Below are 144,179 nucleotides of genomic sequence, written 5' to 3'. Positions count from 1 at the left end.
ATAGAAATTCCAAAGTAAGAGAGTATAAGACATCCACGGAGCTGTATTTCACAGACTCTAAGAGGAATTGATTCTAAGAAGCATTATCATTTTATCCATCTTTAATAAAGAACAATGCACTGGCATTAAAATTGTTACAATGCTTTCTTAACTCTTGGAATTTTTATTCTATAATAATGAAATAACTTTTTCAGATTTTTAAAAACCATGCACCACTCTTGTGCAGACAGAAGAAGAACATCACAAGGGAAATCAATGGGTTATGACATTTCTAAAACTTTCACATTTGGAATCTACCTTTTATTTTCTTTTTTCTGACTTAGACTTGTAGATGTCTGTGTTTATCCACACAATAACAAATTCTGCATCACTAAGAGCTTGGATGACACAGAATTTTATAAAAGAGGGCTGTACTTTGTCACAGAGATTTTCTCCAAAGCTGCTAACTACCACTCTGTAGATGTTAATACACATGCTCAGGCAATGACAGTGTGAACCCTGAATATCTGAGACAGGTCTCAGTTAATTTAGAAAGTTTATTTTGCCAAGGTTGAGGATGCACACCCATGACACAGTCTCAGGAGGTCCTGATAACATGTGCCCAAGGTGGTCAGAACAGAGTTTGGTTTTATCCATTTTATACATTTTAGGGAGTCACGAGACATCAATCAACATATACAAGATGAACTTTGGTTCAGTCTGGAAAGGTGGGACAACTCAAAGCAAAAGCGGGCCAACCCAAAGCAAAGAGGGGGCTTCCAGGTAATAGGTAGATAAGAGACAAATGGTTGCATTCTTTCATGTTTCTGATGAGCCTCTCCAAAGGAGGCAATCAGATGTGCATTTATCCCAGTGAGCAGAGGGGTCACCTTGAAAGAATGGGAGACAAGTTTGCCCTAAGCAGCTCCCAACTAGACTTTTCCCTTTATCTTAGTGATTTGGGAGCCCCAAGATTTATTTTCTTTTCACAACAGCTACATCATAGCACCATTTGGCCAACAGTGAGTGCATGCTAACTTCTGAGATGTCAAGAGGTCAAAGTGATGGGCTTCTCAAAACCAATGAATTATGATATAGCATTAATTCTATTAAAGGCAAATAGACTAAATCATTCAGACAAAAGACAAAAGATTGTTAATTTAAATACATATCTTTTCTTTAAAACCCACAAAATCTATCTCTATATTATTTATGAGCTACACATAGTCAATTCTCGTTATTGACAGTTGTTGCGTAACAGAAAGTCATCATGAGCCCTGAATTAGCAAATACTGAACCACTGCTTCCAGGGGAAATTATATCTATTTATATTATCTCATGTAAATCATCATTTTAAATCTTCAAAATTCATCCTGATAGAACCTATTTTACTTTTCACAAAAGAGAAAACAAGGTTCAGAAATGTGTGGCTTGCCTGAGGCTGCCCCACTAACAGGTGCCAGAATTGGGATTAAAACCTAATCCAACTGGTCCCAGAGCCAGAACTTGCACTCTACTGTCCCTAGCCCCTACCGTCTCCATTTCTCCATCCTCTGGTTATGTCTGTGTGAAACTGCCGAAAACAAGAACGCTAAGAGTATCGCCTTATTGGACTTCAGCTAGGAGCATGCACATCAAGTGACTCAAATTTTTAGCTGCTTTGAACATGCCCACAAATGGCCATGACAGTGCCACAAGCATTGATGTTGAGGTTACAAATAAGTTTTAGCAGGTAGGTTAATTTGCAAATATGGAATCTACAAATAATGAGGATCAACTGTACTTCTAAAATAGGGAGGTTGAAAGCAAATGGGTTTATAAACCATGCATACTAACCAAAGGAAATCTGTTGTAGGTTTTTATTATGAGCTAAGTAGACTTTAAAGCAAAACGCATCACTAAAGAAGGAAGTCTTTTAATACTGATCAAAGATTCATCAATTTGTCAAGAAGATATACCAATTTTAAATTTTGTAAACTCTTAGTAACACAGCCTTAAAATATATAAAGCAAATATTTATAGACCTAAAAAGTAAAATAGACATAACTGTAGCCACAGGGGGAGATTTTAACAGGCCTTTAAATAAAAAAAAAAAGACAGGGTCTCACTCTTCCCCAGGCTGAAGTGCAGTAGCATTAGCATAGCTCACTGCAGCCTCAATCTCCCAGTCTCAAGCGATCCTTTCACCTCAGCCTCCCGCGTGGCTGTGACTACAGGCATGTGCTACCCCCCATACCTGGCTAATTTTAATAAATTTTTTGTAGAGACAAAGTCTCACTATGTTGCCCAGGCTTGGGCCTCTTTATGTAATGACAGGACAACGCACAAAAATGGAATAAAGTTACAGAAGATTTGAACAGCATATATAGTATTAGGACAATTAGATAAAAGCAAGAAAGAAGAAAAATTTGCATTGTGAACTAAAATGAATTTTAACCCATTGATTTCACTTATAAGGGGATGAAGGCGAAACCGTGAAGCCTGTAAAAGAGAATAATCATGATCATTTTCATGATCAAATCATGACAATGATTTGGTTTCTGGTTAAGAAATCTATCACCAACTAATCATAAAGAGAAACAGAGAAACTAAACTCCATTAAGCTAAACACTCCCGACTATTTAAATTCACTAAATTTCTTTAAAAGAGTGAAAAGGAAAACAATAGAGTGATAGAAAATAGATACAATACAGATGACTAACAAAGAACAGGTAACCTGAACATGTGAAGAACCACAAGAGTCCATAAGAAAAAGCCAGAATGCCCAATCAAGGAAATGGGCAAGAGATTTGAACAAGCACTTCGTAAAAGAGAAAATCCAAATGGCCAAAAATGTATGAAAGTGTGTTTAACCTCACCATTAATCAGAGAAATGCAAATTAAATCCAAGACTCCTGTGAGATTTGCAAAAATTAAACAGTTTAACAGTGATCTGTTGGTAGTGTAAAGTTGAGACAATCACTTTAGAAAACAGTATGCATTATCTCGTAAAGTTGAGGAAGCAGGAACCCTGGGACCCAGGAATTCCATTCCTAGGTATGTACCCTGAAGAAATGCAGGTTGCGTATCCCAGGATAATATACAGGAATATTTACAGCAGCATTACTTGTAATTGCAATGTATGTACACTTTGAAACAACTCAAATGCCCATGAACAGTGGAATGGATAAATATATTCCAATGGTAGATTTATGCACTGGAGTTTATGAAACAACTTTTAAGAATGGCTACAGGCACTTTCAACAACATACATGCATCCTACAAACAGCTGAGAAAAGAAAGCAAGATATGAAAGAATACATACAGGATGATTCTATTTATATAAAGTTTAAACTCAGGGAAATGTAAACTATTTTATTTTTGAATGTGTTCTTAAGTTATAAAACAATTTTTTAAAAAAGCAAGAAAATTATTACCATAAATGTTGAGATCTTGGGTGTTTGTAGAAGAGAAGGAGGAGATGGTGATTGGGAAGAAAACATACATGTTCTGTCTTCTAATTTTTTTCTTTTAATCTGAGTGCTCATTATGTGTTATTTAATAAGTTTCTTGCTTAATAACGACTTGTTCGGTGCCCATTTCAATTTTATGCCCTTTTCTCTGTGTTTTATGTTTTTTCACTTAGAAAAACAAAGCTTCACAGGTCTTTAGGCTTCCCACTATAACTTCCAGGCTACTCTCACTGATGGGATAAGGAGGAGGGAAAATGGCACTGTTTGCACTTCTGTTCTCTTTGTGATGAGACGATCATTCTCCAGACTGGCAGAAGGAGGAGGCAGTTATTTCAACCCTGGCCCTAAAACTGGGACACCAATTGCTCCAGGTCTCAAGTACCCTGGGTCTGACCTTTGCAGTGGGTTACAAAACTGTTCACCCGAGTAGACCATGTCTGGGGTTTCGGTGATTTTATCCTGTACCAACTGTGCCTGTAGGCAAAAGAGATAGCAAAGGAATTCCCAATGTCCACATTGCATAACAGGCATCCGTGATGCCTTGAGGAACTTCTACCAGAATGACTGCCCAGATCCCCCAGCTGTAAGTTATGCAGTTGACAAAATGATGCAATTGAGACTTAAATCCATGTTTGTCTGGTTTCTAATTTAGGTTCAAGAAAGGGCTGCCTCTGCCTGCTTCACTTTTTGTTCTAATTTGCAATGTGATGAGATTTTAAAGTTAAAAAAAAATTGGTTGCTCTTTAAGATGTCGGAAGAGTGCTTTTTTAAAATGAATAACTTAAAAATGATTTATTAGCACTATTTAATGTAGTTCCAACTTTAGCTCCCAGCCAGGGTTTTAGATCCACTAAATCAAGTTTGCTAATATTTCTCTTGACTCTTTTTTTGTTTTTTTCCTGAACTAAATAAAGGAACATTCCTGAGAACTTTAGTCACACACTTTGCCCCATCCCCACCATTCAGTTTATTTTATCTTTCAAATGGAGATGAAAATATCCACCTTAAAGTTCTGATTGTTGGGACCAAATATGAAAAACCATAACCTGTTATTAAGACTCTTCCATTGGAATCAACAGAAACATAATTAATGCTAATTAGGGTAATTTGAAATTTCCACTTTATTCCAGTTCAAAAGTCTCTGAAATTATGAAATTTCTCAATTTTATAATGGTCACTTCCCAATATATTATCTTCATTTGCAGATCAGCAAAAAACTAGATTTGGGTTTGCTTCCTAGGTTAGCAAATTGGGGCAGTTTTGTTGTCATCTGGAGTTTTATCTGGTTCAAATCTCTATCTATCGCAGTTATTATGGGAGTGAATATCTTCAATCTTCCCAAATTCTGGTGTCTGCTTTTTGATAAAACACTGGGAAAGAGCACAGACCCAGGTTTGGCCATGACATCTATATGACATCTAGTAAGCTCTCACTAAATGCTGAGGGTAGGAGATAGATTTCCTTGTCCTGCATTCCTTCCTTTGGGAACCCAGTCATCCCCTACTTGAGACTCAGCATGCCCAGCCTAGCCAACCACTACAAGGTGGACCCATCCTCTGCCCCACCCTGCATGTCTACACCAGTCACAGTAACTGATTTGCAGACAAACACATACATCCATGTAAGGCTTCCGGTAAGTTAAGCAATACACATGAAAGTTTAAGGCTATGGCCGGGCATGGTGGCTCACGCCTGTAATCCCAGCACTTTGGGAGGCCGAGGTGGGCAGATCACCTAAGGTCAGGAGTTTGAGGCCAGCCTGCCCAACATGGTGAAACCCCATCTCTACTAAAAATGTAAAAAATTAGCTGGGCGTGGTGGCGGGCACCTGTAATCCCAGCTACCTGGGAGGCTGAGACAGGAGAATCTCTTGAACTTGGGAGGCAGAGGTTGCAGTGAACTGAGATCGCACCATTGCACTCCAGCCTGGGTGACAGAGTAAAACTCCATCTCAAAAAAAAAAAAAAAAAAAAAGAAAGGAAAGTTTAAGGCTTCATTCAGTTGATACATACCAGGGAATAACTGAAGATTAGATCACCCAAGTTGAAGTGTGGTTGGAATTTGATAGAGTGAAAAAAAAAAAAAAATGAGGGGTACATATCCTTGTAGCCTGGCTCAGATAGCAGTTTTCATCTTTAATCTGTAAAACGTTGTGTTTGGAGGTTGTTCCTGTTCTGATACCTCTTGCTCAGGTCTGTGGGTGCACTCCCGTCCCTCTGTCAGAATTGTGTTTCCTAGAACTGTTTGTGCAAGGCGCTTGTCATCTAGGCAAGGTTCAGGGACAGGGAAAGTGGCAAAAAGTCGGGGAGGGGAACAGGAAAGGATTTAATGCAAAGGCAAACTGGGAACCTCTGCCATGTCTGTTGGTCCGTCTCTAAGGATAACCATAGTCTCCGGTGGGATGTACCCTGGATCTATCAGCAGAGAGGTGATTCTTTATCTGAGAGTGCCGTCGAGGAGGTGCATGGGCCTCTGGGGCCACCTTACACAGTATGAAGGATCCTGGCTAAGGATGAAGCTGGATTGCAGCAACTGGAGGAGCCAAATGGCAACTGTCCTGTCTTTGACCTCTGGATGCAATGGTGCCTGAAGCAAGGCGTGCTTCCGTTTCCCCATTATCCAATCCGTAAGCTCACCAACTTAAGCAGTTTGAATGGAATTTTTGTCAATTGAATAGAGTCTTAATAATAGGCTAGACCTTATCCAATTTGCACCCCTCCCCACAACAATCAGACCTTTGAGGTGGATATTTTTATCCTCATCTTAAAGATGAGAAAATTGTCCATCCAGTTGGTAATTGGTGGGGCCTCAGTCAAAATGAGATTTGACTTCAAATTATGTGTAAGGGCCCTAGCTGCTTTCCATGTTGTTTTTAATTTCTCAGTTTAAAAATAATAACTTCTCTCAGGGTTCAGTGGGAGACAGAAAAACCTAAATTCTAGGAAAGTGATTGGAACGCTCTTCTCTGAGTATAAGGATGTAACATGGTGGCAAGAATTCAGCCTGATTTAGCAGTAGGGCCGGTGGATGTCCTGGACAGAGACAGACCCAGAAGTGGGTGGGTGCCTGCCTGGAGCCCAGCCTGCCTCTAGGCTCAACTAATCAGAATATGACTCAAGGGAACCCAAATCTGCACCTACCAAGAAAGGGAGGGCCTGAGGGAGTTCATGCTGGCAGGCGATGGTGGAAATGGGGCAGGACACAAAGGGCCGCAGTAGACTCCCACTGAGGGCAGTGCAGACTCTGCCTGCACTCACAGGGCCTGGCAGGTAGAAAAAAGAGAACAGGGCACATGTACAGAGAGAAAGTAATGTGCCAGGAAATGGGGGCTCAGCGCAGCCCAAGAGAGAAACCAAGAAGAGATGATCAGGTCGCTTGTATTGTGCCAGCTTGTGCCAGCCTTCTGATTCCGCTTTCCCCTAGGGAAATAATCTAGGCGGAAAATCTGAATCTTTGGACACCACGGTGGGGGATCAGAGAGGAGATAGACCAAGACTCGTGCCTGTGCATTTGGGCATTTTGAGTCCCCCAGACCATCTCCCAAACACAGGCTGAGAATCTGCCACCAATGGAGAGAGAACGAGTGATCTTGGCTGATAAAGCTCTGCTTTAGGCACCCTGTGGTCCAAATCAGGAGTGCTTGTTTTCATGTTTCTGTAAGAGAACAGGGATTATCCTGCCACAGAAGGGCCGCAGTGCCCTCTCTGACCCCGTCAGGATGGACACCTGCTAATTTTGGCTGTGGCTCAGCTGCACTATCATACCCCCACTCTGCAGCCCACTCCCCACAAGCAGCGAGCTGCCTCAGCTGTGGGTCCCTGGCCTCTTCACACAATGGAAGCCCCTCAGGATGAAGCTGGAGCAGTGCATGTAAGAGTCAGGATTGCTTGGCCCTGCACTGGATGGAGAATGAAGGAGAGAGACTGTGGCCTGAGCTCTGAGTCCCTTGATAGTCTGGACTCGCTGTAACAAAAGCTGATAGTAATCACAACCTCAGTTTGTTCTAACCCATACAGGGGAAGTGCTCTGAAAGTGTTCAGGACCAAGAAGTAAGTATTCCAGGCACTTTGCAAAGTGTTTTCAAAATGCCACCAACTTTAATCTTCACAGGAAACCCTATGATATGGGGACTTTATCTTCATTTTGCAGGTACAAAAACAGAGGCTCAGAGACATGAAGTCATTTTGCTCACATTCTCACAAGAAGTAGGTGGCATGTACAAAAACCGGTGATGATAAACTCTTTCCTGGTAAACTCTCTCTCTCCATGTGCACCCTGCATCCCATGTCTATAGAAGTGCTCTCTATCTCATGCTACACAAATTCATAATGTCTAGCAGAACTCAGTGAAACATAACTTCGGGAACATTGGTGGAACGCCCCTCACCTGCTAAACTAGTGGTCATAACTCCACTCCTGACCACTCAAGTGACCTTCCAACATCCCTGTGCACACTCTGGGTGACATACAAACTGACCTAAGAAATTCAGAAGGTTAGACCTAGGTTGTCCCTGTGGTCCATCTAGTCCAGGAAATGGTTTTCATGCAATTGCTCTAAAAATTCAGGAGTCCACTGACTACATAGTTTATCTTTCTTCATTTTATGAACATTTGCATTCGTTTGCTTAGTAATTCATGCAGTCTTCTTTGGGCCAAACCTTCTGCTGAGCTTTTGAAAAAACCAAGATGACTTTGTCATAGTCCCTATCCTCAAGGAGCCAGTATTATGGTGAGTAGGAAAGCCAGATTTGAGAAATAATTACAATCCATGCTAAGAAAGGCTGTGCAGCAATTTAAAAGAATAAGACAGAATTACATGACATAAGGGGAAGATATTTTGAGGGTGTAGTGTTGAGTAAAAGGGATTTTTATCTATTTTGCTCACTGGTACATTCCCATCTCCCAGAACAGGGATCAGCAAGATAAGACCCATAGGCCAAATCTGGCTCCAGCCCTCTGAGTTTTTATGTGCATACAGAGTTGTATTAAAAATAAGGAAGTGTATCACCTGGAGAACATGTGTAGCCAGTGAATTCTAAAATATTTACTATTTGTCCCTTTATCAAAAGTTCACCAAGCCCTGTCCTAGAAATATGCCTGGCATATTTATATTTTAGGTACTCAGTAAATATTGAGTAAGTAAACAAATATGTACTATATGAAAATGCACAAAAATTTATTCTTCTTCCATGTATATGCACCTGGTGACTTCATAGAAAAAGACCTGGAAGGATACGCTCCAAACTGTCAAGGTCCATTTCTCTGAAGGGTGGAGGAAAAGAGTAGGATGAAGGTCATGATCATATTAATGTATGCAGTCTATAATGTAGAATTATGTTTTATAAGGAGAATAAGTATTTATGCATTACCTGCATTATTAAAAAGTAATACTTTGAAAAATATTCTCCCATTAAAAAATAAGCTTATTTCAATGGAGAATGAGAGCTGGCCATCTGCCCAAGTTACTTACCTGCTCTGATCCTGAGCTTTCTCCTTTATAAAATGACAATTAAATAGTACATCTTCATGATGATTACATGAGATGATAAGTGGAAAGTGCCCAGCATGTAATCACCGCTCAATATTTGTTCACCATGGTTATTGGCCTTAAAAGAACATTCTAAGTTCCCTGTCTCAGTTAATGACAAGACCACCCATCTACCCAGGCCAGAGGCCTGGTAAACACCTGCCTCTTGCTTACTACTCCAAATCTTGCAATTAATCAGCAAGTTCTAAACCTTCTCCCGTAGAGAAATGTGTCATCCAAACATCGCAATGCCTTTTTTACTGGTCTCCCTGCTCTGCCGTCTTCCCTTTCCAATCTGTTCCTCCCAGTGGACAGAGTGACCATTATGTCCTGTTCACAGGCCAAGACAGCCTCCATTCCTGCACCATAAGGGCCAAATGCTGAATGTAATACTCAAAGTTCTTCCATAATCCAGACCCCCACACCAATAGCACCCTAGGCAGGGGTATTTCTGCTCTTTCAGAAACAAGCTCCCAGGCCTCTGCACAGCTGTTTAGTCTGTCTGACACACCTTTCTCCACTGTTCCTACTTCCCAAATATTGATCTATACTGCAAATGCTATCTCTTCTAGAATGTCTTTCTCAACTCTGTCCACCCACTTATTCATGTATCCACTCGCCCACCCACTCATCCATCTATCTATTCATTGATTCATCTATATATCCACCCACCTACCCATCCATCCATTCATCTATATATCCACCCATTCATTCATTCATTCATCCATCAATCCATCCAGTCATCCATCCACTCACCCATCCATCCACCCATCCACCCATCTATTCATCCATCCATCTATTCATCTATGTATCCACCCATCCACCCATCCACCCATCTACCCATCTATTCATCCATCCATCTATTCATCTATGTATCCACCCATCCACCCATCCATCCAATCACTCACAAACATTCATTGAAGACTTGTTATGTCCTAGGAACTTCAAGAAACTCTAGAAACACAGGAGGCATTAACCTGAACACATGCCCTGCCCTCTAGTGCAGTAGACTAGAAAAACAAAGGGAGTATACGCTCCCTGGGGATGTCCGGGGGAACATTTAAAAAATTTCATTTCTAGTTAATTTTTATCTTCTCTTTTTTCATTTCTACTTTGCGTGTGTTTTAAACTATAAAATAGTACAGTGGTACAAGCGTACAATGTGTAAAGTAAAAAACATACAATAAAGGAAATACTTTAAAAAAAAATAGTGCAGTGTGATCAAACATATTCCACTAGCACTGGGAGAATACTTGCAGATTCCAGGAAACCGGTCACCCCAGATCCACAGACCTATGTGTGCTTCCCTGTTAAAGAATACAGAATGTCTTGTGATTACCTGTGCGCCATCACGACAAAGAACGTGGACTCTGGAGCCTGTATAGACAGACTGAGGTGGTATTCCAGCTTTGCCACTGACTAGCTGGGTGACCAAAGTGCCTAGCCTTTTGGCTTTTAGTTATTCGGTATTTCATATGTTAACAAGTTAATGTATGAAAAGCCCTTAGAAGAGTACCTCTAGGACTCAACACTGCTGTTTTCCCCCATCAGACTTGCCAGGCTGAGACGACTGTCTTCCCAGGGACAGCTTAGTGCTCTGCACGTAGTAGATAGGCACATAATGTGTGATGATACAATCTCATAGTGGGGGAGAATTTAGGAGATTTTCCTCTCAGTGAATAACAAATGCCTCATCAGCAAATGGAAGCTAGCCACATTCAGAAGCAGCTCTCTCGGCTTCAGCCCAGAGACACATATGGTGCAGGAATGCCATTCCATCCCATCTCAGGTGTTAATTACCAACTTCTAGCTACCAAAAGCTCTGAAACAACACTGAGGAGAAGAAATTACACTATTTTTAGCAATATTTTGACAGCTATATTAATAAACAATAATTTTCTTATCATCTACCAGCTGGTCACCGCTTGCCACCAAACAGATCAGCCTTCAGTTCCACAGGGATAAAGGGAGCAGAGATGGGAAACCGTTAGCTTTTTTTTAAGTGAAAATTCCAAATAACAGTGCCACTGGCGTTGTCATGGTCTCAGGCATGCCTGCTGCTCATTACTTTGTGGAAGGCCTACTTCCTTTTCCATTTCAACCTGCAAATCAGTCAAGGTGCACAGAATGGGGAGACAGCGTAAGAACCAGCTGAACCCCACCCCTGTCAGCTTCTCGCTCTAGAACAAAACAACTGGACTAGAAACACAACCCGTGGAGACATCAGGACCAGGTGGAACATGAATAACATGACCAGTTATTCTCTCTCTAATGATCACTTATGGGGCCTGTGGTGTACGGATGTGCAGCTGCTAATCACAGGCTTCCAGATGAACCCAAGGCAGCCTTTTCACGTTAACAAATGAAGACACTCTTAATGTAATCACCCATTCTGGGTCAGGGAGCCCCAGCTGCCAAGGCTGTTTGGTGCAGGGCAAACGCAACACCTTAATCACAGGGGCATTTGCAGTGGAGTGAGCCAGGCCTGGATTTGCACACCTTTCTGAGGGACATCAACCCACCTCCACTCAGTGAAATGAACCATCACTTTTCATTGTTTACATTTAGTCATTTCATCAAGGAGAATGAGAAAGAACTAGGAGGAGAATGAAGGAAGGAAGAAAAGAAGAAGGGAAGAAGGAAGGAGGCAGAAAGGGAGGAAGGGATGGAGGGAAAAGGGAAAAGGGAGGCAAGAAGGCAGGTGGGAGATCTTTTAGCAATATATCATTTTCCAAAGAACAGAGAAGCAGTGTCCAGGGTGTATTTATAACGTGTAATAGATTTTAATCGATTAGTGCCAATGGTGTTTCTAAGACAAGTTTTCCAATCTATACAAATGAAACATATTTTCAACATGTATGTTCAGAACAACCCGGTGCTGCCATCGAGAGCTCTGACTTGCTGGTCAGGGAGTTGGGTTTGCATCTTAGACTCGCTACTGACTAGCTGTAAGAAGTAAATTCATAGCTCTGTCATCTCTGAGACAATATTCATACTTAACTCACAGTGTTGTTTGAGGAGTAAATAAAATTAATGCACTTTCTGGGCTTTAGTACAGGGCCTGGCACGTAGTAGATACATAACTGTTGTTTTAAATAGAAGAGTGTCTATCAAAGTGACCCATTACTGACTGATTGGAACTTTGTGGATTGTGGAGCTGACAAGAGGGTTTTCAAGGGCAACCATATGGGGATGAAGGTCCATTGGGGGTTGCAGCTTCCTGAAAGGGCACAGCTGGGGTGGAAAGTGCATTGGAAACAGCTTCTCTATCAAGGCGCCTCCGTATCATAAAAGCACTGGAAAGTCACACATCTACCTGTGGGACGCACACACAAATGCAAGATCCAGAGAAAACCGCCACTTGAACTTTTGGGGGCTGCCAAATAGTTCATTTTGTGCTCATCTCTCCAAATTAAGATGTACTTGGCAAATGACAGCTCTGGCTGTGATAAATTCACCTGCTCACCAGTTGAGGGCTGGGAAGCATTTTTAGGAGGAGGCTAAAACTCAAACACTCCATCACAATTTCTCTTTCTTTTGATGTACTTCAAGGTTGACACCTTTGTGCGCTGGAGGGATGACTAACCTCCCTCTGATTATTTTTATGTCTCAAATCAGGCAGTCCAAAAGTCTCATCATTTCTATTACGTAAACCATAGATTCAGAGCTGCTAATTAATGTGTTACATGGTCTGGTTTGAAGGTTTTCTCTCGTTTTTCTGAATCCTCAGTGGCTTTTTAGATTTATTTTTAATAGACAAATAAGAATTGTATGTATTTATCATTTACAACAGCATTTGATAGATGTATACATTGTGAAATGGCTAAATCAGTCTATTTAACTTATGCATTATCTCATATACTTTTCTGTGGTGAGAACACTTAAAAATCTACTTTCTTAGCTATTTTCAGGCATTCAATATATTGTTATTAACAACATCACCATATTGCACGATAGATCTCTTGTACTTATTCCTCCTGCCTAACTGACATTTTTATCCTTTGACCAATATCTCCCCAGTCCCCAGCCCCACCCCAGCCCCTGGTATAACCACCATTCTACCCTCTGCTTCTGTGAGGTTGGCTTTTATTTCGATTCCACATATAAATGAGATCAGGCAGTATTCGTCTTTCTGTGCCTGGCTAGTTTCTCTTAGCATAATGTCCTCCAGGTTCATCCATGTTGTCACAAATGACAGGATTTTCTTCCTTTTTAATGCTGAATCGTATTCCATTGTGTGTGTACACATTTTCTTATCCACCAAGGACACTGATGTTGATTCCTTAGCCTGACTGTTACAAACATGGAGTGCAGGCATCTCTTTGACACACTGATTTCCTATCTCTTGAATATATTATTTTCATTTGGGGAAATAAATCCCTAAATGCTTTAGGTTCTACACTCTGATGCCGTTGAAAGTCTGTGTCTTTCTGTTAAAGCCCCTTCCTCATCTTGCCCTGTTTTAGGCCGGCCCAGTTGGTGAGATATTTGGAGCCGGCTCCGGGCTGGACGTTGCCCCCAGCCTGGGAAAGCAGATTGGGGGGCAGTGGGCCTGTAAAGAGAAACTTGGACACTTTGTTCCTAGGGTTTCCAGAAGACCTCAAATCTCACCTCTCTCTGGTCTAAGAACCAAAAGTGCCTCCCACACTCTAAGCAGTTTGCCCAGTGTGAGACACAGCATCAGGGTCCAGCAGCTCTTCCCTTGCCTTCTTCCCCAGACACGCCTGCCTGACTCTGCTCCTGCTGTCCTCAGGCCCCTTTCTGTGTTCTCTGCTTGGGACCGAGTGTTCATTGACAGGGACCAGCTTGTAGGCTGCCTGCTGCTTTTCCTGTTTGGGCTGGGAAGGAGTTATCTTCCCCTCGCCAGGGCTTCTGCTACACTTTATGCATCCCTCCCCTTCCAGGGGTTCTCAGCAGGCGCAGCAATGCCTCCCTGACACCGCCTACCCCATCACAGGGCTCTTTGGGGTTGTCACACGACTGGAATTTAGTGAGTGGGGGGCCAGTGTGTTGAACCTCCTCCATCGCCCCACAGCACAACGGCAAAACAGCAGCTTTCTGGGAACGCCATCAATGTTTCCTGGGAAAACTGCCTGCGTGGCGAGACTAAGCCCCAGTGGATAGGTGTATCACAAATATCTTTCAATAAATGAATGAGTGAATGAATGAATGATGGAGAGAGCATATCTCTTGTCACTTGGTACTCCTTATTTAAGGCTGTCCTAAAAATTCTCAAAGCTCAGGGCCAATAAAAGCCTGTTTCTGCTGCTGTACTAGAACCTTTCTTTTCACAGGTGTCTTGCCTCCTTAAGAACCAGCCCATCACCAATGGCAGGACCCAGAAGATAACCATGCAGAGCAGGGCACTCACCAGACCCAGTCGCCATGCTCACCCCCTCTCCTCCCCTCTGCCTGGGTTTAACAACTGCCCTTATGCTGGGATCCAGGGCAGGCCAGCCCTGCAGTGGTGCCTACACTTGTCCTTTTGAGCTTTCTGCCCTCTGCCTGCTTTGCTGGCTGTTTATCACTCACTCTGCTTCTCTGGAATGTCGTTCCTTAGACTGGCCTCTCTCTTTTTATGATCTTATTCATTTTTCTACCCCTAATGCACATGATTTGCTCTCATCAAAAAACTCCAGAAAGCCCCAGGCTGGTAGTGTCCTGGACTCTTTTTCTTTCCTTTATTATCTTAAAGTACTCAGCTAGGCCCTTCCCACAACTAAACAGTGAGAACTGTGTGGCCCAGTATGTTTCCCTCTTCTCCTTGGCTGCCAGGGAACTTGGAGCTATGGTTTATGCTCAACAGCTTTATTTGCTTCAAGCTTCTGGATGAAATCTTTTCCATTCCCTTTATTTCTTAGTTTTTATCATTTGACTGAAAACTTCTGCTTTTGTGTATCTGCTTCATTTATTCTAAGCTGAAAAGATCTGGAAAAAAGTGGGGGTGGCAGGGTAATTCTCCAGTTTGTTTGAGGTCCTTTAAAATTCTATTCTCATCCCATACAACCTCTCCAGGGAAAAGGAACTCTCAGTCTAATCTTAAATATTTACAGATGTGGCCCCCAAATTGCCCCAGCCCCCCATTTGAACCTCGTTCTCCCATACTCCCAAATCCTTTGTAGCGTAGAAGGCCAGTTGCAGACTTTTCCCAGTCTCTCTAGCCCTGAAACTGGCTCCAGGCCCTGGTCACTAGTCTCCTCTCCCTTCCTCAGCTCGCTGCCTCCTGAGGCCCTTCTGGCCTGGAAACTCTCACCCTGAGCCTCGCCCTGGGGGCAGCCCCTAGCTGGGCGGGTTTGATCTCCTGCATGAAGCATTGACAAACACCCAGGCAGGGCTCTCTCCTCCTCTGTGGCCCTGTGGCAATTCCTGTGGTTTTCCTCACTTTGGTTAGCTGTATTTTCCACTGAATAATAGAAGAGCTGACACTGATTGTGTCTTCTCTATTTAGAAGGCATTATGCTTTGCATTTTGTACTCATTCCCTTATTTAACCCGTCTATAAAGAAGCAGCCATTTTATTTACCATTTTACAGATGAGAAAACTATGGTGCACATATTTTTTATCTGTATCCAGGACACGAATTCTAGGAGAGTAAGTAAAGATCCTTCGTGCCCCTCTCAGCATCTGTCACAGGGCCTGGCACAGACGTTTAATACGTAATTTCTGATTTATTGATTAATTGATAAGCAGAATAAAACTCACCCATGCCCCCACCAAAGAAAATCAAAACACCTGTCCAGTGAAGTGAAACCCTGGCAGAGTTCGATGCAGCCTAAGGCCACCCCAGCCTGCAGGACTTGTGTTCTTATGTGGCACTGGTCAGAGAGGTCCTTAGACTGAGGCCAGCCAAGGTATAACCTTGTCTCTGAGCTGGTCTGCACAGCTCTGTGGGCCCAGGGGCCAGATTCATGCTGGGACTCAGCCTCCCTCTCCCATAGGTCTTATCACTCTCTTGTGGTCTTCTTTTACTCTATCTGTTCCCTCGAGGAGACTGTGAGTGCTTTGGTGAATAATCACAGAATAGAAGTCAATAGGGAAGGGGAAAAGGGAGGGAAGGAGAGGGAGGAGATAGGCAGTTCATTGAGTAAGTTTTAAGGTAGCACATGTATGACGCTCCAAGACCTTAGTTTTAAAAAGCATTGTCATTACTTGACGGGAATAAGGAGCAAGCATCTTGGAGCAAATGAGCATAAGGAACTTTCCAGAAAGGAGACTTGAGCGAGTTAAAGGCAGGCTGGGGGAAGGCAGAGCTGCAGAGGCCAACTTGTGGACCCCACTGTTCTCCGAGGGAAGCGCCATGAACCTCAATTTTTCTTGTGCCCCAGAACTGACTCTTTGCTGAGAGACACGCGCATTCTGCACATGGCTGCTTTACCCTCTTCTTGTATTGGGAGTTGATTTTCTCCGGCAAAAAGCACTGCCAGAAGCTGAAAACTTAAAACAAAGGATCTGCACAAAGGAGTCATGTCCCCCCTCCCTTTCATTTTTTTTGGAACAGTTTCACCCTCTGTAGTCCTGTATGGTTTCTGCATAAATTACTCTGCAAGACCGTCCTGCCGTAAGTGAGCTTGCCTGACTGCCTTTGCTGGGGCTTCAGAGCTGCCAGTTAAACTTTAAGCTTCTTGAAAACGTATTGTCTGGAATGAAACAACCAATTATGCTTTCAGGTTTTGTGGCATAATATCGCAGAAACCAGCAATTACAGAATCAGAGTGGCATCAAATGGGGTAGAAGGGAGTTAGCGCGGATTATTCTTTAAATAGCAGTTACATGAACTCATAATAAATAGGTATTAAGTGTTAAATGTATGATAAGTAATTCTTGACAATGCAATTATCCAAACAGAAGAGGGAAAAGTGGCAAAGTGGCATTGTCAACTTCTTTTGTGCATAGCATGCTCAGTGAGACTGGGACGTGGAGTGAATTTGCCTTTGTTCCAGCCTGCAGTGGAAGGAAGAATACAGATGCAGGCACAGAAGGGAATTTGACTGGTTCCTAAGAGATGGCAAGTTTTCAAAAGAGCAAGGCCCTTTTCCATTGGGGCAGAATGTGGCTGACCAGAAAATTCCATGACAACAAGCTCTGCAGATACACAGCCAGTTGATCAAACACATATTTAGAGAGACCCTGCTATGAAATAATTGGGGTGAATGTACCTAGCCTGGAGCTTGACAAATAGCAGATGTATAAGAAATGTTTGTTAAATTTACCTGGCACTTAGGACCAGGGCTGCTGTGTAAGGTCTCACAGGTTGTGTACTGCACAATTCCATGGAGCAACATTTATATAGATGATATGTGAGTTGCTTCTCTTGGAGTGGTGAGAGGTTGTGACCCTGCTTAGAAGGTACAGTAGAATTTATATCTCTGAGCTTGGTGGTTCAGTTTGATTCTCATCACAGAGAATAAAATTTTGGTGCAATGATTTTCAGCAATGTTGTTCAGTGAGTAAAATTGAGGACCAGACTACTTGATGTCAAATCCAAGCTTCCTTTACAAGCTGTGTGTCTTTGGGAAAATTACTTAACCTCTCTGAGCCTGTTTTCTTTGTTATAAAATATGGATAAATAATAGTATCTATTTCAAAGACATATTGATAAAGATTAAATTATATAACATATTAATGAGTTCATTAATAACCTTATAATACCTCTTCCCATTTTTTCCTGGACACTCAGCTAGACTACATTTCTTACCCCCTGACACTTAGGTGTGGCCATGTGACTGAGTTCAGGCCAATAGAATGCGAGTAAAAATGACGCATGACACTTCCCAGCCTGCCCCAGAGGACCCAGCATAGAATTCCAAAGTCCTGAGGGGTGGCAGAGTGACAAGATGAAAGCTCTGGTCCCTGAAACATCTTGTGGAGGAAAGCTCCCTGCCAATTAGGCACATGAGCAAGACGTAACTTTCTATTGTATCAAGCCACTGAGATTGCGGTTGATTCGTGACAGCAGTTATCATTATCCTATCTAATGCACATATTCAAAGAACATAGACAACATGTGTGTTTTAACCATATTACTTTGGGTGAGGTGTGAAGAGGCCGAAGATCAAAGGAGAAAAACCAGAGAGAGTTTTATGGGTTTGTTACTCACAGTTCCCTAGGAGGAATGCATCTTACCATCCAGGACTGCTGGGGAAAGTACCAGAGTCGGTCACGAAGCAGGCAAAGAGAGGGGATCTGTTGGCAAGTACTTTTACCCTCAGAAAAGAACCCATGAGGCATGGTAATTAGGCTCAGAATTGGCCAGTGTGAGTAATTTTCAATGGGCTTTGGGACGTAGCGGCTGTGCCTGGTTGTCTGGTACCTGGATCAGGGGTGATCGGGGCAGGTGCACATTGTCCTAAAGCCTGTGAAAGGAGGTGGTTGGGGTATGGACATAACCAGTTGTTTAAGAGGGGAAACTGATTGGCTTCCAGCCAGGTCCTCAAAACTGGATCAAGATGGCATTGATAAAAACTTTATTACAGTGTGGTACATTGGGGTCCCCAAGTGAGCCGCACAGCTGGAGGTGAGTTGTGGTGAGTAGTGAAGCTGAGCTCTGCCTCCTGTCAGATCAGTGGCGACATTAGATTCTTATGGGAGTAGAACCCTATTGTGAACTGCACAGGCAAGAGGTCTAGGTTGTGCGCTGCTCATGAGAATCTAATGATAAATGCAATGCACTTGAATCATCTCAAAACCATCTTTCTCCCTCAGGTCCTCCATGGAAAAATTGTCTTCCACGAAGCTGGTCCCTAGTGCCAAAAAGGTTAGGGACTGCTGTGGTACATGATGGGCACTTCTGTGAGTCAGCTGCCACTCAGGGCAGGGAGGGTAGGGATGTTTTGTGTGTGCCAGTACTGGAGCTATCTGTTGAGCTTGCAACGATAAAATAGCCCCGTTCTGCCAGTCCAGACAAGTGGCTAGCTACATGGACTGGTGACTGGCACTGCTGAGAGGCAAGTCCTCCAGATGGGAGGCACTAGAAACTGCTCAGCAATCTGCAGCCTTGCACCACCAAGTAGCTATGCTGCTCGAGAGACCACATGGATAAGCCACATTGAGGCATCAGACAGAGAGGGAGAGGCCCTGAGATGATACAGAGAAAGACAGAAACCCTGCTGAGCCCAGGCATCCAGCCACTTCTGCCCAGGTGCCAGACGTATCACTCGCCCTGGGAAGCAAGCTGTCACGTTGTGAGTGGCCCATGTGGTGAGGACAGGAAGCCTCCTGTCAGCAGCCACGTGAGTGAGGCCGGGAGTAGATTCTCCAGCACAGTGAAACTTTCAGAAGACTGCAGCTCTGGCCGGCAGCTTCCCTGCAAACTCACCAGCCGGCTCCCCCTAGCTAAGTCGCTCTTGTGTTCTTGGCCCTCAGAAACTGAGATGATAAATGCTTTTTGTTTTGTTTTGTTTTAAAAGAGTGTTGTTCCTGTTTATGGCATGCTCACAGTTAGTGTGGGGTGAGATTGACGAGTGGGGCATGCAAAGAACATAGAGGAGGAACCCCTTGCATAGCGAGGGCTCTCCCCTGGTGTGGGGAGAGTCTCAGTGCAGGTGGTACATGCACCAGGCCTTGCAGAATAAATGGGAGACAGCACCAAAGAGGAAGCCATGGAAGGGCATTCCAGACAGGGAGAACAGCCTGGATGGTGGCGCAGAGGCATGGAGGGCATGGCACATTGCAGAGACAGCAAACGGCTCCTGTGGTTAGAGGATAGGGTAGTTCAAAAAGAGGCATCTGCAAAAGGCGTTGTTGAGAAGGACCTTGCAGGTCTTTTGAAAGATTTTGGTCTTTATTTTATGAGCAATGGAGGGCCTTTGAGGATCACAGGAAAATCTACTTGTGTATTTTTGGTTTTGTTTTGTTTTGTTTTGTTTTTTGTTTTGAGACGGAGTCTCACCCTGTTGCCCAGGCTGGAGTGCAGTGGCGTGATCTCGGCTCACTGCAACCTCTGCCTCTCTGGTTCAAGCAATTCTCCTGCCTCAGCCTCCCGAGTAGCTGGGACTACAGGCATATGCCACCACACCCAGTTAATTTTTTTGTATTTTTAGTGGAGATGGGGTTTCACCGTGTCAGCCAGGATGGTCTCCATCTCTTGGCCTCCTGATCTAACAGCCGCCCCCCCTCCCAAAGTGCTGGGATTACACTCATGAGCAACCGCACCCGGCCTACTTGTGTAATTTTTTAAGCTTCTCTTTTTGTCTTAATACAATTTTGTTTTTCAAGAACATTTTTGTTACTTATAGTTACTTCTTGTAACAAGGGCCCCAGGGTATCATAATCATAAAATCCTAAAGTTGGGAAGGGGCCATCTAGTTCCACTGTTTCCTGTTTCCCATTATGTAGAAGAGGAAACTGAGGCCCAGAGAAAGAGAAGAATTTGGCTTCATGATGTTCATGTCCCCCTAATAGTCTTTACTCCACAAACACCTCTGCCTATTCCAATTTTACCCAGTCTTCAAGGTCTATGTCAAAGTCTTATTTCTTCAGAAAAACTTCCCTGGTCTCATACCTATCAAATCCTACAGTGTAGATAGCCTTCCTGCCTTGTGTCTTGGCACTACTGTCTCTTCATGTCAGAGGTAGATTTGCCCCATAAATCAGCGTGTGCCACTCCCCTGCTCACAAGTCTCCTGTGGTAGTTTGTTGCAGTAATGGCTCCCAATGTGTTCAACCTGCTCTGTATCTATGTCATTGGGTAGGGGCCTACCCTTGGGTAGACTGACTCTCTGCTCTGCCAGTTGACTTGCTTTGGCCAATGGAATCATAACAAATGTGATGCATGAATGACTTGAAAAGTGCTTGTATATAAGGACCTGCCCTAGCTTGCTGCTCTTGGAAGTCCAAGCCTCTGTGTGAGCAAGATCCAGCAAGTTAGTTGATGAGGAATATAGGGCCTAGTTACCTCTGTTGCACAACTGACATCCAGCAAACCCCCAGAAGCAAAGCTATCTAGCTCACTTCAGATGCATCAATTAGCCCAGTCAAACTTACAGAAGAATCAACCAGCTGAGCCCAGTCTAAGTCACCAACTTGCAGAGTCAGCTAAATCAGTTGTTGCAGAATCAGTTTTTGGTTTTATTACTAAGTTTTGGGGCGATGTGTTATATAACAAAAGCTAATGAATATACCATCATACCTCAAACAAAATCTGGAACCTTTACCATGACCTGCAAAGCTCTACATAATCTCTGAGAATGGAAACCATCTAGATACCCACAGCTTGCTGTTTACATTAATGTGACTTAACTTTCCAACTCTTAATTGACATAGCTTTACTAATCCAGGAAACTCTAGCTTAAGAAGATAAAAATTTCCACTTTATTGTTCATTCTACAAACTTCCTGAGAAACCCAGCAACTCATTAATAGAAAGCATCAGTTTACACCTGAAGAACCCTTTGTACCCTTTTTTACTTGAAAATTCTCACCTTGTAGTATCCACCAAACCTAAACTATTACATCATGATCTTATCCAGTCCTAACTAAGCTCTCTCATTGAAAGATTTGCCTTAAACCAGACTTCAAAAATCTCATGAATATCCCAATTTTGCCCTTCCCCATCTGAGATACAACTAAAATTCTGTTGAGGGGGCATCCTTTCCTATGTGGGTAAGAATAAACTCAGCTTTGTCTTATCAACAGGTGGTTTTGGTGATCTTTCTAGGAAGCCAGCATTCATCTTCATTTCCTACTACTCACCTCCACCCCTTGCTATTGCTCTCCAGTCATACCAGGCTCCTTGCTCTTCCCTGAACATGGCAAGCATTTATTGTCTTCAAGAGTTTATGCTTACTGTTTTCACTGTCTGGGATCCACGATCTTATGTATTTGCCTTTCTCACCACTTCCTTTGCTGGGGTCGGGGTTCAAGTAGCACCACCACCTCCAGAATCCTTTCCTAAGGGATTTCTTATTTCTAAAGCATCAGCATCCTTCACTCTCTATCTTCTTGCTTTATTTTTACTTTTCTTCATAGCACTGAGCTCAACTGAAATTACTATATGCACACACACATACACACACACACATTTGTTTGTCTATTTTTTGTCTTTCTTCCTTACTGGAAGGTATGCTTCAAGAGGCAGAGCACACTGTCTGCCTTTGGCATCACTATAAGCTCTGTGCTTAGAAGACACATGTTTAATAAATACTTGCTGAGAGAACATTGGTAAGTGAGTATGAGATGCTGTTGGTGTTTTGTTAGTATTGTTGTTGCTATTTTCATCATTCTATTCTGTGCTATGCTTTTTCTTTCCAGAACCAAACTTTCACTGGTCTTCTGTTTCACAAATCCTTCTGAGATTCTCTTTTCAGAAATAAACAGTTTTATACCTGCAGCCTCTTCATTGAATCTCTGCCTCATCTACCTCTGTAGGGGAGCCTTGGCTGTCTCCTGAAGGCACCACTTTCCCAGCAGCCCCATGAATGGAGACCGCTAGTGCTCCTGTATCCTCATTTCACATGTGGGGAACAAACGGGGCTGGGCATTTTCTCAACCCCCTTCCACTTCTGGATTATTATCCTTCAACCTCACATGAAACTCCTGCTCCTCTGGCCTCACACAGCACCTTATCCCTCCTCGCTGCTGATCCTCAACTCATCTGCCCATCATTCCCCTCCTTCACTAAAGACTCAGCTTCCTGGTTCCTGGTTCTCCTTCTTCCTCTCCCTTTCTCTCCCCAAGCCCTGCTAGTATCAAGGTGACCCCACCATCCATGTGGGCACCAACCTATCAAACATTCTGGTTATATCTCTGATGTCTTCTTTGCCCATGATATTTACCTCTTCTTCTCTTCATTCATACATTGGTGACTCTCTGGGCTCTGCATAGCCTAAAGCCCTTTCATTGAGGAAATATTAAACCTAAGTGTGGTACTTTCTTTTATTTTTTAAATGCATTTATATTCTAAGTTGACATAGAATAATTATACACATTTGTGGGGCACATAGTGATGTTTCAATACATGCAATATAGAGCGATCAGATCAGGGTAATTGGCATATCCATCATTTCAAACATTTATCATTTTTTTGGGCAGGTATTGTTCTTTCTGAATACAACCTCTTATCTTTCCAAGACTCAGCTGGTTTCTTTTACCACATCTGATCTTCAGCTCAAAGAGACCCCAAGTCCCATCACTTCTTGACTAGCTCCTCCCCATCCCTCTCTGCTGGTTCTATTTCTATCTCCATCAACTTGGACCTTAAAATTTATGACTTTTACACCCCTTTTACTAATGGTCTCAACTCACTAAACCCACTGTGCCTCTGCCACATCTGCCAGCCATGTTCCAACCTCCCTTCAACTCTGATGTTTGGATTCTTCATGCTCACATCCTGGCTCTTGAGACCTGGGGGAGAAAATCTCACCACCTTGCAGACTGGTGCCACTACAAAGCCAAGGCCTTCAGCCTCACCCGGAGCCTCAGTGCTTTCAGAAACTACTCTGTTTCCTGAGTACTCTGTCTCCCACTCTCTAGAACATCTATTTCAAATTTCTCCACACTTCTCAAATCTCCTACTCCACCACCTCCCACTCACTGTAGGCAGATAACCTCATCTCCTACTGCACAGGAAAAAAAATAGAAAGTTTACATAGGAACTCTTGCAAATTTCTGATACCAGAACCGCCAAGTTAACGCATCTGTATCCATCCTCCCTCCCTCCTGTGACAGTGAAGGGGGACCCCTCCCTTACCTGTGCTCTGGATTTTCTCCTCTCCTACAACTTTTAACTCTCCCTCTCTTACTGATTCTGTAGTATCTGGGTTAAACCTTTAAAGTCTCCCTGATGACAAACAAAAATCCCCTTTAACTCTCCAAACTCCCACGAGCTATAACCTAGCTTCCCTACGTAGCAAAGTTCTTGAACAAGGTGCTTACCATTATATCCTCATTCCCTCACCCCGCTCTCCTCCCCGGACCCACTCTGCCCAACATCTGTGCCCATGTACCCGCAAAGGCTCATCTCACCATGGGGACCAACAGCCTCGTTCACAAGTGTTAAACTCCAAGATACTCCTTTCTGCTTCTGTCCTTGACCTTTCCAGTGTTGACAGTGATGCCTTTGAAATCCTCCTCTCCTTGGCTTCCATAGCAATACGCACTCCTAGAGTTGTCACCCTCTTTCGCCACTCCACCTCATTCTTCTTTATAAGGGCCAGCCCTCACGTGTTGAGGTTCCTCGGGATGCTGCCTGGCTGTTCTTCAGTGTGGACTTGATGTTTTCCTCTACCCTGTTGTGCACATTCTTATGGCTTCAATACTTTGTCTAAGCTGTTGATTTCAAAGTTGGCATTTCATCCCAGCTCTCTCCTGAGTTTCAGACTGCCTTTTCAAAAGCCTACTGGGCATCTCTATCCAATGGTCACCCAGGCACATCAACTCATTCCAAACTGGTGACTCTCCAAGTATATCTATCTCACCCACCCCAAAATGCTCAAGCAGAACACCTGGCATCTCCGTGGGTCATCTCTTCCCCGTCTTTATACCTATTCTCCATCTAATCCCATCTACCCATTACATGTTTTGTAAATCCGTCCACCTCTCTTCAACCCCACTGCTCATTCCCTATGTCCTTAACATCTCTCTCGTAGACTCCTGACCTCCCTCCAATTCTTGCTATGGTCTGAGGAATTTTTCTAAAGTGTAAATCTGGCCATGTCAGTCCCCTGTGTAAGACTCTTTCACGGTTTCTTGTTGCTTTTAGGATAAGTTCAAGTCCTTATCAAGGATCTTAAGACCTACCTTGCCTGGCCCCAGGTTACCTTCCCCTAACCTAACTCATACCACTCCCAAACTCATATTCCACGTTCTGACCATACACTGCTGTTTTCAAATCCTTGAACAAGCCAAGGGTGACTTGCCTCTGGGGCTTTTTCCTGCCATTCTTCTTCCCAGAACACTTTCTCAGAATCCTGTTTCTTCACTAATTCCTATTTGTCTTTCTGATGCTAGTCCACAAGTCCCCTCCTCCAGGAAGCCCTTCCTGTTCTCCCAGGCTAGATGAGAGCCCCTCCTCTGTATCCTATATTTTTTGGGCACACAATAATTCTGTACATTTGAAGCTCATTCTGCCCTTTCTACTTCCTCTCTCCCAGAACTTGGTACAGGAGATTCTAGCAGCTTCTTTATTGGTCAGAGCTGCCTACAGGACCAGAAGCTTCATGAAGGCAGCACCCCGACTTCCAATACCAGTGTCACATGCCCAACAGAGATCCCAGGTAAACACTTAGCATAGCATATAAATTAAATTACAAGACATCATCAACCTATTCTACTGTTTTCCTTGAGCTCTGCTCACCACAACCAAGGAGGGCTGGAAACTGACAGGTTCACTCAAACTATACTTTGGTTTTCACAGCACTGAAAGTCTAAAGTGGTTTGACCAATTATTTTATTAAACGGACAAAATGTTGGAGTCATTTTAGATACCCCAAAAGTTTGGTGTAAATTTTTTTTCTCATTTCATATGTACTCTATGCATGAAGTAAGAATTTGCCAAATACAGGGAAAGAATAGCAAAATGAAATCACCCCACGGTGCTACCATAAAATAGTACCTGTTATTACATTTTAATGTGCATTCTCCCGGTATTTTTTTCTGTTCACTACTATTCACCTTTTTCCTTTGGCAAAAATAGGACCTATGGCACACACTATTTTGTAGCCTTTTATTTTAACTTAACAATGCGAGAATGAACATTTTTCAAAGTCAATATAGATTATTCTCTTGGTGCATGGATTTACTGAATGCCCTGTGTTTCATCACGTGGATGTGTCTACTTCATTAAGTTCTCAGCCAAAGGAGACAGAACCTTTGAGCTTCCTTGCTTCCCAACTCCGCACCTTTTTTTTTTTTTTTTTTCTGGACAAACCTCTTTATAACTTCAGCTTTGCAAACATCAATTTTGGTTTCCTTAAACTAAACAGTGTACATTATTAAGGCTTTTGATACCTATCCAGAAATTCTGAATCAATTAACTCTCACCAGGAGGTATGGGTGGGTTTATATCATTAAAACCATAAACATATATTTGTGACTTAGCAAGCCAATTATTATTATTAAAATTTGTGTCTTTTATTATAGGGGTAGAACTTGTTAAAATGTATTTATTGGGCACACAATCACTCTGTACATTTGACTGTTACACTCTCCTCAATCTAGTTTTCACACTTAGAGGCATCTGAATTACAACGCCCAAACCAACCTCCATCTGAGGAAGGCTCACATGTGCAGGTTTTCTATGTATTTCTTCATACAACATGGAAGTGTCAACAGGGTGGCCCATGGGTCCTTCAGGAATGAAACTCATTCAGCAGAACTTCAGGGAGGTCTACCAGGTCCCAGTCCCCATTTCAGGCACCACAGCCATGGCAGTGAACAGAGAGCCAAGGTCCTTGTCCCCCAGATGCCTACATTCCAGTAGGAAACACAATTTAAAAGTCCACAAATAGGATGATTTCAGCAGTGATAAAGAAATGAAGAAACAAAACATGTGGTGTAAGAGAGAGTAGTTGTGGGTAAGTGTGGAGCACTCAGGTCAGGTCTTTCTGAGAAGGGGACCTTTGGGCTAAGCCTCGAATGTCAAGAGGTATCAGATCTGGGAGAAGTATGTTCCAGGAAAAGAGAATGAAAATTGCACAAATTTGGCACATTTAAGCATCAGAAAGGAGGCCAGGGTGTCTTAAAAATAGAGAAGGTGGCGAAGGGAAAATCATAGAAAATTAGGTCTGAGGTGTAGGAAGGCACCCCAAAAATTAGGGCTTTGGGGGCCATCAAGAAGAATTTTGAATATATAATATATGCCAAGCACTTCCAAATTTCTAATTTCATGCTCCTCTCAAAATCCTGAGAGTGCAGTATTGAGTATGACCACTTTATGTAGTTCCTGGCACAGCTTAGGCTCTCAGTCAACATTTGTCAAGAGAAAGAAAGAAAGAATAAAAAGATAAAAATGAAAAAGAGTGAACTGAAACACAAGCCCAGAGCGCTCTCCTTTCTGAAACCCCGCTGCCGGCTCTGAAGTTGACAAAGTAGTCACCCAACTATTGAAAGACGCCTTCAGGCTCACTGAAATTGCAAAAGTTTCTTCATTCAAATTGCTACACTGACAGAATAATTCTGAGAGAAAGAGAAGTCACAGAAAACACAAGATTTGATAGACTTCAAGTTAAATACAGCATAGCACCCCAAAGCATTCATTTGGTTAATGGTGGGTGGAATTATTTGAGCAAAACATCTTGTGCCTACAAGCAACTGCAGGTGCAGGCAGGGAAGCCTGCACGAATCTTTCACCAAATTTGGACCTGAAAATTCCCCAGAAGCTGGCACTGGTTCCCTTCCCTTGTAGTTCTTTTAGTCCCTGCTTTGATGGTGGAAACATTGTGACAGCTGTGAACTTTTTTTTTTGGCAAATGTATCCACTCAGGCCGATTTCCTGTTTTCTTTCCTCCTCAACAGACACTAGGAAACTTAGCCGACCTGTCTCTGAGTTTATCATTTCAAGGATTTAATAGATGAACTCTGGTTTATAGAACAGAGACCTGAAATTCAAAAACCTCTATTGATTGTACCATTCATTCATTCATCCTATTTTTTAGCATAATACACTATGTTAGAGAGAGAAAATGAATACAATATTTGCTTTCACAGAACTTACAGCTAATGTATAGGCAGTACCTAAGCTACAAGTGTGATAAAGGTTGTGAATAAAAAATTTAGGATGCTGAGGAAAAATGTAATGGGAGAAGTTAACTTCAGTGTAAAGATCAGAGAAGGCTTCCCTGGGGAAACAGATTTTGAATTGATTTTAAACAATAAATAGAAATTAGCTATGTGTACCAGATTAGGGTACTAGGAGATGGAGGACATCCAAACAAAGGGACCTGTGGATGCTGGACTGAGGGGGACATGCTGAGCTGGAGAAGTGAAAGAAGACCAGACGCTGGAGCTTAGGAAACTAAGGAGAAGGTATAGGAGATAAACGTCAAGAAAAGGCAGATCATCAGCCTTTTCTTTAATTCCCTAATATGACCTCATCAATAGGTCATATTAGGGAATTAAAAGCTGCATCCAAGGTGCAATGGAATATTGGTTAGTTATTACTGCATAACGAATCACCCCACATCTCAATGGCTTAAAGCAGCAATCAGTTATAAATCACATGTTCATGGATCAGCTAGGAATGACTGATCTAAATTGTGCTCACTTGGTCTTGGCTGTGCTCAGTTGAGTTTATCTGTGCTCAACTGATTTTGGCTGTGCTTGGTTCATCTTGGCTATGCTCTCTCCTATGCCTGCAGGTCAGCTGGAGCTCTGCTCTGGACTGGGTTTGGCTGCAGCATGTTGGCTGGGGAAGCTCCGGTTGGCTGGTCTAATCATCTTAGGACCAATGTACCCAAGCAAGTCCACTTTATGGAGACAGCAGAGGCACGAATGCCAGGCAGGAGCTTGCCAGGCTGCTGTCACTTCCATCTCATTTTATTGGCCAAAGCAAGTCACATGGTCAAGCTTAGAGTCAAGGGGCAGGAAAATAGACTGTGCCTTTAGTAAGAACACCCAGGAAGTCACTTGGCAAAGGGTAAGAGTACAGAGAGAGAGATGAAGAATTGGAGCCATTAATATAATATATTATACCATACATGAGAAGTCAGTGTGAATTTTTAGGCTGGTGATTGACATGTCATCCAAGGAAATTCTCTGCATCACCAAACATCTCTTAGTGGGGCCTGAATATGGCTTTGTGATATATCCTACACTTACCTGTCATCCTAAGGTCTGTCCCAGATTCATAGAATCACAGAATCTTCTTAATTCCTCCAGTTTACGCTTTTAAAACCATCCTCTCTCCTCTGTTACTGGTACTGAATGGTACTTTAGTTTCCATTCCTTTCATCTCCTCCCCACACTGTCAAAAGCATCCCAACTAATATCACTTCAGTATCTCCTCCTCCAACCCACTTCCACATTACCCACAGAGTGGCCTTTGATCCTATCTGTCCCGTAAAATAGGGTTCCCCCTGCTTGGCTTGACGTGCAGGCTCTTCTTACAACAGCGCCACGTTTCTTCTCCATGAGCTCTGTCTCACGTGCCCTGTGATCCAGACGTAACTGAACCACTCATCTTTCAGCTGCCTTCACTTGGGCATGTTTCTGTGCCCCTGCACACTTTTATTTCCTCCTGCTTTTCTATCCAGAATTTCTCTGCCTCTAGTTGTCTATCTGGAAAAGTGCTCATCCTTCAAGATCCAACTCAATGGTTACCTTTTGTTTATTATTCCTGCCCATCTTCCTGGGAAGAAGTATTAGCCACCCTTCTCTGCTACTCTATTTAGCACTAGCCATTGTGTATGCAATTATTTGTATCCAGTCTTGTCTCCTCTTACCTGGTTGGGGATATACACACACTTCGCTGTGTAAGAGATAAATCATGTATAGGAAGAAAGCATTAACATTTAATTGTATTTCTACTTATTCTTACAAGTATGCTTTAAAAATTATATTTCTTGTATATGGTTTATACTATATTAGTGAAGTACAGGAATATAATTTATGAATAATAAATAGAAATACTTATTGAAGATACAAGCTCAAAAAATGTGTATAGATTGGTTTTTGGAAACCACTCTTTTACGCTGTTCTCCTTGGTAGACAGGATATTTCATCTTCACCAAACCTCTGGCTGAAATCCTCCCAAAAGTAGTGGCAGGGGAATTCCCACAAGGAAATGCCCCAAACCATCTCAAGATAGCTCTGGTTGGGATTCCACAGAAAAGAGCACTAAATGCCAGGGTGATTAGTCCAAAGCATTTATTAGGGGAATTTACAGAGTGGGCTGCCAGGTCCTCATGATGGACAACAAGAGAAAGATGTTCTATCTAGGTGTGTCTGCAGTTAGGAGTCGAGGTATGGAATTTAGATGAAGGTTTCAGGCATTTGGCTCAGGCCAGGGCCAGTTTCTTTCAGTGTTTTGGGGAACAATCTAGACATCTTTAACAGCATCTGGGAATGTTCAAGACCTGAGATGGGATTCGAACCTTCCAGGAAAAACAGGCCAGCTCACAAAGTGGTCAAGGCACTCTGTGTTTCTCCATTAGGACACAGGAAGTGGAGGGAACCGGGGAACCCTACATGGGACCTCAATATCAAAACCAAACTTGAACTCCTTAAGTTTTAAATGGAAGCCCATAGCTTTAAAGTACAAGGAAATTTTTATTACAATGGAGAGCAAAGCTATCAGCCAAACAGGCCTTCCTCCTCCCCGCCGAGCCTCCTGCTACATACAAAGAGGAAAAATTTCATAAAATATTGTAGTTTTCCTGGACTCTATATAATAAATTAAACACTGGTTCTAGGTGGGTCATAAATACATCTCTGCCAACTGTTGTGGATGAATCAAGGGTTTGTATTCCCTAGAACCAATATAAATTATGCCTGGAGAGGAATCCCAGGGAATGATTGACATATGTACCTCTTCTCCTCATGATCTATCTTAGAGCATTTGTCTATGTAGAGAAAGCCCATAGTCTTTACCTCTCCACTATACACTCAACGTGGTTGGGAGGAAGAACCTGGATTTAAGCAATTGACCATGCAAATAATCCTAATTTAAAAGACTTTCTTCTCATTTCCAGGCCAGTAGATTGACGTCCTCTTTCATGATTGCCAGAAACAGAAGTGCTCACTTAAGTGACCTTGTCACTAGCACACAATGACTCTTACTATATTTAATAGCACGAGCTGACTGTCCCAGAAACATAGATTGTTTCTAACAGCAACAGTAATGGTTAAGCTTTTCTAAATATACACCGTGTCCTGGGCTCTCTCTTACTTGCATTATCACGCTTACTCTGTACAATACCCTGACATAGATACTTTTATTATTCCCACTCTGTAGATCAGAAAACTCAGAGCTTGGATGGCTTGTCCCAGGCTATACAACTAGTCAGTGGCTGAGCAAGACTAGTTGTATAGCCTACCATGACTAGTTGTCTCAACCTACCATGAACATTTTTAACCATCTTGCTACACTAGCTCTAAAAATAAATCAATTAATCCACATGAAGGGGCTGATGAAGGATTTTCAGAATTTTCCCAGCTCTAAAATTCTAAAATAATATGAAAAATGTGAAATGTTATGCAATGTATTCTGAAGTCAAAGAACACTGCCTTTGCGTAGCAGTCAGTTTGCGGAGCTTCATGGCTCAGCATCCCATCTAGTGAGCCAGATGCCCAAGGTTACCCAAATAGATCACATGCCCCTAAGACAAACACTACTGAGTCCCCACCATCAGACCGCTGGAAACCCTTTCAGAAAATACAGTATTGACATTGGTTGCAGTGAGGATCCAGGGCACATGTGACTTCCTGCTGTTTTCTCCTTGCCAGATGTGGAAACGAACGTCTTAATGTGGGGAAATGTTGGTAATTGCCGAAGATGACTATTGTAGCTTTTTTCAGAAACAAGGACTCATTTTTAGAAAAGAAAAAAATAAAAAAGATTGTGTAACGGCTAAGTGGAAATTCACAAGCAGGCAGGCAACACACACACACTGGATGCTTCTCTCTGCTGTAGAAAAGAATGGATTTCAGATTAAAGACTAGTTTTATTATGTTCCCAGATGGCAGGCCATCTTTATGGAGTTTAATTTTTTTTAACAAATTATGTATCGAATAAACATTTCTAGAGAGTCTTTCATGAAAAATAGCAAAGCTAAGAAGTCTTGATGGAGTATTTAATGTAAAGGGAGTGGCATGAGCAAAGGTTGTTCATGAGTAGGAGGAAATGGAAAAATAAGAACTGATGAAGGTCATGGGCATGGGAGTAGCCGCCCTCAACTTGCAGGATTCTGCGCGAATCTGGGCCCTCTCCTTTCTCTCTGATCCCCCTCTTCTTGGCTGCCTCCTGCTCTTGCTTCTCTCTCCTCCACCGTATGACTCACCCAGGGGCTTCCTGAAATCCATTTGCTGCTCTCTCTGCTCTCTGCTCTCCTTTGCAGGGATCCGTATCACTGCCCCGTTCCAGTTTTTATTTCCATGTGAAATATGGCATATATGATTTATGGCATGTATAGTTTGCTGGGGCTGCCATAACAAAATACGGCAAATTAAGTGACTGAAAGAGCAGACATTTGTTTTCTCACAGTCCTGGAGGTTGGAAGTTCAAGCACAAGGTGTCAATAGGTTTGGTTTTTTTGAAGGTCTCTTCCTTGGCTTGCAGGTGGCTGTCCTCTGCCTTTGTCTTCACTCGGCCCTTTCTCTATGCACGCATGGCCCTAGTGTCTCTTCTTCTTCTTCTTATCAGGACACCAGTCCTATTGTACGGGAGCCCCAATCTGTCCTAATTACTTCTTTAAAGACCTAGGTGGTGGAGGAAATGAGGAAGTGGTGGACAAGGAGTCTGAGTTCTGGAGTTCTATTATCCCCCATAGTGGTTATAATAATAATGGTTAATAATAATACATTGTACACTTGAACATGGCTAAGACAGTAGATATTAAATGTTCTCACTGCACAAAATAATAACTATGTGAAGTGATGAATATGTTAATTAGATTGATCTAACCATTTCATGCTATATACACATATCAAAATATCACAGCACCTGCAGTAAATATATACCACTTTTATTTGTCAATTATTCCTTCATGAAGCCTGGGTCAGGGGAAACTTATCTCCAAATAAGTTATGTTCTGAGATACTGAGGGTTGGGGTTTCAGCATGTGGATTTTGAGGGAACACAATTCAGCCAGAAAATGGCACCGTCCTGCTTACCTGGACCTTCTCTTTTAAGCTCTGGCCTCATAGTTTCTGTTACTCACTGAAAATGTTCACGTCACCTTATTTAACAAATTCATTCAGTTATTTAACAAATGATATTTTGAGGAGTCTTTTTGTGGCTGCCATCATTTTAGATGTTGGGGATACAGTGGCGAAGGAAGCAGATGGAAACCCCTACCTTCATGAAATTGAATTCTAGCAGCAAGAGGCAGACAAAACAATAGGTTTAAATTAAATGCATAATTTGTTAGATGGTAAAACGTGCTTAGCAGGGAAGTAGGATAGGGAGGGCTGAGCCAAGAGTGGCAACCTTAAAAATGATCATCAGTGAAGGTCTTGCAGAGAAGGTGAACTGATGGTGGCATCTGAATTAAGACTGAATAAGGTGAGAGAACAAGATTTAGAATTGGGGTTTGAGATCCTTGCAAGAAAGACAGGAGGGAATTTTTTTTTTAAGTGAGCAGTGGGATGCCTGATAGAAAGCTTTGCTGAGAACTTAATCTGGAGATACTAGTTCTCAAGTACAAGTTTTTACAGCCTCAGGTTCAACATGCCAAAACCTAAACTTGTCACCTGCAGAAACAGCACAGTTTCTTTCATCCAATGATTCTTTGTGTGCCCAGCACCAAGTACCAGGCTGGGCCCAGGCCAGGTACGCACTGTGTGCCTGTTGGATGAACAAATGAGCCTCTGCTCTGGGCTCTGGGAAAACAAGGATAAATAAGAAATATCTCCTCCCTAAAGAAGCAAACACCTTCAGGCAAAGACAGCGTCTTAGACTGGATTCCCCCAGATACAGTCCCTCAGTAACCAAGGGTTTGGGTGCAAGTCATTTATTTGGGAAGTGAAGAGAAATACTGGTAGGAGTGTGAGGGGGTGAGATAGGAAAGGTAGACAGCCAATTAAAAACAGCATTATCAAGTCAGCTAGTGCTGTGGCTAACTGGAAATTTATTAACCTAGGGAAACTCCAGGGGCCATAGAGTCACAGTTCAGAATTACCGAGCCCAAGGGTAGGGGAGTGGAGGTTTTGGTGGAGGCCTAATCCTGGAGGGCATTGGTTTCCTGAGCTCTAGTAGCAGTAGAAAGTCCTCAGGCAGCTGGAAGATGGGCACTGAGAGGATAATTGGAGAGTGGGACGTGGGTGTGACACCATTGGTCTTGCACCCAAACCTTTATCTATGGGACTGTATCTGGGGGAATCCAGTCTCAGACCCACAAATGTGTGAAAAAGCAAATACAATGTAATGTGACCAGTTGGTGGCAGGGTTCATCTGCTATGGACCATATTGAGTTAGTCTTGGGACCTAACACGTGACTTGGCTCAGCCTATACATAAGCAAACATTTGTTAAATAAATGGACAGAGTGCTACAGGAAATACAAAGGAGAGAACAACTATTTCCCCAACACTTTTACCACAGACACAGGCTGGTGCTTTCCCTTTCCCTTCTCTTCCCATGCAGGCCACACCACCCAGCCTCATCTGCAGATTGGTGGGGCCACAGGACTGAGTCCTGGTCAATGGGATATGTTCAGAAGGGACGTCCCCACTTCCAGGCCTGGCCCACTAAACCCTCCCAAGCACAATCCCCATGACTTCTCATCTTCTGGCTGAATGGAGCAATCTCTGAGACCTAGAGGGGGACTCAGCCAGAAGATAGAAGGACACCCGGTCCCCAAGCTTGCTCCCTGGAGGAGAATATTGTCATCAGGAACACTTGTGTTGAATGCTTGTTGAAAAAGAAGTCAACCTATTTGGTCTGACCACTGAGCTTTAGGAACTGTTTGTTACAGCAGCTAGCCTACCCTCATTCTGTGGGTGCCCTGTATATATGTGTGAATGAATGCTGATGGGAAGAGATTGTCCATTTCACTCTACTCAAAGTTGGCAGCGCTAGTAGAAGTGCCTGAAGTTGGTGCATCCCTGGCAATAGCAGAAGGGATAGGTGAAATGATATGAATATCCAACTTCATTTCATTCCTAGGGTTGCTCAAGGCCAACCCTGCTATCAGCCCTATAAGCAGAGCCTGTCTTATTTAAATTGCTCCTGCAAAAGTGTGTGCCCGTTTCCTTTTATCCTATTCCCAATATAAATGGAAAAAATTTTGGCCTCCTGCCTGCATAAAATTACCTCTCATGCACCTGACAGTTATTATTAAGTTACTTCCTTCACCTTTTCTCCCAAGTTCTCATTTCATTTCATAAGTCAATATGGAAACTAGCTTTGCAATTTCAGCCCCTTGGAAAATTAAGCAGCTTTGTAAAGAGGCAGCACTGTAGGAAAACCAGTAGCTGAGTCTGAGCCAATATGAATTGCGCAGTTTCTTCAAGTACCAGCTAGCTGAACTTCCTTGCCTCCCTCTGGAAGGAGGGAGATTGAGGCAGGCCACAGCCCAGAGATTTCTTTTTTCTTTTCTTTTCTTTTTTTTTTTTTTGGAGACAGAATCTCGCTCTGTCCCCCAGGCTGGAGTGCAGTGGCGCGATCTTAGCTCACTGCAAGCTCCGCCTCCCGGGTTTAGGCCATTCTCCTGCCTCAGCCTCCTGAGTAGCTGGGACTACAGGCGCCCGCCACCACGCCCGGCTAATTTTTTGTATTTTTTCAGTAGAGACGGGGTTTCACCGTGTTAGCCAGGATGGTCTCCATCTCCTGACCTCGTGATCCACCCGCCTCGGCCTCCCAAAGTGCTGGGATTCCAGGTGTGAGCCACCGCACCCGGCCTAGCCCAGAGATTTCTAAGAGGAAGAACAGAGCTTAGAGAGGGAGGGATTGGGCACTGACTTTGGGCACCACTGCACTTTCTACTCTTTTCATCTTACTTGATTCTGGCAACTACTCTATGAGTAGGTATTATAATTGTCATTTAACAGATAGGAAAACTGAGAAACGAACAGATGAAGTCACCTACAAAAAGGCACACAGCTAGTATGTTATGGGAGTCACAAGGGGAACCCAGTGCTCCTTGTCTCCGCTATGACATTGTCTTGCTGCCTTGAGCTAGTTGCATACTATTATGGGTTGAGTTGTGTCCCCACAAAAGATACTAAAGTCCTAACTGTGAGTACCTGTGAATATGAGTACTCTGGAAATAGGGTGTTACAGATGATCAAGATGAGGTCATTAAGGTAGGCCTTAGTCCAAGGTAACTGGTGTCCTTATAAAACATAATTTGAGGCAGGTACAGTGGCTCAGGCCTATAATCCTAGCACTCTGGGAGGCCAAGGCAGGAGGATTGCTTGAGCTCAGGAGTTTGAGACCAGCCTGGGCAACATAGGGAGACCCTGTGTATACCAAAAATTAAAAAAAAAATTAGCCAGGCATGGTGGCGTGTGCCTGTGGTTTCAGCTTACTCAGGAGGCTAAAGTGGGAGGATCACTTGAGCCCTGGGATTTTGAGACTGCAGTGAGCTGTGATTGCACCACTGCATGCCAGCCTAGGTGACGGAGTAGGGCCCTGTCTAAAAGAAAAGAGAAAGAGAAAGAGAGAGGAAGGAAGGAAGGAAAGAAGGAAGGAAGGAAGGGAGGGAGGGAGGGAGGGAGGGAGGGAGGGAAAGAGAGAAAGAGAGAAGGAAAATAAGAAAGAGAGAAAATGAAAGAAAGGAAAGAGAGAAAGAAAGGAAGAAAGAAAAAGAAGAAAGAAAGAGAAAGAAAAAGAAAGAAAGAAAGAAAGAAAGAAAGAAAGAAAGAAAGAAAGAAAAAAGAAAGAAAGAAAGAAAGAAAGAAAGAAAGAGAGAAGGAGGGAGGGAGAGAGGGAGGGAGGGAGGAGGGAGGGATGAATTTGGACAAAGACACATGCAGCTAAAAGACGAAGTGAAAACACAGGGACAAGATGGCCATCTACATGCCAAGGAATGCCTGCGGCTACCAGAAGCTAGGAGAGAGGCCTGGACTACACCCTTGCTTACAGCTCCCAGAAGGAACCAACCCTGTTAACAGCTTGATTTTGAATTTCTAACCTCATGAACAATAAATCGATACATTTTTTGTTGTTAAAACCACCCAGGTTGTGGTACTTTGTTATGGCAGATACAGGAAATGAATGCACTTCCCACGAGGGAGTCTCAATTTTCTCATCTGTGTAGTGGGAAAAGGAACAGTATCTCCTTTGGGAAGTTTTAAGGTCTGTCGAATGAGATGATACCTGCACCACTTCCAGAAGAGCTCAATAAATAAAAGAGGTTATTAGTAACCTTATTCCGCAGGGAAAACTGGGACATTGCAGAAAAAGCCACCACCGGTTTTGTTTTCTCCTATCTTCAGGAGAACGTTTTCTTACTCTCTGGGACTGCCTAGTTTTCTATGGAATTTCTTTAATAATGTAGGCATAATGAACAAAATGAAGATAACATTATTTATCTGACAGGTTCAGGCGAGAAATAAAGCATATATGTTAAAGGTTTTAGCAAAATGTTACATTCTGTTCAGCTGTGAGGGAACATGATTATCGGACCCCACGGTTTTGCTGTTTGTGATGCCATGACCCCAGTGTCCAGCCTCAGAGCAGGGTCTCATTTCAAGAGACACAGTCCAGCCACCAAAAATCATTTTCAATAGAACCCAAATTCTTTCCTTTGTTTCTCCAGTGCAGTGAAGCCCTCCTTTCTGGCCCCATATTCTACACCCAGTTTCCTGCCTTCCAGCTGCTACATTCTTTAAAACGAACCTCCTTCTGCCTTTTCCACTGTTCTTCCCTCTCTCCCTTGCCTCCTTTCCTCCACATCCACATATGTTTCCCTTTCCCTGTTCCCGTCATGTATAATAGAAGTTAAACAAGCCACCAGGCAAAGGTGGGGAAGGGAGAATACTCCACCCTCGTTAGCAGCAGGAGGAAGAGGGAACACTGGGAACACTTGTGTGTTCATACTTTTTGTTCCATTACAAGGAATAGGTGCCTCTCAAGCTACAAGGTGGGGCAAGGCTGTTTTGATGAAAGGAACAATGTTAAAAGCACAGTCAGTACGATCTGACTTTTGATTTCAATTCCAAATCTGACTAACGCCTACTGGGCATGGCATTTAACTTCTGGGAACCTCTGCAAAATGAGGATACAAATGTGCATTTCACAAGGTAGGCCGAGTATCAAATGAGATAACAAATGTAAATCACTCGTGGTATCGCACCACTGTAAGCAAGAAAGACTCAGAGGATAGCAAGGGAATGCAAATTTTTAGACCATGCATGCGCCCCCCAAACTGCCCACAGGAAAGAGGGAGTTTCTTTCACTCAATATTAAACAAAAATAAGTAGGCTTTTCTCTGATTGAATCAATTTGGGTCACTTGCCCGCATCTGGAACAAATACTGTTACTGGGAGAAAGCTTTGCCCTGACTGGCTTTGGCTGGGTTCCTGCCATCTCTGAGCCATCATTAAGATTGCCTTAGTCCAATGAGGCTCCAGCCCTGGGATGGGGCTGTGCTAATAGAGAAGGCGAGGGGCAGTAAATAGAATTCTCCCTACACTTCCCTCTGGTGAGTGAGGTGCCCCGACCCTCCCTGTTTTATTTTCAGGGAGTATGAGGAGGAGCACAGTGTTAATTCCAGATCCGAAAGGCTGTTTAGAAAGTTGTTTATCTGGCCGGGCGTGGTGGCTCAAGCCTGTAATCCCAGCACTTTGGGAGGCCGAGACGGGTGGATCACGACATCAGGAGTTCGAGACCATCCTGGCTAACACGGTGAAACCCCGTCTCTACTAAAACATACAGAAAACTAGCCGGGCGAGGTGGTGGGCGCCTGTAGTCCCAGCTACTCAGGAGGCTGAGGCAGGAGAATGGCGTAAAAACCCGGGAGGCGGAGCTTGCAGTGAGCTGAGATCCGGCCACTGCACTCCAGCCTGGGCGACACAGCAAGACTCCGTCTCAAAAAAAAAAAAAAAAAAAAAAAAGAAAGTTGTTTATCTAATCAGCAGGGAGGCCAGCTATTTACAAGGCAGTGACCCAAAGAAACTGTTTCTTTCCCATCCCGATCTGGTAAGTCTTCCACAGGAAGCTACTCTGGGTCCCTAGGCCTTTCTCCACAGCTCAGCCCTGCTCGTGGCAGGCAGAAAAGTCCCACCGTGAGTGACAATAGAGACTCATATTTATAAACTACTTTGCAGTTTGCAAAGGGCTTTCACATCTGCTATCCCACTTCATCAATGAGGGATGCTGGGGAGGATGCTGGTTTGTGGATTTCGGAACCATATTGCACTAAGGATGGAAAGAAAGGACTCTGAGGGTGAGGTTCTAGGAGGCCAGGGTGGTTAAGGCTTGCAAGGGGTGTGGGGTTGGATAGTTATAAGGGGCATTATGGTTTCTGTCTACCTACCAGCCATGTCTCCTTTTGTGAATAGACCCCATGTCTTCCTTCGGAGTATCCAGTATGCCCTGCAGAATATAGCCTTGGGTCTTAGCAGAATTGTTAGCCATGATGTGCATTCCCGTGGACTCCAAATGACCCCTGACCTATGAAAGTCCATCCAGGTTCTCACCCTTTCTGGAATATGAATTTTGGTCAGAAACACAGCCAGAAAAGGACATTCTGAAAATCCTTGACTTTGGCTCTGAAGGAGCCAGCTTTCCCTCTGAGCTTCCTGAGTTTCAGTCAGATTCTGTGAATATGTGCAGGACATTGCACACGTAGTGTGCATTGAGCTAGATGGTCCCCGACTGTCTTATCATGGTAAATATCAGCCAGGCAGAGATGCGTATTCCATCTATTAGTGACATGAATGGAAAACACACAGGATAAATACCTTGAGATATTAAATGACTTAACCACCATCACTCAGCTCATATGTGCAGTTCAACTTCAAGGCTAGGGCTCTCCCCCCACCAACATGAGTGCCCTAGGCTTTTCTTTTCTAACACTATCTCTAATTCCTGCCTCCCTCTTACTGATTTCCACCCTCCCTGTGGCTCACAGCCCTCCCCATCCTAAAGGTGGGAACCAATGGTTTTTGATCCTCCACAGAGGAACGTTAGTGTCAGACACACGGATGGAACTTGGTCAACGCTTCTCAAACAAATAAGCACGTACACAGAATCAGCTGACTAAATATGTGAAGGAAATTCTGTTAAAAATACTTTAATTGATATTCACATATCATAAAAATCACCATTTAAAAACAGTTTAGTGGTTTTTAGTACATTTACAAGTTCGTGCAACCATTATCACTCTAATTCCAGAACATTTTTATTACTGTTGAATTGTAAGAGTTCTTTGTATATTCTGGATGTTAGACTCTTATCAGATACACACTTGCAAATATTTTTGGCCCATTCTGTGGGTTGTCTTTTCACCTTGTGGATAGTGTTCTTTGACACACACAAGTTTTTCATTTTGATGAGGTCCATCCACCCATTTTTGTTGTTGCTGCGTATGCTTTGGTGTTACAGGTAAGAAAACACTGCCTAGTCCAAGGTCACAGGATTTACACCTATGTTTTCTTCTAAGAGGGGTATAACTGTAGCTTTTACATTTAGGTCTTTGATCCATTTGAGTTAATTTTTATATGGGGTGAACTAAGAGTCCAACTTCACTCTTTTACATGTAGAAATGTGAGTTGTCCCAGCACCATTTGTTGAAAAGACTATTCTTTACTTGTTTAATGGTCTTGGCACTCTGGGTAAAGATCAATTGACCATAGATATATTGGCTTATGGCTTATGTCTAGAATCACAGTTCTATTAGGTTGATTTATATGCCTATCCTATATCAGTTCCATACTGTTTGTAATATTTGAGCTTTGTATCATGTTTTGAAGTAAGAAAAAATTTCATTCTTTTTCAGGAGATTTTTGGCTCTCGCATTTCTACATGAACATTAGAATTATCTTGTCCATTTCTGGGAAAAAACAGTTAGAATTTGACAGGTATTGCATTGAATCTTTGGGTCAACATGGGGGAGTATTGCTATTTGAATAATATTAAGTCTTCCAATTCATGAGCATGGGTTATCTTTGCATTTAGTTAGGTTTTGTTTAATTTCTTTCAATGATATTTAGTCATTCAGTAAACAAATCTTGTATTTCCTTGGTTAAATTTATTCCTAAGTATTTTATTTTTTATGTTATTATAAATGGAATTGTTTTCTTAGTTTCATTATTGATTGTTCATTTCTAGTGTAGAGAAATTGACTTTTATATTGCTCTTGTATCTTTCAAACTTGTCTATTAACTCTAATAATTTTCTATGGATTTTGTACAAATCGATGCAGTTTTACTTTTTCCTTACCAATCTGGATGCTTTTGGTTGCTTTTTCTTGCCCGTTTTCCTGGTTAGAACTGCCAGTAAAATGTTGAATAGGAGTGGTGAGAGCACACAACCTTATTTTATTCCTGATCTTAGGAAGAACATTTTTAGTCTTTCACTATTAAATATGATATTAACTGGATTTTTCACAGATGTGTTCAATCATTATCTAACAAGATAATCATGTTGTTTTTGTCCTTTAGTCTGTTAATTTGTTGTATTATATTGATTGGTTTTCATACATTGTACTAACCTTAAATTCCTGAAATAAATCTCACTCAGGCTTGTCATGGTGGCTCACGCCTATAATTCTAGCACTTTTAGAGGTCGAGGCAGGAGGATTGCTTGAGGCCAGGAGTTCAAGATCAGCCTGAGCAACATAGCGAGACCCCCTGTCTCTACAAAAAATAAAAACAAAGTCTCAGTTGTAATGGGAATCCTTTTATGTATGCCACAATTATTTTTGTATGCTGCTAGCTGCTGGCATTCAGTTTGCTAGCATTTTATTCAAGATTTTGCGTCCATATTCATAAGGGAGACAGGTCTGTGGTTTTCTTTCTTGTGATGTTTTTGTCCTCCCTTTTCATCAGTGTATTATTGGCCTCATAGAATGAGTTAGGAAGTATTTCCTCCTTTTTCACACTTTGAAAGGATTAGTGTTAGTTCCTTTTTAAACATTTGGTAGAATTCACCAGTGAAGCCATCTGGTCCTGGACTTTTCTCTCTGGAAAGATTTTATAAAATTACTAACTGAGTCTCTTTAATTGTTATTGTTCTATTCAGATTTTCCATTTTATCTTGAGTCAGTTTTAGCAGTTTCTGTGTTTCTGGGAATGCTCTTATTTCATCTTATTTGTCTAATTTGTTAGCATAGCATTGTTTAGAGTGTTATTTTATAATCTTTTTTCTGAGCACCGCTTTCGCTGCAGCCTATATTTGTATGCTGTATTTTCATTTTCATTCACCTGTGAGGGAAAATTTAATCCACTGAAGTTACTTACAAGCTTAGATAAATGACTGCATGCCCCAAAGAGCCTAGCTTTTCCTAAACCAGTACTTCTGTAACCACTTCTTGTATAGCAGTTAAGTTTGGTACATTTACACTATAGAAGACAAGGTTATGATATAAAAGATTGAAGAAAATGGATACGTATTGATTTGGAAACGTTTCCATAATAAGATAAATGACAAAAGCGAGTTGTTCAACAGTTAGGTGGAGTAAAACCTTGCTGTGTGTGTTTTGTTGTTGTTGTTTTTTTTTTTTTTTTTTTGAGACGGAGTCTCGCTCTGTCGCCCAGGCTGGAGTGCAGTGACCGGATCTCAGCTCACTGCAAGCTCCGCCTCCCGGGTTTACACCATTCTCTTGGCTCAGCCTCCCGAGTAGCTGGGACTACAGGCACCCGCCACCTCGCCCGGCTAGTTTTTTGTATTTTTGGTAGAGACGGGGTTTCACCATGTTAGCCAGGATGGTCTCGATCTCCTGACCTCGTGATCCGCTCGTCTCGGCCTCCCAAAGTGCTGGGATTACAGGCGTGAGCCACCGCGCCCGGCCCTTGCTGTGGTTTTTGAAGGGTGTGTTATATATATTCTTGAGGAGTCACAGAAATTTCTAAAATGATATAAAAAAATGACTAATGGTGTCTTTATTGGGAGTAAGACGAGGTGATGAGAGATGGTACTCTGAAATAGAGTCTCATGAGCAGGTATTACTTGTTTTTGTTATATTTTCTAAATAATTTAACTGCACAAGTCAGCTATAAAAATAGTTTTGGTTTTTTTAAAAAAGCAAAGGGGACAAAAAGTGAATTGCCTATCCCAGTACTGTCAGAGGCATAAACACCACAGCTAGGTTTGGTGTGAGCCCTTCCAGACACTTTAATAACTTCTGTAATAATGAAAAGAATTCGTAAACAGTAAAGTTCTTTTCCCTGTGTTCCTTTCTTGAACTAACTCATATAATTTCCAGTGTTACATCCCTCCAGCTGTTTCATCACAATTTTATTAGACATTTCTTTTTCTAGCAAAAGGAAAAAGGGGTTAACGTATTTCTGGATAGAAACATTCTTGCTAATTTTTGTCCCATTTTTATAAGAGGATTTAAGAATGTTGCTCTCAGAGCATTTTGATGTCCTTCTCTCACTACGAAAGAGTTGAGACTCGTTGGCTGATAGGCTGCATTAGAAAGGGTATAAAGGCCTGAGCAAACATATCAGATTCCCTGTGAAGACGACTTTGGGTTTATATAAATTGATCTACAAATTGGAGCATAGGACAGGCACCAAAGAACTGCCATTGAATGATATTTACTGCCATGTCAGAAAGCCTTTTAATACAAACATTACCGAACACTTTTACCTACCAGGCACTGTTTTAAGTGCTGTACGTACATCAACTTATTTCGTCTTTACAACGACCCCATAAAGTGGGCACCATTGTTATCTTTGTTTTTTCGGGAGAGGAAGCTGAACTGACTTTGGTGACATATATTGCCCGAGATCTGACAGCTGATGAGTGACAGAACAGGTATTCAAACCCAGGTCTGTACGGCTCTAGGCTCCTTGTTCTCTCTTAGACGTTGCACTAACTACTTCTGGAGAGAAGCAGAACATAGATAAACGATTGCCACATTTAGCAAATAAAAGTACAGGAAGTCAAGTTAAATTTGAAGTTCAGATAAATAACAAAAATTTAGTATAAATATATCTCATGCAATATTTGGGACATACTTATGCTAAAAATGCCAATTGTTTATCTGCAATTCAAATTTAATTGGGTGTTCTATATTTTTAAATCTCACACAGACACTAGCCACATTTCTCGGGGTTGGAGAATAATGTGGGATATTGGGATAAAAACTGGATTTTGTTGGCTGATGTCTACTACTTGCCTTGTTCTCTGCAGTTTTTGTTTTGTTTTGTTTGGTTTTTTGCTTTTTGCAAAGAGAATAACACATATAAAGAACAATAGCAAAATAGAAAAAATATTATATTGCTGTTGAAAGTGGAACAGGCATCCTATATTCTCACAATTCCCCCCCACCCCCGACTTCCCTCTTTGAACCAAAAAAAAAAAAAAAAAAATTAAAACAGAGCTTCCTGTTCTCCCTGAATTGGAGAACAAAGCTCAAGACTGAGGTATAAAGGGCTCCTGCATTCTTCCTGTTTTCAAAATTTGGGACTCTTAATAAGCCACTTTTGCAAGTAGGAGGGAAGTGGGCTTTAGGCCGGGTTGGAGGGAAGAGGGCTGGCTGGGCCTGAATGGCTACTGAGCCCCTAATATACCTGTGTCCCACTGGAGAGATGCCAGCTGTCCTAGCCCCAAGAGGCAAGTCTTGCACAGGTGACTTTGACAGAGGGAGGTAGAAAGTAGAATCGCTTTTCTGACACTTGGTGGCCCTAATCCCTCCATTGGCCAACCGTATTCCTGTAGAGGTCTTGATACCTGACCAAACTGGTCACTTTTCTTTCTTTGGAGTAGCTGGGGTAAGAAAAGGAAGGTGGATGGGTAGAATAGGGGAAGAATATAGGGTATCAGGTAGAATAGGTGGCAATTCTCTCTGCAAACCTTGCCACTGCTCCTCTGGGAATAAAGTTAATCTCTTACAACAGCATCATTTTTTACACTTTTCAAAATACCTTCACTTTATCCTGCAAACCGGCTATTGATTTGTACTTAAAATAAATTAGTCTCTAATGTGGCAACTTTCCCACCAACACTCTAAAATGTTTGCCTTCTGGAATTAGCACCCTATTAACCTGACCATCTCTAAATGTTTTCTATCTTCAAAAATGATAATTGAATACCATTGCCAGCCATAATTATTTAGACAGCACTTTGCACATTAATATCTATTCAATTATCATTCCCTGCAGCTATAATCTTAACCCAAAATGAAGCTTAAAAAGTTGCATTTTCTCTCTCTTTAAAATTGGTCCTTTTTGTTGTTCTTTCCTTGTTTTCACCTTTCTTTACTCCAAGCGAATTCTTTAAAATCCAAGAGGGAATTTGGCAAGACCTTCCCCTAGCCTTCATGGAATGGAGTGGTTCATTTCCAAAAGCATGAGCAAAACGGAGATCACTACATATATTAAAGGCATGTGCACACCGCAGCCTTGAGAATGAGAATTCATGGAAGGAAGGGGCCATGCCTTTCCTTCCACCAAGAGCAGAACTTGCTCTCTCACCTTGATATGGTTTGACTGTGTCCCCACCCAAATCTCACCTTGAATTGTAGCTCCCATAATCCCCACATGTTGTGGGAGGGACCCAGTGGAAGGTAATTGAATCATGGGGGCCAGTTTTTCCCATGCTGTTCTCATGATGGTGACTAAGTCTCATGAGATCTGATGGTTTTATAAAGGGCAGCACCCCTGTACAGGCTCTCTTGCCTGCAACCATGTAAGATGTGACTTTGCTTCTCCTTTACCTTCTGCCATGATTGTGAGGCCTCCCCAGCCACATGGAACTATGAGTGCATTAAACCTCTTTTTCTTTCTAAATTACACAGTCTCAGGTATGTCTTTATTAGCAGCATGAGAACTTACACACCTGCTACTCCTATAGTTAGGAAAATAATCACTGATATGCAATAATTAACAGAGGTTGTGGAGCTTTCAAAGCACAGAAGGGGCCAGTGGCCTGAGACTTATTAGGAAGGAGTAGATTGGCCATAGGAGTATGTTGTGGGAAAGGAGCAGAGAAAGAGGCGCAAATGATAGAATGAAAATACTTAATTCAAAAGACTATTGAAAAAAGGAGCAGGCAGAGAATGAGAGATCATACAGGGACTTCTCTGTGAGGAGTGAAAGAACACAGTAACTGGACCCAAACCTACCTTTTTCAGTTTCCTCCCACCCAACTCTGAAACTGGTGCAGTTTCCTAAATCTTTCATTAAAATTTCGTTGTAGGCCGGGCACGGTGGCTCACTCCTGTAATCCCAGCACTTTGGGAGGCCGAGGTGGGTGGATCACCTGAGCTCAGAAATTTGAGACTAGCCTGGCCAACATGGCAAAACCCTGTCTCTACTAAAACAAAACAAAACACAAAAATTACCCAGGTATGGCGGTGCTCACCTGTAGTCCCAGCTACTCAGGAGGCTGAGGCAGGAGGATTACTTGAACCCAGGAGGCAGAGGTTGTAGTGAACTGAGATTGTGCCACTGCACTCAAGATTGGGTGATGGAGTGAGACTCTGTTTCATAAATAAATAAATAAATAAATAAATAAATAAATAAATAAATTTAATTAAAGTTCATTGTAAACAAGGAGTATTTGGTTTGGAGAAGATGGATTGCAACCAACCAGAGGCAATCCTTTTCTGTTTGTGTGGAAGCAATACGCCTATATGTTGGGATGGTCAGGCTGTCTCTTGGGAAACTTATGCAAGAGTTTTCTCTAGGATCGTGGTGCCAATTACAGTAGTCACTAGCCATGTGTGGCTATTCTTACTCTGCACTTGAAATGTGCACAATATGGTCCGAAATGTGATGTTCTATAATTATATAATACACACCCAATTTTGAAGATTTAGCTCAAAGAAAAGAATGGAAAGTATCTCATTAATAATTTTTATATGGATTACATGTTAAAATGTTAATGTTTTTGATATCCTAGGTTAAGTATTCTTAAAATTAATTTCACCAGCTTCTTTTAACTTTTAGAAATGTGGCTCCTGGAAAGTTTCAAGTTACATGTGTGCTCACATGTGTGACTTGCTTTAGATTTCTGCTGCACGACACTGCTCCAGGGCATATGCCCAGATGTGAAATTCTTAGGTCATGTTTCATTTTAGTCAAGGTTGCAATAGGTGATAGATGATACATACTCCAATTGTCTTCAATAGAATTGAAGCAGTTCATTGAAGGGACTATTACAAGCGTGGGACAGGGTTGAGAACAACAAACGGGTTGGTGAAGCATCCTAGGGCTAAAAGCATCATGAGCTGTCAGCACCCCAAGATCGGAAGGAACAGTTCCCAGGACCTAGAGTGAGAGCTGAGGAAGAGGGCTGTCAGACTGCAGTTGCGGTGGTTAGAAGAAGAACATAGCCACCAGCAAACTGTCCAGGCAAGGGAGCGTGGGGCTGGGAGATGAAGAAGTTGCCATCACTCTCCTTCTGCCTTCAGATCTGCAGCCACAGTCAGCCAAATCCAGATATATGCACGAAGGCAGTTCTTGATGCACTGTGTGTGAGTCAGCCTCCCAGGCAGAGAACGGTAGGAAGACAAGTGAAGAAGGGGTCCAGAAAGGCAAATGGAAAATAGCCAGCATATAAGGAGTGTACACTACCAACTTTGCTCTATAGTGTCAACTTGTGTTCCAAAGTGGTTGAACCAGTTTTACTGCCATTAGCACAGATAAGAGCACCTGTAGTTACTTAAAGTTTAAAAAAAAAAAAAAAAGGCACCTTTAGCTACACGTTGTTATCAGCATTTGGTATTGATTGAAGGCTATTTCTTTTAACGTTTTTCAATTCAGTGGATATAAAATAGCATACAATTGACGTTTCAATTTGCATTTCTCTGATTACTGATGATATTGAGTGCCTCCTTGTATACATATTAGGCACTTGGTCTTCCTCTTTAATGAAATATCTGTTCCTGTCTCTTGCCTATTTTTCAGTTGGATGTATTGTCTTTTCCTAATTGATTTGTCAGCATCCTTTACATATGGCGCACATCAATTTCAATTCTTTATTATTTATATGTTTCTCTCCATCTGTGGCTTTTGTTTTCACTTTATTGAAGTTTTTCCCAACAGAAGATCTTGGTTTTATTTTAATAGGACTTGTTGCTCTTTTTCTTTATAGCGATGCTTTCAGTGTGTTATGTAACAATACTGTATTAATTCCAACGTCATAATGTGTTTTTTCTAATACAAGTTGAATAGTGATAAATATAAAAATATGTGGATAAGCAAAAGATAAAAAGAAAAGTTACTTATGGTCCCATTAACAGAAATAACCACTGGCATAATTTTTCTAAGTTCTAGTTTCACATAAAAAATGATGTGGTACCCAAATAAGCCTCATGAAAAATAATCCGTATTTAGCATCACAGCCTTTCTAATAATCTCCTGCTAAAACTTCTAATCCTATAATAGAAATATTATATATTAAATATTTTCTAAACTCTCTTATTTATGAAAATTAATCTCTTTCCTTTGTTATTTTTCTTTTTCTCTAGTGGTAACTTAAATTTCCACTGCAAGTATGTCTCATTCTTTAGACAGAAAGAAAAAATGTTTGAGCCAAAGGTGAGTCCAATAGAGAGAGTCAAATGTTGAGGTATACCTTCAAGGAATCAGATAACAAAAGAGTCATCTGGAAAGCACCATATGGAGACACAGGCCAGGCCTTCTGCCCAACGCCCACACAGTTATCCAAAAGTAAGCTTGACATCATCTTGTTTATAGCAAAAGGAAATATTTCTTTTTGCTGTTGAAGAAAATCTGTAAAGATCTTGACTACCCTAACTTGATTATGCAAATGCAATTTCACACTTGTTTTTTTTTTTTTTTTGAAATGGAGTTTTGCTCTTGTTACCCAGGCTGGAGTGCAATGGTGCGGTCTCAGCTCACCACAACCTCCACCTCCTGGGTTCAGCGATTCTCCTGCCTCAGCCTCCTGAGTAGCTGGGATTACAGACATGCACCACCATGCCCAGCTAACTTTTGTATTATTAGTAGGGGTTTCTCCATGTTGGTCAGGCTGGTCTCAAACTCCCAACCTCAGGTGATCTGCCCACCTCAGCCGGATTACAGGCATGAGCCACTGTGCCTGCCAGTTTCACACTCTTAACTACTGAAAGGCAATCCTCTCAGTGAGGCCATATTTTGTAAAGCAGGTGTTTCAGTTATTTATTGCTACATAACAAGTTACTCCCAAATTTAGTGACTGAAAATGACAATTGTATTACTATGTCTAATAGTTTCTATGAGTCAGAAATTCAGTTAGTGCTCAGCTGAAGAGTCCGGCTCAAGGTCTCCCATATAGTTGTAGGTAGATGTATGAACAGGAATAGTGGGTAGCTGAGGCAGGCGAGAGCTAACCTGGCATCTCTCTTCCTTCATGTGTTCTCAGGGCTTCCCATGTGCGAGCTAGTTTGGGCTTTTTCACAACGTGATGATCTCAGGGCGGTTGGACCACTGTTACATGGTAGTCGAAAGCTTCAAGAGTGAGTGTTCCAGTGACCAAAAGGGAAGTTGTATGCCTTTAATCCTTCAACATCAGAAGTCACATAGTTTTACCTCCACTATTAAACAGTTGCAGAAGCCTACATATTTTCAAGGGGAAGGGACACAGACTCTACTCCTCAAAGAGCTGAGTATAAAAGAAATTGAGATTGTATTTTAAAACTACCAGAGTCTGCCCTCTAACCACAAATGATTTACATTCCTCCCACATGCAAAATACACTTACCTCCTCAAGAGGCCCCCTCTCCCCAAGAAGTTTCATTCTATTACAGCCTCGGACTTGGACTTTAGGTCTAGAATCTCATCATCTATATCAGGTCTGGGTGCAGATGAGGATCCTTAGATATGGTTCTCCTAAATCTAATCAGTGTTCTGCAGAGACAAGTTACTCACCCATAACATGCCGACATACGATGGTGGGACAGGCATAGGATAACCACATTAAGTACTTCCATTCACAAATGGAGCAAAAATGTGTGCAGGACCCAGCAACCACACCAGCGTCCTGCCCTGCTGCTAGTGTGAGTGCTAGCACAGGTACCAGCAACACCCCCACCAGCGGACGTGTGTGCACCCTGCTATGGCTTCCGGCATGTGTGAGTGAATACAAATCCCACTGTCACCACATTGACGAAGTGCTTCAGGTGGAAGCCCCTCATCAGACTGTCGTGGCCAATGGACTGGGAACACCACAGCTCCTCTAGTGCAGCAGGTTCTTAACCTCATGGGGCCAGAGAACAAAACCACGGGCCTGGTACAAACCACCCAAAGTTAGAGCACACAGCCCAGGAGTGCTGAGCTGTCTTGGCCTGCTAAAATCTTCCAGAAATGAAGCCAGTTGTCTGAACTCACCTTATACCACAATCAAACTCCCAAGAGCATCAGAGAAGATAAAAGAAAAAACTTCATCCAAAGGACAGCAACTTCAAAGATTGAAGGGGCATCATCCTTCAATCTGAAGGATGAGAAAGAACCTATGTAAGAACACTGACAATTCAAAAGGCCAGAGGTGTCTTCTCACCTCCAACCAACCACACTAATTGCCCAGCAATGGTTCTGAACCAGGCTGAAATGACTGAAATGACAGATATAGAACTTAAAATATGGATTAAAATAAAGATCACTGACATTCAGGAGAAAGTGAAACCCAATCCAAGGAATCTAAGGAATACAATAAAATAATACAAGAGATAAAAGACAAAATGGCCGTTTTAAGAAAAAAACAAACTGATCTGATAGAGCTGAAAAACTCACTTCAAAACTTTCATAATACAGTTGAAAGCATTAATAGCAGAATAGAACAAGCTGAGGAAGGAATCTCAGAGCTCAAAGACTGGTTCTCCTAAGTAACTCAATCAGAGAAAAATAAAGAAAAAAGAATAAAAAAGAATAAACAAAACCTCCAAAATATATGGGATTATGAAAAGAGACCAAATCTATGACTCATTGGCATCCTTGAAAGACAGGGACAGAAAGCAAGCAACTTAGAAAATACATTGAGGATATTGTCCACAAAAATTTCCCCAACCTTGGTAGAGAGGCCAACATTCAAATTCAGGAAATGCAGAGAACTGCTGTGAGATACTATACATGACAAACATCCCCAAGACACATGGTCATCCGATTCTCCAAGGTCAAAATGAAAGAAAAAAATTATAAAGCCAGCTAGAGAGAAGGGGCAGGTAATCTATAAAGGAAACCCCATCAGACTAACAGTGGACCTTTTAGCAGAAATTCTATAAGCCAGAAGGGATTGGGAACCTATATTCAACATCCTTAAAGTAAAGAAATCCCAACCAAGAATTTTCATATCCAGCCAAACTAAGCTTTATAAATGAAAGAGAAATAAGATCCTTTTCAGACAAACAAATGCTGAAGGAATTTGTTACCACCAGACCTGCCTTACAAGAGATCCTGAGGGGAATGCTAAATATGAAAAGGAGAGACAGTTGCTGGATACTACAAAAACACACTTAAATACACATACCATTGACACTATAAAGTAACTACACAATCAAGTCTGCATAATAACCAGCTAACAACATGATGACATGAACAAATCTGCACATATCAATATTGACCTTAAATGTAAATGTACTAAATCCCTCAATTAGAAGGCACAAAGTGGCAAGTAAGGTAAAGAATCAAAACCCAACTATATACTATCATCAAGAGATCCATCTCACAAGCAATGACACCATAGACTCACAGTCAAAAGATGGAGAAAAATCTACCAAGCAAATGGAAAACAGAAAAAAGCAGAAGTCGCTATTCTAATTTCAGACAAAAGCTAGTTTAACCCAACAATGATTCAAAAACAAAAAAAAACAAAAAACAAAGAGGGCCATTACATAATGGTAAAAGATTCAATTCAACAAGAAGACCTAACTATCTTAAATATATACTCACCCAACACAGGAGCACCTAGAGTCATAAAGCAAGTTCTTACAGACCTGTGAATAGACTTAGATAACCACACAATAATAGTGGGAGACTTCAACACCCCACTGACAGTATTAGACAGATCACTGGGGCAGAAAACTAAAAAAAGTATTCAGGACCTGCACCCGACACTTGACCAAATGGACCTGACAGACATCTACAGAACTCTCCATCCCAAAACAACTGAATATACATTCTTCTCATTGGCACATACTCTAAAATTTACCACACATAAAACAATTCTCAGCAAATTTTAAAAAAAGAAAACAAAATCATACCAAACCCACTCTCAGGTGGCAGCACAATAAAAATAGAAATCAACACTGAGAAAATTGCTAAAAACCATTCAGTTGAATGGAAATTACAACCTGCTCCCGAATGACTTTTGGGTAAACAATAAAATTGAGGCAGAAATCATTAAATTATTTAAAACTAATGAGAACAAAGATACAACATAACAAAACCTCTGGGACACAGCTATAGCAGTGTTAACAGGAAAGCTTATAATACTAAATGCCTACCTCAAAAAGTTAGAAAGATTTCAAATTAAAAACCTAATATCACACCTTGAGGAACTTAAAAAAAAAAAAAAGAGGAAACCAACCCCAAAGCTAGCAGAAGGCAAGGAATAACTAAAATGAGAACTGAAGTGAATGAAATTGAGATGTGAAAAAAAAATACAGAAAATCAATGATTCTAGGAGTTGATTTTTTGAAAGAATAAGTACGATTGATAGATCACTAGCTAGACTAATAAAGAAAAGAAAGGAGATCCAAATAAGCACAATCAGAAATGACAGAAGGAACATTACCACTGACTCCACAGAAAGACGAAAAACCCTTGGACACTATTATGAACATCTCTATGCACACAAACTAGAAAACTTAGAAGAAATTAATAAATTCCTGGAAATAGGCAACACACTAAGATTGAACCAGGAAGAAATTGAAATCCTGAACAGACCAATAATGAGTTACAAAATTGAATTAGTAATTAAAAAAAAAACAACTACCAACCAGTAAAAGCCCAGGACCATAAAGATTCATGCCGAATTCTACTGGATATGTAAAGAATTGCTGGTACCATTCCTACAGAAACTATTCCAAAAAAATTGAGGAAGAGGGACTCTTCTCTTATTCATTCTATGAGGCCAGCATCATCCAGATACTAAAACCTGGCAGAGACACAACAAAAACAAAAAACTTTAGGCCAATATCTTTGATGAACATAGATGCAAAAATTCTCAACAAAATACTAGCAAACTGAATACAGCAGTACATCAAAAAACTAATTCATCAAAATCAAGTAGGCTTTTGCCTGGAATGCAAGGTTGGTTTAACAGGTGCAAATCAGTAAACGTGATTCGTCACGTAAATGGAAGTAAAAACAAGAGACGTGATCATCTCAATAGATGCAGAAAAAGCTTTTGATAAAATTCAACAAACCATTAGGTTAAAAGCCTTCAACAAACCAGGCATTGGAGGAATATACCTCAAAACAATAAGAGCCATGTATGACAAACCCACAGTTAACATCATACCGAATGGGCAAAACCTGGACTCATTACCCCTGAGAACAGAACAAGACAACGATGCCCACTCTCATCACTCATATTCAACATAGTAGTGGAAGTCCTAACCAGAACAATCAGGCAATGGAAAAAAATAAAAGCCACCCAAATAGGAAGAGAGAAAGTCCAACTATCTCTGTTTGCAGATGATACAATTTCATACCTAGAAAACCCATGAGTCTATGTCTAAAATCTCCTTGATCTGATGACCAACTTTGGCAAAGTTTCAGGATACAAAACCAACGTACAAATATCAGTAGCATTTCTATACACCAACTATTTCAAAGCTGAGAGTCAAATCAAGAACACAATCCCATTCACAATCACCACACACAAAAAATAAGATACCTAGGACTACAAGAAGGTGAAAGGTCTCTATAATGAGAATTACAAAACACTGCTCAAAGATAAGAGATGACACAAACAGAGGGAAAAACATTCCATGCTCATGGATAGGAAGAATCAATATTGTTAAAATGTACATATTCCCCAAAGCAATTTACGATCCAATGCTATTCCTATCAAACTACCAATGACGTTTCTCACAGAATTAGAAAATCTAAAATTTGTGTGCAATTAAAAAGAGCCCAAATTGTCAAAGAATGCTAGGAAAAAAGAACAAAGTTGGAGGTATTACATTCCCCAACTTGAAATTATATTACGAGGCTACAGTAACCAAAACAGTATGGTACTAGTACAAAAAGAGATACACAGACCAATGGGACAGAATCGAGAGCTCGGAAATAAAGCCACATAACTACATCCATCAGATCTTCAGCAAAGTGAACAAAAACAAGCAATGGGGAAAACATTTCCTATTCAGTGAATGGTTCTGGGTTAACCAGCTAGCCATATGCAGAAGATTGAAAATGGACCCCTTCGTTTCACCATATATAAAAATCAACTTAAGATAGATTGAAAACTTAAATGTAATACCTGAAACTTTAAAACCTCCAGAAGAAAACCTAGGAAATATTATTCTGGACATAGGCCCTGACAAAGATTTTATGACAAAGATGTCAAAAACAATTGCAAGAAAAATAAAAATTGACAAATGGGATCTAATTAAACTAAAGAGCTTCTGTACAGCAAAAGAAACTATCAATAAAGTAAACAGACAATCTACAGAATGGTAGAAAACGTTTGCAAACTGTGCATCTGTCAAAGGTCTAATATCCAGAATCTATAAGGAACTTAAGTCAACAAGCAAAAAACAAATAACCTTATTAAAAAATGGACAAAGGACATGGAAAAACACTTTTCAAAGAAGACATATACACACGTGGCCAGGAAGTATATGAAAAATGTTCAACATTTCTTTTTATTAGAGAATTGTAAATCAAAACCACAATGAGATACCACCTTATACCAGTCAGAATGGCTACTATTTAAAAAATCAAAAAATAACAGATGCTGCTGAGGTTGTAGAGAAAAAGGAATGTTTATATAGTGCCAGCGGAAATGTAAATTAGTTCAGCCACCATGGAAAGCAGTTTGGTGATTTTTCAAAAAAAAAAAAATGAAACAGAACTACCATTTGACCCAGCAATACCATTACTGGGTATATATCCAAAGGAATACAAATAATGCTACTATAAAAACACACACACATGGATGTTCATCACAGCACCATTCATAATAGCAAAGACATGGAATAAATCTAAGCATCCATCAACAGTAGACTAGATAAAAAACAGTGTGGTACATACACACAATGGAATACTACACAGTCATAAAAAAGAAAGAGATCATGTTCTTTAAAGCAACATGGATGGAGCTGGAAGTCACATGTTCTCACTTGTAAGTGAGAGCTAAATATTGAGTACACATGTACACAAATAAGGGAACAAGAGACACTGGGGCCTACTTGAGGGTAGAAACTGGGTAGAGGGTGAGGATCAAAAAACTATCTATCAGGTACTATACTTATTGCCTGGATAATGAAATAATCTGTACATCAAAGCCCTGTGACAAGAAATTTACCTGTATAACAAACCTACACATGTACACTGAACCCAAAATAAATATTTTTTAAAAAGGCAAAAATGGGGCAAACAGGAGGAACAATCTGTAGTGTTTCTAACTTCCAGCCAGGCACATGTTTCCAGGTAATTGAGTAGGGCTCGGTCCTACTCCCTGGAAGTCATTCTCCATTCCTCTTGGCTTTGTCCACTGGGCTCTTCGTTCTACTAAGTTTTCTTTCCTTTTCCATAGGACATGATTCATGTTTTCAGCCTGCTTCCTGCCCTTAAAAGTTGGGGAGCCAAGTATCTCTTTTCTTTTTGTACTGTCTCTGTCCCTCTCATTCCAAGATAATATAAGTCCTTTAAAAACTTTGTGGGTTTCCTATGTATCAATGTGCGAACCTGCTCCATTCAATAGATGACACCACACCTGGAAAAGTATTTCCTGATTTGGTGCTTCCTCTGAGGCAATGGTAGGATAATTTCCCTAAAAATTTTAGAAAGTCTATTATTTAACAAAAGGAGTTTGAAAGGCATCCCCATAAGATCTTTAAAAGGGACTTGTCTACCTGAAAAAGTCTCTAAGACACCATCTTAAATTTTTCTGAGATGCTAACACAGGGTTTTTTAGTCATACTGTTAGCTTCATCTTTACTCTGAGATCATATTTTGCTGAAAGCACCCTTGCTTTGATCTTTTCCCTGAGGTCTTTTGTTTCAAAATCTACTAAAAATCTGAAGTGATTATTCTTTGGCTAATCTCTATCCTCTTACATTTTACTATAGGAAGCTAGCAGCCAGATTTCACTTTTGACATACTGCCCAACAATGTTCGTCACCAAGATTGTTGAATACATTTTCTGTCTTCCACATTACCTCAGGGCACAGTGTTGCTGAAATTTTCCCTACTTGATAAAAAAGGTCTGCTTTCCTCCAGTTTCTAACTCTCTCCTTCTCTCATTTAACCCTTCACTGACAGCCTCCTCAAGCCCTGTCAGACTTCTGCTAAGATTCTCCTTGAGGCTCTTTCAACGTCTCCTTCCCCCACCCAGTCCCAAAGGCAGAATCAATGCAGCAGCCCACTTAGAGGTACAAAATTCTGTTCCTATTATCTCTTGATGTGCGATAAATCACCATCAAAACAAGTGGCTTACAACAGCAACAATTATTTTAATATTTTTCATGGACCCTGTGGGTCAGGAATTAGAAAAAGGTCAGCTGGGCATTTCTGGCTGAGTATCACATGCAGTTATAGTCAGATGGTGGTTAGCCTCAGAAAGCAGGGTATGAAGCCTGAAGCAGTTAGGGCTGGTGGGATTTCTCTCTCTCTCTCTCCCTCTTTCCACTCGTTTCAGAATTTCTCTGTGTGGTCTCCTTCTATGGGCTAGTTTAGACTTCCTCATAGCATGGTGGTCTCATGGTGTTTGGACTGCTTACATAACAGCTAAAATCTTCGAAAACAAATGTTTCAGTGAGCAAGGTGGAGGTTGCATCACCTTCTATAATCCAGCATCAAAAGTCACATAATTTCACTTCTACTATATTCTACATTTTTGTTTTTTTTTTTTAAGATGGAGTCTCGCTCTGTCACCCAGGCTGGAGTATAATGGAATGATCTCAGTTCACTGCAACCTCCGTCTCCCAGGTTCAAGTGATTCTCCTGCCTCAGCCTCCTGAGTAGTTTGGATTACAGGCACCCACCATCATGGCTGGCTAATTTTTGTATTTTTAGTAGAGACAGGGTTTCACCATGTTGGTCAGGCTGGTCTCAAACTCCTGACCTCAGGTGATCCACCCGCCTTGGCCTCCCAAAGTGCTGGGATTACAGGCATGAGCCACCATTCCCAGCCATATATTCTATTGATTGAAACAGTCACACAAACCTTCCCAGTTTCAGGGGAAGGAACACAGACTCTACCACTTTATAGAAGAAATGTCAAAGAATTTGTGGGCCTATGTAAAAACTGCCACAAACAAGCATTTGTTGGGTACCTGCTATGGGGGAAGCATCCGTAAATGAATCAGGTGAAACCTTCCTCGAGGTGCTGACTGCTCCTTGAGGACATTAGTTAGGAAGATAAAGGGTAAGCAGAACACTGCAAATGAGAAAGATAAGTATTTTAAGAGAGCATTTTAAAATACTGTGGGAAAACAAAGTGGGGAGAAAGTAACACCACAACAAATACAGTTTGGGAGGTATCTTGGAGGAGATAACATTTTAGCTGACCCGTGAAGGGCAAGCAAGAATTCTCCACCCAGGTGGAGACCAAAATTCATTGCAAGATAGAAATAACATAGAGGTGTGAAACACCTTAGTGGTCTTTTTTTTTCTGGTTGAGTGATGATGACATTTACCAAGATGAGAAATGCAGGAGAAATTGCAATGAGTCCCGCTCAAGACTTGTTGGCATTTTCAGGTTCTCCTAAGATATCTGGGCCAGGCGCGGTAGCTCACATCTGTAATCCCAGCACTTTGGGAGGCCAAGGTGGGTGGATCACCTGAGGTCAGGAGTTCATGACCAGCTTGGCCAACATGGTGAAACCCCATCTCCACTAAAATACAAAAAATTAGCCGGGTGTGGTGGCGTGTGCCTGTAGTCCCAGCTACTTGGGAGGTTGAGGCAGGAGAATTGTTTGAACCCAGGAGGTGAAGGTTGCAGTGAGCCAAGATCCCACCACTGCACTCCAGCCTGGGCAACAGAGCGAGACTCCGTCTCAAAAAAAAGAAAAAAAGAAAAAAAAAAAGATGTCTGGGGGTGGCAGAGATCACTGGGATCCCTGGGTCCCCCAGCAAACAACCTGTGGGTAGGCGCCCTCTTTATCCTTTTCTTCAACAGTTTCTTAATTGTTCCTTGAGAAGAGTCGATAGCTCCACAGGGAGGGCCTCCCTGCACTTGAGCTGCCTCAGGTGCTTACTTCCAGCCGTTCTAGCAGTTGCAGTCCATGTTATGAATGGATACTATAGGGAAATATGACGTTAGTATGACTTCCAAGCTCACCTGAGATGCTCAACCCAGCCTGAGAAACACACATTTTACCCTAGAGTAGCTAGAAATATGTGCTCTAGGGAAACAATAGGTCCAACCTGTGCACTTGACTGTCTAATTTACTGCCTTGTCATGACTTGTCCTGTGTCTGGTTAGATCAACTCCTCCAGAATTTGCAATTGATCTCCAGCGATCTCTTCAATATCAATTTCTCCAGAGTTTGCAAACTGGTGGCATGCAGGTTGAAACAGGCTTGTAGAAAATGTTTATTGACAACATTAAAAAATCAGGAGATTTTACTTAAAGTGTCTGAATTTCAGCTTCTTTTGAAAAATTATAACTTTTACCACCAGGCATAAATTTCCATGTAATAACAGTCAACTATTGCTTAGTTGTAACTGTGCCCCAATTTCTCAGGTGCTGGGAAGAATAAGGGGAAACATTCTCATCCCCCACTGCTAAATTAATAACAACAACTTGGAGGACCATTTGAAAACATATATTTAAATTTAAAATTTACAAGACTTGACCTGGCAATTATATGTCAAAGTAAAGTCAAAGTCATACAAATACTGAAATGTGAGCCTGAAGTTGATAAGTTAAAATAAGCCAAGCACAGAAGGACAAATACCGCATGATCACACTTGTATGTGGAATCTAAAAAAGTTGATCTCATAGAAGTAGAAAGTAGAAGAGTAGTTACCAGAGGCCGAGAAGGATAAGGGAAAAAGGAAACTGGATGGAGATTGGCTAACAGACACAAAGTTACAGTTAGATAGGAGGCATAAGTTCTGCTGTTGTATTGCAGAGTGGGGTGACTAGAGTTAACAGTAATGTGTGTGTATTTCAAAATAGCTAGAAGAGGGGATTTTGAATGTTCTTACCACAAAGAAATGACAAGTGTTTGAGGTGATGGATATGCTAATTACCCAAATTTGATCAGTATGCAATGTATACATATATCAAAACATCATACTGTACCCTGTAAATATGTGCCAATAAATTATCATGTGCCAATAAAAACAAAATAAAACTTTTTAAAAAACAACAGCATAGTGCTGGCATAAAAACACATAATCAATGGAACAGAACGAAGAGCCTAGAGATAAATCCACACATTTATGGTTAATTTTCAACAAAGGTGCCAAGAACACAATAGACCACATCTTCAATAAATGGTGTTGGGAAAACTGTATATCCACATTTCAAATAATGAAATTAGACCCTCCTCTCACACCAATACAAAAATCAACTCAAAATGGATTAAAGACTTAAATATAAGATCTGAAACTGTAAAACTACTAAAAGAAAATGTAGGGGAACAGCTCTATGATATTGGCCCGGGCAATAATTTTTTGAATATGACCCTAAAAGCATAGGCAACAAAAGCAAAAGTTTACACGTGGTGTTACATCAAACTAAAAAACTTTTGCACACAAAGGGAAACAATTGACAAAGCGAAGAGGTGCCTCCAGAATGGGAGAAAATATCTGTGAACCATACGTCTGATAAGGGGTTAATTTTCAAAATAAATAAGGAGCTCAAACAACGCAATAGGAAGAAAACAAGTAACAAAATTTAAAAATGGGCAAATGGCCTGAATAGGCTGGGCGCAGTGACTCACACCTGTAATCCCAGCACTTTGGGAGGCTGAGGCAGGCGGTTCACGAGGTCAGGAGTTTGAGACCAACCTGGCCAACATGGTGAAATCCCATCTGCACTAAAGATACAAAAGATTAGCAGGGCGTGGTGGTGCAAACCTGTAATCCCAGCTACTCAGGAGGCTGAGGCACCTGAATCGCTTGAACCCGGGAGGCGGAGGTTGCAGTGAGCCAAGATCGCACCATTGCACTCCAGCCTGGGTGACTGGGAGAGACTCCATCTCAAAAAAAAAAAAAAAGGAAAGAAAGAAAAAGAAAAGGGCAAAGGACCTGAATAGACATTTCTCAAAAGAAGATTTACAAATTTCCAACAGGTATTTGAAAATTTAAAAAAAGCCAATTCTCTAATCACCAGGGAAATGCAAATTAAAACCACAATCATATATCACTTCATATCTGTTACCATGATTATCATAAAAAAGATGAAAGGTAACATCCTGGTGAGGATGCAGGAGAAAGGAAACCCTTGTATGCTGTTGGTGGGAAAGTAAATTAGTACCCCCATTATGGAAAATAGTATGGGGGTTCTTTATAAAATTAAAAATAGAGCTACTATATAATCTAGGACCCCCCCCCAACTAGTTATCTATCCAAAGGATATGGAATTGGTATGTTGAAGAGATGTCTGTATTCTCATGTTCATTGCGGCATTGTTCACAATAGCCAAGGTACAGAATCAACCTGTGTCCATCAACACATAAATGGATGAAGAAACTGTGGTACACACACACAATGGAATATTATTCAGCCTTTAAAAAGAAATAAATCTTGTCATTTGCAGCCACAAGTATGAACCTGGAGAACGTTACATTAAGTGAAATAAGCCAGACACAGAAAGACAAATACCACATGATCTCATTTATTAGTGGAATTTAAAACAGTTGAATTCATGGAAGCAGAGGATAGAACAGTGTTTACCAGAGGCTAATGGTGGAGGTGCTGTGGAGATTGGAGAGATGTTAATCAAAGAATACAAAATGTCAGGTAGGCAGGAGGAACAAATTCAAGAGATCTATTGAATATAGATGCATATACATAATTACTATAGTAGCTATATTGAACTACAACATAATACAATGCAATGTATTGTATTCTTGAAAATTGCTGAGTAGATTTTATTTTTTTATTAGAAGATTTTAATGTGTTTAGTATTACAAAATTTATTAAAATGTTTCTACAGAATTAACACAAAGAAGTCATTAGTAAATTTCTTACTGGAAAAATAAAACTGCTTATCTCTACCACAGTGGCAGAAGAAGGTCTGGATATGAAAGAATGTAACGTTGTTATCCATTATGGTCTCCTCACCAGTGAAGTAACCATCGTCCAGGTACAGTCAAATACCTCTACTTACTACATTAATTTTTATTTGTGTGTTCCAATTTTAATTGCTTTCTTTTACTTAAACAGCACGAAACATCCCATTAGTTTTAAAAACAAAGCCATTTTCCTGTTAAAAGAGCATTTTTAAAATTTTATTTTTTCTTCTTTTTTTTTATTATGCTTTAAATTCTGGAATACACGTGCAGAATGTGCAGGTTTGTTACATAGGTATACACGCGCCATGGTGGTTTGCTGCACCTATCAATCCGTCAACTACATTAGGTATTTCTCCCAATGCTACCCCCACCAGCCCCCCACCCCCCAACAGGCCCCGGTATGGGATGTTCCCCTCCCTGTGTCCATGTGTTCTCATTGTTCAACTCCCACTTATGAGTGAGAACATGTAGTGTTTGGTTTTCTGTTCCTGTGTTAGTTCACTGAGAATGATGGTTTCCAGCTTCAACCATGTCCCCACAGAGGACATGAACTCATTCTTTTTTATGGCTGCATAGTATTCCATGGTGTTTATGTGCCACATTTTCTTTTTCCAGTCTATCATTGATGGGCATTTGGGTTGGTTCCAAGTCTTTACCACTGTGAACCACACTGCAACAAACATACGTGTGCATGTGTTTTTATAGTAGAATAATTTACAGTCCTTTGGGTATATACCCAGTAATGGGATTGCTGGGTCACATGGAGATTTTAAGTGTTCTCACTGCAAAAAATAAAATATAAGTATGTGAGGTAACGTACATGTTACTTAGCTTTATTTACCTATTCCATTATGATACATATTTCAAAACATAAATACTGTACATGATAAATACAAACAATTTTTATTCGTCAATCTTAAAAAATAAAATACTTGGCTTTTGGACAAAAAGAAATACTCGAATGTGAATACAACATTGGGTTACATTGTGATATTATTTGTAATTTAAAAAAATGAAAACAACCTACACTTCTTTTTTTTTTTTTTGTAAAGTAAGAGCAAGTTTATCAAGAAAGTAAATGAATTGGCCAGGCACAGTGGCTCACGCCTGTAACCCAGCACTTTGGGAGGCCGAGGCAGGCGGATCATGAGGTCAGGAGTTCGAGACCAGCCTGACCAACATAATGAAACCCCTCTCTACTAAAAATACAAAAATTAGCCAGGCTTGGTGGCGCCTGCCTGTAATCCCAGCTACTCGGGAGGCTGAGTCAGGAGAATCACTTGAACCCAGGAGGTGGAGGTTGCAGTGAGCTAAGATTGCGCCACTGCACTCCAGCCTGGACGACACAGCAAGACTTCGTAAAAAAAAAAAAAAAAAAAAAAAAGAAAGTAAATGAATTATAAAATGGCTACTCCATAGGCAGAGTAGCCACAACCTACATTTCCATCTGCAAGGAACTGGAAAAATCAATTAAGATGTGTATGTCAATTCTGTTAAATATTATGTATCCCTGGGGGGAAGAGGAGGGGACAGGTGAGGTAGTTGGTATTAACTGACAATTAAAGGTTTCTAAAATCCATTAAACATTTTTAAAAGCAAATCACGGGATAATATGTATAGTATTATCTGATTTGAGCTAAAATAAAAGCCGTACTAGCAAACAGCATAGCAAATGGCAAAAAGCAGAGGGTCTTGGGTTTAGACAGCTTGGTGCTGTTGAGCTCCCCAAATATCACCGGATAACCCATTTATAAAGCAAAGTTACATTTATTAGAACCCTACGCAGTAAAGGAGAATCTGTCTTGACAGAGTCTTAGTCACGTCTCAGAGCCCGGAGTCAGAAGCAGCATAATTACAGGACCCTGTAGGGTCTGGGCTCTAATGATCTAAGGCATTTTTCACAACAGGATTGACTTGATTGGGCAGTTTGTGATCCAATCATTCAGGATTGGTGGGCACAGCAAGGCAAGAGTGGAGAAGTGAGGCTTGACGGGTAGACTGTTGTTTGGCGAATACTTTGATGTTGTCTTCAATAAACCAATCCGCAGAAATTTCCTGATGCAAATAATAAAGTTACTCATTGGTTTACAGTCTCATCCCAGGGGAAAGTTGTTTAGAAGAACAACCAGAATCATACTGACATAGGTGGCCCCGGTCTTCTCTTCCCTGCAGCTAAGCTCTAATGACACAGATGGACTGGGTTCTCTGTGCAAACTCCAGCTCCACCATTTTCCAGCTGTGTGAATTTAGGCAATTTATTTAAAGTTTCTTTACATGTAAATTATGGTCAATGATAGTAGTAGCAACCTTAGAAGGTTGTGGTGAAGATTCAATGATTCCAGTACCTAAAATATAGAAAGTTCTCAGGAGATGTTAGCAACTTTCATCACATCTGGATATATACAAATAGGCAAAGGGCTCAAAAAGGGTTTCAAAACCTTGGCACTATTGCCGTTTGGGGTCAGATAATGCTGTGTTGTGGGGGCTGTCCTGTGCATTGTAGGATGTTTTGTAGCATCTCTGGCCTCTACCCACTGGAAGCCCAAAGCACCACCTCACAAAGTTGTGACAATCACAAGTATCTCTGGGGCTGGCAAGGTGGCTCACACCCATAATCCCAACACTTTGGGAGGCGGAGGTGGGAGACCAGGAGTTGAAGACCAGCCTGGGCAACATAGTGAGACCCTGTCTCTACCAAAAAAAAAAAAAAGTCTCTAGACATTCTCACATATCCTCTCTTATAAGCCACTGGACAAAATGGCTACCATTGTATGGGAGGAGAGAGGGACTTGAGAGGGCATTATTAACATTAGCGTAAATAACTTATCATCCATATTGCATTGCCTTTTATTGCTGGAGTGCTTGTCCTGTCTGCCCAGCTAAATTGTAGGCTACCCGCTGGCAGACTCGCCTTTGCATGTGAGGCGGGCACTAGTGATGTGTAGAAAACAAGAGCCAGAGAAATATTTGTTGTGACAGAAATTCAGTAGGTGCTTCCAGACAGGAAAAAAGGTTGTGTCTACCAGACCCATACACGAGTCTTGGTAAAAATAAAGGTTAAACCCATTCACTTCAGAGATGATTTCAATCAGACATGAAAATTTGAAGATGTTTCTTAGCCAAAAATTTTCTGCTTTCAGGCCCCAGATGTGCTCCAGAAAGCTCAGAATGACTGCAAATGACTAGAAAAGGCTGTAGGCCAAGGAAACCTGAGTTTCCCACAGAAACCATCTAAAAGAGCTTCCAGGTGGCAGTTTTGCATTGTTGCTCACCCAATTGTGGCTGTCAGTTTCTGTCGGCGCCTGGGAGTGATGTCAAGCAGCCTGTTTCCAAAGGTCCTAATGACCTGGCACCTGCTTGTAGGCCTTCTAGCAAAGTAAGCCACACTCCAGTTCCTACTATTGATTTTTGATGGCCTTTAGGTATTTAGAAATGACACAGTTTTGCTTGAACTGTGGATGGGAAGGGGATCACTGGACCCTTTAAAAATGGCTCTCATTGGGAGAACTGTTTCAGAGAGCAGCATCCACACGCTGCAGCCAGAGGTACCTTCCCAAAACATGGTCTGATCCAAAACGGGAGTCAACACATTGTTTAACATGGCGTCAAGAAAAGAAACCCAGTCCCAGAACTGCTTGCCATGGAGAGAGAGGGTTATGTTTGTCCACTGATATCAGCTAACCTAGCATGCATTCATAGAGGCAGAAAGGAGAATGGTTGTTGCCAGGGGCTAGTGGAGGGAGAAATGGGGCATTGTTGCTTAATGGGGACAGTTTCAGTTTGGGAAGATAAGTTCTGGAACTGGGTGGTGGTTATGGCTGTACAACAATGTGAATGTACTTAATGCCACTTAAGAATGATGAAAATGGTAAATTCTGTATTATATATATTTTGACCACAATAAAAAGAAGAAAAAAGAAACAAAGAAATAGACACCTGCTTGTAGAAGATAAGACTGGAAAGTCACTAAAATAGCTGACTTATCAAGCCCAGCAGCTCCTTCAGCAAAGCTCACTTTATGGCCCTCGCTATGCCTACAAGTCAAAGGTTTTGGGTAATCAACTTTACTCAGCTTCACCCAAGGCTCCGCTTTGTGAGACACGCCTTTAAAATGCCCGGCTTAGACCCTAGCACTATAAATATCCTCCCTTCCTTTCCCCATTTTGAGATTCTACCAAGATTCTGCCACCATGGTGTTCTTCCTGACTGCAGTAAGTCCAACAAACTTAACTTTGCTTAATCAACAGGTTTTTTTTCCGGTGATTTCTTTGGGGAGGTTGACAGTTAACAGATAGTGGCTTTTTCTGCTTAAAATTCTTCTGAGGGAGCTCATTCCTCCGAATGCAGATCACCAATATCTGAGGTTGCAAATGGGCAGCTGATGCAGCCTCCAGATATGTTTTCTTTGGCTTACGAAGTGTATTTTTTTAAAAATTGAATTTGCTGCTAAATTTTACATTTGAATTTTAAGGATGAATTTCTTGCTTCTCTGGAAATTTCAGAACCAAATTCAGTTTGCATCTTTGTCTCAGGTGTTTGGGTCAGGTCATACAAGAACTTCTCCTGAGCAAAGCTGAACTGTTGAATCTGACTGGGCTCCTGGTGTGCCCATCACGCTGTCAGACATGGTCATGGGCACACATCTCCCAGAGGCGCTTATTCTAATAACAAACAGAGGTCTTGCAAGCCAAGGAAGACGTGCAGGACGTCGCTACTCTGGAGTCAGGTGCAGTCCGCTCAAGTCTTGCCTCCCCCACTTACCTCCAACGTGACCTTGGACAGATCCCTTAGCCTCTATGGGCCTCAATTTCTCATGTATGAAATGGGAATAGCTGTGGCTAATGGAAAGATTTAGCGAGCTACTGTATATCCTGACATACAGCGAGTGTGCAGCAGGTGGCAGCCATCATAACTATAGTAATTATTTTCACGACTTACATCGAGGCTTTTATTTCTGTGAAATCTTCCTCTTTTTCCATCCATCTTTGAAAGAAAACAGTTTCAGTCCCAGATTCACATCACAAAGTGTGACTCTGAGCTTTGAGGACCCTGTCTGTTACCATGACAACGTCTGTAACCAAAGGAAAAAGTGGGGAGCAAATACCAGAGCTTGGGAAAAACATTTATCTTGGGCATCTTTAAACTACTTCTAAAACTGTCAAATTAATTGTTCCAGCACTCTTTATGGAGATCATTTTTGGATGGCGTCTCTATTAAATGTATACACTGTTAAACACATGAATACTAAAAAATGTGCACTCAATGGGGAATGGTGATTTAGGAGAGAAAATATTGTACTTATGATTCTTATTTTTTAAAAAGTATTTTTATCATAAATTTTTTAACAGAGAGAATTACAAAAACAAAAATCAGATAATGTACACCCATGCACTTACCACCTGGTTTGAACACATCTTAACACTTACGCATGTTTGCTTCAGAGTTTTTTACTGTTTATGTTAAAAACAACAGCACTTTACTGAGCCATCTTGTGCATCCTCCCTGATTTCATGCCTACCCTCCTTCCCCAAAAGAGAACCCCATCCAGAAACTGGTGCATTTCATTCCCAGGCTTGATTCTGTCCTTTTAAAATATACACATGCTGCCAGGCATGGTGGCTCACACCTGTAATTCCAGCACTTTGGGAGGCTGAGGCAGGCAGATCACATGAGGTCTGGAGTTCGAGGCCAACCTGGCCAACATGGAGAAACCCCATTCTCTACTAAAAATACAAAAATTAGCTGGGTGTGATGGTGCACGCCTGCAATCCCAGCTACTTGGGAGGCTGAGGCATGAGAATGCCTTAGACCCCGGAGGCGGAGGTTGCAGTGAGCTGAGATCATCTTGCCACTGCACTGCAGCCTGGGTGACAGAGCGAGACCCTATCTCAAAACAAACAAGCAAGCAAACAAGCAAACAAACAAACGCATGCAGCTATAAACAACATGTTGTACTCTCTTGTGTGTGTTTAAATTTCAAATAAATGGTATGCTGTATACTTCCTTGCACTGTTTGCTTTTTATGTTTTATGTAGCTCTAGTTGGATTATTTTAAGTGCTATACAGTAGCCAAGTACTTTAGATTCTTAGTATCCGCTACTTTGGACTCATGGCAGAATTGTATCAACCTTCGGAAAACAATGAGCACATTTTCTCTTTCCAGGGCTCCTCACCTTCTACAATATGAAATCCACAGTAAGCCTGGCCCTCCAAGATCCAGTCTGTTTCTCTCTCCACCAACCAACTGCTGGCTGTTTCTCAGGCATGTCATTAACTGAGAATCTTGTCTCCCCAGATAACAACTATTCATTCCTTAAGACCCAGCTGAAAAATCACTTTCTTGGGGAACCACCTCCTTTAGACTAAGGTCGGTCACATTTCCGTGGCTTCTCATAGCCCTTTCCACAAACCTTGGTTACAATTCTTAACTCACAGCACTGGTACCTGTCTGCCCCCTCACCCAGGCACACTTCTCAGAGTTTCTTAACTGGGGCTTCTTAAACACATCATTGACCTTGGACATACATAATACAGGTGCTCAAAAAATGACTGTTGAGTAGAATAAAATCATTGTGCACAGCATCTGGGGGGAAAGAGTGGGTTCTGCAAGTGTCGAGGGGAAAGGAGTATTAAGCCTCCTTTTTCATAAGCTCGCTGCTGAGGGTTGCCCTGGTCTCCTCACCTTCCCGTCATCCGAAGGCTGAAGTTGATTCCAGGGCCTGAGGTTTTTCTCTGCTGTGCTTCCAAAAACTCCAAGGGTCCTCCTACCCTTGTGAGCAAGATACTGTCAGTGACCAATAGCCCCATCTCAGTGCAAGGTTTGGAGATGTGTCCTACCCACCCCTCTGGGGAGTAGGAAGAACTTGTAAAGGATGAGGTCCTTAGATCACAGTGTGGAATTCATGCAGGAGATGAGGCTGGGGCAGAGGCAGGATCAGATGATGGAGACCCCCAGGTTTTCCACTGAACATAAAATCAAACTCAAACTCCATTCTGTGCCCTGTAAGACCTCACATGACCCAGTCCCTGCCTGGGTTTCTAGCCTCCTCTCCCACTGCTCTCTCCCAACCTGCAGGCCTACTTTGAGCTCACCAGGCCCCTTTAATCTTTGGGGCCTTTGTATATTCTCAGTTTAGATGCCTACATTCCCCATCCCACCTCACCTAGTTAATACATTCACAAGAAACATCAGGTGTGAATGTGACACACTCTCAAGGGCCTTGATGCCGTCTTTCACAACCTGTCTCCCAGGTTTCAACTGTCTGTTTAGGTGCCTGATTACAGTTTAATGTCCTTCTCCCCCCATTAGGATGTAAGCTCTTCCATAAGAGAGAAGTTTGGGTCTGTCAGTTCACTGCTGTATCCCTAATGCCAAGCATAGTGCTCAGTACCTATATTTGTATATATATGTTTGTGTGTGTGTATATATATATTTGTGTATGTATATGTGTATATATACACACAAATGTATATGTATATATCCACATACAAATGTATAGGTGTATATACACATATACACATATATACACATATACACATATACATTTGTGTGTATACATATACATTCGTATGTGTATGTACACATATATATATATATGTGTATATATATGTTCACAAATATACAAATATTTGGTGGATGAGTGGATGGATGGACGGATGGACGGATGGGTGGACAGGTGGAAGGGTAGACAGTGAAAATGCCAGACTTTTACTGAAGGATGAAGCACTAGTTGTAATATGGGGAAATGGTTTTAAAGGGAAAAGTCTCTTTTGCCTCCAAACTTTAAATTCATCAGAAAGCGAGCTTGGCTGCAGTCTCTCCGGGTCTAACCAGGGAGATTCTTGTGCCTCTGTTGGTCTGTAGTTGGGTCTTTGGCTTTACAACTCCGCCACCTAGTGGCTAACGTGTGTATTCTGCAAGGGAAGAGGTGTGTATTCTAGCAAGAGTGGTGTGGGGGGATCTAGGGCTTTTGAGTCTTGTTGCACGAATCTCCCCCACCCAGTCTGCACCAAGGGTCTTTAGTCCTCATAGTTATCACATCTTGCTGGAAAGCACTTAATAACATGGGAATATGTTCCTTTAAAAAAAGTAAGTGGAGTTTGGGAAATTATCCTCTAAATTACTCATGATTAACCCGCAACAATAATTTCAGTGTTGACCTAAGGATTTTTGTAGTGGGCATCTTTTAGTACCCCAAGGGGTAATTCTAAGTGTAAGAGCTGAGCGTGTCACCTTCGAGCCAAACCCGTTTATTGTTGGCATGTTCATCATTTTTTTAAATATGCAAATAGGTTATCCCTGGTTTGTTTGCTAGATAACACGCTGCATTGCCATGGCCATCTCCTTCCATCTAACTCACAGCATCTCCTCTCTGACATCTGGGTTATGAGAAGATAGCGAAGAATGAGGCAGGCAGATGGAATTGAGGAGTTGGAGAACCATGCAGGATTTAGAGTCAGGGAGGCCCAGATGTGGATTCCAGCACTATATCTCTCTCTTTTCCTTTTTTTTTTTTTTTTTTTTTTTTTTTTGAGATGGAGTCTCACTCTGTCACCATGCTGGAGTGCAGTGGTGCGATCTCGGCTCACTGCAACCTCCGCCCCGGGATCAAGCGATTCTCCTGCCTTAGCCTCCTGAGTAGCTGGGATTACAGGCGCCCGCCACCACGCCTGGCTAATTTTTGTATTTTTAGTAGAGATGGGGTTTCACCATGTTGGCCAGGATGGTCTCAATCTCTTGACCTCGTGATCTACCTGCTTCGGCCTCCCAAAGTGGTGGGAATCCAGGCGTAAGCCACCGCACCTGGCCGCACCATCACTTCTTGTTACCTTAGGCAGATCACTTAACTTTGCTGAGATTAATTTTTCTTATCTATAAAATGAGGACTAATAGCATCGGATTTAATGCTGTTGGCATCCCAAGTTTACAGATGAGGAAATGACTCAAAGTAGGGAGGTCATTTCCATATCTGGGGGTGGATAAGAAGGTACCAGAAACAGTGCTCACATTCTGGCCTCACCACTGCCCAAGGTTGAGACCTTTGTGCTCCGTGATGCTGAACAAATGAGGGCATCACATGAATAAATGGCTCGTGCCTCACTTTAGAGACAGCAAACAGTTCTCGCCTGTCTTAATGTTAGCCCCAGCCCCCATCACTGACTCCTGCATCCTCTTGGCCTCCCAGGAGAACCTGGCAGCTCCAGGTTGTTTTAATTGTATCCTATTAATTAGCACCAGTTCAACAAGAGGTGAAAGAATCTCTCCCTTTTCCAATTAGACAGAAAAAAAATCTGCTAAGTACTTTGAGATCTCCAGATGGAAGAACCTCTTGGAATACCTCATACATTTCATTAAGAATCCATGCACGAATGTTGGATTCTTTGCCTTATTATAATGTGTTGGCCACACAAAACTAAAGTGAGCAGCTCTATTCTTTGATTTCTCATTCATAAGACCCAGATATTTCGGATCCTATTTATCTTACCTCCGTGTCTTCATTCCATTTTCTGCTGTTTCTGGCATTTGTCCTGCCTCTTTATTTGAAGTCACTCATAGTACTTTTTAAATCATTTTAATCAGCAATGAAATGTGGGGGTGCACAGTTTTCCAGCCCAGATGCCCTTTTTGGTAAACATATTGGAATGAAAGTAGAAATAGTGTTCGAACTGATATTATCTGCTCTCCACCCACACGTTACAAACCTGCTGTTTCCGATAGACATTCCAGATAACGTGCTTTCTGCCGGCAGTGGTTCCTGGGCTTGCTCGCTCCCCTGTGCATTCATCTCTGCTTTCACCCATTCTTCAAATACTTATGAGGGCCTACGATGCACTTGGCTATGGAACAAATCCTGGGGACCTCGCAGTGAGGAAGACCCAGAGGCAGCACAGGGTAGCATGACTTTGGAATCAAACAAACGCAGGTTTTTACCTTGGCTTTAACGTTTTCCAGCTGTGTGACCTTAGCAAGGTGCTTAAGGTGTCTGAGGCTCGATTTCCTCATCCATAGAGCAGAGAACGATTGCTTAAGCATTTACACGTAATCTGCGCCTGATGAATAACTTGGGCTGTGTAACTTCAGCACAGCCTCTGTCTTCAAGGAGCTCAGATGTAGTGAGGATCACAGGCATGCACTGTATCTACATGCTTCCATGGGGTAAGCATGTACAGAGTACTGTGAGGATGCAAAGTACGAGGCAGTTAACTCCACTTAAGGGGCTAGGGAAGGGCTCAAGTGGAGAAGGAGCCATGAGAAAGATAAGCTCACCAGGAAGGGAAGAGAAAATGGCATTGAAAGTAAATGGGATAGCATTCTAAGCCAAGGCACAGAATCATGAAAGCGCATGGTAGTTCAGAAATAAGGTGTGTATTATTATTGCAGTGTAGATGTGTGGGAGAAATGGTAGGGAATGAGACTGGGTGAAAGATTAGAATCAAGTAACTAGCGGGGCATGGTGGCACGTGCCTGTAATCCCAGCTACTCAGGAGGCTAAGGCACGAGAATTGCTTGAACCCAGGAGGCAGAGGTTGCAGTAAGCTAACATCATGCCAGTGCACTCCAGCCTGGGCAACAGAGAGAGACTCTGTCTCAAAAAAAAAAAAAAAAAAAAATCAAGTAAAAGGGCTTTCAAATCATACAAAGGATGCTGCATTATAGATCAAGGGGTAAAAAGTATCTGGGGCTCTCTCCTCTCGACCCTTACCTCACTCCCAAAACTCTAATGGGAATCCTAATATGAATTATTTTCCCATCAAAGGAGAAAGTCTCAGCATAATGAAGTTGCAAGTTTCTTCCAATTCCAATCAAGAATTATCAAGTTTCCTATTTGTATCTTGCATGCCTTCTCCCTTCTCTATATGTGTCCTTAATAGACTTCTTGTATCATATTTTAATTATGTAATATTTCATATGTAGCCATGTCAGACATTAATATAATAAGCTCATCCTACCACCCAGCTTAATCAGATCTTAACATTTTGTCATATTTGCTTCATACTTTTTTAAAGTAAAACATTATAGATTCAATTATGACCCCCAATGAAGCACATCTAACCCTGTACCCTTTCCTGTTTTCCAGGGCCAGTCACTGCTAGTAGTCACTAGTGAGTCATTACTCACTACTGGAGTCTCCCACTCCAGAACTGGGACTTTATCCATTTTGAGGTGTGTGTCCCAAGATGCACATTTACTAACTTGTGCATTAATAAACAATTTACACTATTGTTTTGCATATTTCACACTATAAAATTAAATAAATTCAAGACGTATGATTCTTTCATTTTTAACAACTTTTTAAAACATCAACTTTTCTCTGTGTTCTGTTCTTTTAATAAAACTTTCTATCTTTTTTCATTCCTTCTGTTAAGTGAGAGGCAAGAAATTATGTTTCTTTTTTGGGGGGTAATTTTTCCATAGTTTAATTATACAATTAACTTTTTTTTTTAAACAATGTCAACAGTGAATTGATATTTTTACTTTTCTCCTGGCCGTAGCAAAGCCTTGTATATTAGCCAGAGTATAATCAGGAGACAGGAGATACGTAATAATTTGAAAAGAAGACATTATAAAGAAGAATTAATTACTCCTGGGAATTGGAATAAGGAGAGACTGGCTAACAGAAGGTACAAATCTATAAAGAACGTTTACGGTGTTCCTTCATTTTTTAATTAAATTTTATTTTAGGTTCGGGATACATGTGCAGGTTTGTTATATAGGTAAACTTGGGTCACAGGGGTTTGTGGTACAGATTATTTCGTCACCCGGGTACTAAACCTAGTACCCAATAGTTATTTTTTCTGATCCTCTCCCTCCTCCTACCCTTCATCCTCAAGGAGGCCCCATTGTCTGTTGTTCCCTTCTTCGTGTCCATGTATTCTCATTATTTCTCTCTTACTTATAAGTGAGAACATGCAGTATTTGATTTTCTGTTCCTGCATTAGTTTGCTAAGGATAGTGGCCACCAGCTCCAACCATGTTCCCACAAAATGCATGATCTTGTTCTTTTTTATGGCTGCATAGTATTCCATGGTATATATGTTCCACATTTTCTTCATTCAGTCTATCATTGATGGGCATTTAGGTTGATTCTATGTCTTTGCTATTTGAATAATGCTGCAATGAACATGCGTATGCATGTATCTTTATGGTAGAATGACTTATGTTCCTCTGGGTATACCCAGTAATGGGATTGCTGGGCTGAATGGTAGTTCTGCCTTTAGCTCTTTGAGGAATCCCCATGCTGCTTTCTGCAATGGTTGAAGTAATTGACACTCCCACCAACAGTGTATGTGTTCTTTTTTCTCCACTACCTTGCCAGCATCTTTTTTTTTTTTTTTGATATTTTAATAATAGCAAGTCTGACTGGTGTGAGATGGTGTCTTACTGTGGTTTTGATTTGCGTTTCTCTAATGATCAGTGATGTCGAGATTTTTTTCATGTGCTTGTTAGCTGCATGTACGTCTTCTTTTGAAAAGTGTCTGCTTATGTTCTTTGCCCACATTTTAATGGAGTTGTTTGGGTTTTTATCGTGTAAATTTGTTTACGTTCCTTATAAATGCTGGATTTCAGACCTTGTAAAGAATATCTGAATCACAGACATAAAGAGCAGCCACCAGCCCTGGGACACAGGTAGAGCACCCAGAAAAGTAACACATCTGGAAGTGACCCGCCACCCACAGACGGGACCAGGCTTCACTGGAGAGATGACAGAAAATGGAGGATCTGCATCTGCAGAGCCCACTGACGATGAATCCACCAGTGGGATGGTGCACAGGGAACACCCCATATCGGATGCCCGGGAAGCCGCCCACAGCGGTGCCTCTAGAAGCACTTGCTGGAAAGAGCCCTTTTTTTTCAGTGCCCTTCCAGTGTCATCTGCCAGTGAAGCTTAATGTCATGCCAGCTGGCAAAGGAGGATAATTCCAGTATCATAAACAGGACAGGGACGAGTGGATTTGGGAGCTCAGAGGCAATAGATTGATAACTGGCAAAACACTGTAGCAGAGTTTACCAGATACACACACACATACACACACATACACACATGCACATTCATACACACATACACATTCATACACACATACACACACACATACACGCACATGCACACACATACACACATGCACATTCATACATACACACACATACACATGCATGCATACACGTACACATACGCATACACACACATGCACACACATACACATGCACATTCATACACGCATACACACACATACACATGCACACACATACACACGCATGCATACATGTACACATACATACACACACATGCACACACATACACACATGCACACACAACACTCATATACTCGCATGCCTGCACACACACACACACACACAAGCTCACATATACTCACATGCATGCACATTTTATTTTTATTTGGAATTTTAGTTTTGATTTGGAAATTTAGTTTTACCTTTTTAACATTGAAATGTTAACATTTTAACATTAAAATGATTTCTGATGTCAGTGCTTGATTCGATTTGCCAATATATTCTGTCAATATTAATGTTCGTCGACACTGTTCCTTCCATGCCTTCTCTCTGTGTTCACTTCTCTTCCTGCTGAAGTGTACCCTTTAGTAATTCATTTAATGCAGGTCTGTAAGGGGCTTATTTTCCATATGTTTGAAATTGTCTTGCTTTGCCCTCCTTTCTGAATTTTAATTAAGTTTAATTTAAAAACAAGGGTTGTATTATTATTCCTCAAAAGTTTACAAATATCACTTTTACCTTTTTCAAACACATTCTTGCCAATAAGAAGTCAGCCATCAGAAAAATCGCTATTCTTCTATGAGTAATCTGTCTTTTTTCTACAGCAACTCTAGTTACTTTTTAGCCTTGATATTTTTGAGTTGCATTACAACATGGATTTGGTTTGGGTTCTTATTTTCAGGATCCTAAGTGCTCTTTTTCTCTCTCTCTTTTTTTTTTTTTTTTTTTTTTTGTAGAGATGGAGTTTTGCCATGTTGCCCAGGCTGGTCTTGAACTCCTGAGCTCAAGTAATTCACCTGTCTCGACCTCCCAAAGTGCTAGGATTATAGGTGGCCAGGGGCCACTGTGCCCAGCCCCTGAGTGCTCTTTTGATCTATGGACTCATATCTTCTTTTCTGGAAAGTTCCTGCTCTGGACTCAATTGTGTCTACAAAATTGTATCCCCCAAAAATCATATGCTGAAATCCTAACCCCCATTGAGGCTGTATTTGGAGATAGGACTTCTGGGAGCTAATTGAGGTCAAATAAAGTCATAAGGGCCGGGTCCTAATCTGATGGGTTTGGTGGTGTAATAAGAGGAGGAAGAGAGAGATCTGTCTCTCAACATGCACATCCCGAGGAAAGATCATTTGAGCACGCAGCAAGAAGGTGGCAGAGCCTGCAAGCCAGGAAGAGAGGTCTCGCCAGGAACTGAGTTGGCTGGCACCTTGATCTTGGACTTCTCAGCCTCCTAAACTGTGAGAAAATAAATATCTGTTATTTAAGCCACTTAGTCTATTACATTTTGCTATGACAGCTTGAGCCGAGAGAGTCTCCACTAATTATTTCTCCAAACAGCACTCGTCTTCATTCCCTCCACTCTCTCCACTCTTAGAAGACCGGCTCAGAGTCCCTCCACCCAGCCTCCTTGTCTTTTTACTGCTTTTTTCCAAATAGTTTTTACACTCTTTGCTTTCGGTGCTGTGTCTTAATTGCGGTTTTCCGTACCGATTTCAAATTCTAAACACTCTTCAATCGAATGTTTCCTGCCTTATGTTTTATCCCAATGTTTTCCCCAAAAGAATGTCTTCTTTTCATGTTTAGATTCTTGTTATTTCTTAATTTATTGTACTTTTAGCTCTCTGAATATTCTATACATCCTTATTTTGAAGTCTTCTTCAGAGTTTTAGGCAATTGCCATTTCCAGATTGAATTCTGATCCCAATATCAGTTTTGGTGGTTGTCTTCCTGGGCATTAGATCTCTTCGTGAGTTTCAGATTTATGGGTTGCAGCCTCCTTTTAAATGGAACTCTTCTTCCTCTTCTTTCTGTTCTCACCTCTCCTTTCCTTTCTTCTGAGTTCTCCTTTCTTATGAGTTCATTCTTCCTTAGCTCTGCTAGTTTTGCATTTGTGGCCACTTGAATCTCCAGGACTTTAAAAGGCAGCTTAGAATTCTTCCCCACAATAATACTGATGGAGACCCAGATCTAGCCACAGAGCCTGGGGGAACTGGCTCAGCCTCTGAACCTTTGACTGGTTCTACTGGTTCGTGTGCTTCTCCCTCTACCTCAAGTTCCCCGTGGATCCCACCCAGAGAATAGCAGCAGGGTCTTCAATTCCCATCATCACAAGAGGATGGGGTGACATCCAGGCCCCCCAGCAACAAGCAAGACGCCTGCCTTTGTCTCATTCTCTGGACAATTGTAGTCACTCCACCAGGCACGAATTGAATTCTTAGCCATTTCTTCTTGTGCAAGGCCTGCACCCCTTCAGCACCACTTACCATTTGAAATTTACATTCTGTTTCTGGCCCATGGAGATTTTTTAAAAAAGAGTTGAGGCTTCTAGGTTATATTGTTTTATTTTAATCTTACCTGTTATTGTTATTTACATGATGCAGCATTTCTTAACTTGAGTCCTAGACTTCCCTAAACCCCAAACATACATCCAGACCCTCAAGAGGTTTGCACAGGAATAACTGATTGGCTAGAACAAGATGCCGCAGATGGACATATAATTTGGTAAACTTTCTGAAGGGCTAGATGGACCTAGAGTCTAGAAAATCGTCATATCCCTTCAACTCTACCCACTTCTGTGAATAGGGTCTAAGCAGATCATCTCAGCTAGGGAAAAAGTCTGATTCGAGAATACGCCTCAAAGCATTATTTTCAAATGTGGGGCGGCGTGGGGGGGAACCAAAAGTAGGAGTAAACTTGGAGTGATAGAATAGAATGCTGCACAGCCATTAAAACATTCTTTAAAATAACTTTGTAATAACACAAGTAAGTGTTCATGATAGGATGTTAAAGTAAAAAAACCAGAGGCCAGGCGTGGTGGCTCACACCTGTAATCCCAGCACTTTGGGAGGCCAAGGCAGGCAGATCATGAGGTCAGGAGTTCGAGACCAGCCTCGCCAACATGGCAAAACCCTGTCTATACTAAAATTATTAAAAAATTAGCTGGTCATGGTGGCGGGTGCCTGTAATCCCAGCTACTTGGGAGGCTGAGGCAGGAGAATGGCTAGACCCCAGGAGGCAGAGGTTGCAGTGAGCCAAGATCGTGCCACTGCACTCCAGTCTGGGGGACAAGAGTGAGATTTCGTCTCAAAAAAAGAAAAAAAAAAAAAGCCAGGAACCACAACTTTGTAATATGTGTAACATGTAACCAAATACGTATAATAGTATAAACAGTATACACATGTATAGAATACAAAGCCTAAATTTTTTTTCTATATCTTTGGGGTTGAGGGTAACTTCTGTTTTCTTCTTTATTCTTTTTAGTGTTTTGCATGATTTCTATACCTGAGCTACTTAGGTTTTGCCATGAAGAAAGCAAAAACAAGGTATTTTTTAAATGATCACCATTAACATATGGAGTCCTGACCGTGTACTAGAAGCAGCCTTTGCTGTTTCCATGAACAAGAGTAAAAAGTGGACTGGCTAAGGGGCTGGATCCCAGTACCCGACCAAACCCGTAGCCTGATCTTTGGGTCCCGCTGCTCCCAAAAGGATCTCAGGGGTCAGAACTGCTGCTGGCCCTGACTCCCTGGTGTTCTGGTGCCTCTCGGATTCTCAGTGCTGACCCTCTGACCAAAGCCCTTGCTCCCGCCTGCTGGTTCGACTCTTCTCCTCGGCTTTCCCTTTAACCTGGGAAGAGCACACCAGGTGCCAGACACCAAGCTCAAAGCTGCACAAACCTTTTTGTCATCCTCAGAGCACCCTTATGAAGTATGTATTCAGCTTTACAAGCGGGGAAACTGAGGCCCAGAGAAATTAAAGCAACTTGCCCAAGGCCACAGAAGGGAGAAATGACTGACCTCAGATCTCTTCAGTCCCCAAGTCCATTTTCCTTCCCCCCAGTTCCATGGTTTTTAATGGTCACAGAACTGAGGCCACTGCATTCTCCAGCCTTTTTTCAGGCAGCCCAGCTGTCTCCGCCCTGGTTAACCCCTGTCCTGTAAGTGCCTCCCCCATCTTCTCATATGCCGTGCTCCAGACTCCTCCAGACACCACACCCGGCCTGTGTTTTCTTTTTTAAAGAAATCTCAAAGAAAATCAAAACTCATGGGGAAGGGGGAAAAAAATGAAGGGTGACCTGGGTTTTGAGAGTGAATGTTTATGTTGTGGGCTTGTCCCCTGTAACCTGGGGATACAGAGGGGCCAAGGACTGATGAATACTCTGTCTAAGGAACTGCCCTCCTAGTGCAGGGGGATAGAAATGAACACAAAGCTTTCAAGCCGTGCTAAGAGCTGTAAGGGAAATAAACAGGCCATAGAGTGGAGAGTGCAGCCGGGTCCGCTGCAGCTGCATTGTCTCTAGAGAGGTGACATTTGGAGTAAGATCTGAAGGGTGCAAAGGAGCCAGGCGTGGAAAACCCAGGGGCAGAGAATACCAGGCAGAGGAGCCCCAGGGGCCAAGGCCCCAGGCAAGAAGGAGCTGGGCGTGCTTGCAACCACCCCATGCACCTCCACCTGGCATCATACTGCAAGTGGGCCCTGCACGTGCTGGGCCATGCTGGCCACATGGACTCCAGGCTGAATTCCTCATGCATTGCCCTTGACCTCTTTAGGGGACAAGAGGACAAGAGTGGCAGAAGCCATCATGGTGATGGTGGTGACCCCACTCTTAGCACTGAGTCCTGCAGGCAGAGGGCCTTGCTCAAAAGCTGCATTTCTTGCCAGGTGGCTGAGAAACCCCAGGCGAAAACCTATGTGAACATATCAGTGACTTGGTCACTAGCGGCCAAATTAAACAGCTGGGCTTTGGGATGGTAAAGACACTGTAGACTCAGACTTGGAATGCCCTGGAATGCCCCAGATGCTCAGCCCCTGACCTCACACAGGCCTCAGCTCCTGTGTGGCCTTGCCAGAGGCTGCCTGACCCCATCCCTTCCCCCTGGCTTTTTTTCCTAGCACTCCCCAGCACCTGTTGTTTGCCACGCTTACCGGTGCTGGCTGCCTGTCACCTGCAACTGGATTGAGAACTCTATGGGACAGGAATACAGATTATCCTGCTGTTTTCCCTACTCCTAGAAGAATGTCTGGCACATTGCAGAACAAACAAAATTTCCAGTTTGCAAAAGCCTCCGTAGAAGTCTTATGCCCCTATGTGATTACTGAAAGAGAGCAACAAAAGAAACGACCATGCGAAGTCAAAAACAAAGTGTGCATCTAATGAGCAATTTTTTTTTTTATTGCGACGGAGTCTCGCTCTGTTGCCCAGGCTGGAGTGCAGTGGCACGATCTCGGCTCACTGCAACCTCCGCCTCCCGGGTTCACGCCATTCTCCTGCCTCTCCGAGTAGCTGGGTCTACAGGTGCCCGCCACCACGCCCGGCTATTTTTTTGTATTTTTAGTAGAGACGGGGTTTCACTGTCGTCTCGATCTCCTGACCTAGTGATCCACCCGCCTCGGCCTCACAAAGTGCTGGGATTACAAGCATGAACCACCGCACCCGGCCCTAATGAGCAATTTTTTTAAGGAAAAGGGAGTGGAGTGCCCGTCCTATGCCAGCCTCGTGCCTCGCAAAGTCTCACTCTCAGAATATCTCTGCAATGTGGCATTTCTGTCTGCATATGTGCAAGGAGATTTCAAAGTTATCAACTGATGTGCTTTCCCTGCACTCAGTAAAATGTTCCCTCATGCCCTGAGGGCTGTGCTGTCCAATCTCCATCTGACAACTCTGAGGGAGCACCCCCGCCTTGGGTGGTGGAGGTCACTGTGCAATCAGAGAACCAAAGTCTCACATTTATGTATTTTAAGCTCAAAGCCAATGACAAGTATAAAGCAGAAAAATTTTGATGTACACTTGGAAATCAAATTTCTCAGCTGCCCAGACTACAGAAGACCTTGCACGGTCTAGAGGCTGGAGGAAGAGGGCAGAGCTGAGCCAGCTGCCAGGACTGGGGCCCCATCTCTCGACAAGGGTGTGGATCCTCGCAGGAGCCATTTCAGGGGTGCACAGGGACCAGTCTCCATTTGAGGAAACCATCTCTGCCTACTACTTTTACTGAGGGTTCCCCAGTCTTCCCAGCCATGTCTGGGGAGGGCCATTCTCTAAGCCCCTCAGGACAAAGGGTGGACCCTAAACTGTGGGATAAAAGCACAAGAGGGAGAATGCAGAATGAGTTCAAGATCTCCTAGTGGTGGCATATTGTTCTTTTGTTTTGCATGGTTTACAGGTCAGAAAAACCAGACTCAGAAAAGTTAAATGGCTTCTACAGGCGATACAGCAAGTGATGGAAAAAGAGTTAGAACTCAGGTCTCTTTGACCCCAAGATTTCTGATATTTCTACCTCACTCAACTGCCTATATCAAGAGGTGGCACAGATCAAATCCATTTCCTACCAACAGAAAGGGGCAGTCATGGGCATTAGTGATATTTGAAGGGAAGCAGAAATTGAAGATTCACAGGGGGATGTGCCGGTGGTTTTCACATGACCACTAGAGGGCACCAGCGCCACACTGACCCACCCGTCCCGTTCTTGCAGGTGGGAAAGGGCTCCATCCAAGCGGGCTTTGAGAGTGAATGTTTGCGTTGTGGGCTTGTCCTCTGCACTCTGAGAGCTTGCTTTTTCCTGCCTTTATTTCTTTGTTCCAGTTCTAGTTCACTGCCCATCACACAGTAGATGTAAGAATAAGACTTGCTTGGGAGGCCGAGACTGGTGGATCACGAGGTCAGGAGATCGAGACCACCCTGGCTAACACGGGGTAACCCCGTCTCTACTAAAAAACACAAAAAATTAGCCGGGCATGGTGGCGGGCGCCTGTAGTCCCAGCTACTCGGGAGGCTGAGGCAGGAGAATGGTGTGAACCCGGGATGCAGAGCTCTCAGTGAGCCGAGATCGCGTCTCTGCACTCCAGCCTGGGGGACAGAGAGAGACTCCGTTTCCAAAAAAAAAGAAAAAAAAGAATAAGACTTACTGGCAAAGTTTCAAGTCCCCATGGAGGGGACACACATTAGACTCAAATCTCTCCAAATTTGATCTGGAACCACCTCCCTCAGCACTACCTAAGGTGACCCTGGCCATGAAGATTCTCAGGCCCCCAGCCCCATGGGACCAAAACTGGAGTAGAGCCCAGGAACCTGCATTTATACCAAGTGTGGAGGATTCTGAAGCCAAACGAACTTTGAGAACTGCTGCATTTCAGCCCTCAAAGCGCACGACACCTAAAGTCAGCCTTACCAAGTTACTGTAAGGACCAGGAGAATGTTTGCCCAAAACGGCACAACCACGTGTGGTGGGGACAGGATTCACCCCGAGGCCTGTGTGGTCCATGAGGCTGGTGGACCCGGCTGGGCTTTATGGGAGGTCTGGTGCCCCTGGTGGGGCATACCCATACACAGCACCCCTTGAAGAATGAGGTCCTCTTATTATATTTTAGTGTCAGTTGCCTCAAAAAGCCATGACTGTAGGACCCTATGAATTAGGTTTTTGTGAGGGAATTTTCCTTGGCACTTTTCCAGCCAAACTTCCGAGGTCTCTGAGCTGGGGGGTTAGAAATCAAATTAGGTTCTCTTTGGAATCAGAAACAAAGGCAAACTGGAAAGTGTTCAATGACTCCCTTTCACTTAGAAAATTTCCCAGGACCTTAGTGCTTGGCTGCCCAGTGTCCAGAGATCCCCTTTCTAGAACATTCCAATTAAGCCATTACCATTTCCGCAGTGTTATGAAAGCAGAGGCATGGACCTTGTCATTCACAAGAAAACAGTAGGTAAGTATGTTCTGAGTTTCAGATTTACTCTGAATACTTAGGAGAGGAGCTACAGAAAGAAAGAGCCTCAGTCATAAAAAAATAAAATAAAATAAAAAGAAAGCATGAGAGGGGAAGAGAGAGAAGGAAAGAAGAAATGGAGATCCATGAACAAAGGGCTGAAGGAGGTGTGGGAGCAACTCTACAAAGTGGGAACTATTTGGAACAAGAGCCCTGCACAGGGTTGCTGTGGATCCTGGAGCTGTGCCTCCAAGCTCTTGGGACACGTGAGCACATGTGACACAGAGACGGTCACGCTCATGGTTGTTACAGAAACAGGTGGTCTTGATATGAACACGCTGTCATCCCCACAGAGAAACAACCCACACCTGCCCATCTGCCATCTTGCTCCTGGGCTCTGAACTAGCCCAGAGGGCAAATATAGAAAAGAGACGAGGGTTGTCTTTGGTATTTTGAGGTGGTTTGGGCATTTTACTGGACTTTTTTTTTTTTTTTTTTTTTTTGCTCATTGTTAGAAGGTTTCAAGGAAACAGGATACATTGAAGAAAGTGGAAATGTTCAGGGAATGGAAAATTCCCTTGAAAACTCACCAGATATCTAAGGGCAGTCAGAAAGAGGGGGAATCAGATTGGGTTTCAGTGGAATCTGGTGGGTATAAATTATAGAGAAGCAGATTTGAATTCTACAAAATTGAGTTTAACAAAAATTATCAAGCATCTCTATAACCTCCTTTCCAGGGGCTGGGCCCATCCCTGATGACAAGGGGATGGTTTGAAGGGCTATATTGATAGACCATTTTAATAGTTATGGACTTATTTTAATGATAATGGGAGAATAATATAATTATACTTCTAATCTTTCACTTACAGTGCTGACACAAAGTTTATTTTTCAATAAATTTATATTTCAAGTTCATTGATTAAAAGAAACAGTAATATTCAAAATGGTACATAAAAGAAACAGTAATATTCAAAATGGTACATAGAAAGCACAAAAATAGTGAGGGCAGTAGGAGATTGATGAAATTTGGGAAACACTGAGCTACTGGTGTTGATTAGTCAGTATAGGCAGCTGCTATAACAAACAAGTCCCTCATCTCAGTGGTTGTGAGGGTCTGTTACATCACGAGCCTCCAAAAGCCACACCTCCCCATATTGAACTTTCACATAGCCCTCCTTCCTTGAATTAAGCTGGTCCTTTAACTTGCCTTAGCCCATAGAATGCAATGGAAGTGATGCTGTGCCCTTTCTTCCTTAAGAAGGCTTGGCAGGTTCCACTTTTGCACTCTTGGGAGACTCCACAGAAGTCTGGGTATGCTGGTAGAGAGGCCAGCGAAGGGTCCCGTGGAGAAGCCACAGAGAGGGAGAGAGGTCCTGTAACTACATGAAAAGAGAGAGAAGGCCAGTGTTCCAGTGTTCCAACTGGACCCAGCCCCCAGCCAACCCACCAGCTGATGATTAACCAGCAGCAGCAAGACCCACAGAGGAACTACCCAGCTAAGCCCAGCCTACATGCAGAATTGCATGTGTTTAAAAATGGTTGTTGGAAGCCACTAAGTTTTGATATGGCTTGTTACACAATAGACACTAATAATTAAAAGGTGTCTTGATGTGATAAATATAGTATTATGGCATAATAAAGATTGACTTCTCACTCATAGTATACCTCAATGTGGGCTAAGTGAAATGTTGCAGTCACTCAGGGATTCAGTATCCCTGCACACAGTGACTCTACCATCTTCTAGGATGGAAGGTGCTCGCCCAGGTTCTCTACACCTGACCACAGGTCAAAGGAGAGGGACAGTGTGAACAATTGTGTGGGAGGTTTGGGGGGCCTACTCTGAAAATGGCCTGCAATTTGGTGGGACACGAACTCAATTCCATGGTCTTACCTAACTGCAAGGGGGCTGGGAAATGTAATTGACACAAATGTGGCAAGAATAAAGAGGAGAAGCACAGATTTGGGGAGCCCTCCATCTCGCTACACATGTGATTAGAAGGCAAAACAAAATAAACAAATGGAAGCCTCTAATATAACTCAATGAGTGTTCTACTAGAGTATGAACAATTGGCTTTAGGGATGCCCTCAAGAGTGCAATTATTTTTGCATGGAGCCTGATATGGTTTGAATATAGATGTCCCTCCAAAATTTACATGTCAGAACTTAATTTTCCAGGTGATAGTATTAAGAGGTAGGGCAAGGTGATTAGGCCACGAGGACTCTGCCCTCATGAATGGGATTCACCTTCTTATACAGAGGCTTCAGAGTACTGCCTCCCACTTCTACCTCCCCACCACAGGAGACACAGCCTTTGTCCCCGCCAGAGGATGGAACAACAAGGCACCATAGTGGGTTGTTTGTCTGTTTGTTTGTTTGTTTGTTTTTGAGACAGAGTCTCATTCTGTTGCCCAAGCTGAAGGGCAGTGGTGCGATCTCGGCTCACTGCCACCTCCGCCTCCTGGGTTCAAGCGATTCTCCTGCCTCAGCCTCCAGAGTAGCTGGGACAACAGGCATGCAAAGCACCATTTTAAAAGGAGCGATGCCTCACCAGACGCCAAATCTGCAGGCACCTTATCTTGGACTCCCCAGCCTCCAGAAGTGTGAGAAATCAGTTTCCATTGTATATTGATTGCCCAGTTCTAAGCATTTTGTTATAGCAGCAAAAACAGACTAAGACAGGGCTGACAGTTAGTCAGCAAAATCTATGAAGCAGTGGTAGTATTTGACCTGGGCCTTAAAGGGTAAATAGGAATTTGCCAGGCAAGGAAGGGAAGGTGAATCTAGGCAGAGGGTAGAGAGTCATGAAAGAACACAGTATGCAAAGAAAGTAATAAAGGAAACAGAACCACGAAAATGACTAGGGCTAAGTTTGGATGACCCGGTTTGTGCCTCTGAATCGGGCTGCTCCAGAGGGACCCCTGGGTCTTGTAGTTACATAAACCTTTAAGCTTAAGGCATTTTGAGCTGGATTCAGCCATTTGTAAACCAAAGAACCCTGATGAATAACCCTTCCAAATATGACTATAGAATTCTTTATTTCTAAGTAAATAACATCCACCACACTACCCAAGGACAGTCCTCCAAAAGTATAGTGGAGAACAACTAAATAACATGATTACATCAAGCATTCTTCACAAAATTTTTATTTTATGTGTATATATTACACATACAATATACATGTATTATATATAGTACATATGTAATATACTGTATGTACAATGTATCCCCATAAGTATATATAATATACATATGACACATATATGACTGATATGGGTGCTTTAATTTCAACCTCATTTCAGGTTGGGAATTTACAATTAGATGCCAAAGGGGCCAGATGAAAAGTTCTAGAAGGTCATTGTGGGGCAATGGATTGGGGTGTTATCACAGCCCAAAATCTATCCTCAGATTTTCAGGTTTAAAAAAAAATGTTGTTTTTAATAATTTTACTCAAAGGAGATCTAATCAACAAAACTAATTCTACTAATGCTTGGTTATATGCCACTTATAATTAAACAATTGATACCAATTATTCTGACACATTTATCTATTTTCATCTTTATTTTTAAATGGTACTTTATTTTGATTTCCAACTTTTATTTTAAGCTCTGGGGTACATGCGCAGGATGTGCAGGTTTGTTACATAGGTAAATGTGTGCCATGGTGGTTTGCTGCACCTATCAGCCCATCACCTGGGTATTAAGCCCAGCATGCAGTAGCTATTCTCCCCGATCTTCTTCCTCCTCCCACCCCACACTGTCCAACAGTGTGTGTTGTTCCCTCCCCACTGTGCCCATGTGTTCTCATCATTCAGCTCTGATGTGTAAGTGAGAACGTGAGGTATTTGGTTTTCTGTTCCTGGGTTAGTTTGCTGAGGATAATGACTTCCAGCTCCATCCATGTCCCTGCAAAGGACATGATCTCATTCCTTTATATGGCTGCATAGTATTCCATGGTGTATGTGTACCACGTTTTCTTAATACAGCCTATCACTGATGGGCATTTGGGTTGATTCCATGTCTTTGCTATTGTGACTAGTGCTGCAATGGACATGGCGTGCATGTGTCTTTATAATATATATATATTATATTCCTTTGGATATATACCCAGTAATGGAATTGTGGGGTCAAATGGTATTTCTGCCTCTAGGTCTTTGAGGAATCACCACACTGTCTTCCACAATGGCTGAACTAATTGCACTTCCACCAACAGTGTAAAAGTGTTCCTTTTCCTCCACAACCTCACCGGCATATGTTGTTTTTAATAATAGCCATTCTGATGGCCGTAAGATGGTATTTCTTTTTCTTTTCTTTTCTTTTTTTCTTTTTTTTTTTTTTTTTTGAGATGGAGTCTCACTCTGTCAGCCAGGCTGGAGTACAGTGGCATGGTGGTCTCAGCTCACTGCAACCCCTGCCTCCTGGGTTCGAGCAATTCTCCTGTCTCAGCCTCCTGAGTAGCTGGGATTACAGGCATGTGCCACCACGTGCAGCTAATTTTTGTATTTTTAGTAGAAATGGGGTTTCACCATGTTGGCCAGGCTGGTCTCGAGCTCCTGACCTCAAGTGATCCACCCTCCTCTGCCTCCTAAAGTGCTGGGATTACAGGTGTGATCATGTTTCAAACTTCTAGAATTCATTAAAATAATAATCAATGCGAGTTAGAATGTTTTACAAAACAAATATTTTGTTTGTCAGAAAGAAATATGGCACATGTAGCCAGAACCACAAATCGTCTGTGCTCTGTCCATTGAAAAATCCTACTTCTACATCCTGGCTAACATGGTGAAACCCCGTCTCTACTAAAAATACAAAAAAATTAGCTGGGCGTGGTGGCGGGCGCCTGTAGTCCCAGCTACTCGGGAGGCTGAGGCAGGAAAATGGCGTGAACCCGGGAGGCGGAGCTTGCAGTGAGCCGAGATCGCACCCCTGCACTCCAGCCTGGGAGACAGAGCAAGACTCCGTCTCAAAAAAAAGAAAGAAAGAAAATCCCACTTCCAGGACGCAATACAAAGATGAAAACAAGTTAACAGTGTTTTTTAAAAAAGTGGGGGGGGGAGGGTGCTGGACGCAGTGGCTCACCCCTGTAATTCCAGCACTTTGGGAGCCAAGGCAGGTGGATCAGCTGAGGTCAGGAGTTCGAGACCAGCCTGGCAAACATGGTGAAACCCCGTCTCTACTAAAAAACATATATACAAAAATTAGCTGGGCGTGGTAGTGCACACCTGTAATCCCAGCTACCCGGGAAGCTGAGGCAGGAGAATAGCTTGAACCTGGGAAGCAGAGGTTAGAGTGAGCTGAGATCTCGCCATTAGACTCCAGCCTAGGTGACAAGAGCGAAACTGCGTATCAAAAAAAGAAACAAAAAAGGTCAACAAAGAAAACTTTTCACACCAAAGTTAAATAGAAAATATTAAACACAACAAAAACCAATGATTGCATTTATACTGCAACAAAGACTAAACAAATGGCTGGGCACCATGGCTCACACCTGTAATCCCAGCACTTTGGGGGGCCAAGCCTGAGCTCAGGAGTTTGGATTGCCTGAGCTCAGGAGTTTGAGACCAGCCTTGGCAACATGATGGAACCCCGTCTCTACTAAAAATACAGAAAATGAGCTGGGTGCAGTGGTGGGCGGCTGTAACCCCAGCTACTCAGGAGGCTGAGGCACGAGAATTGCATGAACCTAGGAGGCGGAAGTTGCAGTGACGAGATCGTGCCATTGTACTCCAGCCTGGGTGATAGAGTGAGACTCTGTTTCAAAAAAAAAAAAGAAAAGAAAAAGAAGAAAGACTACACAAGAAATCTAAATATGCCTTAGAATAAGTAACAAGAAAACAAAAAGATATTAAGAAGTGTTGGAGCAGGTGTGATGGCTCACGACTGAAATTCCAGCACTTTGGGGAAGCTAAGACAGGTGGATCGCTTCAGTCCAGGAGTTTGAAACCAGCCTAGGGCAACATGGCAATACCCCATCTCTACTAAACATACAAAAGTTAGCCAGGTGTAGTGGGTCACACCTGTGGTCCCAGCTACTCAGAGGCTGAAGGGGGAGGATTGCTTGAGCCTGGGAGGCGGAGGGTGCAGTGAGCCATGTTGGTACCACTGCACTCCAGCCTGGGCGACAGAGTGAGACCCTGTCTCAAAAACAAAACAAAACAAAAAAAGTGTTGTTATAAATGCCACCAATTTATATGAAGTTCCTGAAATTCTGATTTCTGCTAATATTATTTGTGGGATTAAAAAAAAAAATCCACACTTAAAAGCAACACACCAATAGAGGCAAGCAAACCATGTTTTGCACAAAACAACTATCAATGGCAATGGCACATGGATCTCCCTTTTCAGAACGCTGAGATTCTCAGTGCCCTTACCCTAAGGGCTTCCTGCAGACAACGTAACTATCAGAATCACATGGAGGAGATCAGAGCCTGAAAGGATACTTGAGAATTTTTTTATTTCAACCTTCTTCGTTTTATACAGAGAGAAAACTGAAATTCAGAGAGTTCTGATTTCTCAAGGCACACTACTAGTCAATAAACACCCAGAGCCAGAAACTAGATGTAACTCAGTGTTATTTTACAGCTTTAAAAGTTCCTCTCTGCTGGTAAAGCTTACAACCTGACAATAACATAATATATACACACAAATACAGTTATTTCCAAAATAGATTTGGAGGGGGCAGACCCTGTATTTTCACAATTTATGATTTTTATTTTTATTTTTATTTTTATTTTTTTTTTAGAGAGTCTTGCTCTGTCACCCAGGCTGCAGTGCAGTGGCTCCATCTCGGCTCACTGCAAGCGCCCCCTCCCAGGTTCACACCATTCTCCCGCCTCAGCCTCCTGAGTAGCTGGGACTACAGGCGCCCACCACCACACCCGGCTAACTTTTTTGTATTTCTTAGTAGAGATGGGGTTTACCATGTTAGCCAGGATGGTCTCTATCTCCTGACCACATGAGCCACCCAGTTTGGCCTCCCAAAGTGCTGGGATTACAGACATGAGCCACCACGCCCGGCCTCTATGATTTATTTTTAAGAACTGCAAAATATGTCTCCAGTATTCCTAACAGGATGTCATTAACCAATTTCCGTAGTGGGTTGGACATCTAGGTTGCTTCCAACTATCTGCTTTTATAATTATCCATTATAATGGTGGAAAAATTGGAAGCAACCTAAATGTCCAGCAATACAGACATTAATTCTCTATAAAGTAACTGTCAAATACCCAAATAAAAGACATTAAAGACCCAGAAGTGTGGCTAATTGAGCAAAAATACGTTAAAGACCATTTCGGGTCAGACGCAGTGGCTCACGCCTGTAATCCCAGCACTTGGGGAGGCTGAGGCGGGCGGATCACTTGAGGCCAGGAGTGTGAGACCAGCCTGGCCAACATAGTGAAACCACATATCTAGTAAAAATAGAAAAATTAGCCGGGCATGGTGTTACATGATTGTAATCCCAGCTACTGGGTGGCTGATGCACGAGAATTGCTTGAACCCAGGAGGCAGAGGTTGCAGTGAGCCAAGATCATGCCACTGCACTCCAACCTGGGCAACAGAGTGTGACTCTGTCTCAAAAAAAATAAAGACCGTTTTGTCCAGTATAAACTCTTTCAAAATGTATACTCAAGCAGAGAGAAGTTTAGAAATGTCATCAATTATAATTTCAGGAAAGAATTCTAAGATGACTTTTTTTGGTTATCTGCTTCCCCCCCCCGCTTTTTATTTTTTGGAGACAAAGTCTTGCTTTGTCACCCAGACTGGGGTGCAGTGATACGATCAGGGCTCACTGCAACCTCGACCTCCCAGACTCAAGCAATCCTTCTACCTCATTCTCCTGAGTAGCTGGGACTACAGGTGCACGCCACCAGACCTGGCTAATTTTTGTATTCCTGTATGTTTTGCAGAGATGGGGTTTGGCCATGTTACCCAAGCTAGTCTCAAGCGATCCACCCACCTCGGCCTCCCAGAGTGCTGGGATTACAAGCGTGAACCATGTGTGCCGGCCTACGTTTTCTTTTCTATAATGACCATGACCATGGATTTCAAGTACCAACATTTTTCTAACAATAATGTTTACAAAGCATACTATGAAAAATATGCAGAGAAAAAAATAGAAAATTGTAAAAAATCATCTATCACTAGTTTTTGTTTTTGTTTTTTAAAGGCAAGGAAGAAACAAAATAGAGTGTTCAGGAAAACAGTTACTTCCACTTCGTATTTCTCTGGTGAACTAATTAGGAACTCTAAAAAGTTCCAGGAGTAGAATCACGGGGTCAGAGTACCCTGGCTTTAACTTCTGGTTCATGGGGTCAGAGTACCCTGGCTTTAACTTCCAGTTCACGGGGTCAGAGTACCCTGGCTTTAACTTCTGGTTCCGAGAATCCTGACTACTGACATTGTCCGCAACAAGGTCTTTGACAACATGAGCAACTCTCACCTTAAAGCATTTCTCATCTGACATTAGCTGCTCGGCTTTCTGCTGATACATTGACTCCAGGAGGCTCCTTGAGTTCTGTGTGTTTGGCTGGCCTCCGGTGGTCCCTTTATTATTTTCTGCCAGGTAAAGGTCAGTCACCTGCACACAGATCTCATCACTCACGATATGCTGCAGCTGGAATCAAACAAAGGCAAGTTGTTAGTGAACACAGAAAACATTTCTCCATTATACAGTCAACGTTCCTTTCACTGATCCAGTCACTTAACTCAAAAAAGAATTTTTTTTTTTTGGCTGCAATTTTAGAAAATTAATCACACAAACCACTATATCATTTTCTTGGAGAATAATCAAGCCAAGATTTTCAACCATATCAGTGGCCCATTTTAAAACTTACATATCTATTTAAAATAAAAATGATAGAGAACTCAGGTTAATGTACTGTTTATTTAAAATTCTAAGGATCTTTAAATAATTTTCCGTGGGTCATATTTTTATTGCATTTTAAAGTCATTTACAATTTGCTTTCACACATATTCTCTCTCATTTGATCCTCACAACTGCCCTGGGAAGCAGGTTAGGGAGGGAGTTGGGGCCTGTTAGAAAACAAATTTACACAATGCATACGAAAGCTCACTGTGAGCTGGGTGAGGAAGGGAGCCTTGGAGAATCATGAATGCATGATTGTCTATATTCCCAGCCCAACCACAAAGCCTGAAACTGATTAGGTATTTAAGATATAGCTGCTGAATTATTGCCTAGGGGTGCTCAGCTGAAGAAGCAGGGTTGGGACTAACAGTCAAGCTTCCTGACTTCTAGCCCAATACTTTTCCAAACATACCACCTATTTTTCTATATCTGATAGAAAGTATAGTGCTTAAGTTGTACATAATGTTAACGCACTTTCAATACAGACCAATCATAATTGATTATGAGTAGCTTTTGTGACAGTTTTAGGGAACTACTGACTAGAAAGTTGAACCTTCCAGAGCTCCCATTCTCATGTCATATGCTATTTCTATTCTGAAATAAAAATTCTTCCAAATGAAACTTTATCCATGAAAATGACAGAGAAAATAGATACAATAAGAAAGCAAAATGTTAATTTCAATAACAATTTGTCTATTTTACTTTAAAATTATCATAACCAGCAAGCCATTCTATTTTTAGGAAGATACATTCTTTTTGACATGTTAGGAACTATGATAACTATTTATTCTTAACTTTAAGTCCTAAATGACCAGTATGTGTATTAGTAGATAACTGGACACACAGCAAGGTCAGAAGGGTGACCGAGTGTGGCAGAAAGGGCAGTATCTCCAGCAACTGCAGATGGATAAATGACAATGAGTCCAGATAATGGATTCTGATACCACCATTAAAATTATGCTTATGAGTAATGATAACACAGGGAAATCTTAAGATACAGTGTTTTAGACAGAAAAAAAGGCAAGGTGAAAAAAATATATGGGAAACAGGACTTCAATCATGCATATAGATGCTTCTACTTTAAATCTTTTTTTTTTTTTTTGAGAAAGGGTCTTGCTCTGTTGCCCAGGCCAGAGTGCAGTGGCATTGTGATCTCAGCTCACTGCAGCCTCAACTTCCTGGGCTCCAGCAATCCTCCCACCTCAGCCTCCTAAGTAGCTGGGACTACAGGCATGTGCCACCACACCCAGCTAATTTTTTGTATTTTTAGTAGAGATGGGATTTTGCCACGTTGGCCAGTCTGGTCTCGAACTCTTGAGCTCAAGTGATCCGCCTGCCTCAGCCTCCCAAAGTGCTGGGATTACAGGCGTGAGCCACCACCTCCACTTTATACTTTCTTGTTGAAGTAGACTGTATTCGTGATTCCCCACCCACACCCTCTTTTTGGATATCTAGCCCCTCCTCAAGTCTTTGGAAAGGGCAGCACTGCAAATCCAGGGACAACTAGGGAACTCCCACCCCCACTGCTAGGCAGATCAGATTCTCTATCCTGCTAATCGGAAATGACACAGACAGTGTTCGATAGATTTTTTGCAGAGGATCATCTGTATGGAAAGATCCAGTAACACTGGGATCAGGGGTACTGCCAGGGCAAGTCAAAGCCTCAGAGGCTGGAGAAGCCTGGACCATCTGCAGAGCAAGGCACAAGCATGGAGCAGAAATCCAGAGTGAAGGGATGCAGGAGAGAAAAATAACCTCCCAGCCCAGTCCTTCCATACTGTGGTCATATTTTGAGTTCTGTACTTAGATGCCTGTGAGATTGCCTATTGTATTCTTAATACAAATCCCTCTTAAGCCAGCCTAGAATAGGTTAAGATAAATATAATGACTTGACTTGGCTGGAGTGCCGTGGCGCGATCACGGTTCACTGCTTCCTTAACTTCCTGGGCTCAGGTGATCCTCCCACTTCAGCCTCCCAAGTAGCTGGGACTCCAGGCATGAGCCACCACGCCCAGCTAATTTTTTGTATTGTTTCTTATCAAAATGTTGTATTTTTCAGAAGAAATCTTATATATAATATATTGAAAACCACTGATTGCTTTTCCTTTGTCTTTTTTCTGTGAATGTGTGAGTCCTTTGTATTTCTTCTTTTACACAGGATATGGGCTGTTTGAAAAGTATTTCATTTTCTTCATTATCATCATTCATTTCAGCCACTTCAGATTTTCATCTCCCCAAAAATGTTGATGTACAAACCGGCGTGGGGCCCTGGGTATCCACAGTCTTCCCAGGAGTGTCAGGAGCGCCTAAAACCTTTTTCTTCGTCTTACGTAAAACCCGGCCTTTTGTAGATGTCCAATAATTTGATTTTGAAGTACTTTCCGTTTTCTGTAAAATCAAAGAAGGAAAATCATAATCAATTCTTTTTAAGTTATTTCTTCCCGAGTGATCTTTCCTTCTTTTTAAATCGCCCCTCCATCCGCAGCTTTTGTGTAAGTGCCGATTCTGATTATACCGTTTCACTGATGGATCTGATGGCTGTTTAAATGGAATATTCCAGTCTTTAAAGAGTTCTTTCTGTACTTTTTCGGGTGGCATAAAATGACAGGCCAAGAGTCTTTCACCAAACAGGTAGTTGTTCATTGTTTCAGCAACTATCCTCGCAACAGACTCAGACTCAAACTCCACAAACGCATAGCCTTTGCTATTTCCCGTCCTTTTATTTGGGAATAGTCTGAACCTTGTGACAGTGCCACACGGGGAGAAATAGGAAAGGATCTGGGTTTCTTTAAGTCGGTTAGGTAGGTGGCGCACACAGACCACGCCAGGAGTAAGTTGTTCTTGATTTTTCAGCAGTTATGCTCTTGCGAACCTGCCCCCACCTCCTTCTGAAACTCGGCATCTACCTGCGGGGTCAGCGACAGGATTGGCCCAGCCAGGCGGAAAAGGCCGCCGCGCCGAAAGCGGCCGACACCACCTCCAGGCTGCGCTCCCGGAAACGCCCGCTTTTTTGTATTTTTAATACAAAAGAGGTTTCACCATGTTGCCCAGGCTGCTCTAGGTAACTCCTGGACTCAAGCGATCTGCCTGTCCTGGACTCCCAAAGTGCTGGGATTACATGCATGAGCCACCGCACCTAGCCTGGACTTTGAAATAAGTTGTATATCCAGTCAGCAGTCAACCCTGGGGGAACAGCAAAGATGAGGAGAAAGAGAGAAGAGATACCTCCAATTAAAGGAGTTAAGAAGAGACGCTTGAACTTATTTTTTTATTTTTATTTTTTTAACTCAGTCTTGCTCCGTCGCCCAGGCTGGAGTGCAGTGGCACAATCTCAGCTCACTGCAAGCTCTGCCTCCGGGGTTCACGCCATTCTCCTGCCTCAGCCTCCCAAGTAGCTGGGACTACAGGCGTCTACCACCGCGCCCGGCTAATTTTTTTGTATTTTCAGTAGAGACAGGGTTTCGACGTGTGTTAGCCAGGATGGTCTCCATCTCCTAACATGATTCGCCCGCCTAGGCCTCCCAAAGTGCTGGGATTACAGGCGTGAGCCACTGCACCCGGCCTGAACTTGGGTTTTAAAGTCACTGCAGGCTGGCACAGTAGTCCCAGCACTTTGGGAGGCCAAAATGCGTGAACTTCTTGAGCCTAGAAGTTTGAGACCAGTCTGGGCAACATGGCAAAACCCTATTTGTACAAAAAAGATACAATAAATTAGCCAGGCGCAATGGCACCTGTGGTCCCAGCTACTCAGGAGGCTGAGGTGGGAGGTTGAGGCTGCAGTGAGCTGAGATCCACCACTCCTCTCCAGCCTAGGCGACAGAGTGAGACCCTGTCTTAAAAAAACAAAAACAAAAACAAAAGTCACTGTTTTGGGGTTTTCTGGATGAAAACTTTATTTCCATTCAAAAAAAAAAAGAGTGGAGACAGTATGTATTACTGATTCAAAATTGTAACCAGATGCTCAGAGTAAGTAATTGTATCTATCGTTTCAAAAACCAACCTCAGGATTATTAAAAGTTAGTTTTATTGGATTTCTTTTAAGCTGTGCTGAGTCACTCAGGTCTGTCACTTCCAGGCCCATATTTTACTACATTGTAACCCTATTGGGAAGGAAAGCTGCAACTAAGATTATGATCCATCCTGAGATGAAAAGTTTCACACATATACACCACACATACCCCCCAACACAGTCTGATGACACAGTGACCCAACCTTAGGCAAAAGGGTACCACTGCCAGCAAATGCATTGTCTTTATTTCTTCTAATTTTTTTCCTTTATTTCTCTAAAAGCAGCAAATTCATTTAACATTTTATTGAGATTCTCAACTGCTGCCATTTGGTTTGTATAGAAAATTGTTTACAAAGTAATTTTTTTCCATTTTTGATATTTTAATGAAAATTATGTTCTTCAGTTTTAAAGCCCTGTCCTCTCTCAAAGAAAGATTAATTACAAACTACCAGGTAATGATTATTTAGGAAAATAACAAAAGCAAAAACAGCTTTTAAACACTTGTGAAACAAGGGTAAGGGTCCAAAGTCAAGACCTTCTGTGCTCAATGGAGGTGCTAGGCTGCCTGGGGACACCATCAGCACTTCACCACCCACAACATCCTCAACAGCTGGGAGCCATGCACGGACCTGGGAGACTTCCTGTTCCACAAGCTCCACTCTCTTTTGCCCCTCTACCCTTGCTGTTGAGCCTCCCCTCCAAATCTGCCTAACAAAGGCAGCGGAATCTTTAATACTGTTTGGCTTTGTCCATGGAGACAGGATACTCTAGAAAGTTGAGAGGCTCCCTGGTCCAGCCTGGGGAAGGAAAAAATATACAACGTAGCATGGATGGGTTCACTTTCTAGTCCACTCAGACACATGCTAATACTTATTAAATGGATGTATCAGATGCTTCAAAAGTCCATACCTGTAGTAGTACAAAAGTTGCTTGTGAAAAAGAAGCTGCAAAATGATAAAAATGTCTGCAGCAGTTCAGGCTCGTGATGACAAAGCTGGTTCTGATAAGCAGTTATTGTGACAAGCACAGCAGCTTCCCGTGTAAGTCCTGTGTTCAAAGGGTTTCATTGAGACCACAGGAAGCTGGAATCCAGATTTAAAAGGCTCTCTGCTGACAAAATGTGGTATATCCATCAATGGACTTCTACTCAGTAATGAAAGCAACAAACTACCAAAACTTCATATGTCATGGACCAACCTCAAAAACATTAGCTAAGTAGAAAAGCCAGACACGAGACTGCATATTGTTTAATTCCATTGATTTGAAATGTCCACGAGAGGCAAATTTATAGAGACAGAAATGGGCTGATTTGCCTCAAGAGGCAGGGATTCAAGCTCTCTAGACTACATGTGATACATACATGAGAAAAAATAAGGAGAAGAAAAGAAATCAAAACATAAATAAATGAAAATAATACTTCTCCTGGATTATAAAGAAAATCACATTCTTTTTGTAATAATTTGGAAGACAAAATATAAAGAAAAATCTTTAATTTCGACACTCAAAACATTCTGGTTTGTTGCTTTTTATACTTTTTATGCATATAAACATTTTAAAAAGTAGAATCATAATACATAGTCTTTTGTCACTTACTATGTTTTGGTCATATTTCTATGGCAGTAAATATATCCTTGGCATCATCGTTATACTAGTTGGATGTATATTAAGTTAATCATTGCCTCCCCAGAGGTAAATTTTCTTATATGTACATTTTAATTGACTCAAGCAAGCATTTCTGGACTGAATTTATAGAAGTAGAATTTCTGGAGGAAAATAACATGAAACAATTTTAGGGTTTTTAATAGAAATTTTCAAATTATCCTGCAGGAAAATTGGTTCAGTTTCTACTCCCACCAACAGGGACAGAGCTCCAGTTTCCCCCTTCCATTTGTCCTCCTTGCTGGTCTTTAATCAGAAAATCTCATTGTTTTTGTTACATTTCTTTGGTTTCTAGTGCTTTTGAACCTTTTTAATATGTTTATTGGCCATTTTTATTGTTGTGGGAAGCACCTGTTTCTCTATTGCCTATTTTCTGACCAAGCTCTCAAGTCACATTTCACTTAATTTTTATCCTGCTGATTGAAAATATTTTAACTTAGCGATTTTAATGTAAACTGGAGCAGGGCAGACTGTAATCATCTAGGTCTTGCTCTGTCACCCAGGCTGGAGTGCATGATCATAGCTACCGCAGTCTGGAACTCCTGAGCTCAAGTGATTTTCCTACCTCAGCCTTCCAAGTAGCTAGGACTACAGTGCGTGCCACCATGCCCAGCTAATTTTTAATTTTTTTTGTAGAGATGTGAATTTGCTATGCTGCCCAAGCTGATCTTGAACTGCTGACTTCAAGTAATCCTCCCACCTTCGCTTGCCAAAGTACTGGGATTACAGGCATGAACTACTGCTCCCAGCTGAGAGCTCACTTTTATTTGCTAGTGGTGTTCTTAGTATCTTTTCATATTTGAGGCTTCGGTGCTAGTGCTGAAGTATTACACTCACCATCCAAGGCTTACAGGACTTTTGTTTTAATATGGAACCGATGGAACTGTTTAGTTCTGCATCTTTGCAGGTATACAAAATGTGCCTGCCAGGACTCTGCTTTATATCCATTGAAAGCAAGAAGTAATACAGTAAAAGTTTGTCTGGCTAGAGGCTTTGAAAGAATGGACTATTCTGGTTTAATTCTGTTAACTTGGAAGTATGAAGGTGAAAAAAATTCAAAACTTAAATTTCCTGTTGAATGCAATTTGAAAATATAGCCAATGATTTCACTTTTCTTTTCTGGTAAGTTTGGACATTCTGATCTACTTGGTGTTTTATTACAGAATTCCTAGCGTGCCTGAAGATCCTTTTCTAAAACTTTAGATGTAAGAGAATGTAAATGGTATTGTATTAAGGGAGGACACCACCCCTCATATCGTCTTATGCCCAATTTCTGCCTCCAAAGAAAGAAGTAAAAACTAAAAGGCAGAAATGAAATCCACAGGCAGACATCCTGGCACCGCTCCCTGGGCCTGGTAGTTTAAGATGGACCCCTGACCTAATTGGTTCTGTTATCTGTAGATTACAGACATTGTATAGAAATGCACTGTGAAAATCCCTATCTTGTTTTTTTCCAGTCTAATTACCGGTGCATTCAGCCCCCAGTCACGTACCCCCTGCTTGCTCAATCGATCACAAACCTCTCACATGCACCCCTTTAGAGTTGTGAGCCCTTAAAAGGGACAGGAATTGCTTACTTGGGGACTTGGCTCTTGAGACAGGAGTCTTGCTGATGTCCCCGGCCAAATAAACCCCTTCCTTCTTTAACTCAGTGAGGAGTTTTGTCTGCAACTCGTCCTGCTACAGTATGAGATGAGGCTGGATGAGAACTGATACTTGTAAATATACTTTTTAGACTAAATCTCTGATTGTCACTTGTTTTCTTATTTAACTTATAAAAATAAAACACATTGGGTGGAGGGTGGGAGTAGGAAGGAGATTTATGTCTTCTAATTGCATGTCAATGTTTCATATCAAGACAGAACATACAGTACCCCTGGCTTTGGACCTACAGAAGGAAACACATTTTGCTATCTGCTGTATGCCAGAGATCCTAAACACCTGGAGGGATTACTGCAGCACAGATTGCTGAGCGCTACTCCGGAGTTTCTGATTCATCAGGTCCAGGGTGGGGCCTGAGAATTTGCACTTATAAAAAGTTCTCAGGTGCTGCTGGTGCTGCTAATCCAGAGACTACACCTTTGAGTGCCACTCTTGTCTACTAACTGTAAATTGTAGAACTCCAGAAAACATCTTAGTTTGGTCTGGGATAAGAAGCACACAGGTTATGGAGCAAATGATGAAAGATTCAACCCTTGATCCCAGCCTACTCTGGAATTCAGGTAACAAGCAATACACTGTGACATAACACAATTCTTGGTTTTCATGATTCCAAATAATAGCCAAGTATCAAGTGAGAAATTCAGTATCATTTGCAAGGCTTAGAGAGGCCAGGTGATTCTCGAAAAATGGGCCTTGTATTTGTTTTAAACCGGTAAAGAACTTTGAGTGCTTATTAAATTGAAACCTTTGTGTTTTTATTTTATTTTATTTTATTTTATTTTATTTTATTTTATTTTATTTTTTGAGATGGAGTCTTGCTCTGTCACCCATACTGGAGTTCAGCGGCATGATCTTGGCTCACTGCAACCTCCGCCTCCCAGGTTCAAGTAATTCTCCTGCCTCAGCCTGCTGAGTGACTGGGATTACAGGCACCCACCACCACGCCTGGCTAGTTTTTGTATTTTTAGTAGAGACAGGGTTTCACCATGTTGGCCAGGCTGGTCCTGAACTCCTGACCTCAGGTGATCCACCCACCTTGGCCTCCCAAAGTGCTGGGATTACAGGTGTGAGCCACTGCACCAGACCCAAAAGCTTTGTGTTTTTAAAGATATTAGATATGTTTCTTGTTTAAAAAAAAAAAAATCTTAACAATAATGTAGGAAAATAAGAGAAATATTTGTCCAAAAAAGGGAAATCATAGTGATTATTTTATCTTATTGGAATATTGAATAATATAGTCTGCTTCATTAATCATCAAGCATGCTATGGATTTTTCATTTTTATAGGATTTGTATCTCAATTGAGCTAATACTGGTAATTCTTGTACTCTGTTTGAAGGTGAAAAATATAGGCCAAACTCATAGACCTTGCGTAGAAGCTGGATAATAAAGACAGCTCTGGAGGACCACATACACACACACAGACACACATATATATAAAGCATACACACATATATTTTTTAAAGTTTTAAAGCTTTTAAAGCAAAAGCTGGCCCCTGCCCTCTCCCAGAGTGGGTGGGGACAGTGGTTTCATGGTCAGCTTTCCTTGTGATACCACAGGTCCCTCTGGACATGCTGCTGCCTGGCCACGCCTTCTTTTGCTTTCATCTTTCTCATTGACCAATGGGCTTGGATCATTAAGGCCACACCCCTATTCTGCATTCTAGTGGGGCCCTGGTTACGCCTCCTCTGGCTCAGTCACACAGCTGCCTGGTAGGTGACTGGAGGTATTTGGCAGTCATTGCTGGGATTTTGCTGATATGGCACCAACCCTGCCTGCCTTCCCACCTCATGATGGCTGAAGAAACTCAACAGAGCAAATTGGCTGCAGCCAAGAAAAAGGTGAAACACACCAGGTCGTGGTCCCCCAACCCAGCCACAAATCCCCTCCAATGGCAAGACCGCTACCAGAGTCCGTACCACTCCTGAGGCACACCAGGCTGGGCCCCCCAACCCTGGCACCTCTGGGTTCCCCCCACCAAAGTCTTGTCAGTCAGACCTGCCCCTTCAGCAAGCAGCCCAAGCCCTGCCCTTGCCAGTCACCACAGGATGACTTTGGGTGGGTGACTCCTGGGGCCCCCCAGTCCATATTCGGCCCTTACCTCCCACTGCCCAAAGTCCAACCTCCCTAGGTTCTTTGGGCTGATGTCTCCAAGGACCTGGGTCCCCCAGCCAAAGCCCCTGCCCTCGCCAGTCACCCTGGGTGACTTTGGGCTGGTGACATCTGGGGCTCCCTGCTGCAGTCTCTGCCTCTCATCCTGCTGCCCCAATCCTGACCTCCCTAGGCTCTTTGGGCTGGTGTCTCCAAGTACCTGGTTCCTAGCCCTGTGTCCTCCTCCCCGACTGTGAATCAGTGACTCAGGCATTGTGCTGATGTGGCTCCCCCCTCCCCAGGAGGAGTGGAATGTAGTGATGTCACTGTCCCCTTAGGAACTGTCGTTACTGCTCCAAGACTGGCCTTTGATCTTACAACCTAGTCCCCTAAGTGTTCTCACCCCATTTCTGGCTCCTCTGCTAGAAGCATAAATTTCCAGCCAGAAGGGGAATGGGGACTATGGGACACGGGAGTGAGAGTTTTCAGGCTGCCTTAATCCCTTAACATAGACATTGACAGTGTGAAAAGCCTGCACTTCCCCCATGAGCTCAAAACATTAACAGTATCTCTGGGTGGCAATGGGAGAATGGGTCTGGTTTGGTTTTCTCCCAGACTTCTACTCTCCAGAGATACTTTAACATTTTTTTCTGAGTTTTTCACCTCATATTCTAATTCTCCATGGTTCTGGGACCAGACTGCCCTTCAGTCAGTGGTCTCTGGAGTGAGAGCTGCTCATCTTCTGTGGAATAGATCTTGAGAAACTGAACTTGACAGCTTGAATTTTCCTCATATCATCTCAACCTGGGGTACTTTGAGTGCCACAGGATAAATGTGAGACGTCTTTCTGAAGCATCAGTTTCCCTTGATTCTCTTGAAAGAGAAAAAACATTAATATACTTAGGGATGACAGTCAGATAGGTTTCTAAGAACCTCTCTGAAATGAGACCTCTCTGAAATGAGGCTTAAGTTGTTCTCTTTCTGATAAATTCCCAGCTTTAAGAGAAAGGCTGCTTTCTGCCATGAGGACACATTGATATAAAAGTTTGAGAGGTACTGGTGCACTTCTTAACACTAACAGATGTGTGAGGATGTATGACTCCAAACCACAGAGTGTACAGTTCCTGCCTCCTTAATGTTTACTGTTCTACCTCTGCCTCTGGTTTTGATCCCTGGCAGCTGCTGATTCGTGGCAAAACCCCAGAGCTTGGAGTCAGAAGACTGAGTTCAAGGTCCAGTATTGCCTTTTATTTTTTAAGCCATGATCTCAGTCCCTCTCAGTCACTAAGTGATTGCGACAACATTTTGTGCGGTTGTTGGTGGCATTAAATCAGATGGTGTATAAAAGTATTTTGTAAAAACTGGAAAGGAGGATATGACTGTAAGGCTTTGTTGTTCTCATGCGTATTACTGCTCTTCTTTCCCACAGTTAAAAGAGTATCAGCAGAGGAACAGCCCTGGTGTTCCAGCAGGAGTGAAGAGAAAAAAGAAAAACACAGCAGTAACCCTGAGACAACCACTTCTGGTGCTTTCCACTCACCTGGAGATGTGAGTCTTGGCTGGTCAGGCTCCTGGGCACAGGGGGCCCAAGGGGCAGTAGAGGGTAGTTGTTAAGATTGTGGAAGAAGTGCCAGGTACTGCTTAAGAATTCTGGGCTTGAAACCTGCTTCTCCATATGCTAGGGATATGATTTAGGGCAAGTCGTTTGAGCTTTCTGGGCCTCTCTTTTCATATCTGTAAAATAGAAGTGGTGTTGCTTGACTTCCATTTGTGAAGTTTAAGTGTGATTTGTTATTGCTGTTGTTTTTATGTTAATCCCTGAACATGGCCTGCTGTAAACACCCAGAACACCCAGTAAAAGGTCGTTGCTGTTTGATTTTCCTCATCCCCAGTCTCAAGGGGAAGCCAGGCCAATGAGAACAGCCACTTGCCATCAGGCTGTCCCTTTAGAAGTCACTGAAAGGGCCCCAGGGTGTGGTGAGGAGAGCCCCAGGCACTAGAATTAAGAGAAGATCTAACTTGCCACTAGCTTGCTTGGTGACCACAGAAAAATCACTTTGTCCCCTGGGCCTCAGTTTCCTCCTCTGTAAGATGATACTGGATAAGATCAGTGTCTTTAAAACTTGTTTTTTAGCTGAAGCCCCCTTTGTTCAAGTTAACCCTTACTCAGAAGTCTGGTTTTTTAAATGGAGGTTGAGGTCTGGAGCTCTACTAGATTCATCACCCACATCCTGGGCCTGAGGAGAGGGCTCCACTGAGTGTATTAAGAGCTGCATTGGTCAGGTGACTCCATTCTGTGACTGCGTTTCTCAGGAGACTTTTCCATCTATTTGTTCCTGCCCCTGGCAAGGCAGCAGGTGGCCGTTTGGAAGAATGGTTTTGATCTCTGCTCTTCTTCAACATTTCATTTCCCTGGACCCACATCTTCCTCCTTTCCTGACTTTCTTGCTTCTCTCTAAGCCACTTCTATCTTTCTCTCCCTGCCTTTGTTTTTACCTTTTCACCTCCTGTAGATTCAGGACATTTTGAAGGTGCTGGTGTCCACCTTTAACCATTCCAATGGGGTAGTGCTCTCCCACTGGACAAGTGGAAGGTGAAGCTGTGCCGAGACCCCTCTGGCTTGCTCTCTGCAGTTGTGCGTGCCCCTGAGGTTTCTCTGGTTTGTGGGATACTTTGTCTCTGGCTTATTTTATGTTGCTGCCATTAACCTTCAGCTTGTTTGTGTCTTGTTCTTCACCTGCTTGATTGATTGGGTGTTTTCCTTCCCTGCATATTTTATCATCTTGGAGAAAGTGAGACATACCTTAAAGTTTAAAAGTAATTTGGGAATAACATACTGAGCAGGCATGTGGGATTTGGGGCTTTTTTTTTTTTTTTTTTTTTTTTGAGACTGAGTCTCGCTCTTGTCACTCAGACTGGAGTGCAGTGGCACAATCTCAGCTTACTGCAACCTCTGCCTCCCAGGTTGAAGCGATTCTCTTGCCTTAGCCTCCGGAGTAGCTGGGATTACAGGCACCTGCCACCATGCCCAGCTAATCTTTGTATTTTTAGTAGAGACAGGGTTTCACCATGTTGGCCAGGCTGGTCTTGAACTGCTGACCTCAAGTGATCCACCCACCTCCACCTCCCAAAGTGCTGGGATTACAGGCATGAGCCATCGTGCCTGGCCTGGGACTTGGGATTTTGAATGCCCAGTTTGGTACTCTTAGACTAGGAATGATGGAAAAAAAAAAAAAAAAAAAAAAAAAAAACCCAAGTGACCTTTAGGTTTTGCCCTAAAGGCAAAGATCTATAGACCACAAAAAAGCTTGTGATTATTTTGAATTAATTCACTTTGGTTTAAGAGTAGGGAACATAGGGTTAAGAGAAAGTGAGTTCACATTATAGTTGGAAGGACTGAAGCTTTTTTTCAGAGAAACTAACTGTAAAAGATGTGAGGTTAACCAATCAGATGAGTGACCAAGGCCCTAATCTCTTAAAAATCAAACGGACACTTAGCCATATAATTTAACAACAAAGGCACTTTGCTAAATAAACAGTGGAGAGAATAGTTGAACAAGGGAGGGTGCAGACTGAGGGAGTCAGACTCCTCTGAAGGAGGCAAGAGAGAAGTTTGGAACATTCCAAATGCTCAGCTTATGGGGAGGTTGGCTCCGAATGGACTCGAAGGTGGAGGAGGTGACATTTGAGGTTGGCTGGAAGATTAAAGATGGGTAACATTCATCCATATGGGGAGTGGGGGAGGCAGGGGAAGCAGTGAGCTCATGGCCACCATTATGAACTCATAGAGCATCTTTCAGGTGCACAAGGAGCCTGGTGGGAGTCAGGGCACGGGGATACATGGGGCTTGGAGACAACCTCCTCTGGCTGTGATTTGGCATTTCCTCCGTATCTAACTTGCCCAGGGGACTCCTGCAAAGCCAGAGGAGCAGGGCATGAATGAAGGCAGATCCTGCTGGAGATGGGCATGGGAAGGGGGCCTGACAGAGCACCCTTGGCTGCTGTTAGAGAGTTGTTCAGCCATCACACCCGTTACCCCCAGTCGGTCAGATCTGTCCAGGTGCTGTGGCCCACCTTGCCGGCTCAGAAGAGACACTGAATTTTACGGTGGGGAGCAAAGGCCTAGAGGTGTCCTGCAGTTGAGTATGTGGCTTATGCTCTTCCAATGGTCCAGTAGTTTGGGGGTGTGCGGCCTGTTTCCTCATGCTCTGAGATTCTGTGCCCAGCCCAGGTCTCTCTGTTCTGGAAACAAAGGCCCAGATCCCTATATTTCCTTCTTGGTGTTTGTTTTCCCTCAAGGGGGCTCCCATCTTCGTATTCAACGAGGCAGATGAGGAGGGATAGTGGGGCTAACTGTGGACCAAGAGAGGGCACGGGCTGCTGGGGTGGGGGCCCTTCCCCATGTACATATATTATCTGTGTAACATTTGTATATTCCGGGGGGTAGGGCCACGCCCTGTATCATGCCTAGCAGAGGTTGGAGCTGACATTTGGGGAGGAGGTTCTAATAATTATTTGCGGCTGGGAAACTTATTTATTGAGAGGATGGGACAGAGGAAGGAGGCGGGGATGCGGTCGTGGCTCCCTGGTGATGTGACTCCTGTTTATTTTGCTTTTTATTTTGGAATAAACGGATTTAGCCATACTCCTCGGCCTGGTGTGTTCCCGTTTCCCTCACTGGGTCCTGGAGTTTGTGCCACTGAACGAGGAGCCCCAGAGTGTCTTGAGCTTGTCCAGCTGGGCTGTTGGGGACCTTCCCAGCCTGTTACCTGTATGCTGCCCGGTGACACCTGGGGGATTCCGTGGGGTTTGCCATGGCGCCTATGGGGCACAGTCCGGCCCTGACAGCCAACAGGCTCAGAAGCCTGATCTAGCGGTGGCCGTGAAGGCAGGAACCGGCACCCAAAGGCACCGACTTCCATCCTCCCCAGCCGTCTTCCCTTCTGTCCCCCTGCCTCCCTCTCCTGTCTGCACCTGGTGGCCTGTTCTGTCTGTCCCTCCAGAGCGCTGGCTGCTCTGTAGGCTCCCTCCAGGCTGAGTTCATGGCCCTGCCCCCCAGTGGCCAGAGCCGGCTTCACAGGATAAGAGCCAGCTTCAGAGCCAGTACCAAGCACTAGCAGTAGGCCTGGACTTGAGCTCCACAAAAATCAGTCAACTCAATGAAAACACCAATGCATTGGTAAGAGTCCAGTGGGCTCCCCTGATTCTACATTGCCAATCCGGGGCCTCAGTTTCCCCTTGGGACCCTGAAGAAAGGGGCTGGGGGCCCCTGGTGCCAAGGGCAAATGGGGATGGCTTTCTCTTGTTGGGTCATAAGATTCCACAAGGACAGCATGGTGACTGATTCCCAGAGCTAGAGGCGAGACGGTCGGTCCTGTGTAGGTGTGTATGTGTGTGTGTGTGTATATATACACACACATACATATTTATACACATACATCATAAACACACACACCTACATATGTGTGTGTGTGTATATATATATACAGTATGTGTGTGTGTGTATATATATATACAGTGTGTGTGTGTGTATATACAGTATGTGTGTGTATATATAGTATGTGTGTGTATATATAGTGTGTGTATATATATACAGTGTGTGTATATATACAGTGTGTGTATATATATACAGTGTGTGTGTATATATATACAGTATGTGTGTGTATATATACAGTATGTGTGTGTATATATATACAGTATGTGTGTGTATATATACAGTATGTGTGTGTATATATATACAGTATGTGTGTATATATACAGTATGTGTGTGTATATATATACAGTGTGTGTGTATATATACAGTATGTGTGTATATATATACAGCGTGTGTGTATATATATACAGTATGTGTGTGTATATATACAGTATGTGTATGTGTGTGTATATATATATACTGTGTGTGTGTATATATATATACACAGTGTGTGTTTGTGTGTGTGTATATATATACAGTATGTGTGTGTATATATATACAGTATATGTGTGTGTGTATATATGTACACAGTATGTGTGTGTGTGTGTATATATATATACAGTATGTGTGTGTATATATATACACACAGTATGTGTTTGTGTGTGTATATATATATACAGTATGTGTGTGTGTATATATATACACACAGTATGTGTTTGTGTGTGTGTATATATATATACACTATGTGTGTGTGTATATATATACAGTATGTGTTTGTGTGTATATATATACAGTATATGTGTGTGTGTATATAGATATACAGTATGTGTGTGTATATATATACAGTATGTGTATATATATACAGTATGTGTTTGTGTGTGTGTATATATACAGTGTGTGTGTATATATATACAGTATGTGTGTATATATATACAGTATACATGTGTGTATATATATATACAGTATGTGTGTGTATATATATACAGTATGTGTGTGTATATACACTATGTGTTTGTGTGTGTGTATATATATATACAGTGTGTGTATATATATAGTGTGTGTGTATATATATACAGTATGTCTGTGTATACATATATACAGTATGTGTGTGTATATATATACAGTATGTGTGTGTGTATATACAGTATGTGTGTATATATATACAGTATGTGTGTATATATATACAGTGTGTGTATATATATACAGTGTGTGTATATATATACAGTGTGTGTGTATATATATACAGTATGTGTGTGTATATATATATACACAGTATGTGTGTGTGTGTGTATATATATATACTGTGTGTGTATATATATATACAGTGTGTGTGTGTGTATATATATACAGTATGTGTGTGTGTATATATATAGTATATGTGTGTGTGTATATATGTACACAGTATGTGTGTGTGTGTGTATATATATACAGTATGTGTGTGTATATATATACACACAGTATGTGTTTGTGTGTGTGTATATATATATACAGTATGTGTGTGTGTATATATATACACACAGTATGTGTTTGTGTGTGTGTATATATATATACACTATGTGTGTGTGTATATATATACAGTATGTGTTTGTGTGTGTATATATATACAGTATATGTGTGTATATAGATATACAGTATGTGTGTGTGTATATATACAGTATGTGTATATATATACAGTATGTGTTTGTGTGTGTGTATATATACAGTGTGTATATATATATACAGTATCTGTGTGTGTATATATATACAGTATGTGTGTATATATATACAGTATGTGTGTGTATATATATACACTATGTGTTTGTGTGTATATATATACAGTGTGTGTATATATACAGTATGTGTGTGTATATATATACAGTATGTGTGTATATATATACAGTATGTGTGTGTATATATATACAGTATGTGTGTGTATATATATACAGTATGTGTTTGTGTGTGTATATATATATACAGTATGTGTGTATATATATACAGTATGTGTGTGTGTGTATATATACAGTATGTGTGTATGTGTGTGTATATATATACAGTGTGTGTATATATATACAGTATGTGTGTGTGTATATATATACAGTGTGTGTATATATATACAGTGTGTGTGTGTGTATATATACAGTGTGTGTGTATATATATACACAGTGTTTGTGTGTGTATATATATACAGTATGTGTGTGTATATATATACACAGTGTTTGTGTGTGTGTATATATATACAGTGTGTGTATATATATACAGTATGTGTTTGTGTGTGTGTATGTGTATATATATACAGTGTGTGTGTATATATATACAGTATGTTTGTGTGTGTGTATATATATACAGTATGTGTGTGTGTATATATATACAGTATGTGTGTGTATATATATACAGTATATGTGTGTATATATATATACAGTATGTGTGTGTATATATATACAGTATGTGTTTGTGTGTGTATATATATATAATGTGTGTGTATATATATATACAGTATGTGTGTGTATATATATACAGTATGTGTGTATATATATATAGAGTGTGTGTATATATATACATTGTGTATATATACAGTATGTGTTTGTGTGTGTATATATATATACTGTGTGTGTATATATATATAGTATGTGTGTGTGTATATATATACAGTATGTGTATGTGTGTGTGTATATATACACAGTATGTGTATGTGTGTGTATATATATATACAGTATGTGTGTGTGTATATATATACACAGTGTGTGTGTGTATATATATATACAGTATGTGTGTGTATATATATACAGTATGTGTTTGTGTGTGTATATATATACAGTATATGTGTGTGTGTATATATATACAGTGTGTGTATATATATACAGTATGTGTATGTGTGTGTGTATATATATATACACAGTATGTGTATGTGTGTGTATATATATATACAATATGTGTGTGTGTATATATATACACAGTATGTGTGTGTGTATATATATATACAGTATGTGTGTGTATATATACAGTATGTGTTTGTGTGTGTATATATATACAGTATGTGTGTGTATATATATATACAGTGTGTGTATATATATACAGTATGTGTATGTGTGTGTATATATATACACAGTATGTGTATGTGTGTGTATATATATATACAGTATGTGTGTGTGTATATATATACACAGTATGTGTGTGTGTATATATATATACAGTATGTGTGTATATATATACAGTATGTATTTGTGTGTGTATATATATATACAGTATATGTGTGTGTATATATATATACAGTGTGTATATATATACAGTATGTGTGTGTATATATATACAGTATGTGTTTGTGTGTATATATATACAGTGTGTGTATATATACAGTATGTGTGTGTATATATATATACAGTATGTGTGTGTATATATATACAGTATATATGTGTGTATATATACAGTATGTGTGTATATATATACAGTATGTGTGTGTATATATATACAGTGTGTGTATATATATATACAGTATGTTTGTGTGTGTGTATATATATACAGTGTGTGTATATACAGTATGTTTGTGTGTGTGTATATATATATACAGTGTGTGTGTATATATACAGTGTGTGTGTATATATATACAGTATGTGTGTGTATATATACAGTATGTGTGTATATATATATACAGTATGTGTGTGTATATATATGCAGTGTGTGGGTGTATATATATACAGTATGTGTGTGTATATATATATACGGTATGTGTGTGTGTATATATACAGTATGTGTTTGTGTGTGTGTATATATATACAGTATGTGTGTGTATATATACAGTATGTGTGTGTATATATATACAGTATGTGTGTATATATATACAGTATGTGTTTGTGTGTGTATATATAGTGTGTGTATATATATACACATTGTGTGTATATATATACAGTATGTATGTGTATATATACAGTATGTGTGTGTGTATATATATACAATGTGTGTGTATATATACAGTGTGTGTGTGTATATATACAGTATGTGTGTGTATATATATACAGTATATGTGTGTGTATATATATACAGTATGTGTGTGTGTATATATATACAGTGTGTGTATATATATACAGTATGAGTTTGTGTATATATACAGTATGTGTTTGTGTGTGTGTATATATATATACACTGTGTGTGTATATATATATACAGTATGTATGTGTATATATATATACAGTGTGTGTGTATATATATACTGTGTGTATATATATATACAGTATGTATGTGTATATATATACAGTGTGTGTGTATATATATATACAGTGTGTATGTGTATATATATACACAGTATGTGTGTGTGTATATATATATACAGTATGTGTTTGTGTGTGTATATATAGTGTGTGTGTATATATATACACATTGTGTGCATATATATACAGTATGTGTGTGTATATATATACAGTATGTGTGTGTATATATATACAGTGTGTGTGTATATATACAGTATGTGTGTGTATATATACAGTATGTGTGTGTATATATATACAGTATATGTGTGTATATATATACAGTATGTGTGTGTATATATATACAGTGTGTGTATATATATACAGTATGAGTTTGTTTATATATACAGTATGTGTGTGTGTGTATATATATACAGTGTGTGTATATATACTGTGTGTATATATATATACAGTATGTATGTGTATATATATATACAGTGTCTGTGTATATATATATACAGTATGTTTGTGTGTGTGTGTATATATATACAGTGTGTGTGTATATATATACTGTGTGTGTATATATATACAGTATGTATGTGTGTATATATATACAGTGTGTGTGTGTATATATATACAGTATGTGTGTGTGTATATATATACAGTATGTGTGTGTGTATATATATACACAGTATGTGTGTGTGTATATATATACACAGTGTGTGTGTGTGTGCATATATATACACAGTGTGTGTGTGTGTGTGTGTGTATATATGAGTATAGATATTTATGGAACAGGGCAGGGCATACCACAGAGGGGGAACAAGTTTTCAGCAATGGTCACCCCTGGAGGTGTCAGCTCACCACTACAACAGACTAAGTCACGGATGAAGGGGGCTGGCTTTGGGACTGGGGGAGCCACTGTCAAGTCACAGGACACTTGCCCAGGCAGGCTTGGAAAGTGAGGTGTCCGAGAAGAGGAGGGATCTGTTTGAGGTCAAAGGGTTGCCTGGGGCTCTCAGGACGGGATGGACTTGCCTGACCCGATCTGCTGGCAGTTGGAGAGAAAGCAGAGAGAAAACAGGAGAGAGAGAAGTGAGCAGAGAGAGGGTGAGGCAAGCGCAGAGCGAGGGAGCGCCGCAGCAGCTGTAGGAGGGCTGGCAGGGGGAGGGTGCAGGTGCGGGTGTGGCAAGGTTCCTGGAAAAGAGAGGCTGGAAGGGAAAGGGGAAGAAGGTGGAGGGAGGAACTGGAGCCTCACAGGTAGTGTCTGGGGGCTGCGGTGGCCTTCCCCACCCCACACACGCTGGCCTCTCCCACGGCACCCAGGCAGTGCACCCACAGTTCAGACCAATGCTCAGCCCCCTCGGGCTTCCCTCTTCTCTGGTCACCCTGTCTTCCACTGGCCCAGAGACACCTCTCGCCTTGGGGAGCCCCATGCAGCCGCCACCAGGCCTGATAGAGAGGAATACTGCTTGAACCAGGATGGTGAAGCTAAAAGGGATGGATGGTTGGAATGAGCACCGGAGGCCCCTCTGGGGCATCAGAAAGCCCAGGACCCTCTGAAGGGATCCTGGGGGAGGCAGGGAGGGCAGGCAGCCGGATGCTACTGGCCATAGACTTATAAGTCTAAGAGGGGAGTCTCAGCTGGTTAGGGGGCTGCTGGTTGCCTAGGTGAGGCTGGGCTGTTCCTGCTGAGAAAAGCGGAAGAGGGAGAGTCCGTGGCAGGGGAGGCGGGCGGGCTCGCTAGGTGGAGCTCAGCTGGGCCAGCAGGCACTGTGGTCCCCTTGACTGAATAGCACAGGCGACCCCTACGAGCAACAGGCCAAGGTGCCTGAGCCTGCTGGCTGGCGGTAGTGTTTCAGTGGGGGTAGGGACCCTGCCTTGAGTCACACACTTCACACACTAGTACTGCCAGGCTACTGTCGATGTTCACTTAGGGCCCAAGGGCTCTTAAGTCACTTGTGGTGAATGCTTCCAGGCCTGGGACTCAGCTTCAGGGCAGTGGGCCCCCCTCTGGCCCAGGACAGGTCCAGAAATGCTGTCTAAGAGCCAAGGCCTAGAATCAGTGACCACAAGAGCCCATTTGGTGCTCTACCCCTTTGTGGCCAGGTAGGTACCTGAGCTGCAAGACAAAGTCCCTTTTACCCTTCCCTCTGCTTTGCTCCAGCAGAGGTGTCTCACCACAGTCACCACAGCTGGAATGCACTGGGTCTCCCCCGGAGCCAGCGTGTCTCAGGGTCTTACTCCAGGCCCGTAGCACACTACCTGGGCATCACTGTTGGCTATTCAGAGCCCAAGGACTCTTGAGCCAGGACTGGGTTCTTCAAGGCAGCAGATTCCCTTCTGGCCCAGGGCGTATCTAGAGATGTAATTGAGGAGCTAGGTCCTGGAATGTGGGCCTCTCAACTCTGACTAGTGTTCTCTTCCACTCCGGCTGAGCTGGTATCCGAGATGTAAGATAAAGTCCTCTTTACTCTTCCCCCTCCTCTCCTCAAGCAAAAGGAAGAAGTCACTTTTGTTGCTGCAAGCTGCACTGCCTGGGGTTGGGGGAGGGGTGGTGCAAGCACTCCCTTGGCTGCCCAGGCTGATGTCTCACTAGGTCGTGTGCCCTCTGAGTCCACTGGCTCTGAGCCCAGCATGACATTAGGACTTGCCTAGGAGTTGAAGTCCTTATGGTCTAGACTGCCTTTCAAGTTTAATTAGGGCCCCAGAGCATAATAGCCTGCCATGCCATGGCTTGTCAAAACACAAGCCTCAAGCCTTCTAACTGTGTTACTGGGATGGGTGACCCCTCTGGGTAGCACTGGTCTAAATGCTCCCTTCATGGGCAGGTGTCACATGCGTTCCACCTGGTTTTTGCTTTCTGCTGTGATAGGGCAGCACTGAGTTCAATGCAAAGTCCCACAGTTGCTGCATTCTCCCTCCCCCAAGTGCATAGATTCTCTCTAAGCACCACAGCAGCCACTGCTGGGGGATGGGGGAGGTGCGGCATTGGTGTTTCAAAACCGTCTTTCCCACCCTCTTCAGTGCCTTTTCCAGTGATATGAAGTTAAAACCAGGTGTTGTGAGTCCTCACCTGATTTTTGGTTCTTACGAAGATGGTTTCCTGGTGTAGACAGTTGTCAAATTTGACTTTCCTGCAGGGGGAATGATTGATAGAGACTACTATGTAGCCATCTTGCTCTGCCCCTCCTCCCTCACTTAACTTTAATTCCCTGCTAGGAGCCCTACTTCCAAATATAATCATAGGGGGTTACAGCTCCAACATAAGAATTTTGGGGAGACACAATTCAGTCTATAGAATTTGGACTTGGGGAGAGGGAGAAAGAGCACATTCACAGGAAGGTCACAGTGTAAGCAATAGAATGGAGATGGGAAAGTTCAGCTCATGAATAGAAAAAATTGATCCAATTTGGCAGGCACACGGGGAGAGAGTTGGGTCACATCAGAAAGAACCTTGAATGCCAGGCTGAGGTTGGAGACATTTCCTGTTGTGTAGAAGGTGCCATGAGGTGGTGGGGAGGGTAACATGATGAAAAGGATATTTAGGAGGATGGATCTGGCATCAGTGATGGGTATGGGTAAGGACTGAACAAAGCTAGAGGCCAAAAAACTGGACACATGGCCCAGAGTTCAGGCTTAGGCTGTTCAAAGGCAGTTTCCACACTGCGTTCCAATGTGGATCAAAGCATGCTGGGGGTAGATGATTTGGAAAAGCAAAACCATTCTCTTCCCATTACCACACAGTTTCCCAGCTGAGCTCATCAACAGAGTCTTACAAATCAGATAGTTGACCAGTCCCAAACCCCTGTCCCTAAAGGCTGTGACCCAAAGGAGCCCTTGGCCAGCTGTAGCCCAGGGACACTGCAGCCTGAGCAGGACTGCACCTGTTCCCTCCCAGGAGCCTAATCTCTGTCTGGCCTGGCTTTGGCTTCAGATGTCTTCAACTTTGGCTTCAAAATCTGTTGGGTCAGATTCAGGAAAGCTCTGGCCTTCCTTGGTTTGGGATTGTAAAAGAGTTTTTCCAGGCAGTCAGTAGATCAGCTCTGCTTGCTCACCTCTAAGAACCGGCGACAACTCACAGAAAGCTGTCGTGTTCACAGTCACAGTTTGATTACACAGAAAGGAGACAAATTAAAACAAATTAAAATCAGCCAGGGGAAGAAAGGCATAGGGCTGAGTCCAGGAGGGCACCAGGCACCGAGTGTCCATTATCCCCTCCCTATCCAGTCAGAGGGCATCACCCTCCTGGCTTTCATATGTGCCAGTACACATGGAATATTCCCAGCCAGTGAGGCTCCCTCAAGCCTCAGCATTCAGGGTTTTTACTGGAACTTCATTACAGAGGCAATGCTTGATTGTCCACATAGCTGCTCTCAGTTTCCAGTCTCCAGTCCTTCCAGGGGTGACCTAAAGCCCAGACTCTAAATCACACAGTCCATTTTCCTGGTCCGGCTAGTCTCCACCTTAAATCTCCTTATTAGACTATCCATCATGACCCAGGATCCCCAGGCAAAGATATTCCTATCAGGTATTACGTGTTCACGGTTACCTCCCAGGAGTCTAGAACAAAGGCCAGACCTCTTTCTGGTCAATTCTAATTTTTTTTTTTTTTTAACTATATAACATGCCATCATTCTGTTATTTTTTCTGTTTCATCTTCAAAATAACCCTAATTGGTGGGTAAGGATGTTTATTATTATAAACAAGATCTCAAAAGGGAAGACACTTTGGCAAGGTTACACAGTTGACCCTTGACTCATGGTACAAGACTCTGTCCACTGTCTGAGAGCCCTGAGTCCTGAGAAGAAGATGGAAACAAGGTGTGTATGTGTGTGTGTGCGCGTGTGTGTTGGTGTGTGTAAATGTTTATCTGATTAGTATGTGTGGATATGTGTATATGTCTGCATGTGTGTATACATGTGAATGTCTGCATGTCTATATGCATGTTTGTGTATGTGTGTGTGCGTACAGTGGTACATACCTGTAATGCCAGTTACTCAGGAGGCAGAGGCAAAGATCACTTGAACTCAGAAGTTTGAGAGAGAAAATTTCAATGATCTTTTTCTTGCAGTTAGAAGGAAAAACCCGGGCCTGGGCATAAAAAGACATAAAGCACACCCTAAAGAGGCAGAGAAATGTCTAATGAAAAGCAAGTGACCAAGAACTGATTAGTTCATCTATAAAGAAATATAGCACTTTAGCAGCAGAATAAAACTGGAAGATAATTTCCTCTGAACCCTGATAATCTTTGTGAGAAAACTGTTGGTCACATATGTTAATTGATAAAACTCACAGGGCCCTGTGCAACAGAACTGGAGAGTAAAACCATCTTTTTAAAACTCGCTGTGCTACAAGTGGCATTCAACTCTTCCTCAACCAAGATTTCACAAACCTATCTCCAGCTTCCAGATGATGACGGAACGTGTGATGAGATTTTATGATCAGTTGTGCCTGTCTCTGAGCCCATCTTCTCTTATTGAAGAGAAGGAAAGTGAGGCGAGCACATTACAGCCCTGCCTGACAAAAGGCATAAGATAAGCAAATAATTATTATTTAAAACCGGAGAGTCCTGGCCGGGCGCGGGGGCTCACGCCTGTAATCCCAGCACTTTGGGAGGCCGAGGTGGGTGGATCACAAGGTCAGGAGATCGAGACCATCCTGCCTAACACAGTGAAACCCCGTCTCTACAAAAATACAAAAAAATTAGCCGGGCGTGGTGGTGGCACCTGTAGTCCCAGCTACTCGGGAGGCTGAGGCAGGAGAAAGCCAGGAACCCGGGAGGCGGAGCTTGCAGTGAGCCAAGATCGTGCCACTGCACTCCAGCCTGGGTGAGAGAACAAGACTCCATGTCAAAAAAACAAAAAAAAAAAACCCAAAAAAACAGAGAGTCCTATAATTTATTCATGAATGCCACACATTCTATATTAGATCTTCCATTTCAATTTACTTGTATTCTTTGAAGCAAATTTGTAAGATTCAAATTATTCAGAAAATGCTCCCAGGCGAATACAAGAAGACACTTTAACCATATGAAGTATCATGCTACACAATATGGTGTGGCGGTGAAGTCTGCAGGCTCTAAAACCAGAAAACACAGGTTCAAGTCCTGGCTCTACCACCTTGGGAAAGTTACATGGCCCCTCTGTGCCTCAACTTCCCATTCTAAAATGTGGGGATGACAAAAATAGTGTCTATTTCATACAGTTGTCTTGAGGAAAATAATAAATGTAAAGCGCTTTGAACAGCAGTTTGTGCTATGTACGTGTTTGGTATTGTTATCTTAACATTTCAGATTATAAATATCCACCCTATTATTCAGATGACAAGCATCCCTAAGCTGATAACATGATAACGAGATTTTGGGTTTCTTAATTTCCATCAGCTTTGCGAGGGAAAAAGAGCACACGGAGAACAACTGAAGCAGGCCTGAGAAGGAAACTTGGCTTAAGGTTGGGGGTCTTGGGTTTACTGGGCTTTTGTCTTCTAAAAATTTCCGAAGCTTCATTGATGAGATGTTTAATATCAATCTAGCCAAAAAGAACCAATAGACCCCACAGGACACTGAGTTCGAGATAAAAATAGAAGGGTAATATATGCAGTATGGAAAACCACACAACCAGAAAAATAACTACCGGTACCCAAAACATGGCTAAATCTCACAGGATTAGGTTGAATGAAAGAAGCCAGCCACAAACATGCAAATACTGAATTATTTCATTTATATGAAGTTCAAAAACAGGCAAAACTAATCCATGGTGACCGAGGTCAGTATTGTGGTTAACTTTGAGGAGGACAGCAACTGAGAAGGGGCACAAGGGAGCCCTCTGCGGTGATGGGAGCATATTCTATGTCTCGAGCTGACTGGTAGTTACATGAGTGTGCACATATGTAAATAGTATGGAGTTGGCCAGGCACGGTGGCTCACACCTGTAATCCCAGCACTTTGGGAGGCCGAGGCAGGTGGATCACTTGAGGTCAGGAGTTTGAGACTAGCCTGGCCAACATGGTGGAACCCCATCTCTACTACAATACAAATATTAGCTGGGCATGGTGGCGGGCACCTGTAATCCCAGCTACTTGGGAGGCTGAGGCAGGAGAATCTCTTGAACCCGGGAGGCAGAGGTTGCAGTGAGCCGAGATCATGCCACTGCACTCCAGCCTGGGTTACAGAGCAAGACTCTCTCAAAAAAAAAAAAAAACCACAGAGTTGTAACTTAAGGTATATTATGCACCTCACTCTACATAAGATATTGTCTTAGTCCATTTGTGCTGCTATAACAAAGTATCTGAGACTGGGTAATGGGTAAAGAACAAAAATTTATTTCTCACAGTTCTGGTGGCTGGGAAGTCCAAGATCAAGGTGCCAGCAGGTTTGTAGTCTAGTGAAGGCTGCTCTGAGATGGTACCTTGAATGCTGACTCCTCCAGAGGTGAGAAACGCTGTGTCCTAACATGGTGGAAAGGACAGAAAAACAAAAGAAGAAAACCAAGCCAGGTAGGTCCCTCAAGCCCTTCCATAAGGTCACTTATCCCACTCATGAGGGGGTTCTTCCCTCACAACTTAATCATCTCCTAAAGACTCCACCTCTTAATACTATCACATTGGGGCTTAAGTTCCAACATGAATTTTGGAAAAGACACAATCATTCCAACCATAGCAAATATACTTTACTAAAAAGAAAAAAAAAAAGGAAAATCTTGTCTCTAAACACAGTATTTTAAGAGTTTATAGGCCGGGCGCGGTGGCTCAAGCCTGTAATCCCAGCACTTTGGGAGGCCAAGACGGGCGGATCATGAGGTCAGGAGATCGAGACCATCCTGGCTAACATGGTGAAACCCCGTCTCTACTAAAAAGTACAAAAAACTAGCTGGGCGAGGTGGCGGGCGCCTGTAGTCCCAGCTACTCGGGAGGCTGAGGCAGGAGAATGGCATAAACCCAGGAGGCAGAGCTTGCAGTGAGCTGAGATCCGGCCACTGCACTCCAGCCTGGGTGACAGAGCGAGACTCCATCTCAAAAAAAAAAAAAAAAGAGTTTATATATTTACAGCCCAATTTTCCGCTTCCTTACATACATATTTGTGACTATGAGTGTCATCTTAGCTGAGAAAAGTTTCAGTAAATTAATTTTTTCCTCACATTAACTATTACTACCTTATTCAGATAAAACCAAATTTCTAATCTAGATTTCAGGTTGAGACAGAAACCCATAGTCATTTGTTGCAATGTGAGAATGACAGAGAGAGATATATTAACTAGTGGAATCCAGCTATAAAAATAAATTTAAGGGCACAGTTCTTTACTAATGACTCCCCCAGACAAATCATTGGATAGCAATGAATCAACTAAAAATGGAAGTGAGGAAAGTTGAAGTCCTTTTTGCAACGGATGGATGTTTATGAGACTAAGTGAAGAGGGTTCAGAAACAAGGGGATAAATGGCATGCTAGTTTGGAGTTGGAGTAAGGCATGATCTTAGAAATATAAGAATCCTGCTTAATGGGACGTGTCTACTTGCAATTCAATAAACCAATATACGTAAATGCAAAGAGACAAAGGACATGAGCACTCAGAACAAAATTACAGGAATAGAGCGGGACACGGTGGCTTATGCCTGTTATTCCAGCATTTTGAAGGCTGAGGCGGGCGGATCACCTGAGGTCAGGAGTTTCTGACCAGCCTAGCCAAAGTGGTGAAAGCCCATCTCTACTAAAAATAGAACAATTAGCCAGGCCTGGTGGTGGACACCTATAGTACCAGCGACTTGGGAGGTTGAGGCAGGAGAATCACTTGAACCTGGGAGGCGGAGGTTGCAGTGAGCCGAGATAGCACCACTGCACTCCAGCCTGGGCGACAGAGAGGGACTCCATCTCAAAAAAAAATAATAAAATTTGCGGGAATAAATTTAACAAAGAGGCAACAAAGTTGACCTAAGGGTCACTGTTCCACGTCTGACATCTGTAATTCTTGAGTCATGGGGATGGCAAGCCAGGGAACAGAGTCTTCTGACTGGAAGCTAAAACCAGCCTTTGAGGTGGGTTCAGAGAGCCTGTTCAGACTCAAGATGCGAAAGCAGATGTTGCCTGGTCGAAAATATCCCGATTGCAAGCGCATTTTCAAAGACAATGGTGCTCGGGGAGGGAACACTGTGTGTTTAAAAAGAAAAACAAATTAAAAGAAAGGAAACAAGGAAGAAGAAGTGACCAACGGGTCGGGTGACCACATGTTCTGGTTTGCAAGGTACAGCTAAGGTTAGGTCTGCTGTCCCAGTGCAATTATTTTAGTGCCCCCTTTCACTCTCCGAAGTGTCTGGATTTGGGTGATAAAGCATATGATCACCCTACCAAAGAGGGGAAATTAGCCAGAAGACCCATGTGTCTATTTTAAACGGTGTGAACGATCCACAGTCCCGCTCCTGCCACTGCCCAGCTGAAAGGTGCCCACCACCTCTGCCTCGCCCTACCCTCGCCCTGCCCAGGTCTCCAGGAAGACTGGAGCGCAACCCTGGGCTCCCGCGTTGCTCTCCTGCCACCTGCAGGTTACGTGGGGAAAGTGCTTCTCCCCACCACGACCCTGGACAGACTTGGCCTTGGCTAAAAGACATTCAGAGCAGGAGAAGCCCTGGCTGGGGAGTGGGCTGGACCTGATAGTGAAGTCCACGTTACAGAATTAGACGGGCTCAGCTTAAACCAACAAAGCCCAGCTCCTCCTCTTCCTACCCACGCCTGTCCTGCCTCATTTTGTAGACGGGTAACTGAAGCCTAATTCAGATTTTTCATTAGGTAGGATTGTGAAGCATACAGCTGGAGCCTCCCAGGTGCCATTCCCCACATCTCTGTCTTTCCCCTAATACGTTAGGATAGTGGGGAAGCAAAAGAGCTTAAGCTTACTATGCTCCTACTGTGTACTGGGGACAGAGTGGCACTTTTCTCTCCAGCCTCCCGACTGATGGGAAATAGGTGATTTTAAAACTGGGATACAGGATCAGAGTGGGTTAGATGTGCTCACAGTCTCTCAGCTCAAACTGGAACCCACGGGTCTGTGACTCTAAAGTTAGTGCGCTTTTGGGTCTGAAGCTTGAGCAATAGTTGCAAAATGCAAAGAACGCCATGAAAATCATTTATCCAATGATCAATGATCAGTGATGTTGAGCTTCTTTTCAGATGTTTGTTGACCACATGTAAGTCTTCTTTTAAGTGTCAGTTCATAACCTTTGCCCACTTTTTAATGGGGTTGTTTGGGGTTTTTTTTCTTGTAAATTTGTTTAAGTTCCTGGTAGATGCTGCATATTAGACCTTTGTCAGATGTATAGTTTGCAAAATTTTTCTCTCGTTCTGTAGGTTGTCTGTTTGATGATAGTTTCTTTGGCTGTGCAGAAGCACTTCAGTTTAATTAGATCCCACTTGTCAATTTTTGCTTTTGTTGCAATTGCTTTTGGCGTCTTCATCATGAAATCTTTGCCCATGCCTATGTCCCTAATGGTATTGCCTAGGTTTTCTTACACGGTTTTTATAGTTTTGGGTTTTACAATTGAGTCTTTAATCCATCTTGAGTTGATCTTTGTATATGGTATAAAGAAGGGGTCCAGTTTTAATTTTCTGCATATGGCTAGCCAGTTCTTCCAGCACCATTTACTAAACAGGAAACCCTGTCCCTTATTGCTTGTTTTTGTCAGGTTTGTTAAAGATCAAGTGGTTGCAGGTATGTAGTCTTATTTCTGCGTTCTCTATTCTTTTCCATTGGTCTATGTGTCTGTTCTTGTACCAGTACCAAGCTGTCTAGATTACTGTAGCTTTGCAGTGTTGTTTGAAGTCCAGCAGCGTGATGCCTCCAACTTTATCCTTTTGGCTTAGAATTGTCTTGGCTATTTAAGGTTTTTTTGTTGTTGTCCCATATGAATTTTAAGATAGTTTTTTTTTTCTAATTTTGTGATGAATGTCAATGGTAGTTCAATGGGAATAGCATTAAATCTATAAATTGTTTGGGGCAGTATGGCCATTTTAATGATATTGATTCTTCCTATCCATGAGCATGAAATGTTTTTCCATTTGTTTGTGTCCTCTCTGATTTCTTTAAGCAGTGGTTTATAGCTCTCCTTATAAGAATCCTTTACTTCCCTTGTTTACTGTATTCGTAGGTATTTTATTATTTTTGTGGCAATTGTGAATGGGAGTTCATTCATAATTTGGCTCTCAGTTTGCCTGTTGCTGGTGTACAGTAATGCTAGCAACTTTTGCACATTGATTTTGTGTCCTGAGACTTTGCTGAAGTTGCTTATCAACTTAAGAAGTTTTTGGGCGAGTCAATGGGGTTTTCTAGATATAGGATTACATCATCTGCAGACAAAGATAGTTTGATTTTCTCTTTTCCTATTTGAATACACTTGATTTCTTTATCTTGCATGTGTTGACCTGGTCAGAACATTCAACACTATGTTGAACAGGAATGGTGAGAGATGGCATCTTTGTCTTGTGCTGGTTTTCAAGGGGAATGCTTCCAGTTTTTGCCCATTCAGTATGATACTGGCTTGGGTTTGTCATATATGGCTCTTATTATTTTGAGGTATGTTCCTTTGATACCTAGTTTATTGAGAGATTTTAACATGAAGGAACATTTACTTTTATAGAAGGCATTTTCTGCATCTATTGAGATAATCACGTTGTTTTTGTCTTTAGCTCTGTTTATGTAATGAATCACATTTATTGATTTGCATATGTTGAACCTACCTTGTATCCCAGGAGTGAAGCTGACTTGATCGTAGTGGATAAGCTTTTTGATGTATTGCTGATTTTGGTTTGCTGGTATTTTGTTGAAGATTCTTGCATCAATGTTCATCAAGGATATTGTTCTGAAGTTTTCTTTTTATTGCTGTATCTCTGGCAGGTTTTAGTATCAGGATGATGCTAACCTCATAGAATGAGTTAGGGAGGATCGCTCCTTTTTAATTGTTTAGAATAGTTTCACCGGAAACGGTACCAGCCCCTCTCTGTACCTCTGGTAGAATTCAGTTGTGAATCCTTCTGGTCCTGGGCTTTTTTTAGTAGGCAGGCTATTTATTACTGCCTCAATTTCAGAGCTCATTATTGGTCTATTCATGGATTTAATTTCTTCCTGGTTCAGTCTTGGGAGGGTGTATATGTCCAGAAATGTATCCATTTCTTTTATATTTTCTAGTTTGTGTGCATAGAGGTAGTAATAGTGTTCTCTGATGGCTGTTTATACTTCTATGGGGTGAGTGGTGTATCTCTCTTAACGTTTCTGATTGTGTTTATTTGAATCTTCTCTCTTTTCTTCCTTACTAGCCTTGTTAGTGGTCTCTTTTATTAATTTTTTCAAAAACCCAGCTGCTGGATTCATTGATTTTTGAAGCGTTTTTTATGTCTTATCTCCTTCCATTCAGCTCCGATCTTGGTTATTTCTTGTCTTCTGCTACCTTTGGGGTTTATTTGCTTTGCTTCTCTAGTTCTTTTAGTTGTGATGTTAGGTTGTTAACTTGAGAAATTTCTGGCTTTCTGATGTGGGCATTTAGTGCTGTACATTTTCCTCTTAGCACTGCTTTAGCAGTGACCCAGAGATTCTGGTATGTGGTATCTTTGTTCTCATTAGTTTCAAAGAACTTTTTGATTTCTGTCTTAATTTCATTATTTACCCAAGAGTCTTTGGGAGCATGTTGTTCAATTTCCATGTAGCTGTGTGGTTTTGAGTGAATGTCTTAATCTTGAGTTTTAATTTGATTGTGCCATTGTCTGAAAGACTGTTATAATTTTAGTGTTTTTTTTTTTTTTTGCATTTGCTGAGGAGTGTTTTACTTTCCGTTATGTGATCAATTTTAGAGTAAGTGCCAAGTGGCGATGAGTAGAATATATATTCTGTTGTTTTTGGGTGGAGAGTTGTGTAGCTATCTTTCAGGTCCACTCGATCCAGTGCTGAGTTCAGATCCTGAATATCTTTGTTGATTTTCTGTCTCAATGATCTGTCTAATATTGTCAGTGGAGTGTTAAAGTCTCCTGCTATTATTAAAGAGTCTAAATCTCTTTGAAGGTGTCTACAAACTGCCTTTAAGAATCTGGGTGCTTCTGTATTGGGTGCATATATATTACAAATAGTTACCTCTTTTTGTTGAATTGAACCCTTTACCATTATGTAATGTTCTCCTGTGTCTTTTTTTATTTTTGTTGGTTTTGAGTCTGTTTTGTCAGAAACTAGGATTGCAACCTTTGCTTTTTTCTGTTTTCCATTTGCTTGGTAAATTTTCCTCCATCCCTTTATTTTGAGCCTAGATGTGTCTTTGCATGTGAGATGGGTCTCTTGAAAATAGCATACTAATGGGTCTTGGTTCTTTATCCAGTTTGCCATTCTGTGTCTTTTAATTGGGGCATTTAGCCCATTTACATTTAAGATTAGTATTGTTATGTGTTGATTTGATTCTGTCATCGTGATGCTAGCTGGTTATTTTGCAGGCTTGTTCATGTAGCTGCTTCATAGTGTCACTGGCCTGTGTACTTCAGTGTGTTTTTGTAGTGGCTGGTAACAGTTTTTCCTTTCCATATTTAGTGCTTCCTTCAAGAGCCCTTGCAAGGCAGTTCTAATGGTAACAAATTCCCTCAGCATTTGCTCATCTGAAAAGGATCTTATTTCCCCTTTGCTTACGAAGCTTAGTTTGGCCAGATATGAAATTCTGGGTTGGAAATTATTTTCTTTAAGAGTGTTAAATATTGGCTCCCAATCTCTTCTGGCTTGTTAGTGTTTCCACTGGTAGATCCACTGTTAGTCTGATGGGCTTCCCTTTGTAGGTGACCTGGCCTTTTTCCCTGGCTGCCCTTAACATTTTTTCTTTCATTTCAACCTTGGAGAATCTGATGATTATATGGCTTGGGATGATCTTCTCATGGAGTATCTTACTGAGGTTCTCTGGATTTCTTGAACTTGAATGTTGGCCTCTCTTACTACGTTAGGGAAGTTCTCCTGAATGATATCCTGAAGTATGTTTTCAACTTGGTTCCATTCTCCCTCTCTCTGTCAGGTACCCCAATCAGTTATAGATTCAGTCTCTTTACATTATCCCATATTTCTCAGATGTTTTGTTCATTCCTTTTCAGTCTTTTTTATTCTCTGTTCTTGTGTGCCTGTCTTAATTCAGAAAGCCAGTCTTCAAGCTCTGAGAGTCTTTCCTCTGCTTGATCTGCTATTAATATTTGTGACTGCATTGTGAAGTTGTTGTAGTGTGTTTTTCCACTCTAACAGGTCGACTATGTTCCTCTCGAAACTGGGTTATTTTGGTTTTCAGCTCCTGTATTGTTTTTATCACAATTCTTTGCACTGGGCTACAACATGCTCCTTTAGCTCAGCAGAATTCATTATTATCCACATTCTGAAGCCTACTTCTGTCATTTCAGCCATCCCAGCCTCAGCCCAGTTCTGAGACCTTGCTGAAGAGACGTTACTGTCATTCGAAGGAGAAGGGGCACTCTGGATTTTTTAGTTTTCAGCATTTTTGCATTTATTCCCATCTTTGTGTGCTTATCTACCTTCATTCTTTGAGATTACTGACCTTTGGATGGGGATTTTGTGGTTTTGTTGTTGTTGTTGTTTTCTGTTTTTTTTGTTGTTGTTCTTATTTTAATAGTCTGGCCACTCTACCTAGGGCTGCTGCAGTTTGCTGAGGGTCTGCTCCAGACCCTAGCTGCCTTGCTTCTTCCTGTCCCTGGAGGTATCATGCACGAAGGCTGCAAAGCAGCAAAGACGGCAGCCTGCCCCTTCCTCTGGAAGCTCCATCCCATGGGTGTACTGACCTATTGCTGGCCTGAACACACTTGTATGAGGTGGCTGGGGACCTTGGTTGGGAAGTCTTACTGCGTCAAGAGGAATGGGATCAGGTACCTACTTAAATAAGCAGTATGGCTACTTTTTGCAGAGAAGCTGTGCTGTGTCGGGTATCCCTTCAGACCCCAATCAGTTTGGGCTCCCCAAGGCCCACAGACTGGACTGGCTGAGAAGCCCCAGCCAAGATTGCTCCCTGCCCTGTCCCTCAGGCACTCATTCCAGGGAGTAATTAGAGCCCTATAGAGCATGGGCAGGGTGGCCATAGGCGCTGGCTGGGAGGACCTGCCCCATGAAGAGAAGTAGATCAGGGTCCTGCTTAAAAAAGCAGTCTGGCCACACCTCCCCAAAACAGTTGCCTCTGCCCCTGCTGTCTTGGAGTCTCCAAAGCCCACAGTCTGGAGCAGCCGAGCCATCCAATCAACCCAGGTGGCGGCCCTCCCCTATCCCAGAGAGAGAGCAGAACTCTGTCCCTAATAGGTGTGGGCAGAAGTGACTGGAGGGCCTGACTGGGAGGTCCCACCCAGTGAGGAGAAATGGATCAGGGGCTCTACTTAAAGAAGCAGTCTGGTCACAATCTGGCAAAGCCACTGTGGTGCGCTGCTGGGGGGACCCTTCCTCCTCCAGATTGTTTGGACCCTCCAAAGCCCACAGGCTGGAACAGCTGAGTCAACCTAACAGTAGAAATGGTGCCTGCCCCTCCCCAGAGGGGCTCCGGCCCATCTTAGGCAGGCTCCACCCTGTTGCCATTGGCTGGGTGGAATTCCAAGTCAGTGGGTCTTATCTTGTGAGGTGCCATGGAAGGAGGACCTACAGAATGACATTGCTTGACTTTCTGGATTCTACCCTCTTCCTAGGGGTATGTGTGGACCTCCTGCCTTGCCTGAGTTGCAGACACATTTGTTGGGGATCCTGGGGCCGGAGTATGTAAAGCTCCTGGGTCTCTGTGTGTGCCTGAGCAGCTGCTCTGCCAAGATTACACAGCTCTGTGTGTCAGCCCCAAGACCCTGGTGGCATGGGCACATGAGGGGATCTCCTGATCCATGGGTTGCAAAGATTCATGGGAGAAGCACGGTTTCCCAGGGTCACATATTCATTCACCACTTCCCTTGGCTGGTGGGGGGGAGGGGTTTCCTTGGCTCCATGCAGCTGTCAGGTGGGCCATCACCCATGGGTTGTTCTCCATGAGTTGAGTTGTTGCCCTGATCAGTCCCAATGTGAATATTTCAGTTGACGATGCTGTATTCACTCACTCATTTTGTTTCCCTCTGTGAGTGCCATGGACTGCAGCTGCTTCTCAATTTTATTTTTTAACTGACACATAACAGATGTATATCTTTTCACCTCCACCAAATCTTTACCACTGGTCCCCTCCATTAGTGTCCTTGGTTAGTTACTTTATTACCTGCTCCTTGGAGTCAAAGCACTTCCATTTCTGAACCTCGGTTTTCTCATCTGTCAAATGGGCCTTGTAGCAGACACTAGAGCAGATACCACCTCAGTGCCTGCTGAAGCTCTGCTCTTCCAAGGGTGCCCTCTCCTGGCCACAGATGACTAGATGAGATGTGGCCACCTGATCTTTGATGAGCCAATCAGATTCTCTGATTCATCTTAAAACTAGGAGACACAAAATCTCCAGTGAGATTAGTAAGCCTGCAGCTGCCAGCCTTGAGGTCTCTTTTTATCCATGTGCAAGCTGGAAAGTTGGCAGTGGAAACCCATTTTCAGAGACAGGCTGGAGGAGAGAGCAGATTTGCAGGGAGGACATATAGCCCAGGGATGGAGAGAAAGAAAGGTGTGGCCCAATAGTTTTCCGCTTCCCATGAGACAAAACCCAATTTCCTGCTTTTGTTTTCCGTGACACTCCCTCATAACCTACTGAGACACCACCTTTCTTCAGCTAATTTAAGTAGGTTACTCTTCTTTGCAAAACAAATCAGTCTTGACTGGAACAGAGAAAACAGTTTATGAGGTCTTTGCAAGAATATTATAACGTAAAAATATGATTGTGAAGTAAATTGGAGATAAAAATATTTTATGGAAGTATTGTATAATTAAGTAACATTAACTATGAAATGTATCCTTCCTAGCACACACTAGGTGCACATACTAGGCTCATTATTGTTCCTGTACAGCCTCCCCCCTGCACAAATACTCTTCAGTGTTGTCACTTTACCTAGGATTCAATAGAAAGAGGGAGACAGAGATTTACCTTGCCTGGAACACAATTGCTAACTTCAAATTGTATTACACATTCCCTTCTAAAAGGAGCCATTCTGCCACAGAGCATTTTCCCCTTTGCCTGACCCTGAGCAGACCCCAGACTCATGACCTTTTCTCTCCCTCCAGGATTCCCAGCTCTGCCCCAAACTTGCACCTCGAATCCATCCAGGTACTGAGCAGAAAAAGGGTCCTCCTATGGTAGAGGTTGGCCCTGAGACCCTAGCAATGGCTACTGGTGCTGAGGAGGCATTGTGCTGGCTTCCGTGACCCAGCATGTCTGCCAGAAGGGTGAGGCTAGATGCGGCTCTGCCAAGAGGCCTGAAGGACAAGACAGCAGCTTCCATCAAGGACCAGGGACTAATTCAATCTCTTCTTGACAGATGCTTTGTGACGCTGATAGGCCTGGCCTCTCTCATTTCTCCCCCCCAACACTGCCCTCTCTTTCACCTCCTTCGCCTGTCTTAAAGACTCTTGAAGATGTCACATCAGGCAAATGCTGAGTTGTCAGAGAAGGAGGTGGAGCCCTAACAGAACATTAAGGCTAGTCAACAAAAACTGACAAAAGGGATGGAGATCTGAGGCCTGTTTTGTAAGGAGATGCATTCTGTCTCCAGTAAAGGAAAGAAGACTAGAAGGAAAGAGGGAGGGGAGAAGCGAAGAGAAATCCTTCTAATGTACCAGATGTGTCCTGACATGTCATATGTCTAGCTCTCCACAAAGCTCCAAGACAAATTGCATATGCCTGATGAACAGGAAGTAGGCATGGCTGTGAGTTTTGAAACTAGGGAAAGCTGCCAGCCTGCATCACAGTTAAACTAAAATGGTCCCTAAACGACTTTTGGTTGAACATGTTGGTTAACTTAATTTCACGCTCATATGCTACAGTTTTATAACACAGACTTCCAAATGATTACTTTATTGGCCCCAGGAAGCATGATGCACATAAGCTTTTAATTTGCTCAATATCATTGCAGTTTGTCTTAAATAGATAAATCATTGGTATCCACTGATGACCTTAGATTTCACCATCACCCAAGTTTCAAGTTTGAAATTCTAAAAATACTGCCAAGCTGAAGACATTGGAAGGTCATATGTTGGAACAGGAAATTTACAATAAAAGAAATGCAAATTGCCAGCAAACATAGAAAAATATGTTCACAAAAATTGATGGTTAAGTAAATATAAGTTGAAAGGACAACAAAATATCATTTTCATTCAAAAAAAGTCTGATAATCCTTACTTTGGAAAAGATGTGAGGAAATAGGGACCCTGTTACACTGTTGCTGTGATTCTAAGTACAACCATTTTCAAACTGCCTTGGCTCAATCTATTCAAACTGGAAATGTAGGTGCGTTTTGATTCAGATTTTGTAATGCCATGAATTTTCCTACTGCTGTACTTGTATATGTTTGAATTCTATGGAGTGGTCAAAATACATGAGCAGGATCTACATAGAGCAACATGAAATGGCTTCAGAAATATAATGTGCATGAAAAAAAGTCTTTTAAAAAATGAATTTATAGCATAATTAAATTAATATAAATAAAAATCACTCTAAACAACATTATATGCTTGGAGACATACATATATGGAAATGAAAAAAAGATGGATAGGAAGTGATTACATTCTATACAAGAGAGTGGATGTCCGTGGTCAGAATGATAGCGTTAAGAAGGGGGGATAAGTAAAAAACAATAATATAATTTTTTAAAAAATTAAGGAGAGGTGCTGTAAGGATAATAACTATATGGCCTTAGTAAGGAGCATGATTGATTCATTCCAATACAACTGAGGTCTGCAAAAAGAAAAATTAAAAGCGATAACCAAAAAAGTCCCTAATTATTCTTGCCTAAGGAAATTAAAGTGTAAGCTCAAAAATGTTAACTGAGGCAATTTATTGTAATAGGAATAAATTGGAAGCATTCTAAATGCTCATTCGTATGTTTATTAATTTTAAAGATTAAATAAATTAGCTTACATCTATTCAAAATTCTATAATGTAGCTTTGACAAACAATGAGATAATAATATATGAACTAAATGAAATGTTCTTTAAGATGCATAAACTGTTAAAATGGTATGGTAGTACATGAGAAAAGGCAAACTCAGATAACCTGAGGCATGTATTCCCTTCCTTCTTTCAGTAGACCCAGCAAATTTGTGTTTACTTACTGGACAAATGGGCTAATTTCAGTCAGTGGGTCAAGGGCCCTCCTATGGTACAGCTTGGTCCCTGAGACCCTAACAATGGCTACTGGTGTTGGGCAGGCATTGTACTGGCCCTCATGAACTAGGGTGTCTGCCAAAAGGCTGAGGCTGGATGCATCTCTGCCAAGAGGCCTGCAGGACAGGACAACAGCTTCCATCAAGGAAAGAAGGTCATTTATTCAACAAGGAAGGTCCCATTGTTACATGGTCACCTAGATGCTTCCTGCCCCTGTTTCTCTATAAATATGGTAGCGTATTTTAAAAGGGGCTTCCTTTCTAAGGTATTCTGAGTCCACGTATGTCTGAATGAGCATATGTGTAACTGGAATCTCAAAAAGGGAGAGGAAAAAATGGAGTAAATGTCTGAAAAGATGGTTGAGAATTTTCAAAAAATGATAAAAAGACATCAAACCACATCTTAAGAAACCCAAGCAGGATAAATTTTTCTACCACTCCCCCAACCCCTAAAAAAACTCACCTGAACATATCAAATTCAAACTGCTAAAAACCTGGGCTCATGCCTATAATCACAGCACTTTGTGAGGTCGAGGCGGTCAGATCTTTTGAGGTTAGGAATTCAAGACCAGCCTGGCCAACGTGGCGAAACCACCATCTCTATTAAAAATATAAAAGTTAGCCAGGCACAGTGGTGCGCGCCTGCAGTCCCAGCTACTCAGGAGGCTGAGGCAGGAGAATCGCTTGAACCTGAGAGGCAAAGGTTGCAGTGAGCCGAGATTGTGCCATTGCACTCCAGCCTGGGTAACAGAGTACGACTCTGTCTCTAAAAAGAAAACAAACAAACAACAACAAAAAGATAAAGAGAGAATCGTAAAGGCAGCAAGTGGTTGGGGAGTGGGACTATGTACAGAATATCAAAGATAAGACATATACCACACTTTTTCATCAGAAACTTTGCACACCAGATGACATGACATTTTGAAAATTAAAAAAAAAAAAAAAAAGGAACTGTCAACCCAGAATTTCATTCCTAGAGAAAATATAAAAGAGAGAAGGCAGTCTGCTTTTGGCCATGATGGAGTAACACAGACAGAATATACGTTCCCACATTGAACAATTAGGAAAACAAGTAAAATATATGAAAAATCGTTTTTGGATATTAGATAACATGTAGCATGAAACAGCGATTCTTGAAGAAAGGAAAACAAACAAGATGAGAACTGAGCAACTGTGTCAGCATATTGCAGGGAGGCAGTTTCCAGGTAATACAGCCGGGAGAGGGAACGCAAGGAAAGCCTAGCAGATTTGCTGAGTTGAGAAGAGAAAGTACAGAGTTGAGGAAGGCCAAGCCTGCAAGATTTTGCATAGCAGACTACTAGAGAGAAGAGTAATGACCGAGAAAAAGTTCTGGAGTTCTACAGAGAGGTCCTCTCACCTTTTTAGCTGAGTATTGATCTGTTCATGTGTGAGGAGAAACTAAGACTGGGAAGCAAATCGCCAGAAAGTAACAGGCTGAAAAATTCCCGGATCTTACACAAGGCTGGAAACAGTGCATTTTCCCAGCAGCCAAAGTGAAAGTCATTGTAATACAAAACTTGTTCCCTCTAGTCCTGAGGCAAGGATTGCCTTATTTATGGGACTAAACCAGCTAGATTGAAGGCTGCCCTGGGCCTGCTATACACAAAGCAAGCCTCCAAAGGATGCAACTAATTCCAAGCAACCTAATTAAATATCAGGCAAAGGCCCATACTATGTAAAGGAATAAACAAAATGCACCAGCCAAAAACATAAAATTTACAATATTCAATTAAAAATTACTAAGCGTGCCAAGAAGTAGGAAGATATGATGAATTATCAGGAGAAAACCAGTCAATAGAAAGAAACAGAGATAACACAGATTAATTAGCAGGCAAGGACATTGAAACAGCCATTCTAAATACTTTGCATATGTTCAAGATGACAAAGAATGAAATAAACATAATGAAAAAAGAACTGGAAAATTTTGAAAAGACCCAAATTGAAATTCTAAAGATGAAAAAATATAATATCTGAACTGAAAAATATACTGAATGAGATTAATGTCAGACTATAATTTTAGGAAAAACAGATCAGTAAGCAGGCAGACGTAGCAATAGATAGTACCCTAAATAAAGAATAGAAAAAAGAAAAAATGAACACAGTATCAGTGACCTCTAGGATAATACCAAGCAGTTGAACATACACATAAATGGGTCCCAGGACTTGGGTTGCAGGACAGTTGGGGGAAGGGAGTGGAAGGGACAGAAAAAATATTTTTAAAGAAATCATGGCCAAAATTTCCCTCAGTTTGAAAACCCACAAATCTAAGAACCTAAAAGAATCCCAAGCAAAATAAATAAATAAAAAATAAAATCATATTGCTGAAAACTAATAACAAATAGAAAATTATTAAAGCAGCCATAACATTATATACAGAATATTATAGACATTGCATACACAGGAACGAAGATAAGAATGATAGCATACTTCTCATCAGAAACTATGCAAGCCAGAAAATGAAGAAGCAACATTTTTACTTATTGAGGGGAAAGAAAAAAGAAAAGAAAAACTATTAACCTAGAACACTACACTCAGAGAAAATATCTTTCAAAAATGATTATAAAATCAAGAATTCTTCATACAAACTTTATCAGCATATTGGCTCAATAAGAAATGTTATGGGAAATTCCTCAGAAAAAAGAAAGGTTATAATATATCAAATGGAAATTTAGAATTAAAAACACTAAAGATAGTGAAGTATGTGGGTAAATATTTTTTCTTATTTTTTAACCTCTTTAAAATATAATTGCTTAAGACAAAATGAATAACAATTTATTATATGATTTACAACATATTGGAAATAACACAAAACATAAAGGACAGCATGAAATGATATTGGAATGTGGGTTGTAAGTGTGATCCTAACACTACACATGAAATGGTAAAATGTTATACGAAGGTAGGTTGAGATATGTTTAAGATATATATTATATGTCTTAGAACAATCACTTTAAAAAGTAATGCAAAGAGGAAGTCTAATAATCCAACAGGGAGAAAAAATGGAATTTTACATATATATGTGTATGTATGTAAATAAGTGTATGTGTGTGTATATATATGTGTATGTGTATATATACACACATATTTAATATATACATATATAGTACACTTATATACACACATATATTATACACATATATATACACATATATATATATTTATGTATGTTAAGTCCACTAATCCAAAAGAAGAATAAAAAAGAAAAAAAGGAAATATTTTAATGGATTTAATAATTTTAAAAATAGCAAGTGAGGAGATGTAAACCCAAACATTTCAATAATTACATTGACTATAAATGGCCTATATAGCAAGTCCTACGTAGGAACCCTATATAGGAACCAGGCCACACAGCAAGAGGTGAGTGGCAGGTAAGCAACCATTACTGCCTGAGCTCCACCTCCTGTCAGATCAGCCGCAGCATTAGAGTCTCAAAGGTGCACAAACCTTACTGTGAACTACACATGCAGGTGATCTAGGTCATGTGCACCTTCTGAGAATCTAGTTAATGCCTGATGATCTGAGGTGGAACAGTTTTATCCTGAAACCATCCCTTGCCCCTTCCCATCTGTGAAAAAAAAATTGTCTTCCATGAAACCAGTTCCTGGTGACTAAAAGACTGGGGACTGTTAGCCTATATAATATAATTAGGAGCCAAATTTCATCAGATTTGATTAACTATTAAGACACAATTATATGCTGTTTGCAAGAAACATACTGTTTTCAGAAATATGGATTTTGTTTTTTCAACTTTTAATTCAGGTTCAGGAGCTACATGTGAAGGTTTGTTACGTGGGTAAATTGCATGTCACTGGGGTTTGGTGTACAAATGATTGTGTCACCCAGGTAAAAAGCATAGTACCCGATAAGTAGTTTTTCAACCCTAACCCTCTTCCCACCCTCACCCTCAAGTGTCTATTGTTTACCATTTTGTGCCCATGTGCACTCAGTGTTTAGGTCCTACTTATAAGTGAGAACGTGCAGTATTTGGTTTCTTACGTGAACTTGCTTAAAATAATGGCCTCCAGCTTCATCCACGTTGCTGCAAAACCCATGATTTCGTGGGGAAGGTTCATCTTTTTTCTGGCTGCAGTATTCTGTGGTATATGTACCACATTTTCTTTTTTGAGACGGAGTCTCGCTCTGTTGCCCAGGCTGGAGTGCAGTGGTGCGATCTCAGCTCACTGCAAGCTCTGCCTCCCGGGTTCACGCCATTCTCCTGCCTCAGCCTCCCGAGTACCTGGGACTACAGGCACCTGCCACCACGTCTGGCTAATCTTTTTGTATTTTTACTAGAGACGGGGTTCACCATGTTAGCCAGGATGGTCTCAATCTCCTGACCTCATGATCCACCCATCTCTGCCTCCCAAAGTGCTGGGATTACAGGCATGAGCCACCGCACCCAGCCCACATTTTCTTTATTTCTTTATTCAGTCCACTGTTGATAGGCATCTAGGTTGATTCTATGTCTTTGCTATTGGGAATAGTGCTGCAAGGAACACACAACTACATGTGTCTTTTTGATAGAACGTTTATATTTCTTTGAGCATACACCCAGCAGTGGAATTGCTGGGTCAGATAGTAGCTCTGTTTTAAGTTATTTGAGAAATTTAAGTTTTAATTAAAGTTATAACTTAACCACAGGCACATAAGGTATCTCAAAGAGATGGTAGGCAGTTTCTTTTCTGTTTTTTTGTTTGTTTGTTTGTTTGTTTTTTAACAAGATTTAGAAACTCTCCAAAGTAGTTTCAAGACAGGAAATTAGAAACTATCCATGGGTGGAGGTGGGGGAGTCTTAATAAATGACAAAGTCACACAAATAACAAACCAGAAAGGAATCATTCCTGAAACCAGGAATTGAAACCCATGCTGCCTTTGCCAAAAGACAGAGCCTTAGCTACTGACTTATAGCACTGAGCAGTTTCTGTTGCTCTTCCCAGAAGTCTAGGGCAGCCAATGTCAAGCTTGCAGAGGCTTTTAACTGCTCAAGATAATTTTTAGGGCTAACTATGACATGAACCCCCAAATTCCTGTCCTCTGGATGGTGGAGACCAAGAGAAAGTACCTCCACATGGTCACAAGGTTAAGCTCTTAAGGTTACAAAACAAGACAGAGAAATTTTATCCGGTATTGGTTTCAGGGACCCGTAGCTAACTTGGTAACTGACCAGCTGCCAGGGTGGCTTAAAATGTGAACTTACAGGGGTTGTAAGCCCATGTTCTATCCAGTGATACCTCTCTCTGTTATGGAATGACACAGAAAGACAAATTCTTAGCACAAATTGCACCAGATTTGTTACATTCTAAGGCTAATCTCACAAATCCTCTTTTTTTCTATCAAACTCTTGCAGAGGAGACAGTGAGGTTTAACATTCCCCCCACCCTCACCCCCACCACACATACACATAGATAGAGAGAGAGAGAGACCAGAAACTTGACTAGTAAGAATTTCTTAGGCTGGGCACACTGGCTCATGCCTATAATCCCAGCACTTTGGGAGGCCGAGGCAGGCGGATCACCTGAGGTCAGGAGTTCAAGACCAGCCTGACCAACACGGAGAAACCCGTCTCTACTAAAAATACAAAATTAGCCAGGCGTGGTGGCACATGCCTGTAATCCCAGCTGCTCGGGAGACTGAGGCAGGAGAATCACTTGAACCCGGGAGGCGGAGGTTGTAGAGGTTGCAGTGAGCCAGGATTGTGCCATTGCACTCCAGCCTGGGCAACAAAAGGGAAACTCCATCTCAAAAAAGAAAAAAAAAAAAAGAATTTCTTATCCTTTATGCTGGCATGCCAGGTTTCTGGGTTCCCTTTACAGTTTTCAGAAGAATAGAGCAGCTTTTGATGACCTTGCTCACTGTTCCATAACTGTGGGGGTCAAGCCACTTTACAAAAGAAAATCACTCTGTTCTGTTTTATGGAACCACAGGCAAAAGATTCTCAATTTTGCAAGATGCTGCTCAACAGGTTGTGTGTGGAACCAATTTAACATTTTCCACCCCAGTTGAAGCCAAATACACATAACAAAACAGACACAAACAGACACTAGTCACCTCGTTCAGCACCGAATATTGACCTGGCGAGGCTCAGACTTTCTCCCGTTGGTCCCTGTTGTCTTTGATCCACTCCTGGTGGGGAGGGATGACCTCTGAATGGTAATTCAGTGGGTGGTCTCTGGGCAAGATGAAGACCAAGTCACCCGGAGTCAGGTCTGCTGAGCTTTCTCCAGGACTCACCAAATGTGACCAGATAAATAAGGAGGGTTCTCTGAGTTAGGCCTGCTGGCCTTCCATCAGCAATTCTTTCAGAAATTCCCTCCACATATACAAACACACATAAAGACAAGACAGACAGAAGGTCTTCCAAATCAAGATCCCTAACCAAGAACTCCAAGAGTGTCCCTTCCAAACTACCCTCCTATTCTCTGTCTGACAAATCTCCCCAAAGTCTTCCTGACTGAGGAGACGTCTCCGAAAACAAGACTCTTCCTGATAATTAGGGAGAGCTGACCAAGAATCCGGAAGGAGTCAAACTGAGACAGACACCCCACAATGGGGCTGCAGAAGAACTCAGACCCCAAAAGAAGTCAAACCATCAGGAGAAGGAAGGAGGTGTTGACAGCACCTACGATACTTACCAAACCAAACACTATGTAATGGGGCTACAGCTACAGACACTCCATGACTGAGCTACACACAGACACCCTGTGATATGCCTATAGTTATGGGCTATCTCCCCAGGACTATTTCCTTATTGCAATTAAATCCATGCACATTGTCTCAGCAGTGCCCCGCCAGGAGAGAGAGTACCAGAGTCAGCCCACCGTCCAACAGAACTAAGTTGCCACAAATGCTGGTCTCTGGATCCATTGTGGGAGGGAGCTACTGAACCATGGGCAGGTAGCCACAATGGCAATCCCAGACGAGCCCCCAAATTTGTAACCACCCAATGGGTTCACTTTGCCCACTGCCTAGACAGAGCCAGTTTATCAAGACAGGGGAATTGCAATGGAGAAAGAGTAATTTACACAAAGCCAGCTGTGAGGCAGACTGGAATTTTATTATTGCTCAAATCACTCTCCTACTCTGTTGATAGTTTATTTTGCTGTGCTGAAGCTCTTTAGTTTAATTAGGTCCCACTTGTCTTTTTTTTTTTTTTTTTTTTGGTCGCAATTGCTATTGAGGACTTAGTCATAAATTCTTTCCCAAGGCAAATGTCCTGAATGGCGTTTTTAAAGTTTTTATCTAGGATTGTTGTAGTTTGTAGTCTTACACTTAAATCTTTAATCCATCTAAGTTAGTTTTTATAAGTGGTGAAAATAATGGGTTCAATTTCAATCTTCTGCATATGGTTAGCCAATTATCTCAGCACTATTTATTGAATAGGGAATCCTTTTCCCATTGCTTGTTATTGTCGACTTTGTTGAAAATCAGATGGCTTTATGTCTGGGTTCCCTAACCTGAAGACACATACTTTAAATATACACACACACATAGCTTAAAAGCAAAGGAGGGAAAAACATATACCATGCAAACACTAACCATATGAAAGCTGGAGACAAATGACCAATAAACTAATGAGATGATGTTCAACATTACTATTAGGGAAATGCAAATCAAAACCACAATAAGATACCTTTATATCCATTCAAATGACTATTTTTTAAGAACAGAAAATAAATGTTAGTGAGGATACAAAAAAATTGGAACTCTTGTGCATTGCTGTTAGGATTGTAAAATAATACAGCTGCTATGAAAAGGAATATAAAGTTTCCCCCAAAAATTGAAGAATAGAATTAACATATGATCTAACAATTCCACTTCCGGGTATATACTCAAAAATAATTGAAAACAGAAATTTGAACAGATATTTGTGCAACGATGTTCATAACAGCATTATTCACAATGGCCGAAAGGAAGAAACAAGCCAACTGCCTATAGAGGGATGAATGGATAAACAAAATGAGGTATATACATACAATGGAACATTATTTGACTATAAAAAAGGAAGGAAATTCTGGAACATGCTACAATATGGATGAACCTTGAAAACATAATGCTAACTGAAATAAGCTAAATATAAAGAAAACATATTGTATGATTCCACTTATATGAGGTATCTAGAATAGTGAAACAGTCAACCTGAAGAATCCTATATCTAACAAACAAATCTTACTAAAAACCTTCTCACAAAGAAAACAGTAGACCCAGATGTTTGAAGTGAATTCTATCAAACATTTAAAGAATAAGTCGTATCAACTTTATACAAATTCTTCCAGAAAATAAAAAAGGAGTGATACTCTCCAACTTATTTTATAAGAGCAGCATTTTCCTGATTCAAAGTTCAAACAAATATATTACCAGAAAAGTGCAGGTCAATATCCCTCTTGAATATAGATGTAAAAATTGTTAACAAAAGTTATAAATATAATATATCAATATTTCAAAATTATACTACTTCATGTCTAAGTGAGTTTTATCCAAGGAATGGGAGGTGGATTAGTATTTTAAAATCAGTTTTTTTAATTTACCATATTAGCAGGCTAAACAACCCAAGCCATATAATTATCTCAAAATGCAACAATGGCAGTTGACAAAACACAACATGTATTTATGATAAAAACATCTCAGAAACATAAGAAGAAAAAAAAGAACTTCTTCAACCTGAAGAAGGATATCTACGGAAAAAAAAAAAAACAACCCTACAACTAACACCATATTTAATGATGAAAAAACTGAATGTTTCCCTTTCTAAGATCAGAATAAAAGGATGTCCACTCTTACTACTACTATTTAACATTGGCCTGGAAGTTCTAGCTAATGCATTCAGGTAAGAAAAAATAAATAAAAGGCGTACAGATTGGAAAGGAAGAGCTGTTTATTTTGCACCATGATTATTTATATAGAAAATCCCACGGATTCTATTTTTAAAAGCAACTAGAAATAAGAGTTCCGCAAAAACACAGACTACCAGGCTGACATACAAAAACCTATTGCATCTTTATATAATAACAATGAAAAAATGAAATTTGGCATTTAAAAAGGTCACCTAAATAACATTTAAAATATGAAATACTTAGGTATAAATTTAATTAAATATGTGTAATATCTACACAATGAAAACTACAAGATATTGTCTTGTTCCTTCCCTGGCTGTCTCTACCTGCTAGGACATAAGTTTCACGAGAGCTGGGACTTGATCTTCCTTATTCACTGATGTAACCCCTCCTTGACTATTCTAGTACCGGGACATAGCCCATGCTCAGTAAATAAATACTTGTTGAAAGGAATGTAGAAAGCAAGGGAAGAAGGGGAGAAGAAAAGGAGAAAGGGATAAAAGGAGGAAATAAGAGCAAGTGAATTCATTGTGATATAATTAGGCAGGGTCACTGGAACATTGAAGTGCTAACCTTCTCTGAGGTTCCTAAGTATGTGCATAAGAGGCAGTGTGAAGCAGAAGCACATTTTACTTGTTGCTGGGATTCTGGTCCCTGGCCACAGTTAGCATCTAGAAAGTCAACTGGTTACCAGAGAGGATTCACTTTCTTTTAGCCCATACAAGGTTGTTGGTTCCACCTCCCAATGTATCCCTCATCTGTGCACTTCTCACCACAGCAAAGGCCACCAGTCCAGCCCATGCTATTATTACCTCTCCATCAACTACTACAAAAGTCTTGTTCATTGGTCTCATGGCTTTCCTGCTGCCACCTCTCACTCCCTTTTGAAACAACCAGGATGATCTTTTAGAAATAAAGCCTCCTCAGAGCAGAAGCCAATGGTCCCCAAGACCTCAGGCACCTTGTTCGCAGCTCTACAGTCTTCTCATTATGGACCTTCTGTCGTGCCTGCCTTGCAGTTCTTCATAGCACCAGACTCTGCCCACCTCCCTCACCCTCTTAGGTCCTATTCTCTGCCTGGAACACACTTCTCTAGTCTGGTTCCTTCTCATCCTTCAGAGTCAGCCCAAACATCCCTTCCTTGGAGAGCAATCAGAGCCCTCTACTTACTCTCTCCAGAGATACCTTCCTTTCACGGTGCCTATCACGATTTGTAATCATGTATGCATCTTTTTGTTTGTTTGTTTAAAGTCCCTCTTCTATCCAGATATAAGCATCATAATGGAAGGGCTATGTTTTGTTTGTTTATTTCACCACTGTATCTTCAGCACCTAACACACGAAAGAAGCTTATTACTATTGTTGAACTTAGAATAAGACCACACACCTAAAACTGTCTGATCTTTGACAAACCTGACAAAAACAAGCAATGGGGAAAGACTTCCTATTCAATAAATGGTGCTGGGATAACTGGCTATCCGTATGCAGAAGACTGAAACTGGACCCCTTCCTTACACCATACACAAAAATTAATTCAGGATGGATTACAGACTTAAATTTTAAAATGAAAACTTTGGAAGACAACCTAGGCAATACCATGCAGGACAGAGGCATGGACAAAGATTTCATGATAAAGATGCCGAAAACAATTGAAACAGAAGCAAAAATTGACAGGCGAGATTTATTCAAACTAAAGAGCTCTGAACAGCAAAAGAAACTATCAACAGAGTAAACAGACAACCTACAGAAAGGGAGAAAAATTTTGCAAACTATGCATCCACAACAGTCTAATATCCAGCATCTATGAGGAACTTAACAAGAATAAAACAAACAACCAACCCATTAATAAGTGGGCAAAGGGGCAAAGGACATGCATGGACACTTTTCAAAAGAAGACATATATGCAGCCAACAATCCTATGAAAAGAAGCTCAATATCACTATCATTAGAGAAATGCAAATCAAAACCATAATAAGATACCATCTAACACCAGTCATCAGAATGGCTACTATTAAAAAGTCAAAAACTAACAGATTCTGGTGAGGTTGTGGAGAAAAAGGAATGCTTTTACCACTGTTTGTAGAAGTATAAATTAGTTCAACCCTCAGGGAAGACAGTGTGGCAATTCCTTAAAGACCTAAAGACAGAAATACCATTCGACCCAGCAATCCCATTACTGGGTATATGCCCAAAGGAATATAAATTACTGTGTTATAAAGACGCATGCACATGTGTGTTCATTGCAGCACTATTCACAATAGCAAAGACATGGAATCGACATAAATGCCCATCAGTGATGGACTGGGTAGTACAAATGTGGTACATATACAGCATGGAATACTATGCAGCCATAAAAAGGAACAAGATCATGTCCTTTGTATGGAGCTGGAGGCCATTATCTTTAGCAAACTAACACAAGAAGAGAAAATCAAATACCACATGTTCTCACTTATAAGTGGGAGCTAAATTATTTATGAGAACACACAGACACATGGGGGTGGGTGTCCTCGGAGAGGGGAGGGTGGGAGGAGGGAGAGGATCAGGAAAAATAACTAATGGGTACTAGGCTTAATACCTGGGTGATGAAATAATCTGTACAAAAAACACCCATGACACAAGTTTACCTATGTAACAAACCTGCACTTATACCCCTGAACTGGAAATAAAAGTTAAAAAAAGAATAAATGAGCATATATATAATATATGCTTATTTTTATATATAAACATATGTATGCTCATATAAAATATTATAATATAAATATGTTGTTTGTATTATATATTAACATTATAATATAACAATATTTATATATTATATACATATATATATATGCTCATATTAGCCTGAACTACAATTTCAGATCCTACTCCAGTATGAAGGAAGTCAGAGCAATCCTTCCAGGGAGAAGCAGAAGGTTTGAGAGTCAGAGGAAAGAAAAATGACCATGTCCTCCAAGGTGAAAGGAGGCTGGTCCAGACCAGCTGCCCAGGGAGGGAGGGGGCCTCCCCAAAGAAACCACCTCACCAGCTAATCCGGGTAGGAAGGGAAGACAGATGCTCTAGAAGTGAGAAAAATACACTTTGGGAGGCCGAGACGGGCGGATCACGAGGTCAGGAGATCAAGACCATCCTGGCTAACATGATGAAACCCCGTCTCTACTAAAAAATACAAAAAACTAGCCTGGCGAGGTGGCGGGCGCCTGTAGTCCCAGCTACTCGGGAGGCTGAGGCAGGAGAATGGCGTGAACCCGGGAGGCGGAGCTTGCAGTGAGCTGAGATCCGGCCACTGCACTCCAGCCTGGGCGACAGAGCGAGACTCCGTCTCAAAAAAAAAAAAAAAAAGAAGTGAGAAAAATAGAGAAAGCTGGTTGGTTTGTAATATCCCAGAGATAGAAAAGGAAACTATCCACTTTTTCTCTCAAGTATTTCATTCTGACTTTTAAGACTCAATAGTCCAACACTCAGAAAAGCTGTTCAACACTAGTGTTTCTTAGGGGAATATTTGCCTGACAAAAAAGCCATCTGGTCACCTGAAACTCAAGACCTAAGTTCTTCCTTGCCCTTCCTCACATTACGGCAAACACTGTTGTTGTTGTCGTTGTTGTTGTTGTTTTTGACTGTCATTCACCTTCGTAATTGTAGAAAATTTGGGCAATGTCTTAGAGTTAGTAAATGCTAATAGCTACTGAATAAATAAATGAATTAGCAAAGAATAAACAAGTACACATTATACAATTTGTGGACAACTAGCCGCTCCTCCCCGCAAAAAAAAAAAAAAAAAAAAAAAAAAAACATAATAGAAGGTGACCCTAATCACTTGTGTTTACAGATTTCTGCTCCTTGGCACACAGTGTTAGTGAAATTTATAAGCTAATATTTCAGAATAACCATTTGTAGCATGTTATAGTCAATTAAAGTTCTCTTTCCCATGACCTCCATTTGTAATTAGCGTGGAAAATGGGTTTTAGCTGCTTGCTAGAATACACTTTTACTACTGTGTTCTCTCTCTGTCAAGTGACAAAGAGCTGACCTTCATTTAATAGCTGCGTGTCTGCTGTAGGCCGCTTCTGCTGCAATCACTACAAGCAATTGGCTAAATTCTTTGCCTGCACTGGGTCAAATCCTGAAGATGCCATTTAGTCCAGTGAAGGTACAAAGTTCTGTCCCTTCACTCATGCTGCCTCCAGCTTACTTAAAACACCGCTTTCTGAACCTATGTTAGTTGATAAACATAGTAACTGGAGTCAAGGCCCAGGGAAGTCATTGTTAAGATGTCAAGCTAGAGAGATGAGCAGAGAAGCAGAGGCAGGAGGAGCCAGGCCAGAGCAGAGTAGGTGGCTCTAACATAGAAGGCAGCCACTTGCTTGCACCAAGATATAAGGAGCCTGTCCAAGATCTAGATAAGAGGCTTCCACTACTGTGTGCCAAGAGGACGGGTAAAGCTTACATAGTGGATTCATATTTGTGAATATTTTAGTCAAATAAATAAAAAGATGCAACAATGAAGTGACTTAAATTGTTACAAGCATTTTGATCTCTCTATAAAGACACTCCTGGAATGAAGGGGCAACTGGCAACAATGATTATATCTCCAAAGGGTCAGGGCATGCAAGTGACCTAGGGACTTGGTTTTTATGCAAGAAATCCTTAGTGAAAATGGATGACTAAAACACTAACTCGGCAAGCAAATAGCTCAGAATCCATATTGGCAAATGCCACTTCATTTAGAAAGGAGAAGCTATTTATCAAATATGCCTTTTCATCTCAGAAACCAAATTTTATAGCCTAAGAATGTCTCATTCTCCCAAGAATGCCTTTTTCTTCCAATTAGTTTGAATAGTATGATTACAAGAGCTCCTTAATGCCCAATCTAAAATATCCCTATCCCACTACTTGGCTACACCATAATTTTCCTACCACGATATATGGCTTTAGCTTTCATTTTTTGCCCTCTTTTGTAGGCAAATTTCCAGAAAGAGATAATGCTTTAAGCTCATCACAATTCTTAACCAGCATCCTGACATAATAACGGAGTACTGACATCTGGACAACCATTTACAGTCTTCAAAACATTTCCACATTCATCACTGCATTTTATCTTCACCATAACAATTAAGGTTATTGCAACAAATTATGTTGGGAAAACCGGAAATCCACATGCAGAAGAATAAAATTACCTCACATCATATACTGTGTCTATACACACACACATACACACACACACACACACACACACACATACTCCAATGGAATAAAATAGAAAGCCCAGAAATAAATCCACTTATTTATGGTCCGTTGATCACCAACAAAGGTGCCAAAAATACATAATGGGGAAAGGACAGTTTCTTCAATAAATAGTACTGAGAAAAACTGTATATCCACATGCAGAAGAGTGAAATTAGACCTTTACCTCACACCATATACAAAATCAACTCAAAGTGTATTAAAGACTTAATTATAAAACTTGACACTGTTAAACTACTACAAGAAAATGCAGGGGAAAACTTCCTGATATCAGGCTGGGCAATTAATTTTTTCAGCTAGGACACCAAAAGCACAGGCCACAAAAGCAAAATGTACAAGTGGGATTTATCAAACCAAAGAGTCTTTGCACAGCAAAGGAAATAAACAACAAAGTAACAAGATAACCTACGGAATAGGAGAAAATATTTGTGGACCACACATCTGATAATATCCAAAATACGGAAGGAACGCAATAGCAAGAAAACAAATAGATTATAGAATGGGCAAAAGAGCCGAATACACACTTCTCAAAAGAAGACAAACAAATGGCCAAAAGGTACATGAAAAAATGCTCAACATCACTCAAATTAGAGAAATGCAAATCCAAACCACAATAGAGATCATTTCACACCTGTTAGAAGGGCTGTTTTCAACAAGAAAATATAACAAGTGTTGGTGAAGATGTAGAGAAAGTGACACTTGCATGCTGTTAGTGGGATGTAAATCAGCACAGCTGTTATGAAAAATAGTACGGAGGTCCCCCAAAAAGTAAATCTAGAACTACCATATGATCTGGCAATCAAACCTACCTCTGGGTATATATTCAAAGGAAATAAAATCAGCATCTCAAAGAGATATCTTCATTCCCATGTTCACTGCAGCATTATTCATAATAGTCAAGATGTGAAATCAACCCACATTTCCATCAGCGGATGAATGGATAAAGAAAATGCAGTATTTGTACACAAAGGAATACTATTCAGCCTTTAAAAAGAAGGCAACACTGTCATTTGTGACATGG

At 41.8% G+C, this 144,179-nt stretch overlaps 1 long non-coding RNA gene and 1 pseudogene across 1 annotated transcript; one reads left to right on the top strand and one right to left on the bottom strand.

Annotated features, from left to right (window-relative positions):
• Positions 1-77,755: 77,755 nt before the first annotated feature.
• On the bottom strand, positions 77,756-100,507 carry LOC144341295 (MKI67 FHA domain-interacting nucleolar phosphoprotein-like; annotated as a pseudogene).
• A 1,151-nt stretch (positions 100,508-101,658) lies between these two features.
• On the top strand, positions 101,659-128,408 carry LOC106999045 (uncharacterized). Its single transcript, XR_013395016.1, has 2 exons — positions 101,659-101,781; positions 126,971-128,408. It is a non-coding gene; the product is annotated as an uncharacterized LOC106999045 (long non-coding RNA).
• The last annotated feature ends 15,771 nt before the right edge of the window (positions 128,409-144,179 follow it).

This window comes from Macaca mulatta, chromosome 6, assembly GCF_049350105.2.
Source record: "Macaca mulatta isolate MMU2019108-1 chromosome 6, T2T-MMU8v2.0, whole genome shotgun sequence".
In the NCBI taxonomy this organism is placed as follows: Eukaryota; Metazoa; Chordata; class Mammalia; order Primates; family Cercopithecidae; genus Macaca; species Macaca mulatta.
The sequence above is the reverse complement of the archived record's forward strand: the minus strand, read 5'-3'. Positions and strand labels throughout refer to the sequence as shown.